General features: G+C 42.0%; 5 protein-coding genes across 8 annotated transcripts in view; 2 read left to right on the top strand and 3 right to left on the bottom strand.

Moving 5' to 3' along the window:
• Window positions 1-5,819, top strand: part of n4bp1 (nedd4 binding protein 1) — an 18,232-nt gene extending 12,413 nt beyond the window's left edge. Inside the window, exons 8-12 of the mRNA XM_069716894.1 lie at window positions 1,341-1,471; window positions 1,744-1,840; window positions 2,359-2,466; window positions 3,463-3,564; window positions 3,685-5,819. Of these exons, the coding sequence (XP_069572995.1) occupies window positions 1,341-1,471; window positions 1,744-1,840; window positions 2,359-2,466; window positions 3,463-3,564; window positions 3,685-4,033 (787 nt within the window). The 3' untranslated portion in view covers window positions 4,034-5,819. The remainder of the gene's footprint in view (window positions 1-1,340; window positions 1,472-1,743; window positions 1,841-2,358; window positions 2,467-3,462; window positions 3,565-3,684) is intronic.
• Window positions 5,820-12,915: 7,096 nt separating this feature from the next.
• Window positions 12,916-32,603, top strand: siah1 (siah E3 ubiquitin protein ligase 1). 4 transcript variants are annotated; one of them, XM_069716905.1, is made up of 6 exons: window positions 12,916-13,104; window positions 16,258-16,341; window positions 25,748-25,804; window positions 29,997-30,178; window positions 31,024-31,320; window positions 32,161-32,603. In XM_069716905.1, exons 3-6 carry the CDS (start codon window positions 25,795-25,797, stop codon window positions 32,530-32,532), a joined length of 861 nt encoding a protein of 286 aa, XP_069573006.1. In that variant the 5' UTR covers window positions 12,916-13,104; window positions 16,258-16,341; window positions 25,748-25,794; the 3' UTR covers window positions 32,533-32,603. The 4 variants fall into 4 exon arrangements, with proteins under 4 accessions (XP_069573006.1, XP_069573004.1, XP_069573005.1 ...); XM_069716904.1 differs by lacking the exon at window positions 12,916-13,104 and adding an exon at window positions 14,120-14,184; XM_069716903.1 differs by lacking the exon at window positions 16,258-16,341.
• A 5,551-nt stretch (window positions 32,604-38,154) lies between these two features.
• On the bottom strand, window positions 38,155-57,032 carry lonp2 (lon peptidase 2, peroxisomal). The gene is made up of 17 exons (XM_069716897.1): window positions 56,704-57,032; window positions 54,109-54,244; window positions 52,972-53,079; window positions 51,005-51,136; window positions 50,658-50,780; window positions 50,410-50,573; window positions 50,044-50,138; window positions 49,159-49,277; window positions 48,934-49,073; window positions 46,693-46,834; window positions 46,061-46,211; window positions 44,393-44,519; window positions 43,187-43,326; window positions 41,040-41,125; window positions 40,135-40,342; window positions 39,786-39,976; window positions 38,155-39,036 (listed from the first exon to the last, which is right to left on the bottom strand). The coding sequence occupies exons 1-17, from the start codon at window positions 56,934-56,936 to the stop codon at window positions 38,806-38,808; spliced, it is 2,526 nt and encodes an 841-aa protein (XP_069572998.1). The 5' UTR covers window positions 56,937-57,032; the 3' UTR covers window positions 38,155-38,805.
• A 4,225-nt stretch (window positions 57,033-61,257) lies between these two features.
• il34 (interleukin 34) lies at window positions 61,258-90,670 on the bottom strand. The gene is made up of 8 exons (XM_069716909.1): window positions 90,522-90,670; window positions 84,630-84,923; window positions 70,709-70,812; window positions 69,336-69,413; window positions 69,138-69,215; window positions 65,830-65,937; window positions 64,023-64,206; window positions 61,258-61,381 (listed from the first exon to the last, which is right to left on the bottom strand). Exons 2-8 carry the CDS (start codon window positions 84,664-84,666, stop codon window positions 61,323-61,325), a joined length of 648 nt encoding a protein of 215 aa, XP_069573010.1. The 5' UTR covers window positions 84,667-84,923; window positions 90,522-90,670; the 3' UTR covers window positions 61,258-61,322.
• Window positions 90,671-113,381: 22,711 nt separating this feature from the next.
• Window positions 113,382-134,283, bottom strand: sf3b3 (splicing factor 3b, subunit 3). The gene is made up of 27 exons (XM_069716865.1): window positions 134,176-134,283; window positions 133,629-133,764; window positions 132,291-132,446; window positions 131,869-132,039; window positions 131,597-131,769; window positions 131,229-131,370; window positions 130,733-130,845; window positions 129,853-129,990; window positions 129,606-129,709; window positions 129,357-129,522; window positions 129,140-129,235; window positions 128,804-128,876; window positions 127,446-127,597; window positions 126,959-127,114; window positions 126,190-126,345; window positions 125,253-125,396; window positions 124,782-124,904; window positions 124,422-124,576; window positions 123,568-123,742; window positions 122,717-122,922; window positions 121,395-121,551; window positions 119,653-119,778; window positions 117,622-117,834; window positions 117,353-117,451; window positions 115,121-115,264; window positions 114,928-115,032; window positions 113,382-114,285 (listed from the first exon to the last, which is right to left on the bottom strand). The coding sequence occupies exons 2-27, from the start codon at window positions 133,696-133,698 to the stop codon at window positions 114,145-114,147; spliced, it is 3,654 nt and encodes a 1,217-aa protein (XP_069572966.1). The 5' UTR covers window positions 133,699-133,764; window positions 134,176-134,283; the 3' UTR covers window positions 113,382-114,144.
• Between the last annotated feature and the right edge of the window lie 144 nt (window positions 134,284-134,427).

The raw sequence follows: 134,427 nt of genomic DNA, 5'->3' as shown, positions 1-134,427 counted from the left end.
ATTTTAATATCTAGCGAAGTCAGTTTGTGTACGAAGCACATTTAAACACAACAAAAGATAAACAAAGTGCTGTAATGAAGCCATTAAAAACCACGCAAGTTATTAAAAAGAAGTTAAAAACAATATTAAACCAAAAAGATTGTAAATGTGAGCAGCAATTAAACACTCAGGAAATAATAGAATTGAAATGAAGTGATCTGCCTGATCTGAAAATGACAGTTTGAATAAATTAAAGTTGTGAAGTCCATTTAAGCACTTGTACACAAACAACCTGAAGATGAACTCGGGTCAGACGCTCGAGTCTCGGCCGTCATGATGGACAAAGTTTTCTGAAAGAAAAACTCCAGTTCTTCCAGCTGCAGCTCCGGACGTCCCGTGAAAGCTTGTTTTGTTTTGTTGTGGTCAGACCGGATTTTAGGGGCGCAGCAGCAGCTGATTAATGGCAGGTTGTTGTTGTTGTTGTTGTTCTTTTATTTTGTGTATATTTTATAGAAAACTCAACAAAATGCAATTAAAGAAAAGCTAAAATATCAGTACTTGAAATAGAAGAAAGTTGCAACTTAGAAAAACAACAACAACAACAACGGACAAACAGCAAAAACAGAGGGCAGTTTTTTTTTCAGCAGCTTCCTGCTCGCCGCGGCGGCTCTCGGGGAGTTTTTCTCATCTCCGCCGCAGCTCATTGTTCGGGTTGCCGTGCGGTTTTGTGTCCCGGCTACACACTTGTTGTGTCTGACGTGTGCACACAGGTCGTGCACGTCACCGCCGACGATCTGGGTCAGCCGCCGGTGCGAGTTGCGTTTTGTTTGTGTGTGTTTGGAGGTTTGTTTTTCCAAGTTTGTAAATTACTTCTGTTGCTTCTGGAAGAAGTTTTTATCTGAAATATTCAGCCCCTCGCATCATTTTAACTTGAATAGATTTCCGTATTCGGAGCCGTAATTTATTTGCTCAGTTATGTATTTATTTATTTTTTCTGTAAATATTTCATGTTGTTTTTCTGACTCCATAATTCACCTGCTAAATCTGAATTAAATCACTCGCTGTCAACATAAAAGGAGAATTTTTCTTCCTTCGAATTGAGATGAAAATTCTCTCTTTGCAGTTTTTGAATTTAAACATTCAGTTTCAGTAAGTTTTTCTTTAGTTTTTTTGGTCTTGTTTTACATGATACAGAAAGAAACGCAAATTAGAAATCAAATCAAAAATGTTTTTTCTACCTGGACCACATTTATGTCTTTTTATATAATGTTTCATCACACAAACAGTCACGGTTTGCTGTAGTTCAGTCCACATCTCACTGTGTCTCCTCTTCCTCCTCCTCCTCCTCTTCCTCTCTCCAGTCACGGCCTCAACCGGTTCTTCTCCTGCCGCGGCATCGCTCTGGCCGTGGAGACGTTCTGGAGGCGGGGTCACCGGGAGATCACGGTGTTCGTCCCTCAGTGGCGTCAGAAGAGAGACCGACTCACGACGGGTACGTGAACGTAAAGTGACCGTCGCCGCGTTGTGTCCGACGGTCTGTCCGACGACCTTCCTGCTGCCGCGGGACGACGTCGAACGTGACGACGCTGATCTGATAGGTTGCTATAAGTGATTGACAGGTTGGCTCATCCAATCACCTGCCGAGTTATTTTCCAAACGGTCTCCGGGTGACTTTTCTCCGGCGGTTGTGTGAACCGACGTGTGTGTGAGGTCTCTTCCTCTGTTTGACCTCGTAACACCAACAGACCTGTTCTCTGACTACAGAGCAGCATTTCCTGAACCAGCTGGAGGACCTGCGGCTGCTTTCCTTCACGCCCTCCAGAGAAGTGTGCGGGCAGCGCATCTCGTCGCACGACGACAGGTAAAACAAGCGGAAACCTTTTGATGGAATCCGATTTTATTTCTGAGGAGTTTAATGCTTCATATGTTGTGAGAGTTTCAGTCGTCGACCGGCAGGTGATTAAACTGCTCTTTTTTAAAACAATTTGGGGACATTTTGGTGTGTGTGTGTAGCTCACTGACTGCAGGACAGATAAATAGATGGTATGTTATGACCTAAAAGTTGTTTTTATTTTGGGGCAAATTTTGCAGGAATTCGAAAAAATTGCAAGTCGCAAAAAAGAAAAAAAAAAATTCTAATTTGTTTTGGAGATGAGATGAGATGAGATGAGATGAGATGAGATGAGATGAGATGAGATGAGATGAGATGAGATGAGTAAACGAGGTCATCGTTTTGTACCAAGTCGTGCTGACTCAGCACCTCAGCTGTTCCTTGGACTTTATGGATTCCCCTTCAGCAGCCCGAGCTGGGAACGAGCTTTTGACCTTTGAACTCTGGGAAAATCCTGCTCCACACCCTCTCTCTCTTCTTCTTCTCAGGTTCCTGCTCCACCTCGCCGAGAAAACAGACGGCATCATCGTAACCAACGACAACCTGAGGGACTTCGTCAACACCTCCGACACCTGGCGGAAGATCATCCAGGAGAGGTGAGCGTGTTTTTTTGTGTTGTTTTTTTTTTAATGTGAAACGTTCACACGGCGTCAGGCGGGAAAGTCCGGAGCGGCAGCTGGAGGACAAACTGTCACTCAGCTTCTATTTACAGACGCTTTATTTACATTTAGTGTCGAAAGAAGAAACTGAACCCGAAGAGCAAAATTAATGTCAATAAGAAAAGTTTTTCCACCCAAAATGCTAATGTAAAGGTTGATTTTTGTTGAAACGTATTCAAAACTCCTAACACAATAAAAATGTTGAGACACTTCGCTTTTCTTTTTTTAAGTTTGTTCTTTTAGATTTTTGTTTTTTTTTTACATGGAAAATGACAGAACTCTTAGACGTTTCTTTACCTTATTGTTATGCTTATGTGCTCTCGTTCACATAATAACATATTTATGACACAAATAGATTAAAAAAATGTTAAAAATTACATAAATGTCCAAAATATTAGATTTCATGTCGATCAATGATAACGAAGAATGTTTGCAAGTTTTGATAACCGTAAGTCTTTTAAAATGTGGATTAATCAGCTCCATGTCTGATGTGTGAGCTGCTGGCGCCCTCTGCTGGTTGTTTTTAAAACTGGAAACTACTTAGTTTTGTATTTTCAAACACGCTCCACGCCGTTAAACCTCACCAGCACATTTTGTTTTCAAGAATTTAATCATATATCGTCATTTTCAGGGAAGCCGTGATTTAATATCGACGTCAGCTTATGAACTATTGTTAACCTCGCTCTTTTTTTTCTTCCTTAAGAAAACTCATATATTGCAACTGTTGCTTGAAAACTGCAGCAGCTAAAACCCTTTCTCTATTCCCTTTATCATTTTTACCAAACTGAAACAGCTTTTCTTGAAAAAACCTGATTTTAAAAAACTGGCTATAAACTAAATTTGTCGTCTTTAAACGTGTTAATTCTCTGCAGGGAATTAGAAGTGATGTTCTTTTAAACACGAGTCCCGTCTGTCTTTGTCTGCGACCGGCAGGTTGCTTCAGTTTACGTTCGTGGAGGACCACTTCATGATCCCCGACGACCCTCTGGGGAAACACGGACCTCACCTTGACATCTTCCTGCGTAAAAACAACAGGTGTGTTTTTCTCAGAACTCGTGAATGAATTTAGGCGCCAAAAAAAGAAAAGCTGACGATCTCCGTCCTTTTTGGGACTTCTTGTTTTCGTCCAATCACGTGTCTGTCTCCTCCCATCAGGCGAGCTCCGCCCACTCCCCCCCCTCTGAGACCCCCCGACTTCCGGCCGTCCTCCCAGCAGCAGCCCGTCTTCGTCCAGGCGCTGCACTCGGCTCTCCGCGCCCCCGCCTCCCTGCTGCCCCCCACCACGCACTGGCCGCACTCCGGCCCGCCCGAGTGGCACCCGCCCCGCCGCTCGCCGTCGCCCTCGCCCTCGCCGCCCCCTCAGCGGTCGCCGGGGGAGACGTCGGAGCTGAAGCGGAAGCTGTACGACATCTTCCCCGACCAGAAGCAGCGGATCGACCGCATCCTCAGCGACAACCCGTACATGAGGGACCTGAACGCCCTGTCGGGGCTCCTGCTGGGATGAACTCGCCCACGTCGGCATCACAATAATTTATTTGACCTCCCGGCTAAAGATCGAGCATCTCTTCTTCTTTTTTCTTTTTTTTTTTCGGGGATCTTTTGCTTTCACATCGATGAAGACGAGCTTCACAGAACCGGATCGTCTGAACTCAGCCGGTAATAAATCACTGCAACTCCCCGACCAGAGTCTCGAGTTTCCATGAACGTGGGTCCAGCGACTCGCGTCGCTAAAACACCGGCAGGTTCTGCATGTTGTCCTCTTTTCGGTTTTTCTTGCTTCTGCGCTTCTTCTGTTCGTCCGGGCGGAAAGAAAAACAACCGGTTCGCCGAACTCGGACGTCGGTCGACAGTTCGATCCGTTTGGAGTCTTCGAACAACCGGAGAGAGTTAAGAGCTTCGTTTTCATTCCAGTGTTTTTTGTCGGAGAGTCCGGAGGAGATCGTTAGCTTCAGCGTTGTTAAAGGTCCTCTATCTCACAGCTTTCCTGTCGTTTCATGTGCAGTTTTAAGAGGATATTGTTTTGTTAATTTAAGTACCGAAAAATCGGAGCTTCTCTCTCGTTAGCCTTCATCATGCGTGTTTTCTTCCACATAAACATTTGGACCGTGTGCTTGCTCCGAGTGTGGATATATATAAATATATATATATGTGTATATATACATACACACGACATGAGCGTGACTCTGTGACATCACAAACCTCCCGACTGAGCGTTTTTGACACTTTGACAGTATTTCTACCACCGAGACCTGATTTATAATCCAAGAAGAAGCGGACATCTGAATTTCTACGATACAGGACCTTTAACATTCAACAGAAATCTCCCATCAGATCTGTAGTTGTTTGGCAAACAAGCAGGAAATCACATATAATCCTGACCGCATTAAGGAAACACTTTGAGGGGTTTTTTGACGGGTCGTTTTATTTAAGATGCAGCGAACTGTGTGCACTTCAGTTATTAATCTATTTCTTAAATGAGTCCGCCCGTTTCCATCTCCTGGTTTAATTCAGCGCTGATTCTCCTCACAAAGGTTGTAAACTGTGTTTTTAGTCCATCAAAAGTTTTTGTTTGTTATTTTCTGATGGTTTCCCACTGCAGTGAATTTTGACCACACGCTGTCCTTCACTAATCTTGTTTTTCTGTCGCTGCTAGTTTTCTGGACGATCTCTGAGGTTTGAAACCTGCTGCTCTGATTCTGTCTCCGTCGACGACACTTCGATGTTTTGGGTCACTGACCGACTTTTGTGTCTCGAAAGTTCTGCATCGGCATTTTGTTTTTGTTTTGTTCCGAGATGCTTCGTGAGTTCCGACGGGAACAAACACTTTCGATTTGGTGGAGTTCAGTTTGAAATCGCGAAGATTTTCATTTGTAATTAATGTTTCATAGCTAAAAATTCAATGCACTGAACATAAGAAACAGTGCGGTGAGTAAAAACAAGGTTTCACTGATTTTGTTTATTATTATTTTTTTATCCCTGCAGCCTGCATATTTCATGTGCATCTGAGTTTTGTAAAATACAAACACTTTCATCTCCTTGTAAGAAAAGAATTTCTGCACAAACACTTGACAAAAGTGTCACGAGAAAAAAAAACAACCTCTGTTTCGTTCGTACTTGCTGTCGTTGTCGTACGGATTACTGAAGGATTTCTTTTCTTGTATTATAATTATTTTGTGTATATTGATTTATTTCTTCTTTTTTTTTGTAAATAGGAGCATTTTTTTTGGCTACGGTGCACATATGGTTTTATGTATGTGGAAAAACAAAATAAATGCAGCGTTCCCCAAGAAGGATTTTTTTTTTCTTAGCTTTTTTTTTTTTTTTTTTTGCAGTGTTAACCGTTTATATCCTCCTGTTCTAACTTATTTTTTTACTTTAAGTAATTTTTGATCACTGTGATCCAAAACATTTCCATCAAGCCTTAAAACAGTTCAACATTTTGGGGAAACACACTTCACTACTTTTTGCTGCGAGTTAATTAGGAAGCTCAAAAACAGTCTTGTCTGTTCGCTGAAGTTATTTTCTCTTGCCAAGAATTAATGTGGAACATAACACAAAGTAAAACTGCAATGTGATGCTACATTTTAATTAGCGAGCTTCAGAGGAGCTGGTTGATGGATTTAATCGCCTTTTTTATTGCCGTTTTGTGCTAAGCTAAGCTAAACTAGCTAGATGCTGACTGTAGCTTCATATTTAGCACCTTGAATTTCCCAAAACTGCAGAACTATTCCTTTAATTGTAAAGTTTGAGCAGGTAGGCGTGTATCCCGGAGGGTTGCTGGTGGCTGTGAATGTGGACTTTAATATGGAGTCGTGGTGTTTCTAGAATGGCCTATGTTTTGTTTTAGTTTTTTTCTGTGAGCTTTATCGCCATCTACTGGATTTGGTTTTCGGATCGGCTCCAAAATTGTGTAGCTCACTCTTTGGTCCAATCTGCACCTTTCCACCAAATTTTATAACAATCGTGCCGGTAGTTTTTCCGTGATTCCTGCTGATTTTAATTTTTCTTTTAAAGAGCAAACTGCACCAAACACACAACACTCCTCTGCAGTGGGCGGTTTTTTTCTCTCACTTGTATTTTGGCAATGGACATAAAACTTGGTGTCATGTGTTGAGCAAAGAATACAGAAACATTCACATTCATAGTTTTATCTCTATTAAAAGGAAAAATCTCATCAAATAGAGCCGACGCGAACATCGATTGGTTCCCGCTTACGGTTCCCAGATGGACGGTTCCTTTTTTCCAGTAAGTTGCCGCCCTGTCGTCGATGCGGGAAGTGTGTGTGTGTGTGTGTGTGTGTGTGTGTGTGTGTGTGTGTGTGTGTGTGTGTGTGTGTGAGTGTGATTAGTAATCTTGAATTCTTTTTTTTTTTTTTTTTTTTTTTACAAAAGCAGAAGCTAAAGAAACGTTCTCTTCTCTAGAAACATGGTTTCGTGTTTAACGACGGTCGCCGGGCTCCGAGTGGCCGATGGTTTCCATTTAAAGTGTCAAAGTATCGAGAAATCCTCGTTTGAGGTTTAAACTGCTTCCTGAAAAACATCAAAAGGTTTTTAACGCTGCATTAAAAATGATCTACTTGTCAGAAGGACGGGAGGAAATCAGGTGAAAACTGTTCGCAGGTTACCAAAGTTTTATTCAAATTTTTTCACCCGTTAATGTAGAAACAAGGTTTTTGTAGTGAAAACTGCCCGTTGTGTTTATTTATAGTCTTGTCAACCATCTCAATAATTAATGCGAATGCACAAATTTCTGCAATATTTTTTGCACTTTTGCAAAATTCATGCGATTTCTCTGTAATGAATGTACTAAATACCAAATATTCAAAATGCACCTTTGCGGCCTTTGATTTAAATTGTCAATTTAATAAAGTTTTTATGTAAAAACAACAACAACAACTGCAGCACAAATTCCAATTTGGTAATTTTCCATGAGGAGCTTTTATTCCTGCAGATTATCGTATGTTTTTATGACATGAAGCTCTCATCGGTGTCTGATAATATGGATGTTTCACACTGAACATCCTCATCCTCACTCTGCAGGTGTTTGCGCCCTTCGTCACTTCCTCTGCTTCTCCACTAGGGGTCAGTGTGCACTCGGTTGCGCTCACTACAGTCAGTTTGCTTTAAAAAAAAAAAAAACTAGCAGCCGGTATGTAAAAACTGTGACACACATATGACCAGGCAGAAATAGGGCGTGACAACGGCAAGAATTCAACAGAGACCGTGTCAATACGAGTTTTGTGATGTCATAACTCTCAGCTCTACCCTGAGCAGAGGTCTTGAGGAGGCAGAAAACAGGTGTATGGTCGGACGGGTAAACTGGGACTCCCAAAATAAAATCAATCTCTTCTGCTTTACTTCACATTTAAAATGAAAAGATTAAAATGAAATAGTGTTCTAGATGCTAAAATGCTCCGTTTAAATCATTTCAATTTGTAAACTTTTATTATGAAAAGAAAAAGTAAATGTCATTTAAAAAAACAACAACTCTACAGAGCAGGAGATTTTAACAGACTCGGTCAACTCACGAGGTCAATGCAGCTGTTTCAGGCAAAGCTCTCCTTTCTATCACTTTGCTTCTATACAGATGTGTTTTTTTACCCAGAGTAATTCCCTGTGAAAGACTTAGTCACCTGTAGCTCCAGATGTTAAAGTAAAGTCACACTTTCACGTGGTCGTGACCCTAAAACAAGTTCACAGAGAGGAAGCCAAGAATTCAACAAGTTCCACATGAGGGTAAAAAAAAAAAGCTCCCTCGGTCCCGCGATGAGGAACGACGGAGAGTTTGGAGGGAACCGGTCCAGGCTGCCGACTGAAAGTGGACACTGGCTCCTCTTAGCCACGAGACCCAGGTTATCTGTGCATCTCCTGTGTCCTCTGTTCAGTCTTTAGTCCGGCTCGGACCCTCCGAACACAACAAGCACGCAGCGCGACAGGTGCAGCGTTACGTAGGCAGCACGCTTCCAACCAACCCGGCTGTCCTTATGCAAATACGCACGGCGGCCGGTTTGTGTTTCAGGTGTGTCCAGACCGCAGAGGAGAGGACTGATGTGTCACACACACACACACACACACACACACACACACACACACACACACACACACACACACACACACACACACACACACACACACACACACACACACACACACACACAAAGAAATAGCTTCAGGAGAATTCCTGACGATACTACATCCCGCCCACCGATAGCTGTAACCTGACTGCACCACAGGCCTGTCAATCAAACAGACACGCCCCCAAAACCAGGTCTTCTTGAATCTTCTTTTCTAATGAATGAGGGATTATTTTCAGATGGACCTCCAGAAAACTAAGAAGAAGGAGTGACTTTAGCTAACAACACCGAGATAACTGATGGACACATTTTATTCACTTTGGATTTGATGAGAGAAGTTGAATGGGAGTCTATGGAGCCGGAGGCTTTTTGGAGACGACCTCTAGTGGCACTCGCTGGTATTGCAGCTGAAGACACTTCTGGATCAGAACCATTTTACAGACCTGAAGCTACGAACTCTTTTATATCCTGTCTGTGTTTTGGAGTGAGACGATTTCAAAAGAAGGAGATGGTTTAATAATAAAACAACAGGACACTGAAAAGCCTTTAAGCTAAAACTGCGCAGGAATTATTCTTTGTGACGTTACCACTCTTTTTTTTGTTCTTTTTTTTATTGTTGTTCATTTGATCACAGTTTTTGAACCGTGGCTTTACAGGAGTGACTTCCTGTAGTCAGCAGCGGTTGCTAGGTAACCTTACAACGACAACAAGACTGCAGGAAGTCGCTGTACGTGGCCACAAAACAGGACGTAAACCCCGTAAAGACCACGACGTGCTGCTTTTATACTTCAGCTGATGAATCAATCAAACAAACGAGATATTACTTGTCAAATAGTGAGATTTAAAGGTGGATTTTGTCGTGTTTGGACGGAAGCTTCGTATTTTAAAATACAGAAAAAGCTAAACTTATTTCCCAAAGATATGAAAGTATTCCTGTGTTTCTCGGCGGTGACAGTCGGTTGATGATGAGAGAATTAGCGGAGGCAGGTTGTTGTTGTTGTCGTCGTGAGCAGAGAAGCTTTAAGAAAACTCTGCCGTCCCGTTACGTAACGTCGAGCGCTATTTTCTGTCGCCGCCTCACCAGCTGCTGCGGCCGCCGAATACATTCACACTGGATTAATGTAATTATGTGATTATGAAATCCGGTTATTAAATTACGCTCTTTATGGGCGGTGATCAAAAGCAGCGCAAACAGCAGACGGCCTGCGTCTTCACAACCGCAACTAACAGGGCAAGGAGAAGGTCTGACTCGGGGAAACGGGCCTCGACGATCCTGGATCTGGAAACAAACCCACAAGTCTATAATGGGAAACAGTATTTCCCCATTTTGTGTCGTAACTGAGTGACAGTCGGAGGCTCGATCACGTCATGCGGCCCGCAGGCCCGGACCAGTCCTTGCATTTGTTCAGCAGAGCATCTGACCGTCTGCCAGTTGGGTGATAAAATCTACAAGTGACATGAGGAAAACAATTTTTTTAATGCAAATGGAAGGCAGCCAGACTGAATCAACCCGGAGCTGAAAGTTTCTCTGTGTTTTGTTGCTCTGTAACATAAAGGGGGGTTTGTTTAAAAGTCTGTTAAATCCAAAAGGGACTTTTGAGTTGAGGCCTTAGCTCTCTTATAACGAGGGTTAATATGGAATACAAGGGTTTTATTAACAACATCTAAAGAACTTCATCCACTAAAAGGCTCTATAATAGATTTTTTTGGAGGTCTGTGGCAACCCGGCGATTGTAGCACTCCTTTTTTTGTGTGCCAATTCATAGTCCTGGTTTCTTCATTTCAACATACGAAATCTGTAATGTGTCCAAATAAATGGGCTCGATAATTAACCTGAACATATGTGGTTCTTATAGTGGAGTTATGAGTCCACTAGGAAGTATTAACAAACCACAATGTAAAATAAAAAGTCATTTTACAAACAAATAAAATTTCTTTTTTCAAAATAAAACGACGGGACAACTGAGTCTGAGAGCTGTGAGAAAGAATTTCTCTTTTTTTTTTTTACTGTGTGACGAATGTTGTGTGATTTTTTTTTACTTTTATTATGTTGTTTTTGGACCGTTTTAACCTGTAAAGCATCTTTGAGTATCATGAAAAGCGCTATGAACATAAAATGTGTTACTATTATTATTAATCTGAAAAAAAATATAGTAAGCTAACTTCCTGACAGGATAATGGATCAACCAATCAGCTCCAGAGACACTCGGATCATCGTCGATTCGAAAAGAGTGGTATCGATCATAAAGGTTGTCAATCACCCAAAATGTCCTTTTAACTACACAATCAGCCACAATATGCGTGTTGCAATGACAAATAAATATGATTGTTGTAGCCATTCATCAATTAAACCCCTTCTTTTTTATTTTAATGCTTTTTTTGTTTGAATAATATAGACACATTTGTTGACTGTGTTATTAATATTATTACTTTAACTCATTTGAGTAATTGTTGATGCTTTTATTTTGAAGGCACCAGTCTGAGGTCAAATCAGCACCACAAAGATCACGCTGGATCATTTATGCAGAGGAGAAATGGGGCTTCTGCAGCTTCGATTACAGTTTATATTCTCAATCTGACTGCAGTCGATCAACATGCGCTGGAGTTTTAAAGGACACCGGTTCGAATCCCGTCCGGACAAAGTTTTTCCACAAGATTCTCCTCCGCTTTGATTGCAGGATAAGAATCTGCTGCCAAACGGCGTCTCGTCTGGAATCTGCTGATGATTCTGCCGGCTCGCTGTCACCGACTTCCTCTCCGTCTTTTTCTTCTAACATCCCCCTCCTTCCCTTTCTCGTCTGTACTCTTCTCCACATCCATTACAACTGTCTGCAAACTTCCTTCCTCCCTTTCTCTCTCGAAACTCTCCTTTTCTGCCTCCCCTTCTCCTTCTCCTCCTCACAGGCAGCTTTTCCACCTCGACCTCTCTCTTCCACATTTTGTCCTTTTTCAGAGTCAGTTTGCTCGTCTTTCAACTTGGATAAGAGAAAAAAATAAAAAGTAAAACACTGTTATGTCCGACCAAGAAATTCAAATTCCTGCAGCATACCAGCACAGCTTAACATTCTCTTGGGTTTGGACCTCCCCACTTCCTCTCCCTTCCCTTCCCCAACATTTCTCCCACCGGAGCTTCATTCCTTCTCTGCTCGCCGAACATCTTCTCATCCACAGAAGACTCTGATATTATTTCATGCAATCAGACTTTATAATAGTTCACCTTTTGGCCAAATCTGCTCTCCATCACGGACAATAGACTCATTCTGGTGGCATCACCATGTTCAATCACCTTATTTGCACTCCTGTGTCACTTTTATCACATCATCATCTTTGCTAAAACACTTTCTTTTCTTTTTTCTTTTTTTTTGGTGATATTTTGTCCAAAGAAAGAGGAAATGATTTACTTGGCAACACTCTTGGTGTTTTGCCTATAATTAAAAGGACATACAAGTTTACACCCGGCGATCAACTACATCGGTGCACCGGAGAGAAAAGCTGTTGCACATTAAAGTGCCTGCAGCCGCTGCTCACGCGAGGACAATAGGATTATATTCACACACACAAAAAATACTCTGTCCTTTCTCACTTTTTCTTGCCGTCTGGGTGACTCCAGCTGCAGCCGCCTACTGGGACAATACACTTACATAACCAATCCTGTCCTGTAATCCCAACCCGAGCATCCCCCCCCCCCACCACCACCACACACACAGCTACCCTCTCTCTGTCCCCCCCTCCCCCCCCCCCTCCATCCTGATTGTGGTGGTGGTAGGAGTAGTAGTGGTGGTGGAGGCTCCCTTATGTCCAGATTTACTATGGAAGAAACAACATGACCTCTTAATCTTAATCCCAGCCAGTTACATGTATCCAGGATGAAGATCACGTGGCCCTCCTTCTCCAATGTGTAGCTGCCCAGATTTTTTTTTTTTTTTTAAGGTAAATTGGCAAGAATGATTTTTTTTAAATAAGTTTTTTTTTTTATAGGTCAGATGATACGATGGGAACCTCTTCTCACGTTCACGGACATTTTTGCATATTTTCCTTTAATTTCATCAGAGAAAATCCAGCTTCGATGAAGATGAAGCATTAATTGGAAGTGAAGTGAGAAACCCGGAGGAGCGTCGAACAATTCACGAATTAAAATCATCGCATTTGATTCGATTATTTTATGACTTCACGTCTGTAAGATTACGTTTCACGTATGTAGTTACTTCTCATGTCAGGTTTAGTCTTTTATTTATTTATTTGTTTTTAATTCCTTAATTTGGACCAGTTTGTGACCATCGAGCGATTCGTGCAGAGCGCGCGCCCGCGACAGAACTTCGACAACTGCGCGCGCTCCGGAGCGGCTGGTACTTAACGGCTGGCGGCTCGTCTCCGGTTCAGCAGCGCCGACGAGTCCGCGGAGAGCGGCCGCATGAACCACGACGAAGCGGGATCCTGCGTCCACCGCCGCGCCGTACATCCACCCGTGGGTCCGTCGTGAACCGAAGGATATTCCTCCCGAGGTAAGCGGGCGTGTCGGGCTGCCCCCTCCCTCCTCCCCCCCCCCCCCCCCCACCGTGTGCAGTGTGTGTTGGTGAAAAACAACAGCCCCGCTTGTAGCAGACGTTAGCTTCCCTTCATTAGCCCCCTCCGTGCTAACGCCCCCCCCCTCCCTCCCTCCCCGGTTAGCGCCGTTGCTTTTAAGGCTTGTTTTGTTGTCTTTGACGCGGTGAAACGTTTCCCGCGGTGTGCGGTCGGTCGAGAAACGTTGTTGTCAACGTTCAGCGAAACGGTCGCGTGGGACACAAACAAAAAACACACAACAACGTTAGCTGCTCGGTGCCGGAGCTCCTCCACACTGCTAAGCTAACAAGTCGCCGATTTAGCTCGCTAGCTCGCGAGCTACGGTTGGTGGTGGAGGTGGAGGAGGAGGTGGTGGTGGAGGAGGAGGAGGAGGGGGGACGACACCGCTTTACGGCAAGACGAGGCCTTGTGTCGGTAACGGTTAAAGCTCGCGCTGCCTCCTGCCAGACAAGGCCAGCTCGGTGTTTAACAGCGGGTTGGTTCAGGTCGACGGGAAGCCGCAGCGACCTGGTGTGTGTTTGTGTTGTTGTTGTTGTTGTTGTTGTTTGTGTTGGAGGAAGTGATGGATCATGTTTACTCCCGACCAGCAGCCGGAGCGGCCGCAGTCTCAGACCCGCCGTGGCGGCGTTTGACCTGCCTCCAAGCAGGACGAGTGAATGTCAGCTCCGGGAGGAGGAGGGGGGAGGAGGAGGAGAGAGGAGGAGGAGAGAGGGAGAGGAGGGGGGGGGGGGCTCTGAACTCCCTTTTTATTTTAATATGATCGTATTTCATCGCCTCTCTCTCTCCAGTTGGTTGTAGGAACACCTGTAGATGAGTTGTGTTGTTTGAGCTGTCAACAAAACCAACAGCATCAGTGACCTTCTGATTAAAGCTACGAGGAAGGCCGCCCAGTTAAAGCCCTCGTTTGTTGTTGTTGTTGTTGTTTATAACGTCTCTGCTCAGGCTGAGGGTTTGCATGGGGTAAGATGGGGAATGACGTGAGCTCACCAAACTCATGATGAACTCACGCAGTGACAAAGGTGAGCAGTCAGACCTGTAACTTTTTACACATGTGGAAGTGATGCTGGTGTAATAACAAGTGAAAAGGTTGATATATTAATATATAGATATGTTGATATATTAATATATAGATATGTTCATATATTAATATATAGATATGTTGATATATTAATATATTGATATATTGATATGTTGATATATTGATATATATATATATATTGATATGTCGATATATAGATATGTTGATATATAGATATGTTGATATATTAATATATAGATATGTTGATATATTGATATATAGATATGTTGATATATTAATATATTGATAGATATATATATATATTGATATGTTGATATGTCGATATGTTGATATGTCGATATATAGATATGTTGATATATTAATATATAGATATGTTGATATGTCGATATATTGATATGTTGCTATGTTGATATATTAATATATAGATATGTTGATATATCGATATGTCGATATATAGATATGTCGATATCTTGATATGTCGGTATATCGATATGTTGATATATTAATATATTGATATATAGATATGTTGATATATTGATATGTTGATATATTAATATATTGCAATGTGAAAACCGGCAGCTCCTATAAATCAACACCGAAGACTTTTTCTGTTTTGCTGCCTTTTAACAACCAGATTTGAGGACATCTTAAACTTTTATCCATTGTTGGCTTAATTAATGATTTAATCACTGTTTTTAATGTTTTAATCACTTGTTTTTAAATGTCCTTTTCTTTTGCCTGATGTTTTGATGCTTTCAATGGTTTTATGTGAAGCACTTTGAATGACTTTATTTAAATGTGCTCTACACATAAACTTGTCTTGATACTAGATATAGGCTCCCGATTTAGGATATGGCGTAATCAATGTCTTTTTGTATTTAAAAGTTGCATTATAGTAAAAGTATAGTTATTATTTTCACATTACTGATGATTATTCATCAAAAATGTCATTGTGAATATTTTGTCAAAGCAGCCATCGTTGCCTCGACAATATCGTTGCGAAATCAAGGTATTAGTTCCAAAATAATGTTTTTTAGAAATATATTATGTACACACACACTTTTTGGTCTATATTGCCCAGCTTTATCAGTTTGGGTTTGAAAGTACTTGACTTGCATCGTTCGCTGATTGGAGGTCGTTTGTTTACAGTCTTGTTTATAGAATGAAAAATAGTTGGTTTTTTTGTCTTTAAGAAAAATGTTTTTTTTTTTTTAAATTATAGTCTTTGCACAAAAGTGAAGCATGAAGATCGTGGACACACATTATGGCTGAAAGATGCTCACGCTTTAATGTAACACTGATTGTTTGACATGATTATGCGTGTGGAGAAATTGACTCGTGTTTTTAAAGGCAACACGTGTGTTTTTCAGCAGCGAGTACAACTACTGTTTGGCCTCACATCATATTTGTAGCAGTAGCTTGAGGATGATGTGTGGGAGGCTTTTAAATGGGATTTCAGCTCTATGACTATTTCATCAATGGAAAATATACAATTATTGATAAGCCTGGCCTAAAGCATATTACACTGGCTTGTAAAAGTGTGCCGTGTATTTTGTCAGGTGATGCCCGGGAATATGAATATTAAAAGTTAAAGACTCTGCTACCTTATGTTCAATATGACATGTTTATTATTCATTATTTATTTGACTGTATTGTCAAACTGTCGATGAAGAACATTCATTCTCTCTAATAGTCAGAAATATTAAGGCATTTATTTGAGATGTTTTGAATGATTTTTTTTTTTTTTTGCCCTACGTTCAATATTTTACGGACGGCAGAAGTTATTTGTCGTGCACTTAATTTTTACCGCCTTATTCCGAAAAACAAAAAATATTCAGCCAATTTCCGCATTAATCTTGGAGGCAAACATTCTTGTTAGTTACAAGATAACAAGGTATTTGTTTTCTAGCAATCAACAAGTTAATTCGACAAGTTAAAATAAAAATAATGCAACAAAATATTAAAATGAGATTAGTTATGGCCACTAAATCGAAAAGTTAATGTGTCTGATAATAAACATATTTCTAATTGTTTTGCAACACTACTATAATAGGTTGGACCAAAGAAAATGATGACCAGAAGCCTTTGAAGATATGGTTGGAGTCTTGTGGAGCCTGAAGCTGTTTGACTTTTTACGGTGAGATTACTCAGCAGGTGTCCGTCTGAGTCTCCCGACCTTTGGATGATTTGCACCTTCAGATTCAAATGTTCACATTGTTGGAAATGTATTGTCTTCCCATTTAACTTGAAAAAATACAGCTTAAGTTTGCGTGCTTTTAAACACAAGGCAGGCATTAGAGCTGCATCATGTTGTTGATAAAGACGGGAATTGCAACACAGCTTGCAATAATTACAGCATGTATTTTCGCTCGTCTGGTGTTAACAGGTGGTTTATTCCAGTTTATTGCTTTAATCTCAGGTGTAAATCCAGTCCTGATTTGAGGACTAACATGAAAACACAGTGATGTTCGGATCCAGAAGAAGGCATTTAAAAAAAACACCAGTTTAGATTAGTTTACATTAATGTGAGAAACTGCAATAAGAGTACAAAATGTGATAGTGGGAATAAATCCAGCCAGAAAGACTGGATCCTTTTTAAGGACCCCGCACACACCCATACGAGTGTTTTTAGTTCTTCTGACTGGTTGATCCGGTTGAAGTTAGTTGAGGAAGCTTGTTCAATCCTAACAGAAAGGTCACGTACACGTCAGTCAGTCTGTTTCAACTCAACGTCGCCGTCTTGAGAGCTAAAACATACCACCCTGAGCAAAAAAAAAAAAAAAGTAAATAAAAAGCGGGTGTTTATTTTTATTTTTTTGCCGAGTGTGGTCGGCACGGTGTCGGTCGTCTGTAATGCAGCAGCAGAGATGAACTCGTCGTGACGCGAAGGTTTTCCGTAGCTTTTAGAGAGGTTTAGTCGTTGGGTAATGTCGCCACCAGACAGATGTCAAGATGATGGGGATTTATGTCATTGGTAGGAAAAACTGATCCTCGTGAAATCCCCGTGCTCATTAAAATGCAAGGAAGGTTTGCTTTTTCACATTTTTTATTTTCAAAGCTACAACAACAATAAAAAAGAAGGTAAAAAGTTGTATTTTTAGCAAAACATTCAGTCGACAAAATCTCAGGATTATTGGTCGGTCCGTTTTACTTTGTCTGATGAGATGATGTCCGAATAGTAAAATCTTCGGTGTTTTGGTCGATTCGTTGTGTTTGTAGTTTCACAGACGTCATGCTAACACCGCCCCTTTAATATTGTTTTATTTTCTACCTATCCCATGCAGAAGGGCCCGGTGGTATTTTCTCTTATATTAACCATGAGCCCTTTCTCACATTCCTCACTGAGAGTTTCTCCTGCAGGAGGAGGCTCCAGCTGCTTTTGTTGGTATGCGGCCTCTCTGTGAACTGTTGAAGGTTTCGGGAGCCGTTGTCCACTCTGTGTTTTCGTCTCCTCCTCGGCGGTTAATCCCACCAGCTGTCTCTAGGTACAGTCTCTAATGGCCGCTTTATTTATGTTGTGAATTCTGCAGCGAAGGATGATCGTAAGCGCATATGTTCGATGGTTGCAGCCCGGGCGCGCTGATGGTTTGAAGACATCTGTCGCGGCACCCCGAGGCGGTTATCACACAGGAGAAAAATGGCGGCAAGTTAACCTGCTGTAGGATATTTTACAGCTTGTTGATTAGCGACTCTCCTCCAAAAAGCCTCGAGGTTGAATTAGGCCACGTTGTTCAGTTTCGGTTTTAATCATATTAGTTTTAAAAAGGCACGTTTTATTTGTAGAGCACATTTCAACACCGAGGCAATTCAAAGGGCTTCACGTGAAACCACGGAAAGCATCCAAACATCAGGCAGAAAGAAAAAGGCGTTAAATTCAAATAAATCAAGCGAGCTACAAAATTGCTTGAGGACATCGGCCATGTTTCCTGTCTTTATTCTCTTTTTTTTTTTGTTTTTTGCAGCGGTTGAAATGTTTCTTCTGATGCCGTTTCTGTTTAATCAACTCTGCTTCATGTCGAGTGTCAACAAAGCTCAGTCGGCTCGTTTTGTGTTTGAACGTCACGCGGTCCATCTGAGCTGCCGGTCTTCCTCTGCTCCTCCTCCTCCTGCTCCTCCTCCTCCTGCTCCTCCTCCTCCTGCTCCTGCTGTCGTCACCTGACTACCTGTGTGCTTGTGCGGTGTCACATGGCACAAGACAGAACTTTGTCTTCAGCGGACATGTTTTATGTGACAGTTTTGAGCCTTCTCTTTTTTAAAGCAAGGTTTGTCCTGAGATCTAATATGGCTGAACGTGGTTAGTTCACTTATGTCTATGTTGAGTTTGGCAAAAAATAGGGGAAGGGGGGGGCAAATAGTACACTATCTGACCTATTGTATATAACTGTTGGTGCTTTCTGCTGGTATTACATGTTTGAGGAGGTGGATGTGTTTCTTAGTCTGAACACCGATGTGACTTTTGCTTTAAAAAAATAGTTTTTACTATCCTGGCACAACATCAGCAGCACATGTCCAGCTCAGCTCATCCTCACTAGAGTGACAGGTGTGTGTGTGTGTGTGTGTGTGTGTGTGTGTGTGTGTGTGTGTGTGTGTGTGTGTGTGTGTGTGTGTGTGTGTGTGTGTGAGTGTGAGTGTGAGGGAGAAACTGAGAGACAGAAGTGACTCATTGGCTCTGTAACAGTGAGGTAATTCTAGATCTGTTACTAATGCCAAAGGGAGTCCCTGCTTGCTTTATCACTGTGTGTGTGTGTGTGTGTGTTGCCCTCATATGCGTTTCCTGAGAGGCTTCTCCATGGCAACAAGCTGCCGAGCTGCGTTGTACCTCCAGTTGTTTTTCCTGCTGAAGTAAAAGAGGTGACCGTAGAAGTTAAAATAAAAACAAGAATATGACAACTTCACCCCCTTAACAAAATAAAATGACTTATTTTTTAAATTTCTGGTCTGGCTGGTACACAAAGTCCCAGAGATATGCTAGCAAATGGTCTTTATAGTGATGTTATACTTTCATCCTAAAAATGTTCTACCAGAGTGAAGTTAGTTTGGCGTCGGTGCACCAACCTACCATCTGTAACTTTTATCTTTTCAATGCATCCTGTTGTCATTTCATCTTTGAATCTATCTTCTACATTTCTATTATCTCCATTGTCTTGCGTGTGTTGGTCTCAAAGTGGTTTTGAAATGGTCTCATCTATTTGATTTTTCTGGTATACATTGGTATTTTCTGTCTTATTATTGGCCTGTCAATCATCATCAATGCATCATGGGTACAGTCAGATAGGAAGCTGCTCTTCATTAGGTTTTCCGCCACTCTAGTTTTTTTTTTTTATCAGCAAATGGGTTTGTTCTTCTGAAGACTCGGATTAAAGAGCTAAAGGCAATTCTGTAGTTCATCTTTTCTGAGCTCTTTGGGACTCTAAAATGTTATACCTGTCTTTTTAAAGAACCGGATTCTCTCAGCATGAGGACTCAATCGTGGTGATTTCCTCTGTTAGCGTACCGAGCTCTGATCCAGATGGGAGAACCTCCCGACTCTGGACTTGTTTTCTGTGGCAGAGGCTCATGCAGTGAAACGGACCGAAGCTGGCTAACTAAGGGGAAAAACTGAGTAGCCAGCATGGCATCTGGACCCCAGAGTCGGGCCGGGGGTCTGTGGGTCTGTGGTGGTCGGCTAACAACGTCTCACTCTGTCTACATATGAAACCACATGTAGAGACGCTTTTCACCTTATGGTGGCGCTCCCGTGGTTTCCACGCTCCGTAACGTGCTCGTAGTTCACACGGCGGGTCGTGTGGACGGTAATCTTGCGGATTTTAAGATTTTAAACGGACTTGACATCCACACACACACACACACTCCGCCCACCCCCCACCCACCCCGCTGATATGTAATCAAGGGGTCAGTCTTTATTCACAGTGGGCGAAGTCGGCCTTGTGACCGGAAACAAATGTCCCGTTTAATCTCGCCTCACAGTCGACTTCAGGATGTACTCAGCGGTGGAGAACAGGGATCTCCTCCCGTGTGATGATTCGATCTACCGACACACCGTTCAATGCAACAGATTCCATTGATCGCTTCTTTTCACTTCAAACCAACACTTGATGCAATCAGAGCGTTTTTTCTTTTTTTTTCTTTTGACCTCCTTTCAGACGTCGCAGAAGAACGAGTCGGACTGTAAACAGAAAACGGGGACGGCAGGCGTCGTGTCCTGGATACGTGGGTCCTGACGCCTCCTCGCCTCTCCTTGTTGGTCTCTCTCTTCATTTCCCTTCAGTGGCGCTTTATTGCCGTGACATGAATACAGACATCTGCATTGCCAAAGCATGTTTAAAATGTAAATAGCGTGTGTCCGTCCCCTCCCTCTCTCCGTCTTCCCCTTTGTGAACCCCTGGCTGTAGGTGATGAAGTGTTTGGGTCGCTGGTGATGAACTGCTGCCGGGTCCAGATGGCTCATTGTTGGATCTGCTGCCCTGCCCCTCTAATAACACACTTTGGGCATTGGCTAGTGTCACTAGTGCTGTTTTATAGATCTGTGTGTGTGTGTGTGTGTGTGTGTGTGTGTGTGTGTGTGTGTGTGTGTGTGTGTGTGTGTGTGTGTGTGTGTGTGTGTGTGTCAGCGGGCTCTCTTTGTGCTCATAATTCTAGTTTTTTTTGTTTTCTGCTGCTGAATTTCTGACTGCTTCATCTTCATATTGTGGTGATAATGTGAACAGATGTGGCGTAACGATGGTGAAAAGGATCCAGAAGAGGGAGTGCAGCCGTGCGCCTCCTGTCTCACTCGTAGTTAAACCAAAATCCGGTGGCTTTTTCCTCCTGAAGAGGTCATAAAAAGATAAAAGAATAGTGCTAATTAATACTTTTTTATTTTTTATTTATCATCGTGCAATACTGCTGTTTTCAGTTGGTGCAGAAGGAATGATGTGCTGCTTTTCTCTGTTTGGCTCTGAAACTGAGGAGATTTGTTTTTAAACTATTTTAGATGTTTTATAGATGATCAAAATAAAATATGAAACCAATGGACACCGTTGTCATCAGTTGAAATAACCGTTAGACCAACTTTCAAACCCCTTCATGGTACACGGGAGGTATTACTGACAGAGTCACACTTACTAAAATATAGTATGAAGTTTGATTTTTTTTTTTTATAAAATTGTAAGTTTATCGTGCTACTTTACGCTGGTATTTTTTTTAAAAAATATTTTCTGCATCCGTGAGCACACGAGTGTACCTGTGATGTAAATGTCAACAGGGTAGCTTCTTTGCAAAACAACCGTGCACCACTAATTCACACTAGTGCAGCCATTACACAACGAGGACAGTCGCTCTGCACGAAACAAAAATGGACGCTGAATTTGAGCCTCGGCTCCGTGACGAGGTCCGTCGGTACTGACGTCTTACAGTTAAACTACTACATGTCTGTGGTCTGTCTGCAGCTGTTCTTCTACAGGTCCGCCAGGGAGGATCTTCAGGCCCCTCAGATGTCCTCTGTGGGCGGAGCTCCCGGTCACAGTACATAGGTGGACGGCCTTCTCGGCTGACCTCCGCGGACCTCGTCGGTGTTTAGTGGGCAGTTACATCTGTCTTCAGATCGGTCCATCACCTCAGATAGATTTCAGTGTTTTTCTTCGTGCTCTGACTTTCTCCTCCGCTGACAGACGGATTCCAGCTTCATGATATTTGTGCTTCTTTTCCTGCTTTTTGTTTTTTTTGTGCCTCCGAGAGAGAGAATAAAAGAGTTTAAAAAAAGAGTTAAATCACCGATTTTAAGAAATACATCTGCTGTAATTAAGAAAAATGCCCGAAGTCAGAACAAACATAAAAGTCCCCCGACGTGCCACCGATATTTTCTATTATTTGGTATTAAGGTATTCAAAGTCCTGCATAGTTGTGGTAAATGGTTGGAGGAGGGGAGGTTGGGTTGTGGGGGGGGGGGTTCGATAGAAAGGACAGAGTGAAAAGAAAAAGGCAGTGAGAAAGTGAGGGCAGCTGGTGGTGCAGCCTGCAGCCAGACAAGGCTGAAATCTGAGACTCTCAGCCACACGGCCAGGAGGAGGGAGGGAGGAAGGGAGGGAGGAAGGGAGGAGGAGGCGGCACAGAGAGAAACACAAGTTGGAGACAGTGAGAGTGTCCATCCGGGAGAAAGAGGGCAAAAATATGCAGAGAAACCACGCAGCAAAGAGATACTGACAGGAAACCAGAGGTGTAGGAGGCGATAAACCAAATCTGGAGGAGTCCAGTGGAAGTCTGGAGGGAGGAGGCCCGTGGTCGAAGGAGAAAGGGTTATGTGTCGGGTTTTTTTTTTTTTTTTTTAAGTTAAGGGAGTCGTCGGCGAGTGAGCATGCTCCGTTCGGACTGACATCGGATGCCAGCTTCAGCTTTAGCTCCTCGTCTCTCCACAAACACACCCAGCGGCGGTGACACCTCCCGCTCTCCAGGGGACAGGAAGCACACCGGAGGAATAAAAGCTCAGGAGAGGAAGGAGAAAGAGGGGACAGATTTTTTATTAGGGACTTTCCTCGCCTCTCCTCTTGGAGGAAACTAAGAGAAGCTTTGTTTTTCCAATCAGTGAAGGATTTATTCTTCTGGTAACTCCTGTACACTCCTTCTTTTTCTGGCTGTGGGAATTCTTCCTCTCTTTTTAATTTTGTGTCACAAACCTGCAATTTTGGAAATTTGTTTTACCCGTTTTAAAAGGTGCCGAGCGGTTCCTGGACATTTTTTTTTTTTTTTTAGCACCGGTGAGAAACAAAAAGATGGAACTTGCGGTGTTGAAGATCTACAGTGAGTTGGCTGAAGTGCCTTCATGTTGCCGGCTGTTCCTGGTGACTGATTAGGCAAAGTGAGGGGAGTGGCAGGCTGACCACACACACACACACACACACACACACACACACACACACACACACACACACACACACACACACACACACACACACACACACACACACACACACACACACACACACACACAGACAGACTGGTGACTACATTTTCAGTGCAACAGAAAACATATCTGGGTTTCTTTGTGCTGCTCACTGACCTGGTTGGTGTTTTCTTGTGTAGTTTGGCCTCATATTGCCGTTTGATGGATCCCCGCTTCCCTTCCAGGATGTCAGCAGCTGTTTTTCTCTGCGTTTCCAGTGATTGAAGGATTTCATCCTGGTTTTTTTTTTGGTTTTTTTTGGGTGGGGGAGTCTCCGGTCTGCTCCTCTCGTCCTCTGTCCCCCGGTGGGCCGTTATATTTTCTGTCCATTTAAGCATCCGTTCGCCTTTGCCTCGGGACACAGCTCTCATTCTTTCATTGCAGCCCGCCCCGGACCCTCATGGGCTCATGCCTCCTAAACAGGGGGAGCGGGGGGCAGAAATATGATCCTCTGTTGCGCGGTGTGCCCGGGGCAGCAACAGTGTGTGGTTTCCATGGAAAAGGCCGGAGAAGCGAAGCGCGGGGCGGCCGCGTAAACGCTGTATGTCTGCGGTCCCGGTGAAACCCGAGCCGGCTAGCGTCGCACTGAAAGCTCCACCCTGGAACGCCCTGTTCAGACTCTTCTCCTGCGTCGCCGCGAGGGGCGTGCACGGGACTGAAGGTGAACCAGCTCGCATGGAAAAAAATACAAATAAATACACGCTCATTTTCTGGGAAACGATTTCTACGTCTCCCTCATCACCTCCGATGTATTTTTTCTGCAACTCGTCCTTTGTTGCAAAACTTAGTAGAAGTCGCTGCAGCTGTTGGTGTCGGCCTGATGAACTGTACCAAGAAACTCAGCTGGCAAACATTGTACGTTCTGTATGTTTGTTGAATAGCGTGTGTGTGTGAAAAGAGTGGGCCACGACTTGAGAACAAAGAATAGGAATATTTGTGTTGAAGCCCGGCTTGTTCTGCGCCTCCTTCACATCCTCGTCACCGTATCTTTATCTTTTATCTCCACTTGTTCCTTATTGGTTTTTTTTCCAGATTTTCCTGGTTTCAGTATCTTTTTTTTTTTTTTTTACCCACTTTCCTTTTTTTTTGTCCTGACGTTGTGTTTATGTTTAGTCTGAGGCAAGTCAGCACATGAACTTTAAGTTAATGTTTTCCTACATATCTCCCTTTTCTTTTTTTTTAAGCCTTTTGGATCAGCTCTTGTCACGAAAGACGGAAACGTTTGAAGAGAAGAATGAATGAGATTCCCTAATGAACCCTGTTAGTGTTTGATAAGCAGAAATGTAGATGCATCAAAATTGATCCTACTTTCCCTGCAGGATGAATATTTTAATGCGCGTTGTTATTAGTCCGATCGCGGCCTCGTTTACTTGCACTCAGTATTCAAAGCGAGGCGCTTCTTCAATTACGGTGTTGGTGGTTTGGAGACGAGGGTCCAGATCCGGACGATAACCAACATCGTTTTAAAGTTTTTGTATTTGAAGTCACGACCAGTCGGGAAAATGCTGATTTGTCGTACTTAATAAAATGTCACCTTTTTAATAGCAAAAATAGAAAAACCTCAAAAGCTGCATTATTGCTGCCGTCGCAAATAAATATCGCAGTTGTTGATCTTAATGACTTGGTGAGTCACGGTGCTTCTTAAACACACATGCTGTTGATTCAGTGATGGATTCACACGACTGATCAGCTGTTGAGTTTTCAAATTAAAAGCCCAGCGATAACGACTAATCATAACTGATGAAAATCCACTTTTCCTGCCGTGTTGTGCGTTAAAACAGATTCTGCGTGTGGAAACGGGAAAGCCGGCGTCTCCTTCTGCCGATTGTTTACACATATCGATGTGTTGTATTGAATTGATTGCCGTTCACGTGATCTCGTACTGCTGACTGCACACGCTGGTTGTTTAGAGGCTTTATGACTTCAGAAGGGATTTCTAGGTTTTTCTTTGAGGTTGTTGAAGCAGTGTTTGTTTGTTTGTTTGTTTGAGTGAGTGGAGATCATTTAGCAGCTTCTCGGCTTCAGGTATAAAAGATGCAGCAGCTGCAGAAGTGATGGCGGGCAGCGAGGGAGATTCACAGGATTGAAAGTGCTGAAACACGGAAAACTAACAACGTTTCAAGTTGGACGGCAGACGTAGAATTTATCAAAGATTCTCTCTTCTTTTCAGCAGAGTGTTAAAATCTAGGAATAAGTTTTCACCCTCTGGGGAGTGATATGTCGTTTCACAACATAATAATCCTGACACATCATGTCTCGGACGTTAACGCAAGGGATGCAGCGGGATCTGCTTTATGAAATATGAATGACAGGTGTGGAGCCAGTAGGAATCAATGACTGGAGGTCTCGTGCTAATAATGCACATTTGCATTAACGACACTCTTATAAGTGGCTGAAATGCCTTGAATGGGCCTCGTTCAGTCTGGGGTGGGGGTGGGTGGGGGGGGGTTATTGTTTACTGTAATATCGGGATCATTCCCAATGAATAAAACAATTCATTTTGCGATAATGGAAATGAAACGTGGTGTTTGTCACTATTCGGTCAATACTTCATATGTGACATATTTTCATAGTTTTTGTAGGACTGCTGCTCCTAACCACGTTGTTGTTTTTCTCTCTTTTTCAGAGGTCTCCACATTTCAAGAGAAGAAGAAAGCCTTATTTGGAAATCTTATGGACGAAGGTGCGAATTCCTGTTTCTGTCTATTTCTTCCTCCTCCACCGTCTTCGTCTGCAGCCGCAGGTTGTTGTCACCGTGTCTGTCAGAGCTGCAGGGTGAAGGTGGTTCCTTCTCTTCCTGTTGGGAACACCTTCACCTGGGGGGCAACACACACACACACACACACACACACACACACACACACACACACACACACACACACACACACACACACACACACACACACACACACACACACACACACACACACTCTCTCTCACCTTTTCTGAGGTGCACAAAATAATCTGGAGTTTTCTCATCCTCTCCTCCTTCTTGCTGCTCCTCTTGAACACTGTGTGCTCAGTCACCGCTTCTGTTTTCTGTCCGTCATCCCTCCCTCCCTCCTCTCTCTCCCTCCCTCCCTCCCTCCCCCTCGGGGGGAAGCAGGGCTTCATTGCCCTCTCTATCGGGTTAGCTGACTCACTCTTTCTGTCTCCTGTGTTCACTTCCTCCTCACACCTTTTGTTGTTCCCTGGTTGTTGGATGTATGATGTCGTTATAAAGCCTCTCTGGAGAACAATCGTCCCTAATGAGGTGCCAGTCGCCTTCGGTATCCCCGTCGTTAACGACTAAAAGAGCCCACGCGCTTTACTGTAAATTCAGATCGTAAAGCTAGCTGACAACAACAACAACAAAAGGGGGGATGTCGGGCTCTGCTTGTCTCTTTTACTTTGCGGTTATCTTTGGCAGTGTCACGATGCTGCTATGTTTATCCCCCTTTAGCTGGGCATGTTGCAGCTTGTTACGGCCTCTCGTGCTGCCAGCTGCCTATTGTACCTCCTGTTAGCTGAGATCTCTATCAGAAGCTTTGTGCACCCTGAAGAAAAGACATTTATTGTTGGAGACAAAGATTGATTTCAGTGTTCTGCCATTTTACTTTCTTTATTTATTTGTTTTTGTGGTAAAAATCCTCCGTAGCTCAAACATCCAGAGGCGACTCTAAAGATCGAACCCTTGTAGTTGAAATCAAAACGACACATTTGATATCCCGACTCTGGGTTCGGGTGCATCGCCTCTGTTTGTGAAGCTGCTCCCTGTCTCGGCCTCTTGGTCCACGGCCAGCGCCGAGCTATTTCAGTGAAGTATGTTTGGCCATACGTTCACTCAGGCTCACGGTATTCTTTAATAAGACGATACTGCAGCCTATCAGCCACGCCCAAAACACACTTCCTCTCCAACCGTCTCTCAAATCACAAGTTAATGAGTTTTAAGGTTTATTGACGTGAAAGGAAGATTTTATATATGAAGCAACGACCAAAAAATGATTGGTAATCAAGTTTAAGAGCCTGGTTTGGGTCAGTTGTATTCATGCAGCTTTAAAATGATAAAACCCATCAGATACGGACGTTATGAAGTCACTTTGTGCTTTTAACAAAGTACGTCATTAAACTTGCTAATTTTAAAGTCTTCTGTAAGTTCCCAGCGTGCACAAAACTGAAAGATATTCAATTTGTCTTCAAACTGTACGAGCCAAGTTAGGAAAAGCTGTGTTGAAGACTTCGGTCCTGCCTGCCAGCTGACGGTGACCGTGTCCCCGGCTCGCCGTCCCGAGATAATTGTGTCCCGCCGCTCTGAGTGCTGCTGCTAGCATGCTAGCCCGCTAAGAAGCTCTATTAATAGCCGCTGAGGCCGAATCTGTCTCCATCGCAGCAGATGTGTTTACAGGACCTGCTAAGCTAATACTCCCTCGGACTAGATCCAGCTTTTTCACCTCTGCAGTTGGCATGGGCGTGTGTGCATGCTAAAAGAGGCTTTTACCCTAGCAGCCCCCCCCCCCCTTCATCCTCCACCCTCCCTCCCCCGCTAGCAGCGCTGCCAGCTTACTAAACTAGAAATAAGGAGGGATGCTTATGCAAATAATGATGTAGATAAAAGCATCACGTTCAGTATTCATGGTTTACTGGGTTGCACTAAATCATCTGACAGCTGTCTCTCATGTCAGCAGGAAATCACAAACTCATTATTACTGTTAAAAAAAGAAAAGAAGCAGTTTATGGGTTTAATTTCCTTTATTTGGGAGATTTTATGAATGGCTGCTTTTAATCTTCATTAACAAGGATAAAAAAGAGAAAACATGATTTTAGGATCCAAGATAGATAATAGATGGATGGATGGATAATAGATGGGTGGATAGATAGGTAGGTAGGTGGGTAATGGATAGATGGATGGATAATTAATTAATTAATTAGAGACTCCTGATGGCTTCACTTTGTTCATTTAACACCCTTTTATATAAAGAGAAAGTGAAGTGAGCTGCTGTTTGATCAGATCCGACCGCGGTGCCTGAAGGCAACGTTTCCTGGTGGCTGAGAGTTTCCCAGCTGTTGTTGTCTGTCTCCATCTCTCCTCTCCTCTCCTCTCCTCTCCTCTCCTCTCCTCTCCTCTCCTCTCCTCTCCTCTCCTCTCCTCTCCTCATCTTTTACCTCCCACACATAACCATCCTCTCCCCTCTCTGGCCCGGGTCCTCCCTGCGCCGCCTCCGTCTGTGGGCGGAGCTATAAAAAGAATGAACTATGCCAGGTAGTGCAGCGGGAGGAGGGGGGGAGGGAGAGGGGGTGTCCAGCGTTTTCATGTACTGGTCCTGTTGAGTTTGATGCTTTTGGAGGTCACACAGATTTGTGCTGAATGATTTTAAACTTCCTCTTCCTCCACCCTTCATCTTCCCACCGCTCCTCTTCCTCACCACATCACTCTTCTCCTTTTCCCCCCCGTCGCATTTACTCGCCTCCTCTCCGCTCCACAGGGCCATCCCATACTCGACCACAAACCTGTTGCCAAGGCAACTACACAGCATGATAGGAAACAGCAGCTCCGCACACGCACACATCTGAGTTCACTTTAGTGTGTGTGTGTGTGTGTGTGTGTGTGTGTGTGTGTGTGTGTGTGTGTGTGTGTGTGTGTGTGTGTGTGTGTGTGTGTGTGTGTGTGTGTATGAGACTTGCTGCAGGGACGATAACACACACGTTAACCACAGTAGACTCAAACCACTCAGAGAGACAGTGACACACACTTACATGTTCTCTACTCGGTGTGTGTGTGTGTGTGTGTGTGTGTGTGTGTGTGTGTGTGTGTGTGTTTTAACATCAAAGCTTCTGTTAGCTCATAGCCACCAGCCGCAGAGCCCCCCCCCCCCCCCCCCCCCCAGACGCCGTTTTAAGCACAAACGCTCTCCAGTTTACAGACGTGACGTCGGTCACATCGTACAAATGTGGAAGTGCGTTAGTCTCCCGAGGTCGATTTTAAAAGTGTGTAACCACGGCGACGGTTTCAGCCGGTGAGTGCGTGCCCTGTAGATCGGTGTCGTGGTGATTAAACATGAAGCTCAGCGGGTTGTCGCTCCGCTTGGCGTTACACAGATGAGGGCTTAAAACGACAAGCGTCGCAGATGAGATAATAATAATAATAATAATAATAATGATAATAATAAACTCGCGCATGAAGCCACACGGCGTCGTGTAACACTGAAATGGTTGTCATATCGCTGCGTTCAAATGTGGTCGTATTTTACCGCGTACGTGAGAAGAGGCCGTATGAACACGAGGTCGAAGGTCACGGTCTCACGAGCGCTGCTTCTCGACGCTCGAAAGGATTCATACGAAACATTTTCTGATGTTTTCATTTTCTGAAACCTGATAGTTTTTATTGACTTAAAAACTGCTTTTGGCTGTTAAACGTGAGAAAATATTGTCTTGACAGAAATCATGACTGCAGCTTGAATGTGATGTCACTAGATGCATGTTTAATTCAATTACATTTGACTTATAAAGCGCCAAATCACAACACAGGTTATTGGCATTAAAGTCTTTTACAGCATCATACAGAGAAATTCAACAATTCAACATCAACTAGGAGGGAAGAAAAAACATCCAACAGAAGGAAGGAAAAACTCCCTCTTGACAGGAAGACAGAACCAGGCTCAGAGGTGGGCGGAGCTTCTGTTAACAGAACCAGGCTCAGAGGTGGGCGGAGCTTCTGTTAACAGAACCAGGCTCAGAGGTGGGCGGAGCTTCTGTTAACAGAACCAGGCTCAGAGGTGGGCGGTCTCAGCTCCTCTTGAGTCGGTGGTCCAGATGTCTTTTTATATCTTGTGATGCCGTCCAGTGGGATCTGCTGAGAAACTCGATCCCGACCCTCCGCTTCTCTCCTCCTTCCCCAGAAATGAGTCGCCAGACTGCCACCGCGCTGCCCACAGGAACCTCCAAGTGCCCCCCCTCTCAGCGCGTGCCCACCCTGTCGGGCACCACGGCCTCCAACAGTGACCTGGCCAGCCTGTTCGAGTGTCCGGTCTGCTTCGACTATGTCCTCCCACCCATCCTGCAATGCCAGTCCGGGCACCTGGTACGTACCAAGACTGTGTTGTGTTTTTTTTTAACCCAAAACCCCCGGTGTCTTGGTGCTCGAAGTGTCAGTGACTCTAGCAATAAATCCTATTTTAAGAAGTTCAAAAAGAAAAGAAAAAAGGCCAAGATACTTTTTCTGGCTCAAATTCAGATGTTATTTCCTGTAGAAATTGAAAAAAGTATTTTATTTAAACGTGTATTATCGTCTTGTTTTAGGATTTCTACATGAAATAATGAATAAAGACCAGAAGAGTTCCCTGGATTTATTTTTATTTTTTTGTAACTTCTCTTTCAAAAAGCACTTTCATCATGAGTTTGAACTTCTGACCTTTTTCCTGTTTGAAACTATTTTAATAAAGTTTTATTTTAATTATAAGGTTTTGAGCTTCATTCGAGCATCAAGACATCATAACATTGAGAATCAGTTTTTAACTCAAATATCACATTTCATTGGGGTCGGACGGTAAAAGGATAAATTTAAATCTTCAGAGATGAGTTCAACTTTAAAACATGAAGAAAATAAATATGAATGAAGGGATTTTACTGAATATTTAGCAAAATGACTTTTTATGTGGCGTCTTCTGCTTCCTGAATAAATTGTTGGAACTTTTTTTCTGCTTAAAGCTGCAGATCTCCTCAACGCTACAGAAATGCGCTCACGACACATTAACAGGCTGATGTTTGACTCAGAGGAAAAGGTTAAAGGTCAAACTGTCAGCTGTCCTTGTGTAAATGGTGCTCACTGTTATTCTAAAGGAATGCGTGTGTTTCCCGGACACGTCTTCTTCTAAATATTAACCAATGAGATGACAACCGGCGTGGCGTTGTCCGTCCCCTCTCCAGGTGTGCTCCAACTGCCGGCCCAAGCTCACCTGCTGCCCGACCTGCCGAGGCCCGCTGGGCTCCATCCGGAACCTGGCCATGGAGAAGGTGGCCAACTCGGTCCTGTTCCCCTGCAAGTACGCCTCGTCGGGCTGCGAGGTCACCCTGCCGCACACCGACAAGACGGAGCACGAAGAGCTGTGCGAGTTCCGGCCGTACTCGTGCCCGTGTCCCGGAGCCTCCTGCAAGTGGCAGGGCTCGCTGGACGCCGTGATGCCGCACCTGATGCACCAGCACAAGTCCATCACCACGCTGCAGGTGAGCCTCCGACTGCAGGTCCTCGGGTCCTCCAAACTTCATGTGGATGAATCTAGAGATGTAAAAAGGAATTTATACAAGTATTAGTTACTAATCATTAAAAAAAAAAAAAAAAAAAGGCAATTATATAAACACCTTTCTTTCTTTCTTTCTTTCTTTCATAAATGAATTTGAGTGGAGGGCTGAATTTTAGGAGAGCGCCCTCTGCTGGACCACACGGGGGGAAAAACACTTCAGACGATCTGCTGCAGTCAGACTTAAAAATTTGTTTCAAATAATTAATTTTAATCTGCAAAAAGAAGCTTTTATCTCTTTTGAATTTAGAGCACCGTGGCCATGAATGAGAACATGAGGGAGAACATTATCTTTATTTTATATGTCGTAGTCAGTTTGTTATGAGGAAGAGAAAGTCTTTTGTTTATTGCTTAAATGTATGACTATAAACTACAAATAGGGAGTTTTAAACTGGGGATTTACCAGTTTTGGGAGACTTGTAAAAAAACAGCCATCAAGTTGCATCGTGGGATCCAGTGTGTGTTTGCAGCCTCACCCAGTGAGTCCTGAACATCTCGTCCTCTGCTGCTTTGATTTAGACCTTCTACTTTTTTTTAAATAGATCTCGTGAGTCTCTGAATAAACGCTGGAACTCACCTCATAATAAAATAAGACCAACAGACTTCTGCACAAGATGTTCTGGAACTGCAGCTCCTGACAACACTGTTCCTTCTTCATTGGTTTTAATGTTAAAGTGGCTGCAGATGCTCTTCAACTATCTTCAAGTTTAAAGTCATTATTTAGACGTCCAGGAGCCGTGATGAGTGAACCTGTGTGTGTGTCCAGGGGGAGGACATCGTGTTCCTGGCCACGGACATCAACCTGCCCGGCGCCGTGGACTGGGTGATGATGCAGTCGTGCTTCGGCTTCCACTTCATGCTGGTTCTGGAGAAGCAGGAGAAGTACGACGGCCACCAGCAGTTCTTCGCCATCGTGCAGCTCATAGGAACCCGCAAGCAGGCGGAGAACTTCGCCTACCGGCTGGAGCTGAACGGCCACCGGCGCCGGCTCACCTGGGAGGCCACGCCGCGCTCCATCCACGAGGGCATCGCCACGGCGATCATGAACAGCGACTGCCTGGTGTTCGACACGTCCATCGCACAGCTGTTCGCCGAGAACGGCAACCTGGGCATCAACGTCACCATCTCCATGTGCTAAGGACTTCAACAGAGAAGGGTCAAAGAAGTTACAGATTGTTTCAAGGAGGGGGGGGGGGCATTTTTTTTTCAGAGGGGGGGGTGGGTGGGTCAAATCAGTTGTGACCTCACAGCGCCCACCCCCCTGGCCCCGCCCCCTCTCTGCCTCACCCCTTGATGTGGAACTGGACTGTCCGACGGGCAGCCGCAGAGGCCCAGGGGGTGAGATGGATGGATGGATGGATGGATGAGTGAGTGGTGGATGAGTGAGTGAGTGATGGATGGATGGATGAGTGATGGATGGATGGATGAGTGAGTGATGGATGATGGAGGAATGCATAAACACCAGGACGTAACTGTAGTGATGGTTATAGACTTCTAAAAAAACACATAAACACGTGAGACGCCGTCTCGACCTCTACTGGTCACAAACTGAAAGCTGTTTAAAGTCGCTTTGTCAAACTCTCGTCTCCTGGACACAAGTCCCCCCCCCCCCCCCCCCCCACCGCTCTTCATGTTAGTGTTTCTCCTCCGTCTGCTCTCCTCAGTTGTGCTCAGACCTCGTCAGCAGCTCCTGAGGAAGACTTACGATTGGACACGGGACTCCCGGTCAGTTGCTAGGAAGCTGTCTAGCTGTTCCTCCTCCTTGTTCGTTAACACCCCCCCCCCCCACCTCCTCCCCCCGGATCCAACGGTTCCCGCGCTGCCGACACGCGGATGCTCCGACCACGGCTGCTATTTACGAGTCCATTAAAAAAAAACATTCAAAAAAACAAGGTTTATCTTCACCGGAGATCGAACGCCGTCGCCCACTGACACGGACGGCTGTAGCACCTCCTCCCACCCCACCTCCCACCCACCCGCCCCCCCGGCTCTGTCCCGTCACCGCCGACCTCCACACGCTCCGTCGCTGGGTCGGATCTCCGAGAGGCTTCGCCCCTCAGCCAACACACACACACACACACACATAACACAACACAACACACACACACACACACACACACACACGGCCTGCTTGCATTGCAGGCCGTGTGTGTGTGTGTGTGTGTGTGTGTGTGTGTGTGTGTGTGTGTGTGTGTGTGTGCAGGTGTAAACGGCGGACGAATCGACGGAGCAGAACGAGTCCTGTTTTTGAAGAAGAAGAAAAACAAACGCTGCATTTCAGATGAGACGTTTTGTTTTCGGAGTTTATTTCTTTTCATCTGTTGTTTCTTTTTCATTATTTTAGTTTGTTTGTTTTTTGTATGACAAGAGAGAAGAACTCCCTGATGTTTGTTTGTTTGTTTGTGTGTGTGTGAGATGGACGCCCCCCCTCCCCCCTGCTCTCCATTGGTTTGTGCTCTGCCGGGCTTCAACCACTGATTGATGACTGATCGCCCAAACCGGGAACGAGGGACAGTTTCTTACAGTTACAATGTTGCTATTGTTATTATTAAATGGAGATTATCATAATTATCATTTTTTGTATTGAATTTTAAAAACAAAAATTAAAAGGCAGTTGTAAAACTTGTGGCTAAACTTCAGTGTTTGTAGTTAAAAAGCAAGTTGTTGTCGTTCTTCTGAAGGTTTTATTTTTTTAGTTATTTTCCTCTCCTCCAGTCGGGTTGTTTTCGTCTCTTTGTCTCTGTCCTCTTCTTTGTGTGGTAAGTCTCCCCCCTCCTCCCCCCTTCCCCCACACCTCCCCGTTATTTTATTTTTTGTGTCTGCGAGGAGGGAGGGAGGTCAAGCCAATCATCTCTCCCTTTCTCTTCATGTGGAGTCTCAGTAATGTTGCTGCTCTCCCTCGAGTCTTTTTTTTTTTTTTTTTTTTTTTTTTCTGTTTTAATTTGTCATTAAATAAATCTATCTTTTTCATACCTGCTGCCTTCTCCTCATTTCTCTTCCTTTTGAAGGTCTCCGATCCTTTTTTTTTTTTTTTGTGCCTGCGGAGTGACGTTGAATCTCTGGGTGGAAATTACATGTTCACGCAAGTGTGACATGATTTTAGTTTCACACCATCGTGATGGATGGTTGGATGGTTGGTTGGATGGATGGATGGATAGTTGGTTGGTTGGATGGATGGATGGATGGATGGATGGATAGTTGGTTGGTTGGATGGATGGATGGATGGTTGGTTGGTTGGATAGTTGGTTGGTTGGATGGATGGATAGTTGATTGGTTGGATGGATGGTTGGATGGATGGATGGATAGTTGGTTGGTTGGTTGGATAGTTTGTTGGTTGGATGGATGGATAGGTTGGTTGGTTGGATGGTTGGATGGATGGTTGGTTGGTTGGATAATTATAATAACGTTGTAACGTTATACAGAAAAGCTCAAACAATTTAAGTCAAACAAACAAAAAACCTTTAAAAGGTCGATTAAAATCTGATTAAATATTTCAAAATGTTTGAGGTGTGATAGAAAATACAGAATCTGTTCAGATGTGTTACAGAATTATTTCAAAATAAGGTGCATTAAAATATTACTCTCTATTACTATATTGAGGTTACTGAAAGATCTCATGCTGCCACAGAAGAAAAAGAAACCTCCCAGGTTTGAGCAGTGAAATGGGTCCGAGTGACGACGTCCTCGTTGCATCTGTCGGCCTCCAGAGCTGCTGATGGTTAAGTAGGTCTGAGGATGTCGGGCAGGTAGGACACCACGCAGGAGCTGAAGATGTTTCAACAAAATAAACGACGTCAAATCAAGGTAACACCGAGGACGACGTGTCCGTCTGCTATAGTATGACTTTATTATCATATTTTATACGACATGCTATAGAATGACTTTTTTATACGCTTTTTTTATATGCTACTACTATAGCATGTCGTCTGATAGTACAGTAAAAAAGTCATACTATAGCATGTCGTCTGATAGTACAGTAAAAAAGTCATACTATAGCATGTCGTCCAAAATATGATTTTGTTTTCATATTTCGGACGACATGCTATAATATGACTTTCGTTCACATTAAGGAAGGCAACACAATAGTCCAGTTGTCATCTCTCAGTCTGGAGGTCCCTGGTTCGACTCCCGCCTTGGTTGTTCTATGTGAATTTTGCATGTTTCTGCAAATCTAATAACCTAAAAGTAAAATATGTTGTCCATAATATGGATGACTAACCTATGCAGTCCATAGTCTAAAACATTACATTAGATTAATGACTTTTAAACACGTTATGGACGAGCGATCAACGAAGCAGTGGTTGGTGTTGTTGCCTTCCAGCCAGAAGGCTCCAGGTTCGAGACTCGCTCTGGAAAGGATGATGTTAACATCTTTGATGAAAAGTCACGTCCGGGGAAAGAATTGAACCTGGAACCTTCTGACTGGGAGTCAACAACACTAAACACTACACCGCTGTGCCTTCTTCTATAACATGTTTAAAAGTCATATAAATGATATAAGTCAGACAAACATGCAATAGAGGCAGCACAACTTTACAGTTGCTGGCGTTGTCATCTCACAGTCAGGAAGTACTCGGTTCGATCAGGGGATTGGAACTCTGTCTGGAGGATTGCATGCTCTTGTCTGGACTACATGCGTGACAACATGCATAAGTTAGTCGTCCATATTCAGGTGATAAAGAAGCATGATGGGATGTGATGAATTAAAGACGTATGAAGGTCATCCTCAACAAGACAGATTCAATGTCAGGGGAGCTTCTTTGGTAAAAGAGTAAATTGCACCCCGTAGAGGCAGAACTAAGTATTACAATTCTGATTCCAGCTCCTTAAATATGAATATTTTGTGGTTCCATTAGTTTTCTATGATAATAAACTCAATCTGTTTTGGTTGGTCGTGACAAAACAAAACACTTTTGACTGCACCTTCAATTTTGGGAAAATCTGGTCGACATTTTCTTTGTTCTGTTGCGTTAAATTATTAAATTTTCTTGTTCATATGAAGATATTCTCACACTGGAACGAGACTTTTTTTTCCAGGTGTTGTTGGTCTGTTTCTAGTTTCTCCGTTGAACTGACCAGCAGCTTCTGACGTCATCATTGCAGCTCACAGGTTTCTTCACTGCTTCATCAAACAGCTGCAAATCATCACGAACAAAGGAAGCTGCTCACAAAAGTGAACGACTTTAAATCTGTCAAATTAAATCATGTTCCTGCAAATTCCTGAAGATGTTGTTACATCTAAAGTTAAAAACTTTTTTATGAACACATGTAAACTTCTAGTTGTGATCTACAATGTGAGCCTCGTTTTTTTTTTTGTTTTTTTTTAGCCTTTGTTTGTTTACATTTTGGAAAATGAAGTAAGCCGAAGTCGCTATCAGCAGTTTGTGTTTGCTGTGCAGCATTGAATGAACTATTATCGATCATTTAATCACCACAAAACCAAAGAAAACCTAAAAACGCGATCATTTTTAGTCAGGTTCTGAACGCCTTTTTTCTGTGACTTCTCAACGGATTTATGGACGTTATTTTGGAGAGAAAATGATCCCCTGAAAGTCACGTTAAATCTAAAACATGTGCCCCGTGTCAGTAGATTCACGTTATGGCTGTGGTTTCCACACAAACTGCAACACTCAGGTGTAAAGAAACTTTGAACAGCCTACCTTTAAATTCCGCCATGCGCGCGCCACCGCTGTTGCAACTGTGAAACCAACTTCCGGTTGTTGTATTCATCACCTGCACGCACCTTTCGCCATGTGACAACGAGATCAAATCAAAGTAGTAATAGTAAGAGAAAGTAGTAATCAAGACATTTGGAGCCTCACCGCTGCCCCCCAGCGGCTGCATGAGCTACTGCAGGTCCCGGTAATTCCCGGAGACGCATCTTAAAACGGACACGTATCTTCAAAACAAATCCATTTAAATTATTATTTGAGAGAAGAGACAGAATAATTTTAAGTGTTGCTGCATATTTTGTTTTGAGAAAGTCAATCTGCATTCGGTATAAATCCAGCGTAATTCTTTCAGCGTGTTCGACTTTATAATGTTCAGGACCTGTGTGAGATTTTCTGCCGGAGTCCATTCATCCTGACATGGCTGTCGAAATATGGAAAAAGAATCACAGCACACCGGTGTTTCACATTTTGGCGACAGGGAAGAGACAGGAAAAAAAAAATCACATCTGTGGCACAGAGTTGAAAATACACACACACACACACACACACACACACACACACACACACACACACACGCACACACACACACACTGATCCAATTTGACCCCTTTGTGCATTTAATACTCAGTGAACATCTGAAGTGATTAAAAAAAAAAAAAAAAAAAAAACAGATTTTTGAGATTTCAAGCATCTTTACTTCAACTTTTATTTTTAAAAATCTTTCTAAAGTCTCTTTAAAGTTAAAATCCTGATGAATGAAATCACTGCTTTAACAAACTTAATTACTTTTAAATATCCTCAGAGCTTCAGGATAGAAATTTGCAATTCGAATGTGGTACAAAAAACGACTGCATAGGCTGTAAATAATGATTCTTTTTGATCATTATCGATTAATCTGTCCTTTATTTGTTTGATTAATTTATCGGTTCATCGTCCGGTCGCCGCTCGTCATCGCAAACTGGAGTTTAAAAATCTTCATCTTCGAGGGCTCGTTCGTCGTCTTTGTTTTCATTCACATCGACAGAAATAAACAAAAGATTAAAGACCAAAATTTTAAAAAATAAAAAAAAACGTAACGAGACAATAACTGAGTAAAATAAGCTTTTTTTAATTTCATCAACTGATTGCCTGTTAAATTGTAAAATATTTATATGTTATTCTATTGTTTTAATTCAGTGACGATTATTAAAGAAATCCTTTTTTTTTTCCTGCATCGCGACGTCGTTCACAACTCGTCGACTCGTTCTGCAGATTTTCAACTGACCAAAGAAAAGTGAACTAAACCTCAGACATGAAGGCTGTCGATGTTTGATGTGTTCACATAAAGCTACGAGATTTATATCATCAAATTAACGACAGTCTTTCAGTAACACAAAAAGTGGAAGATAATGAATCCTGAAATTAATTTAGCAAATTAATAAAACTTCCACTAGATAGCTGAAATCTGACTCCACTGAATCATCATCATCATCATCATCATCATCATCATCATCCTTCATCACAAACCACTTTGAACTCACTTTACTAATATTCAATATCATGTTACATATATCACGTATGTTAAAGTGACTCTGAATGACGGCTCGAATCATCTTTTCAATATGAAAATAATCCACTAAAATACCTTTGAACATCTTAAAGATCAATAAGGTGACTTTGATATTTCTGTGTGTGTGTGTGTGTGTGTGTGTGTGTGTGTGTGTGTGTGTGTGTGTGTGTGTGTGTGTGTGTTTTTCGCGCTACAGTTTGCTGGTGAGCTGAGGGTGTGTGTGTGCGCTGGTCGCCCCCGGAAACCCTCCGTCGAAGGAGGCGTTGAGCACCTCGTCGAGGCTCCCGGCCGTGATGAAGTCCAGGTCGGCCCGCACGTTGGCCGGCAGCTCCTCCAGGTCCTTCTCGTTGCGCTTCGGCAAGATGACGCGCTTCACTCCCGCCCTGTGAGCCGCCAGCACCTTGTCCTTGATCCCGCCCACCTGCGGAGGGACGGACCAATCACAAGTTAGACCTGCGAGCTCTGGATTTTCCGTCTGGTGTTGAATTAAGTCAAATTCAATTATTTTATTAACAAAAATAACTCTTCATTTACAATCAGAAAGGTTTTGATCCTGTTTTCTCATATGCAAATAAAACTCAGGAAACAGGAAGTGATGGTGTTTGTGGGAAATGTGTCCTTCACAATAAAATGATCTGATTAAATGTTTATTATCAAAGGAAGTGATTCCATATTACTGGATGAAAAGACGTCTCTTTGTTTGTTTCATCCAGCAGGTCTATGTGTTGAATGAACATGAATTAAACAGCATCTAAAGCTCTTATTTTGAAAGGCTGATGTAGTCCTTGTTTCTATATTCCAGTCACAGACGGTCTGTTCTGGAAATATACGCAGCTTTTAGGACCTTTTAAGACCTTTTAGGAGCTTTTATGTAACTTTTATCTCTGTGTTTCTTTAAAGTTCAATAAATAATTTTAAAAAAGAAGATTAGAACTGAAATATTGATGTGATGTGCAGCAGGATTATTATCACTAAGTTATTACATATTTATATTTAAGTCTCGGTTTAAAAAAAAAAAAAAAAAAAAGTTCTTTCCCACAATTTTACACAAGAAAATCCAGAAATAAATCACAATTTTTGAAAAAAATCAGCAGCTGAATACAAAATTTTTGGTCGCAGCAATCACAAAAAAGCTGTGCGACATCCAGGAGGGTCTGACGAGCGACTCACCGGCAGCACCAGCCCTCTCAGCGTGATCTCTCCCGTCATCGCGATGTCCGACCTGACCAACCGGCCGCTGAACAGCGAAGCCAGGCAGGTTACTATGGTAACGCCAGCAGAGGGGCCGTCCTTGGTGACGGCTCCGGCGGGGAAGTGGAGGTGGATGTCGGTCCCTTCTAAAGGATCCGGACCGCCCGCCACTGTTCACACACACACACACACACACACACACACACACACACACACACACACACACACACACACACACACACACACACACACACACACGGGTTTAAATGTTCACAAGCCTTTTAAAAGTGCCTCCAGGTCACGTGATCGCCTGCGTGTGTGAACTTACTGTTGGTCAGCTGGTAGGTTTTAGCGTTCGCTCGCAGCCAGCTGATGGCCAGGTGGGCCGACTCCTTCATGACGTCCCCCAGCTGCCCCGTCAGAGTCAGCTGACCTTCACCCTCCATCCGGCTCGCCTCCACAAACATGATCTCCCCGCCGAACGGCGTCCAGGCCAGACCGAGAGCCACGCCGGGCAGCGTGAGGCGCTCGGAGACCTTCTCACACACACACACACACACACACACACACACACACACACACACACACACACACACACACACACACACACACACACACACACACACACACACACACACACACACACAGAATAAAACAATCATCACAAACTCAGCAATCAATGTGAGGAAGAAGGAAGATTTTGTCCGTCTCCATCTTTGCTAGTTCGGAGCTGTTTGGAGCAGGAAGTGACCATATTTGGACGAGCTGGGGGAGGAGCCAGAGGTGGATCTGACCGATCTGATCGGAAACCTGACGATAATACGTCCCGCCCACCGATCGCTGTAACCTGACTGCACCACAGGCCTGTCAATCAAACAGACACGCCCCCAAAAACAGGTCTTCTTGAATCTTCTTTTCTAATGAATGAGGGATTATTTTCAGATGGACCTCCAGAAAACTAAGAAGAAGGAGTGACTTTAGCTAACAACACCGAGATAACTGATGGACACATTTTATTCACTTTGGATTTGATGAGAGAAGTTGAATGGGAGTCTATGGAGCCGGAGGCTTTTTGGAGCCGACCTCTAGTGGCACTCGGTGGTATTGCAGCTGAAGACACTTCTGGATCAGAACCATTTTTCAGTCTCTGAAGATATGAACTCTTCTTTTTACAGTCTGAGGTCTCTTGTGCTTGTTTGAGGTCTTTATTGTTGCTCACTCTTCCCCTCTTACCTCCATCTCAAACAGCGGAGGTCCCAGGATGTCCTTCAGGGCGACGTGGTCGATCACTATGGGCATCTCCGGTGGCGTCGCCTTGTCTGCAAACACACGGCAGGTGAAAAAAACCCAACTGATTCACGTCATTGCTGAGGAACCACGTTAGAGGAGTCAGAGGGCTGAACGAGAGATTAAAGGAAGGACCTTTCTCATTTATACATCAGGTGACTGCAGAGTGAGAAATAATCTCATGACTTCAGGGAGAAACTGGAGAGTAAACACACACACACACACACACACACACACACACACACACACACACACACACACACACACACACACACACACACACACACACACACACACACACACACACACACACACACACACACACAGGTGACACCTGTTACCCGGCAACACAGAAGGCTTTTTACAGAACAAAACCCATTTTTTCCTGCTTCTGTCTCCATCATTGGAGTTTTAAACCACCTGAATTACATTTATTCTCACTCTAATCTTAAATTTGAATCCTCCGACAATCCTGCAGAGAAGTTAAAAACTAATATTCTAAATATGAGCTTCTATGCGAGTTTCTCTCCACCGAACACGTCGACTGGAGTCAGCATATTTAGTATTTAGTTGGTTTAAAATCGAAGATGCTCATGATCTAGTTACAGATTCCTGAAGGTCTCAGATTCTCACCGTGTGATCCACTTCCCTATCCGATGAATTTATCGCTTCACTAATGACTGGAAATCTGCCGGCTCCTACATTAAAATCAGGTGACCTGACTGAAGTTGCAAATTACCGGCCCATACGTCTCCTTCTTGTCATTTCTGAGCTTGCAGAGAGACGGGCGGCTGATCAACTCACTGATTATTTAAATCAGATTAACTTCTTGCTGAAATTGGGACAGTGAACGGCTATTTTTGTGGAATGTCTTCGGTCTAAGTTGGACAAAGGTAGCGTAAGATAGGTACAAATTTAATCTGTCAACATTTTAGGACATTTTCATTGCCTGAGCTTTAAATCTTAAATTTTCCAAAATGAAAAAGAAAATGATGAATGGATATAATTCATTCCAATAAAATATGAATAATAACATGAACATTGAGATTAATCAAGGAAACCTTGTAAATTTCTGATGAATCATACCAATGACATGCTTCAACTGAATTTAATAAAACATTGATGACTTAAAAACTACAGACTTCAGATCATTAATCATCACTGATGACCCTGACAGAGAAGACAACGTTGTATTTAAACAGCAAGTCAATCATTACAATGTCTGTATTTTTGTGCGCGGCGCTGCGAGCTGCATGCTATTCTCAGCAGGCGGGCAGGACTCGTGATACCTGCTTTACATTTTACGTTTCATGAATCACTGAAAAAAAAGAATACGTTTCAGTCTCTTATTTGACCTTTGAACCAGTACTTTTCTGAGCGTTGTCGTTTCGTTGCTCTCACTCGGGTCTACTCTGCTGACGGCATTACACTTCTTTTCTTTTAAGAGAAAGTTGGAGCGCTTGTTTCGATGCAGCTGATATCCCGAATCATTTAAAAATGAGATCGCATAAAGCGCTGAATCAAGACCGCGATTTTAATACATTTAATTGTGCAGCTCTAACTGCTATATTTTCATAAATGACGTTTTGTTATAGATGTCAAGACAGAGTTGTTTAAAACTAACTTTTTCTCTTCTTATTTTAATTGTATTTTGTTTCGTATGCGGTGAAGCTGTTGAGCACATTTTCAGGGATGCTTTTAAAATGTCAGTGTTTAATAATGTGCACTGTCTCCCATAAAAGATTTTTGTGAGATAATTCTTTCATAATAAATGATGAATTGAGCGAACAGCTCTGTGACTTCTGCCTCGGAGTCCATTTCACGGAGGAGTGTTTCCTATTTGCGGTAATTATCTAATAAAAGCTGAAAGCACTGAACCAGAAGCTCAGTTTGACTCATAAAAGCCGGTTTTACTGTCACGCTATTTTCTGTTGTCCCCTGTTTTTTATCACAGACTTTTATGGTTTGCCGTTTTATGTGCAAGCTGTGTGCGAGCCGGCAGGTCTGTGATGACATGAAGTTAACCATCAAACTCCCCCTTTCAATCCCGCCGGCCACCAAGAGAGACGGAGAGCAAACAGACGGGCTCTCACCTCCCGGCCGGGTCGAGCTCTCAGGGGTCAAAGTCTCCGTCTTGGTGAGCAGGTGACCTTCGGCGACCTTCACGGCCACGGCTCGGCAGATCGCCCCGATCTTCCTCTCGAGGGAGCGCACGCCCGCCTCTCGGGTGTATCTGGAAAAAAAACAACAACGAACAAACAGAAAAATCAAAACGTCGTAAGTATCCCTCAGAAGATGAGTGTGAAGCTGTGAGCTTTTGGCTGTCGCTACAGCAACCAGACCGGAGTGTAGGTCGCGTCGGAGAGACCGTCTGCGATGCATCCCGACCGGCGGGATGAAGGCTGAACTCGGCCGTCTGTCTGCAGGATGTTCGCTCCGATCGAAAGGTCGCGGTGCCAGGTCAACATTCGATTCGAAATTCCACGTCAGCCTCAGATGTGAGCTGCCAGCTGGCCGCGCTCACCGCACATCACACACACATGAATTCCTCCTTCACAGGCTGGACGCAGCCAACGAAGGTTATTATCATTAAACTAACACAATTTAAAAAAAACTAGAGGAGAAAAAAACATTTTTGTGAACTGAAATGAAAAAAATTGAAAAACACGAGGGATTTACAAAATAACAAAACAAAGTGACAAACAAATTAAAATGACAAACTAATTCTTGCTTTCATCTTTGTCAATCTATTTCATAAATAAGAATTTTATTTTGGGTGGATATGAAGTTGGGATTATCTTTTAATGAAGCTGTGTCACAGATAAGAGCAGTGGTCTGGTAGTAGAACAGTTTGGGGAATATTTTTTAGGCATTTTTTTTTTTGCCTTTATTCGTCAAAGACAGTAAAGTGCACAAAGGAAATGGGGGAAGACAATTGGGGAATGACCGATGACTCTATATAAAAAGTGTTCGTAGCTTCCGGGTCTGAAAAATGGTTCTGATCCAGAAGTGTCTTCAGCTGCAATACCAGCGAGTGCCACTAGAGGTCGTCTCCAAAAAGCCTCCAGCTCCATAGACTCCCATTCAACTTCTCTCATCAAATCCAAAGTGAATAAAATGTGTCCATCAGTTATCTCGGTGTTGTTAGCTAAAGTCACTCCTTCTTCTTAGTTTTCTGGAGGTCCATCTGAAAATAATCCCTCATTCATTAGAAAAGAAGATTCAAGAAGACCTGTTTTTGGGGGGGCGTGTCTGTTTGATTGACAGGCCTGTGGTGCAGTCAGTGTGTGTGTGTGTACCTGCTGATTACATCCTGCGTGGTCTCCTGAGGTATGTGCAGCTGTTGAGGTGTCAGTCCATGCTGGTCCAGCTGGTTTGGGATCAGGTGACGGTGAGCGATCTCTACCTTCTCCTCCTGCGTGTAGCCTGAAACGATGGACAGTTAAAAGAACAAAATAAATGCAATCCAGCAGATACTGAAACCAGTGGAAGAACCTTTTCTTATTCCACAAAATAATTATTAAATTAATAATAATTATATTTGAAGTGTAAAAAGTCTCCCTTTTGAAAATAAATAAAATGCATTTATGTGAAAGCAGGATCTTTGTTGTAGCTGGTTGAGGTGGAGTTCTTTTATAACGGGTTTGCATGTATTTACAACAAATAATTATTCCAATTGTGGATTAATCAGCTGATTATTTCCTCCTTTAATTAACTTAAATTCTGAAAATGGTGAAAAATGACATCACAAGTGCTAGAATCAGAATTTGGTTGCACAATTGTTTTTTTCAACACAGGTTAGATTGTAAACAGTATGATAACCAGGATTTTTTTTTTACACCATAACATGCCGCTGCAACCCTATTTCATATATTGGTAGCGAGTGTTTTAACTGCTGGACCGTTGTGGTGTAATCAGATGCTTCTTGGTCAAATCCGACAAAGCTACAGAATATCTTATCAGCTACGCAGACGATACGCAGATTTACTCGCCCTTCTCCCCAAACAACCGACAGTCCCCTCAAATCACTTTGTAACTGCCTCAACACATCATTAACAACAAATAAAGATAAAACAGAGACTGTTTCATTTGTGAATAGCCATGAGAGGCACAGACGAGCTGACTATCTGCGTTGGAAAGCCCCTAAAATCTCAAGAATTAGCACTTAATCTTGGTGCTGATGAGCAGTCGTGTCAAAAACCAGCATTTTATCACAAACAAGATAAGAGATTTCCTGTCTGAGTCAGATCTGGAGAAGCTCATCCACATCTGTATATCTATCTGGAGGGATTAATGCGAATGTCTTCTGACTGGACTCTCCAAAAAAGTAAAACAGACAATCAAACAGCTTCAGATGATTTAAAATGCAGTTGCCAGAGTTTTCAACATGAGTAAAAGAGGAGAACACATCACTGTCGTTCTTAAATCACACACTGGCTCCCAGCATGTTACAAAATAGACTTTAAGGTTACGAGTCTATAAATCTCTAAAAAGCTATCTGATGCGATGCAGTGACATGAAGACAGCAGAACCTCTTGGTTCGCCTTAGAAAAGCCCTGACTGCACTTTGAATGCAAAAAAATTATTTTCAATTGTTATTCTTAAAGTTCTTCTCCTGTTTAAATTGAATTATTCTTGTTTTCTCTGATTTAAAGCTGTCTAAGTGTATCAAAAGATGCTTTATAAATAAACTTGCCTTGCTGGCAGCAATGACTTTGATGGTTGTGTGTGTGTGTGTGTGTGTGTGTGTGTGTGTGTGTGTGTGTGTGTGTGTGTGTGTGTGTGTGTGTGTGTGTTGCGCAACAGTGATTGGACACGCAGTTGGACCGAGTCGTCGTTTCATCTGTTTTCTCGACTGCACACTCTGCTTGAGATTAGTCAGCAGAACCAGAAGATGTTTGTCCGCCGAGATCAAAGGAAAGAGGCAGCGGAGCCCCGATTCCTCTCCTCCCGACAGCTGCACCCACCTGGTACCTGCAGCACCTCCATCCGGTCCAGCAGGGCCGGGGGAATGGTCGCCGTGGTGTTCGCCGTGGCGATGAAGAGCACTTGGGAGAGGTCGAAGGCCACGTTGAGGTAGTGGTCTGTGAAGCTGTGGTTCTGCTCCGGGTCCAGGACCTAAGGGGACACATGGAGACTCTTTCAGCGTGTTTTTTTTTTGTTTTTACTCAAAGGGAATTATTTTTAGCGGGGAAGCTAAAACAGACACAAATTGTTTTTAAGACAAAAGAAGGAAAGCGTACAAAAACAATTTTTTTTAATTTTTTTAAAAAGGGCTCGTTGAGGCAGCGGAATGAATCCTGACAGTTTCAGGAATGGTTGCAAAGGTTTGCAAAAAATATCATCACAGCGAAGTAAACTGATTCCACGGGAAATATCGAGAGTTTCGGTGGTCGGCTCCGATCGGTTAAAGCTGCTCCGGGAGTTTCCAATTCAACCTGATGCAACGACATGCAAACGAGTAACTGCAAAACCACTTGGGACCCAGATGTCCATGCAGCGGGTTCCAGTCCGATAACACCGGGCCGGCAAAGGTTCAGGTTCTGTTCAGGGAATCAGTCGAAGACATTTGATAAAGACGTCCGAGAGACACACTGACCTCCAGCAGAGCGGCCGCGGGGTCTCCCTGCAGGCTCTTCCCCAGTTTGTCCACCTCGTCCAGGAGGAAGACGGGATTGTTGACGCCCACCGTCTTCAAACCGTTGATGATGCGGCCGGGCATGCTCCCGACGTACGTGCGCCTGCGGACGGGACGGGAAGCGTTTCAAACTGAGACCGAAGGCCGACGAAGGTCAACAACAGATCTGGTCTACGGGTTGTTTTTTTTGTCGTGTCGTTTTCCGGAGCGCATGAACGATCGTTGAGCGTTTACAAGCTGCAAGCGTGAAACTGTGCCGATAAAACGGTATAAGAACCTTCGGGAACATTTTGAAGTGTAACAAATTGTGTAACGAACCGTTGGAGAACTTTCATCTCGGGATTCCTGCTGTTGGTATGTCGGACACGTTTCTCATCTGGCTGTGATAAAGAGTCTCAACTGTGTTTAGTGTCCTATAAAACAACAGGGTCATCCCTCCCCACCCCCGAGACTCCACTCACATAAACTCCTTTGGAAAGCAGTGAAATAACTGAGTGTGAACCTTTCAATGAACTGGAGTTCAACATGAATTTGTTGTTTGTGTTACTTCATGTGAGAGAAATGAAGAGAGGATTTTTGTCTCTCATCTCATCTCCATATTTGGCACACCCATTCATTAACCATTCATCCATCTGAGGGTGCTGTTGCACAATATTTGGAAAAGTCCTGGATCACCGTATTCCCGAAGTTAGGTCAAATAAAGCAGGCAAACCAAATCAAAGCCGACATCATCACACTAATGAAACGCACACGGTGCACACTGACAGCGCTGCTTCTCCCGGCTGCTCAACAATTTCCGAGCGACACCGACTTCACCCGCTCGTCCTCCGCGTTCAGATTTTTACTCGACCCTCCAAACGGAGGCTTCCTGTTCAGACAGTTTACTTTGGGCAAAAACAAAACTGAAGGGAAGATGATTTAACATTATCTGCAGTATAAACCAAATTTATAGCCGAATCCCTCTCAGTAAAGGGAGCCAAAATGTTGTCAGGTTTAAATTAACTTTAAGCTATAAAAAAAATCTGTACACACACATATATATATATCTCCTCAGTGTCCGTTATGTATCAGCCTAGTTTCCAGATCGTTTTCCAGATTTATTAACGCTGCAGATGTTACTCTGTTAACTTTACCATCTTTTGTGAGTTGTTCCTGTCTTCTGGTTTGAATTTGGGTCGTCTTTCCTGTTTGCATGACAACCTGCAGTACTGTTCAATTTATGTATGTGATGTTCCACTTTTATAACCTCCATATTTATGACTGTCAGGTTAGTTTGATCAGTTCCACTCAGATCAACTCTGTTGTATAATTTAGCAGAAATACACACAACTGTGGACCTCCTGTCAGAGAACAACTAAAAAAAACGGCATGTCTAACAATGAATGTTGAATGTTTTTAGGAGCCTGGACTGCGTTGGAAGGATGTCAGCAGGACTTTTTCCACGCAGGTCTGATCGTTAACAAATATGATTCTGTAGTGGAAATCACTGCATGTGCTCAGGAACACCTCTTAAAAACCCTCACTGCACCCACAAATGCAGGTTAAAGCTCTACCAAGCAAAGAAGAACCTAAACATGAACATGATTACGAAAAAAATCCCTCCACTGACGACCTCCACCTGTTCTGCAGCAAAACGAATGTTTGCGTCAAAGTGTCGACATATCTGTTCTTGGCAAAACACTCAAGTAAGTCTACATCCATGTCGGAGAAAAACTCCACACAGCATGTCCACATGCACCATTGTGTCTTCTCATCATTGTTCATTTAAATCAAACACAGTCGGACTGTCAGGGACGCTGGGAGCATGTCAGCAGGACCTTTTCCAAGCCGTCCGGTCACATCTTGCAGCAGCCTGTTGGACAAATATGCTAAATAAAATATGGTTCCATTGCTTTTCTCAGACAGGAGTCTATTCAGGAACAACTGAAGATTATTTTTTTTAATTAGCTCATACTGCTGCAGCACATGGAATTTGTTTCAATCATCTGTGCCTTGAAATAAGATTACAGTCTCACATATTCCTTGAGACCGAATTTGCCACGATGAATTATCATAAATCCTCGTATTTCAGGATATCTAAATATAACTGCGGTGACCGGTGTGGTCCGCTGGACCCCTCTCCCCGTCTCCCCCCACTCTGCACCAGACGACTACCGCAGTCCTAAAACCTCTGCTGCCGGAGACCTTGCGTTACGGGCATACCTGTGTCCTCGGATGTCCGATTGGTCACAGATGCCTCCCAGGGCGATGCGGTGGAACTCCCGGCCCAGCGTCCTGGCGATGGAGCGTCCCACGCTGGTCTTCCCGACGCCCGGAGGGCCCGTGAAGCACAGGATGGGGCCCTGAAGACAGAACTGCCGTTAAATTAAGATTCAAAGGAATCACTTCATGCAACACGGAGACATCGCGGCATCAATAAGGAAGCACCTTGAGCGAAGTCTTCAGCTGTCTGACAGCCAGGTACTCCAGCACGCGTCTCTTCAGCTTGTCCATGGCATAGTGATCGTTGTCCAATAGAGTGCGAGCAGCTCGGATGTCCAGGCAGTCTGACGAGTGTGTGAGTGAGTGAGTGAGTGTGTGTGTGTGTGTGTGTGTGTGTGTGTGTGTGTGTGTGTGTGTGTGTGTGTGTGTGTGTGTGTGTGTGTGTGTGTGTGTGTGTGTGTGTGTGTGTGTGTGTGTGTGTGTGGTGAATGTTGATGAAACGGATGTTTGAAAGAAAGAGAAAACAGCAAAGTTAGTGAAAGATTAACAGACGCAGAGGGACGAGTCAGCAGAATTGGAGAAGAAAGAAACAACACGAAGCCCAGACAGCAACAACAACAAAAAAACGAAGATCAGAAAGATCAGTCTGGTTTGGCGAAATGTGCCCAAACATCAAAGACAAACATCCTCCAAAATTGGCTTATTAAAAAAACGGTCCTTCAGATTTATTTTGCAGCACATACTTTGGTTATGACCTGTGATCCTGTTCACGACTGTCTTCAGTTGTGTAATGCTTAAAAAGAAACCCACCTAATTAGACACAACTAATTAGGTTAATTGGCAACAGATCAGTAACACGGTTGGGTATAAAAATTTATCTATGCGACATAATATCATTAAAACATTCAGAGAATCTGGAGACCAATATTTGATGGCTGTGATCTTCAGGCCCTCGGAAATCACTGCATGGACTCAGGAACACTTCTGAAATCCATTATTTGCAAACATAGTTGATTGTTGCATCCATAAAATGCAGGTTATATCCAGGATGGCCAGTGTTTAAGTTCTCTGAAGCCGGACTCATCTGAAGGGTTCAGTCATTTTCTTTACCTTTGGTGCTTTTGTTCCACGGCAAATCTACCATCAGGTCCAAGTAGTTCCTGGTCAGGGCGTATTCAGGCATGGACTGAGGCATCTTCTTCAGTCTGAAATCAGATTAACAAGATCAAATGTTACATCAATCTGACACAAATAGAAACAGAGCAGAAGAAGAGCTACTCATTGGAAAAAGATGGATTTTCACCAAAACTTTCTGGTTGCGCAACAAGTTTGTGTTTGTGTGTTTGATCTAAATATGGATTAAATGTCATCCAGGAGCATTGTGTCACAATTTCACCAAAAAAAGATACCTTTATAGTAAGTCCTTCTTTAGATAAATGACAGGATGATTGCGTAATCTGAGGGGGGAAAATTCACCTCTTGAGTTCTTTCAAGCAGACTTTGAATGCAGCTTCGGGCATGTTGGCCCCGTTCACCTTCCTCTCCAAGGACGCAACGTCGTCCCCGTCGTCGTCTTCATCCTCCTCGTCCAGGTTGAACCGTCGGCCTGGCAACGCTGCGCCTTTACGCACCGATAACACCTGAACAGATGAGAAACAGGGACGTGTTTGTGCGTGTGCGTATTTGTGCAGTTAAAACAAGAAGAAAACAAAAGGTGAGTTTACCCTCTTCTCATTATCAGGACTAATTTTCCTGGTTTTCTGCAGCAGCTTTAGTCCCTCGATCTGTCTGGTCAACATGGGCAGGGCCTTCTTAAAGCGCTCCTCCAAACTCAACGCGTCCAGGACCTGGAAAAAAACACATTTATTTTGAAAAAAAGTCTCTCTTTTTTTTTTTTACAGCATCTGGTGCTAATTTTCAAATGAGAAGCAAAATCTTTGATACCAGAATAATTAGAAATGTGCCACGATCAAGCTTTTCACTTTCTTCTCCAAAATCTTTTGTCTCGGTCCATTTAAGGTTTGCAGTTTTGATGTAGAGAATGTTTTTGATGTAGAGCCGACCGTCTCACCTGCAGTTTCTCCTTGTTTGAGGTGCGAATCATCGAGGCGACGACGTCAGGGAGAGTTTCTCGGGGCAGACTGTCCAGCAGACGCCTGAACTTCGCCACAACTGGAACAGACATGTCCAACATACCCAACAACTACACACACACACACACACACACACACACACACACACACACACACACACACACACACACACACACACACACACACACACACACACACACACACACACACACACACACACACACACACACACACTTTACTGACATTACAATGCATGTTTTCAGTGTGTTTCGTTGAATCCATCACAGCATTCTGCTGGAATAATCCATCGCGGTTTATCTCCGTAGCCAATGAGATGAATATCGTCTGTTTCGTGTTATTCTGATAAATGTTTGACGTTCCCAGAAGTTCGTTCAAAGTCTCAGGATTTCAGCCGGCGAGAGTGAAACCAGCTTGCACATGAATAGTTGAAAGGTTGAAAGATTTGAAGTCGTGGTTTCACGAAGGTGTGGAGAAGATGTCGGGTCTAAACGTAGAGGGGAAAACCGCTGATGTATATTCAGTTATTGGAGAGGTACGGCGTTCGTACGGAGACGATTTCAAGCAGAAACTGACATTTCAGCTTTCTGTTACTTGCTTTCACGCTTTATTATTATTAGTATTATCAATATATCACTGTCTTGTTAAGAAGATAAATATTATAAATATACTGCACAAAAATATTGAAGAATTCCTGTAACTGTTTTTTTTCCCAGCTTTTCCAAATTAAATTCTGATTACATCATACACACCCCAACTCATCTACTACCCACACACCTCGAGGTGGATCGTTACACCGGGTCTAAATGAAACAAAGGTCACAGGTTTAACAGAAATGTATGGCTGTGGTGTTTTTGAGGAATATGCTTCCTGCTGACAATGCGTTTATGGTCATTTATCTACAAGGACTTCTTTCACGTTTGAGCCACTTTAGCATCCCTAATGGAGTTTCTTTAGTCTGTGAGAAAGAAAATCAAAGCCAAATCTCCTCGGGGGGGGAAACAAAATGTATTAGTCACGTCTGAGCAACTGCTGTGAGCGCCGAACGGGTTCGTGTCTGTGTTTTAAAACTGATAGCGGAAGTCCCGTAATGCAAACGTTTCCCAGGCGGTTACCACACAGACTGAATGAATGAGAAGGAAATGTGGGGAGCATTAGGTAAGAGGCAGACGGAGGTCAAAGGTCAGGAACAGATCAGGTTATCACGTGTTTGGGAAGAATATTTATGTTTTCTCAAATCCCTCTTTCTGTTGTGTTTTCGGTCGCACGGAGAAAATCTTAACTGGACGAGCGTGTCGTAAATCACTCAGTTCCACTTGATGAATTTCACTTGGTAAAGAGGAGGCGGGTGACATTTCTATCATTTGCATAATAACAATAATAATAATAATAATAATAATATCTATACAGTACTTTTCACAACAAAATTAGAAAGTGTTTTACATGGTTAAATCATGAGTAAAATATTGCTGGAATCTGAGGTAAATTAAATCCTTCAAAATAAGAGCACCGGTATTTTCAGTGACCTCGTGGTGATTTTTTTTTTACCTTCTACGTCGTTGCCATGGAAACTACTCATCGGTGAGTGTTAGAAAAGTCGAAGTACGAGAGATTTGGTGAATTAAGACAAATTCTCTGTTGTGACTCTTATATGTCAGTTGAAGTGCCCAAAAGTTTTGCAGACATTTGTCAATGACAACGAACTCCTCGTCTTCTGATCGAATTCTTTTCACGTTAGTATCGTTGTTATAAAGAACTACTTTTTAAATAAACCTGCTTATTCGTGTTATTATTCGCTCATGTGACAATTTTTTTTTTAATTGTTTTGCAGGATGACGAGCTGTAAAAATCAATACTTTTTTTTTTTTTGACAAAACCTTCATCTTAAGTAGAAGAGAAGTATATTTTATTTGATGAAGTCTCCTACCTGTATGGCGGTTTGGTAAAACTTCAGCGACAGCTCCCCCAGCTCTCCATCCAGCTCGCCCTCCGCCGCCGGACTCGTGTACTGCTCCAGTTTATCCAGCTGCTCCACCTACGATAACCGAGTCACACACACACACACACACACACACACACACACACACACACACACACACACACACACACACACACACACACACACACACAGAGCGACATGTGTTTTTTTGGTTCTATGTTGCTTTAATTTTTTTTAAAAAAGGACCATTAATAACGCAGGATGCACTTTTGACAACGTTTCACTGGAAATAATAAATATTCAGAGGTTGAAGTTACCCGGCGGAGTTTCTGACCTCTAGCAGCAAATGTTTACATGTGCAGAGCTTTCGTTTGTTTAGTCCAGAAGGGCGACGTCACGTACGGTCCTGCTACCGGTTTCCTATTTTTTATTTTCTGATTTTAGTGATCAGCTGTTTCTTTTTTCATTTGTTTTATACGATCATTGTGTTGTTAAAGGCTTGTTACAATTCACTTGTTGTTTTGTTTTAAATGGCTTATTTTATGTGAAGCACTTTGTAATTTGAGTTTAGAAAAAGTGCGATATGAATAAAGTTTATTATAATTATTATTATATTGTTGTGATGACGGCAGCAGACACGAGGTAAATTCAAAGGGTTTTACAGAGGTGCAAAATAAGACATTAAAACTGCATTTAAACGACAATAAAAGAACATGCAAGAAAAATAAATATAGATTAAAAAGAGGATTTAAATGATCGGAAAGCCTCAGTAAAGAACGCTTTAAGCCTGTTTTAACACGCTCAATAAACACATCGATTCTTCTGTCCAGCAGTGAAAAAGAAACACTTGCTGCAGCTTCCTCAGTTTCTTTAATTGAAAATTATTTGGCCCCGCCCCCTTCCTCTACGTAGCAAAGATGAAGACCGTTTAAGGGTGGAAAGTGTCCAGCGTTTCACACTTATTCTCTTTTCTTTTGACCGTTTTGAGTGCATCATCCTGGTACTTGTAGTGCACTGCATGAGAGTATTTCTTACTGTAAATATTCACAATACTTTATGCATTCATCGGCCCAAAAAAAAAAAAAAAAAAAAAAGTTGGACATTATGACGAGAGTTCAGTTTTACCTCCGCCATGACGAAGGGCCGCTCCTTCAGCAGACTCGACACTCTGAAGCGACACAGCCCGGTGATGAGGAGGCTGTAGTGAGGCTTCGGCCAGTTGCTGCCCACCACCTGCACCGCGATGCCGGCGGTACCGACTCTACAGAGAGGAGAGAGGCAGCGGGAGAGCGTGAGGAGGACGCTGAGAGACGACATCCTCCGATCAAACGTGATCAGATGATGTGGATCAAACAGGTCTGTCATAAGAGGTGTGTGTAAAAACATTCGCTGGTGCAGATCTGAGTGTTTTTTCTGGACGAGCTGGTGAGCAGCGATGGGTGGTTCTGACAGAGAACCCTAGGGACACTAAGCCCCGCCCACCTATACAGGAAACTGCACCGCATGGCCTGTCAATCAAACCATGTAGGCCACCAAACATAGCTCCCTTTAAGGCCTGGGATATAAAAGTGGATGGAGACTCTGCTCTGAAAAGTGAAACCAATGCAATACCACTGAGGGCCACTAGGGGCTGGCTCCATAAAACCTCTGTCTCCAATACAAAGTCAGTAAATGTTTTCCAGAAGTCATCGTGGTGTCGTTGGTTAAATTCCCTCCTTCAGATCAGAGTTCTGGTCCTTCTGGAAATAATCACATCATGAATGCGATATTAGGCCTCAAAGAGAGGTATGTTTGGGGGGAGGGGGGGCGTGTCTGGTTTGATTGGCAGGCCTGGGGTGCAGTCACGTTTCCGGTACAGGTGGGCGGGGCATAGCTCCTAACCAGCTCACCCAAAAATGGTCACTTTGGTAAAGAAATCCCAGAATCGAAGCTTCAAAACAGCAGTTGAGTATCTGATTATGTTATCTGATCAATGACATGAAATTCAACTACAAAACTTCACAGATATGTTTTGAAAACATTCAATAATTTGTCCACCAGACGGAAGTGACAAGTTTATTTTGATCCCTTTATATTGTAAAAAAAAAAAAAAGCTGACATCGGTTATGTCTGAGGCTGTTGTGGCTCGAAAACACATCAACACACGTATTTAGAGATTAATCCGTCTTTTCTTCTCACATCTGTCACATTACTGAGGTCTGACACCGCTTCACTTTCTTTCTTTCTGTAGTCCAACGTAAAACACCTCGAACATACACGTGTTTCCTATTTTAATATGAGATTACATGTATCGGTGATTTTAGCTGGACAGAAAGAATTACATGTTTGTCTCTGTCACTGATTAACTGCTTCTCAGGAGAACCGTGTTTTTTTTAGTGTCCAGAGACAAGAAAACTGCTGTTTAGTAACCGGAGGCCCGGCGGGCCGCCGATGAAAGGTCGAAGTCAGCTTGGGATTGTTTTTGACTGATAAACTGTTTCTAGAACGAGTCACACTGCAGCAGCTGAAGAACGGACAGAAATGTCAATTAGTGTTATTAAAATGGGATTTTGTAAATCTGGCATCATAATGTTTGATCAATATTAAAGACTATGACAGCGGCACCAGTGAAACATTTTACTAAAATAGGAATTTTTTTTGCACTTGTAGAGTATTTTTACTTTACTGTACTAGTTCTTTTACTTAAATAGGATTTTTTTTTTGCAGGACTTTTACTTGTTGTAGAGTATTTTTACTTTACTGTACTAGTTCTTTTACTTAAATAAGATTTTTTGCAAGATTTTTACTTGTAGTATTTTTACTTTACTGTACTAGTTCTTTTACTTAAATAGGATTTTTTTTTGCAGGATTTTTACTTGTAGTATTTTTACTTTACTGTACTAGTTCTTTTACTTAAATAGGATTTTTTTTTTTTTGCAGGACTTTTACTTGTTGTAGAGTATTTTTACTTTACTGTACTAGTTCTTTTACTTAAATAGGATTTTTTTGCAGGACTTTTACTTGTTGTAGAGTATTTTTACTTTACTGTACTAGTTCTTTTACTTAAATAGGATTTTTTTTTGCAGGACTTTTACTTGTTGTAGAGTATTTTTACTTTACTGTACTAGTTCTTTTACTTAAATAGGATTTTTTTGCAGGATTTTTACTTGTAGTATTTTTACTTTACTGTACTAGTTCTTTTACTTAAATAGGATTTTTTTTTTGCAGGACTTTTACTTGTTGTAGAGTATTTTTACTTTACTGTACTAGTTCTTTTACTTAAATAGGATTTTTTTTTGCAGGATTTTTACTTGTAGAGTATTTTTACTTTACTGTACTAGTTCTTTTACTTAAATAGGATTTTTTGCAGGATTTTTACTTGTAGTATTTTTACTTTACTGTACTAGTTCTTTTACTTAAATAGGATTTTTTTGCAGGATTTTTACTTGTAGTATTTTTACTTTACTGTACTAGTTCTTTTACTTCAGTAAATTATCTAAATACTTTTTCCATCAGTCTCCAAAAACAGTAAACAGACCCAAAAAAAAAAAAAGGGTTGTATTTCAGAGAAAAATGGATCAAAGCCCGACAGATGTAATGTCTTCAGCTGTGCATGATCTCGTCCTGTAAACAGGACCAGGACCAGGACCAGCTGCTGGGTCACACCTCCAGAACACAAACTCCAGAAGTCCCTCCAAGTATTCACTGGTTATCCGGACAAACAGCTTCGAGGTCGGTTACTTGTGCAGAGCGGGGAGGTCTCCGGCGTCGTGCTGCGGGTCTCTGGTGTTGGGAATCACTCCGATGATGGTGCTTTTCAGCGACGTCCCCTTCAACAGCCGCTGGCTCACCAGCTGCATGTTCCGCGGGGAGTCCACGCTGAAGCGGACGGTGGAGCCCGGCAGCAGCACTCCTTCGTGGGTCAGCAGCAGCGGGAGACGGCTCGGTATCTGAATTCCGCCACCGGAGGCCATAGTCTGAAGTTTATTTTAAAAACAACAACAACAACAACAACAACCCGGGCGACTGTTTTTTTCAAACACAACCTCAGCAAACCGAAAAACACCAACCGTGACTACAGCCGAGTGTAAACACGAGACTTCCGGGTTATACTTTCAAAATAAATGTCTCGACGAAAAACCCCAGAACGCACGTAATTGACTTCCAGACCGAAAATAAACGGAAGTAAGTGTCCAAACATTAATACTGATAAATCAGAATTATATTAGGATTGCCTTCATGCTCATTTTGGCACCATTCTTAGCCCTGAAATCACTTGTAGATGCTTTTCTACTCCCTTTTCCTGAAACTTTTAACTTCCTGTTTGACTACGGCCAATGCCGAGGGACAAACTATACGTAATCGCATAACAATAAAAATGCACAAAAACAGTTGCAGCAGTGATGGAAGAAGTATTAAAATCCTTTACTTATGTAAAACTACCAAGGCGGCAGTGTAGAAATGCTCAATTTAAAAATAAATAAAATAAACTTAAATCTTTTAAAGTTGTGGTTTGGTCCCTCTGACTGATATATTATTATACATAGTTGCATTAAATGGAAATAATCAAGTAGTACATAAAATCGTACTTAAGTACATTACTTGAGTAAATGTACTAAGGTACTTGGATGGCAGGCTGTTTGTTTCTCTTTCTTTTTCTTATCTTTCTTAAAGCCTAAATCTGATTTGCTAATCTGATCTATTGCAATAATTGAAAGTAAGCAACATTTACTCTTTTTACTGTCATTGGTACTTTGCAAATTAAGACGATGAATCATCAATTTTTGTGTGTTTATATTGTTTACTGTTACTCAAAGAGTTAATTTAGCACCGAAGCAATACTTTGGATTTAAACCATTTGTATTATTTGATGTCATATAACAACTGTTATTGAGAGTTCTTGTATCAAAAACTCACAGACCATAAGCACTGTAAAATGATAAGGTCAATATGTATTTAATGACTCTTCAGAAATGTCTGGACTCAGGGTACGTTGATAAAAATAGTGATTTATTTTGTATTTCTTTCATAAAAGTATTGTCACATAGCATTGTCCATTTCCAAAAAATAAATATTGAATATCTTGCATATAAAAAAAAATCTGTTTTCTAAAATCTATCTTCAGACCACAGACAACAACCATCCATGTGTTTGCAGTCATCTCTCTGTTGTTGCCGAGAGGCTGTGGGACATATTTTCACAAGAAGGGATCTTTGAATACACCTTAAAATGTTCTTATGGTTACAGAAAGACAACCACACAGTTACATATGATGGATAAAGTAAAAAATAAAAAATACACAATGAATTTATAGAAAATACACCAAATAATTACCATTCATCTTTTACGTCATTGCGGAGTGTCTTTTTTTGCATGTGAGGACCAACTTTTGCTCCTTTAAAGATCCTTTGTTGCGTAAAATGAAAAATGAACATCGTCGCTCTGACTCCTAACGAGCGACACAATTCGGCACGGAGCGGTGACCGTTCATACGTACGGGAAAAACGTTCACAAATACACCAAATAAACCAGTCCTGGGAGTCACTCCAGTTTTCTTTGAGAAAAATAACTGAAGTTTTAAAAAAGCAAAGACAACGAGCGCTTCTGATTGTTATGTCGAAACATTGCACTGGGATTTTTTTGACGTGTGTTTTCTGAAGCCAACTGTGGAATAAAGGTTAGAATAATAAACACAGTTCAGAAGGTGATGAGGGGACGCTGCACCGTGAACTGACTGAACCAGCATGTCAGGATTTGAAGACAATGAACCGAGTGCATTGAGCTTTTGAAAGTCAACATCGCTGCGAACTTGCATGCAAAAAGGAAACAGAAAAGACAGGAAATGCACCAAGTAGTGACAAAGCTTTAAAAAATATCCAGGATGGCAGATTTAGTCGCCCAAACAAGACATACAGTACGTGTTGCACTCTTTTTTTCTGGACTGTGTGCAGTATGTGCATCTGACAAATATAATATAATTCCCATATAAATCTTTTTTTCTTTAAGAGTCGGCTTTCTATCCTTCAGTGGAGAACTTCCTCCGTTAAAATGGTGATCTAGCCATCCTTATAAGAGGCTGAATCTGATTGAATAAAATAAATTAAATTAAGTCGATTTTTATTTATTGAGGGCCTCGTGAGTTGGGCGTTAAAATTCCCTCCACAAGGCCCAGTTTATGAAGCGCGATCAAAACGTTCAGAGACTGTTCCTGTTACGTGTGAACAGTGCGCAGCACTGCGACGTGTCCGGAGCAGTAACCTTTGTAAATAAATATTTACTTGAGTTTAGCTGGTTTTAAGTGAAATTAACTATTTGTTAGCGTTTCTTAAAATTTGAGTTAAACTGTTTTTTTTTAGCGAAATTAGCTGTTCATGAGGTGTTTTTTTTGGGGTGTTTAGCGTGTTTGTTAACTTGAGTTTAGCTGGCTTTTAGCGAAATTAGCCACGTGAACAACGAGGTTCTCCAACGTGGCCCTTTCACAGCGAAGTCCCCTCCCACCTCCGCTAACTGCTAACTGTTTCGACTCTGTGGAGGAGACGCACTGTGAAACAGCAGATGGTGCTTTAGGCGCATACAGAACCAGAAAGAGCGTCACTGCACGCGGAGACGGCTTTTAAAAAGGGATGGTGGCCAGATTCAAATCAGATACGATGTCTGGCTTTTATAGGCATCGTCTCAGAACGTTTTGATCTCACCTCATGTGTTCCTACTAAAGTCTGCCACGATGTTCTCCATGTCATGTCAAAAAAAGATGGGAACGACTTATTAAAACCAACTCCCAATTTAACTTAATCACCATCATCAAAAATCAAGACAAGCATTAAAAACATTTTCTTTTTAAACCTGATGTACAAACTGAGCGCTGACACGTGAGACTAAGACGTTACAAAAAGGCAGTTTGAGTCAAGCGGCAAGAAAAAGATCGAGGATGAATGGACGGCAGGCTCGAAGCGGAAACAACCCGGCGGCTGTAGTTTCTATATGAGCCTGCTAATAAACTTCTTTATTTCAGTCAGTATTCGTGTGTTTGTAAATGGAGATTCCTTTTTTTGTGTTTTTGTGACCTCATATCTTCTGTTTTTGACTTTCAGCTGCATCTCTGAGGGTTTCTCCCGTTTAAGTGGATTATTTTGTGGAGAACTGTTGTTGACGTGAACCTAAAAGTCCCATTGAAATTGCATGAGATGTTATGTTATTACAAAAAAAAAGGTTGACTTCATTTTTTTTGGTGTTTTCAGACTGAAAAAAAAAAAAAAGAGGCTCAGACAGAAAAAAACACAACAAGTAATACTGATCTGCTCTGAAGTAAAATCCCACTCAGGATATATTGCAAGTGTGAAAGATTTGAATCTTGACAACAATCATTTCATGTTTGTTGTTTGAGTTTCAGATTTCATCTTTGCAACTTTTTACATTTCTAGCATGTTCGCAGCTGATATTCAAATTCAAAATTTTTTTTTTTTTTTTAATTTTATTATTATTGTTAAAAAACAAAACAAAGATTTTCTCATCATTTCCTGTGAAAAAAATGTTTTAATCATTTTTTTTTTAAAGATTTGTGTTCTGACTTTAAAGTTAATATTGATTCATATAAAAAAAAATGCATTGAAAAAGGTAATTAAGTAATTAAAAATCATCAATGGTTGCTTTGTGAAAAAAAATTCCATAATAGATGTACAGAAGGAAGATAAGGGAGATGATTGTATTTCATTTATACATTTTTTTTGCATTATAAACATATAAAAGACACACGTGGTTGAAAAATTACCATCGTTTTTTTGTTTTTACAGCTTTTGATTGAGCAATTTGGAGCCGACAGCAGACTTTAAATGTCGGCTACAGGTTTAGAAAAGTTCAGTCTAACAACTAAAACGAGAGAACGTTGTCGTTATCAGTTCGGAGTTCATTTACATCGCTCTCGCTGCGGCTCGGAGGAGAGAAATCGAGTCTATCAGCTGGAGTTTCTGGATACGATCCAACATGTGGTCTCTGTTGTCGGCCTCTGAGGTGCCGCGTCCTCGGGTTTCCCGACCGACACAAAGTTTTCTCAAACATGACATTTTATTTTCGTCCATAAGCTCGTAAAAGTCAAGAACAGATTCGGTTACTGTGCCGATGACTTCTGGCCGTTTTGACTGATGGGAGACTTACTTGTGTACTTTCGGGAAAGACTTATTGGTGTCCACAAATCAGGACTGAGCGGTCTTGTTTCCGTGTGGATTGTCCTTTTTACCCCTCCTCCCCCCTACCTCCTCTCCCTCTTCCTCCCCACCCCCCACACAGCACAAAGGGGGGAGATAATAACACTAAACCCAAAGTCGGTATGGCCAGGGACGACTTCGCTCCACGCCGGCTTCCCCTCAGCTTTTGGGCTGCAGGTCTTTCTTCCCGCCTTTCCTCCAGCGGGAAACGCTGCAGTCTGAAAAGACAGATGAGAAGAGAAAACGGTAAATGTTTCCACCTTATTCGGAGATGAACGCTGTATTTATGGCTCATTCTGTATCCATGTAGACACTCAATATAAACACACCTTCACACTCAGTTTCACCTTTTCACAAAAAAGCTATTAAAAGTCACTATTTCCCTCACGGCAGCGAATGAAAAGATCCAAAGCCGACAACAAAGTCAAGAAAGAAAAGATGAAGTTGTCACAGTCGCATTTCAGTACATCCTCCTCGGACTCCCTCGGGTTATCCCGTATTCCCGAAGACGCTGAAAATTTGGGCCGGATCATAACTTAAACACCCGCGTGGGGTGAAAATGTGGTCCTGTTGGCGCTCCAGATGTGAGGGGCCTCAGACAGCAGACACTGTACGCTGTCACATCCTTACAGTGACGGATCACCTCGCGCTGCGCTTTAATTACAGCACATGTCTACATCAGTGAAAGCAAACGTGTTACATTTCCATTCTGTGCCACAGTCATCTTTACTAAAAGGATGTTTCTATCCATCTCCATACCGGGGGTTATTTATTCTCCATATGTTTCTGGTGCTGGAGTTTTCCCATCATGCACGGAGATCTTCTTCGAGCTCTTGTACATGTGATTAATTATTCGCTTCCCGATGGTGGTGACTGATACGGAAAGAGTTTTAAAGAAGAAATTCATACAACTTTTCCCGCCATGATATCCACATTCAGTGTGGACTGTTAGTTTTTTATTTATTTATTTATTTTTTATAATATTTTGGCTAATTTTTTTTATTTTGTTCATTTTTAAAATGATTTGTTTATTTAAAAAATGTTTTTAATGATTTTGTTAATGTATTTTAATTCATTTATATGATTTTGTTGATTCTTTAATGATTTTTATGCATCTGTATGATTTTTGAAAATGATTTTGGTACGTTTTTTGTACGCGTTATTTTTTTATTTTCATTAAAAAAAGAAAAATTATAATTAAAAAAAAAAAAAAAGATTTCTTGAATATGAATATGCTTTACAAATGTATGGATACAAGAGGAGCATGGAGGGAGACGGGAACCAAACCATTGGAGAGTTCTGAGATCAGTCATAAGCTGACAACGACACAAACATGTTCCCGCACACGTGGTCAATGCATATGTTCCCAAGCACATGCTAATTACTTTGGAGTGTGTTCATTGGCTGTTCGTGGAGAATCAACACGGTGAGCTCAGGACAGATGTCACATTTGCATAAAATATATTAGACATGAAAATGTGCTTCCTGTCTGATGTAATTTCGAGAGAGAAAATGTGTTGTGTGAAGCCAGGTCTAAAACAAACAAGATGAAATCCCGATAATTAGTGAGCTTCAGAGGTGCTGGTAGGCAGAATGTGTTTCCTCAGAGCTTCACTCCCTATTTCACCTCCTTTTCAGTCGTATTTCTAAGCCAACTGGCTGCTTAAACAGTGGCATCAATCTACTCAGCTCAAAGTCTTTCCCTCAGCTAGTCCTTGACGACTTCACAATCAAACACGTGTGTTAGTGCTCAGCTCCTCTCAACAGCTGGTTCAAATGATGATGGGAATTGAATTCATATCATGGACGTGGTGTTTATGAAGAAGACCACGGATCACACTGGTTGTCCAAAAAGAGAGTGAAGCTGCTCAGTGTTTTCTCCCACATTTAATGTTGGATAGCGGGCCGTGCCGACGGTGGCAATAGGACATGAGCTTGAGTTTGTGACATCACAAACTTACATGAGTACAAACGGCATCGTTGCTTAGTATGGGCTGCGTGTTAATATAGCACTCAGAGCCTGCTTTATAATAATAAAATAAAGAAAAATAGGAATTTATACAATCTTGGACTTTAAAGTTTTGGGTAAAGGACTACGAATTGCATTATGTCAATGTGGGACCTCACAAAAATAGAAGTTTGTGTGTTTAAGGTTACGGGTAAGATAAAGGGTGAATTGAGGTTAGGTCAATGTAAGACTGTCGCAATGAATGGAAGTCAATGCGACAATGCGTAGTTGTGCAAGGTTGCGCAAGTGTGATTTGAGATTTTTTTTGACAAGAAGGAATTCAAACATTACTGATGTGTTTTTCTTCTGTGTTAAAGACGAATATGCCTTCGTGGTAGTCTAAATACACAAATTTGTCCAAATGGTTTGGCAAAGGCGCCGGCACAACCCGGAGCATCAAAGGCTTGGCGAAGCTTTTGACCAAGAGAGAGAAGAGAGGACACATACACAACACAGTCAGAGCAGTTGATGGTTGCGCGTTGTCCTGACTGCCAACGACATTCTATTCGCACCTAATTTGGCACTTGAGTCGGTTCACCAACCGAGAAATCTGTGTGAGGTGTGAAAAAAATGCACATCCACCTCAACATGTTTGAGTTCAACAAAATATTTAACCCCACTAAAGACAGATCTTAAGAATCTTGGCCACTGTGAAATGTAGATGAAAAACAAATGCCGATGGCCTCTTAGCTTCAGGGCTCAGGCAGAGTGGACGGTGCTGCCTGTAGAGAGTCGACCAGACGTCATCCGAGAGCAATAAATCCTTTAAAAATGTTTTTTTGTTTGTTTGTTTTTTGGCTTAACTTTAGTTAAGTTTAATTGTTTGTGTGTCGTCCCTCCGGTGTACTCACAGTCCCGCTGAGCGTCCGTGCCGGCGAAGCACTCGCTGAAGAGACAGTACATGGTGCGGCAGAAGTTGTCCAGCAGGGATTTGGGAGAAGCAAATCTCCAGCTGGACTCCGGCACTCTGTCGGGCTCCTCCGTTAAACGATCCCAAATGTCCTGGATCGTCTCTGGAAGCTCCTGCTGGAACAACTGCAAAACACACACAGACACAGGTGAGTGAGAGTCAGGTAGGCTTTCGGTGAACATTTCAAAATCTAAAAAAGACATAATTCACCTGTAGTGTCGCTGAGCGTAAACGCACAGTGATTTTTATTGTTGCTATAAGAGGTCAATACCCAGCTAGAAACGATACGAACGTTTTCAGGGGAAAGTCTTTGTTTTGTTCCGAGGATATTCTCCTCAAAGGTAGAAAACAACTAAACCTGTTACCTTTCGTCAAACGTGTTTCCTAATATTGTCTGAACTTTATCGTCTAACTCTCAAAATGTTTTCAGCGGGACGTCTTTGTTTTGTAGAATAATGTTCTCTAAAGACATTCGAAAACATTTAGTGTTATCCGTCTTAAAAGCTTTTTCACAATATTATGTCCCAGCTCTTAAAATGTTTTCAGTCGCAGGTTCTTCTTTAATGTTCCCTGAAGGTTATTTATTTTAGAGTAAGGTAACGTACAAATATTTGGTCTTAACGTTCTTAAAATGTTTTGAGAGATTGTTTTCCTACCTTTAAGAATTGCAAACCCTACGTGACCTCATAGGAAAAAAAAGAAGTTTAACTTAAGCAGCCAAACAAGCACACATGGTCACCCTTTCCCATATTTTTCATCCATCTCCATTTGAAGAAAAAAACAGCAGGAGCTATGAGCTCATATCAAAGGCAAGTGCTGAGGCTGAGCATGTGACTTCTGTAGCTTCAGTTTACAGCACTTGTGTGACCTCACATACACTCGAAAAACAAAATGTTTAACATTTGCGTCTCATCAGAGTCGCACAATCAACTTGACTGTGAACGTGGTGAACTATATGTGAGGTTACATATTGTATAACAGTGAATAAAGCCATTCATAAAGAGAGATGACATTCATAGCAGTAAATCGTATCTTTCTTGTCTTAAGATGATCCCAGTTCTGTAATTGGTAAGAATCGATCTCAGAAATCTCAAATAATTTGTATATGAAAGGTAATGCGTTGATAGTAACGTTTAGTGCCATTATTGTTATCACTAAACAATCAGAAAATGTAGCCCCGGGCAGTCTGAGGTGAGTGACTCCCTCGTGGTTGATCAGCTGAGGTAACCAGCAGCGACCTGGTGACTGAAAACACTCGTAAGCCGAGATACACCACGACGTTAAACCCACCAGCCGACAGGATGCCGCTCTATTTTGCATTTGCGCTTGAAACCACTTCACATACCAAGAGAGGACGAAGAAGATGTCAGTCTGCTTCAACACGAGGCCACAGGGCACCATGCTGTGATGATGTCTGATAGAATAACTATATGAAACCTCATGCAGGTTGTTCAGTCGTCTGTTCGTGGCAGTTAGAAACTGGTTTCGACTGAATAAACTGGATTGGAATATTTGATTGTTGAATAAATACCAGCAGACAGTTCAAGCACTCACTGAATGAGCAGTGGTTGAACTAAGTTCACCTTCTAAATTCACCTTCAATGAACTCAAGCAAACTTTACTTAATGTTCTAACGACGAGAGTATTAATTTGCAATTATTAACAAAATGTGACGTTAGTTATTGAGCTGCTTCGTTTGAGGAGGACCTGAATACGGCCGCGGCGCAGACACGTGAACTCGGTCTTACTTCGGCGGGATGCGACTGCACGAAGACTCCCTCAGCATCCCTGAAGCGACTCTCCAGCTGGGCAGTGTAGAGCCGTGAAGGATGTCTCTCTGGCATGACCCGGATGATCTGGAATCACAAGGACAGCGTTGAAGGGGCGCTGGTTCATTGGACGACAGCAACCAAACACATGTTGACTATAAATGCATAAAATAGACAAAACCAAACATGCAGCTGAAAAACGTTGATTAATCAACTGGAGGACTGAAAGTCACAGTTTTCAATGGAGGGAAATATAATTAATAACATTTGGCAGTATTTCCTGAAAGATGCTTAACATCAACACAAAAAGCGTGATATGAAATAAGTGAAAAGGATTTACAGTTGTGGGAAACTTTATTTATACTTCATTTATTAAATGTTATTTTGAACTGGACTGGTTGATGTTACTGTTAACCAAAATTCACAAGTGCCAACAATTTTAAAACGAGGTAAAGAAACACGTGTTTTTTTTTAATATCTACACTTGGATGGATGCACCTACTCAAGTTTCACGTGCGTGTTAAAACTGTATGCTTGTGGAGGAATTTCAGAATTGTTTTTTTTATTCTGATAGGTAAGCGTAGGGAGGAAGAAATGCGATCCTCAGAGCAGACCTCAAACATGGTGGTGTGTTGTGTTGTGGTGGGGTGTGGTCAACAACTGATCCAACATTTCTCAGAAGGTTTATATTAGTTTTTGTTGGACTGTAGAACAAGTGGAACCTCTGCCATCCACCTTTGACCTATAAAACTAGAATTACTGCCTCAGTTGGATGTCTCCAACAAACAGTCCAGTATCAGTACAGACTCATAATATAAGCAGTGAAGACTTTGACGCAACACATCTGATTGTGATAGAACAAAGCTCTAGCAGGAGACAACGCTTCAAAAGAAGCTACAAATACCAAAGCTTCACACACATCTGCAACCTGACAGAAGATCTGTGCAATCAGGACATTTTCAAGATGGACGCCCAAGATTAGCGTCACCAACTTGGGATCTGACTACATGTGGAAAACATGTTTTTTTCTCAACGAGTACAACAGGAAAAGCATTTTTGTAGAAAGTTATTTTGTCATTGTAAAGTTGACCTTTGACCTTTTCAATTTAAAATGTCATCACTTCAACTGTCCTTCGCGTCGTAAGGAGTCAGCTGAGGTGTTTCGGGCGTCTGATCAGGATGCCTCCTGAGCGCCTCCCACTGGAGGTTTTCCGGGCATGAGACCCCACCGCAGGCCCAGAACACGCTGGAGGGATTAAATCTCCCCGCTGGCCTGGGAACGCCTCGGGATCCCCCAGGATGAGCTGGAAAATGTTGCGGGGGAGAGGGAAGTCTGGGCCGGCTTGCTTGGCCTGCTGCCACCGCGACCCGATCCCGGATAAGTGGAAGATGATGGATCACTTCATTGTTTTGTCCTGTTAGACATTTGTGTAAAATCTTGTCATAATTAATGTTATTTTATTGAGAGTTATGGACATAAACGTGTTTTGTAAGGTCACAATGACCTTTGGCCCTGAAAATCTAGTCAGTTGATCCTTGAGTCCCAGTGAATGATTGTGACAAATTTTAAGATGGTCCTTGAAGACATTAATGAGATATTGCATTCACAAGAATAGAAAATGCATAAGATCACAGCGAGCTTTGACTACAAAAACATTTGGACCAAATTTGAGGACACACCCCACCAGCGTTACAGAAATATTGCAGTCACCAGCAAGGGTCAATGTGAGGTGACAGTGACCTTGACCTTTGACCTCAGCCCACCAAAATCAAATCAGTTCACCCTTGGGACCAAGTGAAAGTTTGTGCCAAATTTGAAGAAAGTCCCTTGAGGTATTCTTGAGATATCGGGTTTACAAGAAAGGGACATACCTATCACCAGCGCGGACGCTTAAAAAAAACCTGAACAACTGGCTGGAACAAAAAGAAGCATTTTATCCACCGTCACCCCCAGCAGCCTTGCAGAAGTTGGCATGGAAACAGCATGACGGAACGGCAGCATCCAAACGTGAAGAGCTGCAGCATGCAGGTTCACGCTCTCAGTGAAAAAGCCCAGTAAACAAAAGGTAAGCATTGTTTTCAAATTTCCCACGGTAGGCTTAGTTACATAACATGTGTTCCTGTGTGCAGCAGAAGAATGAGCAGGATGGATAAGGTGTTGCGGTTGAGAGGTGTGACTCCCTGAACCAGCTCACAGGCTTAACTGCACCACTGGTTCTTTGCTCCCAGCACCTTGTTAGTGCCTCTTGATCTCAGGGGCTTTAGAGAGGACTTAGAGGTTTTCAGAGAGGAGACAGAGTCCACTAATTCAACCTGTCGGCCTTTGGCAGGACCTCAGGAGAGCGGCGCAAACTACTTTCCCTTTTACCTGAAGGCAAAATGGGAGTTTATTGGTCACTGGTCAACAGTGTGTGTCTGTCACAATCCGTCACATGACATTTTAACGTTATTATCTTTATTGATTGACTAACAGAGCTTCAGTCTTGTGTTTTGCCTCTAAACTAAAGAGTTTGTCCAGACGGAGAAAATGAGAAGGAAAATATAAATATAAAAATATATTTAACAGTTTTACATATGTATTTCATATATATAAATGTATATGTTATATTAATTTTACAGGCTACTGTTATTTGGGTCATTTTTACACAAATTTGCAATAAAGTTTTTGGGAAAATAAATAGAAATTTTACTTTATGTTTATTTTTCCCAGCAGGCAGCTCGATTGGCCAAAAAGTTAAATTCATATAACTAAAATATTTCTAAGTCCTCTCTCATCATTGCTCTTAAATGTAGGTCAATATTAATAGAAACAAGTATTTTATATATGCTCAAATAGTAAAACAAAAAGGGTTTTAACGTGAGGCATCATTTTACTGTTTTATCTGAAATAAAAATGAATTAAAAAGTCATTATTCCTGCATCTAGAGACATTTTCCCACAGCCAAGTGTAAGCTCTCTGGAATTGGTGTCATGCATCTATTTAACTAACTAAATCCTCCATTCCTCCTGAATGTGGTACTGTGGAAGGTTCAACTCACACAGAAACTTACAACTCTTTAAGTGGCAAGGAAACACCAATATATTAGCTTTAATACGTTTATTTTAAATGTATTTTCTTGCAATGCATCCAGCTTCATCGGATTCTTCTGGAAACGGATCGTGCTGCCCAGTGAACTGTTGTTCTTTGGCCGTTTGCTTTTTATGACTCTCAGAAAACTAAATTCACCGTTTTTATTGCGGATGTTAAAAGAAACAGAAGCATCTGGCGGTAACAGAGAGACTCCTACCTTTTTTAACACGCCTTGGTTGACTTGAAACCACAGCCTCTGCAGAACCAGCTTGTCCAAGTCCTCCACCTTTAACCTCTGATGAAGAGAAGACCGGGAACAGGAAGGTTAGTTATATATTTTACAGGACAGAAGTTGGACTGTTGCAAGAAAAGGAGCCAATAGATCAGGCTTTGTAGAGAGCCTTGTGACTTTTACCATTTTGCTGATATTTGACAGTTTAAATATTTCGTTATGATGAACCCTGATGGTGTAGTTGATGGGGAAGTTGTGCTTCTGTAATGACAAGAAAAAAAGAGAGACACAAATTAGCATCCAACTTCCATAAATCAAACTTGTCTTTTTGTGAGAAATTAATTGGTTGTGACTTTTACGACCAAACATGGCACATGGGAGCTGTTTTAAAATTACAAATCCAAACAGACTCATAGCACACAAGGCGGCCGTAAATATGTTATGTTGTACTAATGAGTGTGTCCTCATGTGGTGGTCGATCAGTGGTGAAATAAATAAATGACATCGTGTGGTAACTGCACGGTTTGTGAGTCAGCTGTGGGAGGGAGTGGGTCAGGGAACGGTGCCAGGGGAAGGAGCTAATTGGTGTTGACTTATTACCTTCCTATAAATCTGCAGTAGTGTGCCGGGACTGATGGCTCAAGATACTGGATCCAGAGAAGACCAGGATACGCTACAGGTCTGGTAACAGCTGCACCCGGCAGCACAGTGTGCTCTTTATGTTTGGGGTTACTTGAGTCGGGATTACTTAATTTAATTAAAAACCTGCTGTGTGTGTGTGTGTGTGTGTGTGTGTGTGTGTGTGTGTGTGTGTGTGTGTGTGTGTGTGTGTGTGTGTGTGTGTGTGTGTGTGTGTGTGTGTGTGTGTGTGTGTGTGTGTGTGTGTGTATTTGTCAGGGTACATTTTGATTGGCCATTGCATAACCATCTAATTTACTTTATTGAGCTTTTATGCATGATGAATGAAGTGAGAACACTGAATAAACAGCTCCACACCCGAATGACCACTTGTTGCTTTTTTTTTTTTTAACCACATAAAAGGTTGAACAGTGAGTCATGCTGAAAGTGGACATATAATACGAACGCGAGTTTGTGACATCACAAACTTACAGAAGTCCAAATGGCACAGCTGCTAAATACGAGCTGGGTGTATTTCTGTATGGACTGGGCGTTTTGCTGCATTATGGGAACGTTAAAAACAAGTCCTATTGGAGGTTTTTCCCGAAATTAGGAACTACAAGCCAGAAGATTTCAACGTTTCCCGACTTTAAGGAAGTGCAAAATTAAATTGATGGAGTGCCCCCTTGAATTCAGTTCATAGTGTCCCTTTTTTCTGTGGCAAATCCCTTGCTGTTACCGTAGCGATACTGTTTCCTGTCATTGTCTCATAGGTTAGGGTCAAATGTTGAGGGGAAAATCCTCCTTTAAATCTTTAAGTTTTGTCTCTGATCGTCGTTTTTCGTTCACTTCCAGCACTCGGACCTCCCCGGCTGGTCCGGAGGTCGGGACCGCTGACCTTCCACCGCGTGCTCGCCAACATGCCATCATTCTCTCACCATGTACCGTCGCCTGTGGCTGAGGGTCTCGTTGAGCGTCTTCAGCGCCGTGCACATGCGGGCTGGTGTCGGGGCCATCAGAACAGGAGCTATCAGAAACAGGCCTGCAGAAACAGGAGCAGCAGAGCATGAGATCAGCTGCACAGTCGTATTATTTACACAGCACCATCTGTTGTGCATTTTTGGAGTCGGATTAATTCACAGTCAGGCTACAATAGACGGAAAGAGGAACGTGTGTGTTTATAGATGTGCATGTTTCTGTTGAATCAGAGCCAAAATCTGACAACGCTAAACCTTCGTCAAGACAAATAGTTTTGAGTTTGCAAAGCTCTGATGTTATCAGGAAGCATGTTTTGCAGAAAGATGCGTTTATCACATTAAAGGTTTAAAAAAACAAACCAAAAAAAACCCACTGCAGGTTATTGGTAACATGATTTTTACGCACCTCAACTACCATGCAAACCATAATATTGGTCTTTGCATAGCTTTTAGTTCAGATGACCTGATTAAACTTTATTTACCATCAAACAGGTCACGTTTGATTCCTTTCATCACATCCAATTATTAAAAAACAACAAAAAATTCACGTTTTCCATGAAGGATATTTAAATGCACAGAGCATTAACATGGATACGCACTCTTTCCTTTCCATTAATGTACTGATTACTTAAAATTGGTACATTGAAAGTCCTGGACAGGAAATCATAACAGTATCATCACTGTAATATACTTGTTAAAATGTTAAGCTTTAATAACTTAATTCTGTATTCAAATGTGTGTTTAGAGTTTAAGATAATTAATGATGTTGCTCGTAAACCGCTGAGGAGGTTTGTTTGTTTCCGCTCCGAGCAAATGAGTCCAGCCTCGGGGAAACTGTAGCTCTGCTTTTGCATCAGCTTTTTATTCTTCAGCTTTTAATAAATAGAAGAAGCTCCACGTCAGTCTAAAAACCTGCAGAGATTTCTACATCTTTTCCTGTGAAGACATCAATTTGAAATAACCAGACTTGTCAGCGTGAGTTTGACAACTTAATATTAATATTTTGGTTTCCATTTGTCCTTGTGGAGTGTGTGTCTGCGGTGTGTCTGCATGAGTGTCGTGCACTGTTTGTACATATCGTAGGCTTTATCCTGTGTACTACAGATGGAAATCAGCTACAGTAGTGGCTAAATCTGGTACAAAGCCTCTTTTATAATCTATTTTTAACATCTTCATTGTTCTAGATAAATGTAATAAACTAAACTAAACTAAACTCATTTAAGACAGCAGACGCCCGCATGATGTTGTCTTAATGTGACCTCTGACCAGGTCCACAGGGTTTCCTTAACATTCATCACGCACATAGTTTGGACTTCCAGTGGTTGGTCCCCACCACTTTCTTATCCATGACATCATGCAGGTTGTAAAAGAATGCGAGCTCTGATTGGTTGCGGACTAACGTGTAGTTTGTTTTGTATTTACAACAATTTATGACTCACCTCATCTGACACAGAGCGCATCTTAACAGACAAAAGCCGACTTAGGAGTCAGCAAACATACTGGAGACCAAAAATACTTCTCGAAATACTGTTTTTCTTTATCATTCATCTTATTTTTCTAATCTCAACAAGTACAACGACTGGATGAGACGTTTGGAGAAAACCTTCCTTCACACTCGCCTACAAACCCCAGAGGCTGCGTTCAACAAACACCAGAAAGTGCTGTCAACTTGACCTTAAAAACTAAAGCGCCAGGAATACCACTTAAGAAATGATTTAGGATAGGTCTGAGAGCTGCTGACAGCAAGCGACAGGCAAGATGAAGAGTCTAAATGACCCCTCTGCTAACGGTAACTCTTTTATAGTCTGTCAACACACCTCTTTTTGTGGGGGGTCAGTCCTTAAAATACTCAAAACCAGCCGACCTACAAACAAGTCTACTACTAACAAGAGACCATGCTAGCAGCTTTATGAATATTCAAAGAATGGAAGAAAGTCCCAAAAGGCCCCCCAGAAAAGCTCTGCGAAGGCTCTACTACACTTTACTTGAGACGGTTAACCAAAAGATATATTTCCCGAACCAAACGTTGAGTTGTCAAAGTCTTTACTGTTTTTATTGTAAAACTATAAAACTATTCTTTTAAAGCAATTCACATAAAAGCATAAATATTATCTTTGAGGCAAAAAGCCTAAAATTGTGAGATTTATGTGCCTCCAGATTTTACACAATGCACAACATTCCCAATCCAGACTGACGGATCACTACAGTTGTTTTGATGGTTAGTCAATCCATCTGATAGATGTTGAAGACAATTTACTGGGTACGTGGCAACTAATACTTCCTGGTGCCAATAAAGGAAAAGCTAAAGCCATGAAAATCTTTAGAATTCACCCGCTGGGCACCTTGAATATTTATACCAAATTTAACGAAGGTCCATCCTGTGGTTGTTGATTGACCGACCGACCGACCGTAAAATTCCTGTAGACGTGAAGGAACGCGTTCCTCTGTACTTCTCCAACAATCCCACAATTTTAATTCAATTAAATTTGATTTATTGTGTAAAATTACAGTGGAACTTGGTCTTGATACACTTTGCAAACAAAACAAAAAAACAACCCCATTAAAATATCAACGGATCGAAAAAGAAAACGAACAGCAAAGGAGCTAAAAATTACTATAAACACCAAAAATTGTCAAAATTAAAATAAATTTGAAGGCGGTGAAGTCGTTCAGGTATAGCTTGGCCTAGTTTTAGCAAAACGAAAGGTTTAAAGTTTAGTCGTGAAGGTTGAGAGCGAGTCGACCTCTCGAACCGCAGCAGATGGAGGAGCCTATTAACTGGAGGTCAAGCCTCCCAATTGTAGTCCTGGAAACTCCCGGAACCACAAACACTTTGCCAGTAGAGAGAGATCTGTTGGGATAATATGGTACCAGCAGATCTCTGATGTTCTATAAGAAGCCATATAGTAAAGATAAATTGGGGGGAAAATATGCTTTCCCTTGCCAGCTCCTGTCAGCACTCCTGCAGCATCACTGCAGTGATAAATGCACGGATTCATTTCTCCACAAGATGGTTATGATCATTGGAGATTTGAGGATAAATTCTGGCGGTAGAGTTTCCTCAGTGGTACCGAAGTACGACAACTTTTTTGATTTCTGTGAGTTTAGAAGTAAACAATTACTTGTCTAGATCCATTAAAAGGATTAAAAAGAGACACACTTAGAATAAGCATCAAAAGTTGTGAGTTAAAAATTTAAACGTGTTTAATTGATACCAAAGGCTAAACGCTGCCTTGTCTCGGTTGGGTTTGGTAGATGTCTGTCTATAAGAAGCTATTATAGTTTATTTAGCATGTAATATATGTTTGGATCATTACATAAAGTGAGAAAAGGATCGTAAAAAGAAGGCTTCTGTGGTTTTATGGATTTCAACCGCGACCACCTCTCTGAGGCTCCAACAGCGTCACACTGCTTTCTGCTGCTGTAAGTGAACTTTTATTTGAACAAAAAAAGAGCTGCTGTCCTTTTTTCTGGATACGACTTGTGTAACAGCGTGAGGTTGCTCGTCAGGAAAACATCAAAAGCTGTTTTATTGCACCCTGAATGAACGGCCACAGCTCATGTGTTTCTACCAGAGATGGTTGAATTTCTACAGACATATTTATCGACTGCCTTTGTTCTTCTGTAAAAAAAACAAATTCCCAGTAAAACACATGCAGGTGCTTTGAGGACTTCAATCAGGATGACGGTCAGCTCAACATCTCTTTGGCTGTTTCTCTGACTTATTTGAACTTATCCCCTGCTCTGCTAACCAATCATCATGCTGTCAGTAATATAGACCCTTTTCCAAAAGAATTTTTTTTTTTTTCTGTTATTCGTCCTCAAAAATATTACAATGCATTCTGGGAGGCTCCTCCATCACATTGATTCATGCCTTTGACCTGCAGATGGTCAGCAGTGTTTTTGGACTAATTGCATGTCCATCTCAAACAGCGACTGGGTCAGACACTTGGAAAAAGTCACTCGATGCTGCCCTCAGAGGTCCTATCCATAAACCTTGAGACACTTTGAGGACGGGCAGACAGCTCGACAGTTGAAACGTCCACAGCTGGAGTTATTTTGATCATCAATACCTAATCGAAAACTTCAGACATCAGAAATGTGTACGCAATAATACGATTTATTACAATTCTGTTATTTTGTCATGAGTTCATATAGTTTAGAAACTTCATTATCATTATTGCTGCCTTTAAATGGAACTCGTGAGCTGGTGGTCACAACATGGGAAGTCGTGTGTTCAGGTAGTTAAGCCATGAACTCACTGCTGCTCGTAGACGTAGAACACCTCGTTATCTAGAAGCCACAAAAGGCTAACAATTTAGCAAGGTAGCAGGCAGGTAATGTCCGTATACGCAAAGGCTCAATGACGATCGGGTCAAAGAAGGAGGTCATGTAATGGAAGTCTGAGTATTGAGGAGGTCAGAGGTTGTTGCATGATTCAATGCCAGGATGTCTACCTCGGAGAGTCCGGGAGGAAGAGAAGGTCACTTATATACTGTCAAACATTCAAACTTTAACTACTTATTTTAACCCCAAACTGTGATATTTTCCTATTTTTAATCAACTATTTTCTTCCAATACACATCCACGTGTTTTGTTTTTAGATCACCAAACCAAAGGCACCTTACTTTGCAGACCCAGATAACACATTGGCTACTTTCACTTCTTCAATTAACTATTTAAGGAGTTTGGATGGTGGAGCGATAGTGTATTTACACCATGAGAAGTTAAAATACAGTTATGATAATATTAAAATACCATCCATACATAGCTCAGGCCAACAAAAGTCTTTCTGTTCGTACCATCTTGAGAGCCTTTCCCCATCTTGTACCCATTATCTTCTCTCCTTGAACCCACTATGTGTCTGTGGGACTACAGGAATGTTCAAATTTATTCGGACGGTGTAAGTTTCACTTTACTTTTGTGTCTTTTTGGTTCTGAACCCTGAGTCGAGGAAGCATGAGTCCTACATAGTGATCACTGACACTGATAAAATTTAAAAAAAAATAAAATCAAATAATAGCATCATGTACTGTAGTTTTCCAGCTGATATTGTCCGGTTGCCTCTCAATTCTCCCTCACATAAATGTCATCCAGTCAGAGAGGCATTTTAACAAGTAAAAGATCTATGATTTACAGTGAAAATGTGCCAATAACATGCAGGTTCTTCTCAGAGGGTCAAAGACAGTCACCCTCTCAAAGAAGGGATGAAGTTGTTGTTCAAAAGGACATGAGAAGCAACCTGGGTTTAACAAATGCTTCGTTTGTTAGCATTTAAGTTCATGAAGTCTGACAGATAAATTAAATCAAACTTAATCAAATTCATTTTCTTAAATCCTTTTTACCTGTTAAAGGCTGACTGATAAAAGACTTCTTACACCTGCAGCTTTTTATACTGAGAAAATTCCACAGTAGAAATTACATTCTACTCCAAATATTAGGAACAGAGAGACTGTCTAAAATATTGATCCAGGACCAGATGAATTACTTAGGAAGCTTTAGCAGAAAGAGCTCCTCAGAGCTATGCAGTTGCTTTTCCTACAACTCTGTCCAACAGATCCCATGAAGATTGCATTAAATCTGCCACACGAAAAGATTTATATGGTCTATTTTTCCATTCAGCCCAAAAACATTGAAGCATGGTAACGTTCACACCAGTAACCAACAACAGATCAGTGAAGCCGATTTAAATGAACAACTTTACAACTGCTACAGACTTCACATTGGTAAATCGGTGGTTAATGAAAAGACAAAGATGTAGTGTGAAGTTTGGTACCAAGTTAATGACAAAATTCTGAAAACTAAAAATTCAGCCAAATGAACACAAAAAAAAAACTACCATTTGTAGAAAAAAAACATCGAGAACGATGTCAATCCTTTTACATTTGAGCTGGATGATCAAGGAAAGGTTAGATAACCAAAAAAGGCAGGATGTACAACGGCTGGCGTCTGTTGTCGCAATGCCTCACACACATTGTTCACAAAGGCGAACGGTATCTTTCGGCTAACGTAGCGTTATACATTACATTGTATAAAAGGAACCACATGGCTTCTTGAATCTGTGTCTGTCTGTGTGTGTGTGTGTGTGTGTGTGTGTGTGTGTGTGTGTGTGTGTGTGTGTGTGTGTGTGTGTGTGTGTGTGTGTGTGTGTGTGTGTGTGTGTGTGTGTGTGTGTGTGTGTGTGTGTGTGTGTGTGTGTGTGTGTGTGTGTGTGAGAAAACAGATACGGGGAGGTGAGTGAAAAGTGCTGCTGCACCATCTGGAACTTTGGGAAAAAAAGACCTTCAGCCAACTCGTTACTGTAAGATGAAGCATGCAGAAGTCACAAGTGGAACGATGGCTGTGACTTTGATTTGAATAGTTGACAGCTGCATCCCTGAAACTGTATTTAATTTAGTATATCTGATAACTGACATCCCATCCAGGTATTTTGATTTGCACACATTTCTTGCACAGTAAGATTCTTCATATTAAACTTCCTGTCTGTCAAAGTGCCCCTTCACTGCAGAGGTAAAAGATTCACATGCTCCATAAAGTGTGCTTCAAGTGTGTTTCTGTATTTGAGCTGGCGTGTCAACACATGTCTCTCCGTATGGGACTGGATGTGTGACATTATTTTTAGTTTACGTTAGAGTTGTTGTCAGTTCATTTTCAGAGTCTGTGTCACTCCGTTGGATCAGATTACACCGTGAACACACAGCCGTTGGCCAAAAACAGGTTTTTCTTAGCGCAGCAGAAACCCAACATGGATTACACAACACGATGCAACCAGTGCGCTGCAGCCTGCAGTTAATAGCCTCTGTTAACTACTCATAATTAGACCATTAAGGTGACTAATACCATAATGTACCTTGTTACCACAATCATTTCTGCACATCTGCCAACAATCACAGAGTTGCACCAGATGGTGTTTAAAGCAAATTCTAACAATCATTTAACATGTTCAACATTGTAATTTTGTATGCTAGCATGCTAACACTGGATAAATAGCATAAAACACAAAGTATAGCAGAGGGTGATGAGTTTTGAAGACATTTGTTCATAAACTGATGAAAAGTTATTGGTGTGTACCAAGTTTCATGGCAATCAACTGAATAGTTTTTAAAACATTTCATTGAAAACCCAAAAAGTCAACCGGGCACGGTGGCAGTAGAGGAAAGGTAAGGGAATCACGAAAATCAGTGCAACTCATGCTCTTAGGACCATAAATGGCTGTACCAAATCTAGTGGCTATCCGCCCAATAGTTGGTGAAATATTTCCGTTTGGAGCAAAGTGGTTGATTGACCAGTAAAATAAAACACTAATTCTGTAGAGTCACACTGCATTAGTTTAAAAGTTACTGCAAACTGTCCTCAATAATTCTAAATTAGTTTTTATTTACTGTACATCACCTCCAACACTTATAACCATGTCCTACAAACGTTTTGGTAGCTTTTGGCCACCGAGGCACCCCGTCGGAAAACTTCCATCTATAATATGTCCGGTTAGACGGGCGGTGTGTTTGGTGTTTACCAAACTGCGTGGTACTATATTGCACACGAGAAGACTGGAGAGGCTGCTAGCCTAAAAGAAAACTGCTCTACAGCATTCAAATGCAGAGGAAGCCACAGAAACCACAACAATTGCCATGTGTGGTTCTACAGTGTTGGACATCTGAGTGCAGCCATTCGTCTGTTAGCACTTCTTTGTACTAATGTCTTCCATGCGTTCAGCTGCAGAGAAAGTGTATTGACAGATGGAGGGTAATGTCCTCGTTGGAACCAGATCAAATAGCTGAAACATGGAGACTTTTACCCAGAATATCCAGAAACATATCTCTTTGCCTTTTGTTTTCTTTATCAACCTACAGTAACTCCTGCAGCACCAATGGATGTGCTGCATTGTTTTTGCCATGACAGGAAGGTAAAGTTTATATACTGCAAATACTGTACATCCAGTGATAATGACATAGAGCAGTCTTCTAAAGAAAGATCAAAATGCAAAATCTATGGTTTTATGCTTTTTCCTGCGTTACAATTATACAGAATGTTGTCCAATGTGCAATATATGAACATATTGATACACACAATTTTTTATTTGATTTGCCTAATATGCCAATTTTGAAAGTGTTGTTGTATTTTTACACCTGCATTTATTTTGATTTTCCTGCTACACGTGTGCTACAGGTTTACGACGTCACTTTTCTGGGCTTATCTGCACACAAACATACAAAAACAAAAACAACAAAAAAACAAAATCCATTGCTCTATAACAACCAGAAGAAGACATGTTTTTTTTAGTTGAAGTAAATCTGCTGAGACAGCTGAAGATGTTCAAAGAAAACCCTTTAAACAGCACCCTCAACATATTAAGCAACAGTAGTTTGGTATCAAACAATCTGGAAACAGGTGGCAACGTTTGATGTTGGATGATGCAACTTACACTAACATCTACCAGCACCCGGAGTTAAATCATGCTTCCACAAGTCTCACACACAGAGAAACCCCGAGATGAAGCCAAACACATGAACTCAAGAAGAATCTGAATCAATCGCAGACGCAAACAACTTCACTTCATGATCCCTGTTGTTAACACTTCTGATGAAAATGTTTACAAAGCAAACAATTGTATTCCCGCTCATCGAGTTCGGAACTGTTGCACAGCTGGATCCCATCGCTGCACGTGTCAAGGAGGACGGAGGAAATGGTGCCAGACAGGCGTCCTGGACATCACGGCAACGACGGATAACGACAGACAAACACTTTCACGTAACAAGCAGAAAAGAGTTTCCTTGTTTGCATGTGTTTGGACAGTGGCAGGAAGACTTTCAGAACAAAGAGGGAGAGCGTTTTAAATCTGAGAAAGGCACGAGGAAGAGGCAGAGCTGGACCGAGGACTTTCTGCTTCGAGACGTAGAGAACAGGAACGTGACACGTGAGCAGAATCGAGCGACACGAGGCGTCGTAGTATTTTAGTACACAGGTGCTACGGTAGAGAGCGAGTAGTAGTAGTCAACCCGGTATCACGGCAAAGCGTGAAATAGACACGCCAGTTCACTACAGCATAACGTGAGATGGCCACACGTTGGCCCCTCTAGGCGTGACAGTTTCACGCTTTTGCGAGGGTGAAACTGGAGATGCACGTAAAAGTAATCATCTGGACATTTTTTGGGTGATATTAGGAGGCAGGATGTGTTGCGTGGTGGCACGAATCAGAGACAGCTGTGCGAGAGGAAGAGGTTCAAATCCAGGAGGTGACAATATTGTTCTTGAATTGTTTTTTGTTTCCAAACCACAACCATGTTGTTTCTGCTCTAACCCTAACCATGTGCATATTTAGTAACTCCAACCATGTGTTTTTCCTAAAAGTTTCATTGTCATGTAAATCACATGGTTGTTTGCGTGCCCAAGGTTTAATTTTTGTCCACTACTGGAAAGCGTGAAACTGCCACGCCTAGAGAGGCCAAATCTCCAGTTTCGCTGTTTCACGTTTCACCGTGATGTTGTCGTAGTAAGAGGTAAATGTTACGGTGGTGTTCTTATCCAATCCAACTTATAAATAGGTGGAATGGTAACCGCTTGCTTTATTATAAACTAACAATTTATTGATGAAATTAAGAAGACAAAATCATCAGCCTGTTCTGTGAAACAAACATCTTCTGAATGTACTTTGAATCACTTCAGGATGGTTTAAATAAATGTCAGAGACTTACTCATGTCACCACAAAATAAAACATGCAGTGCCGTGTTTGCTTTCATATTTACACTTATTTATGCATTCAGCGCGGACGACTAGAATTTCAAAACGCACGGTACCCACGAGTGGACATTTGCGAGCCACAGATTCCTGACACTTCTGACACGTCTGCGTTACATATTACCATAACAAAGCATAACTGTCAGGCTGCACTGATCTCAAAACTTCAAGCACACAAACACACACGGCCAGATTAACGGAGACAGAGGCGCCTTGGCGTGAGGAACGGCTCCAACCCTCCCTGAAGTTAAGTATGGAGCATTACATTACAAACAATGTATGTGAAGATGTATATCAGCATTTCTGCTGCTGCAGGTTCAGATGAAGCTCAGTTCAACTACTTGTTGTGATGTTTAACACTACAGCCATTCGAATCAATTGTATTTACAGTGACCCCTCGCTATAACGCGGTTCACCTTTCACGGTCTCGCTGCTTCACGGATTTGCATCGTGCATTGAAATCACATTACGACTATATGTAACGTAGATATATTTAATGTCCAGTTCTATCTATTTCAATTGTAAAATAAAGGTTACTACTTCACGGATTTCGCCTATCACGGTTTCTATTTGGAACGTAACCCCCGCGAAAAACCAGGGTTCACTGTACATCATATTTTACGTATCGAGCACACGATATGTTTTTTAAATCTGCTAATCTTACCTGCCCTGACTGCTTTAAAACATCTTAATAACCAGAATTTTTCCTCTTCTTGCGCTCGGCGGCCCTTCTGCCTTTTCTCCTCCATGTCGATTGTTCCCTGTCACACTGATGGCTGACTTCTGTCCCTTCAACCTTCCTTCTAGAAAAAACCCTAACCCTAACCCTTACATTTTATCCTTTAATTCACACATGTGGCTGACCACAAAGACAGCCATGAGTGTTCTCTTATCATGACAAGTCATAAAATGAGTTTGCAAAGCTTAAACCTGTAATTGACATTGCCTGCGTCATTTATTCTATATATTTTGTTTTTGGCGACATTAGCCTGCATATGTTCAACAGAAGAATTCTCTATGCACAGCACTGTATATTCTAACACGTCTCCAGACATCTGACGCAAATACCCAACAGATGCCCAAAAGCCTTTTCTAATAAACTTACAGTTGTCTTGAATCTTCCAATCAATCATCTGCAAAGTGAATGAATTACAACGTGCCTGCATATTTTCCACTTTGATCCTGAGACCCCGAAGAATTTGGCAAAATATTACAGAAACGTGCAGGTAATCAAATTTACCAGGCGAAATTATCCACATGGTGTCGTGGATTCAGACTTTGCATTTAGCACAAGTGTAAAAAAAAAAATCCTTCCACATTTCTGTCAAGATAAAACCATTTAAATGTTTTATATAGCTGGAGTTTTCAGTGTTGCAGTAAAGTTGAAGTTATTGCAGTTGGACAGCTTCGGTTTAAAGGGAGTATCCTCATATTAGGGAGCGAAGGGGACACAGCCCTCCCCTTCCATGAAATGTGGAAATCCTGAGTTCAATCCCTACTTAATCCCCACAGCGAACACTCTTCTCCTCCGGTGTGTCAGGCTGCTTTTACAGCCAGCGATTATGAGGACAGTTAATTAATCACACGGCTGTCGGGGCAGATGAAAGCTCAACACGTCGGCCTTTGGGTCGAAGAAACGTCTGCAGGTGGTGCACATAAAACCGCAGGTAACAACGGGGTGCAGAGGGACCATCCAGGTCAATGTGCTCAAAGGACGTGATGGGCATTTAGCGAAAGAAGGTTTCTGCATCTGCAACTGTATAAATTTAGACATTATTCAGTCTCAGTTGGTTTTTCACGTGAGGATAAACACACGCGACTCACTGGGAGAAATTATTCAAGTCATCATTTTTAACCTTTAAAGCACACAAGGGAGTTTTCCTGAAGGTAAGAATGGATGGGACAGTTGCTCTTAAGGGGTTGACAAGAACACTTCAGGGTGAAAATGCAAATTGGTGTCGACATCCCGGCATCCTCAGGCAGTCTGTCATTTAAATGGTCCAGCAGTGGAGCTGAAGACAGGTGAGGTTAGCCTGCGGTCATCTGTCATCTCAATGAATCCCTCCAGCTGCTTTTGACTTTAAGGTCTTGGTAACCTGCTGGGATGAAGAAAACGTCCTCACTGTCAGAACTAGTCTGCTGTAGTGGACGGGAACGCCCACGGCTTTCATAGACGATGAATAGACAACAAGTAGTACCGACCCAGAGATCTGATTGGTCAACTGTACATTTCAGAAAATGCTCATCACTAGAAATATCACTTCACCTTCTCAATGGAAATATATAATTGGAATTGAATTTCTTATAATATGTAATATAATGTAGTTTCTACTTGTTATAGGTCTATTAAATGACCCATTTGGCAAAATTGAGTCTCTTTTGGTCCTTTTTTTGTCCTTCTGAGCACCCGTACCATAACACCATGGGTAGTCGCGCACTTAAAATCCCAGCGGCGGCTAGCTGGACCGGTTTGGTTTTAAAATCTTGGGTTAAAATCTTAAAACCACAAGTCCTTCGATATCTTTTTTTCATCAGATATCTTAGTTACACCCAGACTGAGCTAGCTGAGCAGTTTAGTGTTTCTATGTGCTGTATTTATTCAGTTTGAGTGAACATTAAAACAGACTACATCTCTCTGTTGCTAGGAGTCATCGCTAAGGGTCGCCTACTTCCTGGAGTAGTAATCATTACATAAGAGTCTACTGAGGTGACTTGATTGTTTCGCAGTTGTTAGCACACGTGTGTCTCACCAATGTATCATTTATCAATAATAAATATAACGGATTTCAGCATTCATCAGATCTTTGAGAAACTAATCAGCACATTGATTGATAATTAAAAACAATCGTGACTTTCAGCCCAAATCAGATTTGTTTACAATATTCTCTTCTATTAGTATTTATATTTTTAATGAAGTCCCTTTTTGTACATTTTATTTTTCTCTTTACACTTAATATTTTGATGTGATTGTTCTTGTGTTATTTTGCACTTTTTCATTTCAATATTTCCTAAATGTATTATTGTAATTTGCGTATAAGGTGATGTTTACACTATAAATAAAACTGAATTGAATTAAAATTGAATTGCTAGCCCACAAGCCTTTTGAGCCAACAACCTGTACAGACTGAAAATAACAGATCAAAATCAGGTCATTTTAGTGGCAATCAAAACACTGAGTGCATTTCACAGGGACTGACTCAGAACTTACAGCCAATCAAAACGTTTGAAACTTGAATCCAGTGCAGCAGAAACCAAATAAAGTGTTCATTGTAATGCGCCAAACTTCAAGTGTGTTTACAGAACAACAAAACTGCAGCTGCCAAGTCGGATTCCAGAAACAGCTGGTTGGAGACAAGACGGTCACGTAACACAAACCCTGTCACATCCTGTCAAACTGAACCCAAACTGTAGTTGTAGAATTGTAAATGCTGCTCTGACCAGTTTAAAACTGTTATTTTGCATCGCCCCAAAAAGCTCGCTGCCGGTCGTGCAAAACGTAACGAAGTTAACGCTCATCAGAGGCAGCGTGCACGCAGGACTTGAGCTGCAGGAGTGTAGAGACAGTCTTCAAATAAAAAGGCTGCAAACTGAACACTCACACACACACACACACACACACACACACACACACACACACACACACACACACACACACACACACACACACACACACACACACACACACACACACACACACACACACATCTCTGGCTGCAGAGTTTCACTCAAACTTCCTACTAAGATGTTTTTAATCAACCGTACTCCTCCTGACTGGTATTAATAGATTTAAAGGATAGAAACCATATTTTTTCTGAAAGATTAGTGTCAATAAAAAAAACATCACAGCATAAGAAAAACATGCAATAGTTGATTCAAATTCACCTCGCTGCGTATATTTATGACCAATGTCAACATCCTGGGTGGCGTATTGGCTCACCACTGAATGAGAAATGAACCTTCAACCTTCGGCTGGTTTATGACGTGACATGAAGGCAAGGCCCAGTGAGTACGAGAGAAAGTAAAAGAAACACACACACACACACACACACACACACACACACACACACACACACACACACACACACACACACACACACACACACACACACACACACACACACACACAAACATGCAGGTGTGGCTTACCTCCCAGCAGGCAGACTGAGGCGGATGTTTGCACCATACTCCTTGGATTCAGTCCTCAGCTCCACGGTGCTTTAAACGCAGCACAGCGTGTATATGCAAATACACAGACGAGGCACGCGCACACACACACACACACACACACACACACACACTGGTGTCTGAAATTCTTCCGTGTGTGTGCGTTCGGTGGGACACACATGGGTCGCCCGGCTTTTAGGTCTTCATTGCGTCGCCGAGCATCTCTCGGGGAGACGGAGATGGAGACGGGTCCTGGAGTTTATGGCTGCTGATGGTCTGAAAACAAGAGACAACAGTCAAAGAGGCATCTGTAGAAAATATCACGGCAATGCACCAGTAGCTGTTAAAATATTTCAAATTAGGACTAAGTTGTGGATATGCATTAAGATGTACGGCCTTTAAAGGGCCAAATTCTGTAATCGATTGGAGCCAGAGGGCTTTTTGTAGCCCTCAGAGTCTGCACTGCATTTAAGTAGACCACATGCTAGATATCTCACAACGTTTATGACAGTGAAATATGATTTGTGGATCCACCCTGTGATTTGGATCGACTCCAAAAATTGAATGAATTCTTCTTCGGCCCACATTATACACTCTTCCACCAAGTTTCATAACAAAACGGCCGGTACATTTTTTTTATAATCCAAAATCCTCCACGGCAGATGTAATAAAGGCAATAAGGTAGATAGATAGATAGATAGATAGATAGATAGACAGACAGACAGACAGACAGACAGACAGACAGACAGACAGACAGACAGACAGACAGACAGACAGACAGATAGATAGATAGATAGATAGATAGATAGATAGATAGATAGATAGATAGATAGATAGATAGATAGATAGATAGATAGATACTTTATTAATCCCACAAGGGGACATTTTTTCCACTACAGCAGCATTATAGATACAGGAAAGCAATAAAACAACAGTAAAATATTAAATATAAAAATGCACAGTATATACAATAAATAGAATAAAATAAAATAGAATAATTAAATTAAATTAAAACTAACTAAACAACATTGCAAAGATTTAAACAAAATGACCGATGAAGAGCGAAGAAAAGAACGAGACGTGAAACTTCAGGCCGAACCCAAAACAGACATCTGAGGCAAACCGACTTCGTGATCCAGGAAGAGCTAACAGCCAATCCTCTCTCTCTAACAAACTGAAGGTCCTGTGTTCAGTAATAATATCAAATAATATCGCTTCCAACTCGCGCTGCAGCATCCGACTCCGACAAAGTCTGCAATCAAGTTTTAATCGGAAGAAGAAAAAAATTATTATTTTTTTTTTTTTAACTTTTACTGGGAAATCAATCACCTTCAAGTGTTGTATTCTTTTCGATAAATTGCTTTCGGGTTCAAAGGTCAGGTTTGTTTGATCAAGTTCACAGGTTGTTTGGTGAAACAGTTCTGTCTTCGTTCGTTTCAGGCAATATCTCCCGTTATGATGAAGTATGGGGAATAATGTGCAGCTCACCGCTAGTGATAAACATCTGCACAGAGGTTGTTGGAGTTGGATCAACAAGATGCCTCAGCCACTCAGGAATGAATAAAATATTAAAAATAAAGAAATGTCATGAGTTGATCACTTCCATGAGCTCTTAACAAAGGACAAAGGAATTACCTCAAATTTAGAGGGCATGCTGGAAAATTTAATTAAACCATCCTAAACTAATAAATATGGAGCTACGATATGTCTAATATTTTATAATAACTCTAAAATAAATAATTGCAGCAGTAAATTGTGGAAAATATGTCTATCACAATTTATTTTTATTTTTTTTATTAATTAGTAATGATACAAAATATGTATTTCTTCACTTTTTGGCTTCTTTAAAAGTCTACTTTTATTTGAAACACTTTGTATAACAAAGTCAGTTATTATTTAAGGACACCTTTTTAAAATTGTAACCTTTTATTTCATAATGTATATATTTTTATTAAAAAATGTCACTTTTTAATTTATAATTTGACTTCTAACGTCACATGGCCCTGCTGACAACCGCTACAAGGTTAGCCAGCTTGCACCTGACAGCTAGTCTAATGATAATGTCAATCTAATTCTGAATCAATAATAATAATAATAACAAATAGACTGTTGTGAGGCTGGATTATTATTCAGCATTAGAAAAAGAAACATGTTAATGGCAGCAGCTAAATAATTAATTCAGTTACTTTTGCAGAATTTATATTCTGTCTGTAAACTTGCAGATTTACAGATTTAGGTGAATAATTTTGCCCAGAAAATGTCAGATAATTGGAGAAAATGTCCTGTAAAACTTTGAGTAGCTTATTTAAAATGTTAGTTTTGTCTAACATGTCTAGCGGCATAAAATAGAGAAAAAGCAGCAAATCCTCACATTGGAAAAACCGGACGGATTAGCATTTATTGAATTTCAAAGTAAAAGGTTAATAGGTACATTTTATGTACTATATTACATAATGGATTTAACGAGCTGGTAATTATGTTGTTGGTAGCAAGTACTTTATATGTGTGTGTGTGTGTGTGTGTGTGTGTGTGTGTGTGTGTGTGTGTGTGTGTGTGTGTGTGTGTGTGTGTGTGTGTGTGTGTGTGTGAGGGGGTTAAATTAGGACACTAACAGTGAATTACGGCACTCTTTAGAACTATTTATGTGTTTTATGGTTTTACAGCTTTGAATCACAGCGTTGTTAAACTACATGACACAAAAAAAACCCCACTCCGTAAATATATTTACATAAATTACAAAGGACATAATAATTCAAAGGAATAAGTATTCACCAACGAACACTTCGGGAAAGGATCTGTTTCGACCACAAACGTTACACCGGCCGTCTCAGTCGGCAAACAGCTTCCAGGTGCATTACCGCCACCTTGTGACGGGAGTGACGCATTACAACCAGGCGACCAGTCAAAACAGAACAGAGGGGAAAATAAGGAAGTGGCGTAGTCGACCTGTTGTGTTGCTTGTAATGACAACCTGAACGTTAAAGACACACACACACACACACACACACACACACACACACACACACACACACACACACACACACACACACACACACACACACACACACACACACACACACACACACCAGTAGAGGTAGAGGAGGCCATGCACGGTGCCATCAGGACCACCAGCTCCGCCATCCGAGCCAAAGACTTAAAGACGTGACGGTGAACACGAGCAGCTGTTAAGTTCATACGTACATTTACGTCCTCGCGTTATCGGAAAACGCCGGCGCACATCTGGATAGCAAGAGAACATCCACGCAGATGTTCATGACGAACGCACGGAGTTGACGAACGACGAGCAGCCGAAGACAAAGACGATCGACGTGACGAAGCCCGTTTCGTTTCACGCTGCTGACGAGGATGTCGTTCGGCCAGCGGTCCGTCGGGGAGCTTCGGTCGCGGCGGCGTCGTGTTCCAGAGCTTCTCCTCCCCGTCCGACCCCGCAGGGCAGAATCTGAGAAACATCCAGGGACAGGAAGGTCCTCAGGAACGTCCTCAGGAACGTCCTCAGGAACGTCCTCAGGAATGTCCTCAGGAATGTCCTCAGGAACGTCCTCAGGAACGTCCTCAGGAACGTCTCTGATGTGTGCTGTCGCTGGTGAAAGACATCGATCGGTCTCAAACTCCAAAAAAAACGAGGGCATATTATTATTTTTGTAATTCTTTCGTGCGCCGGTTTTTGAGTCACAGCGGCAGCGATGAAATTCAAAAGGTAAGAAACGTAAAGAAGTTTTCATCCCGACAAATAAAACCATTTCAACTACTTTTTTTCCGCGTCGTCCTTGTCGGGTTCGGGGAGTTTCATCGTACCAACAAATAACAGCTGCGTTTTTGGACACATTTTGATTGACAGTTTCTTCCATCCTTTTTTTTTGTTGGTCTTTATAAATGTTAACTGCAGTCTGAGGTTAAAAGGGTTCAAGAGGAGGGAACACATACGCGCATATAAAAGTTTAATAGGTAACAAAAGTCCAATTTTTGTCGGACAACGGGGGGTTCGTTGGTTGTTTTTTAACTCGACCTGTTGACGGGCCTTCGAGGACTCACTCGACCCCGAGGCGGGTCGCCACCTCCACTCGGGTTTAACGTGCTCGCTAACGGAGGCTTTAGGATGATTGATGACCCGGAGAGACGCGTGCAGCCGCCCGCTCGCCGTAAACACCAACGAACCCGTCAAAACTCGGATTCCAGCGGACAAATTTGAAGATGCCGGATCCAGATTTTTCCCAGATGTGAAGATGTGAATATATGAATATGTGAAGATGTGAAGATGTGAAGATGTGAAGATGTGAATATGTGAATATGTGAAGATGTGAAGATGTGAATATATGAAGATGTGAATATGTGAAGATGTGAATATATGAAGATGTGAAGATGTGAAGATATGAATATGTGAAGATGTGAAGATGTGAATATGTGAAGATGTGAAGATGTGAAGATGTGAATATATGAAGATATGAAGATGTGAAAATGTGAAGACGTGAAGACGTGAAGATGTGAAGATATGAAGATATGAAGATGTGAAGATGTGAAGATATGAAGATGTGAAGATATGAAGATGTGAAGATGTGAAGATGTGAATATGTGAATATGTGAAGATGTGAAGATGTGAAGATGTGAAGATGTGAAGACGTGAAGACGTGAAGATGTGAATATGTGAAGATGTGAAGATGTGAAGATATGAAGATATGAAGATATGAAGATATGAAGATATGCGTCTCACGTCGTGACCGAAGCTCGAAAAAACTCCTGAAAAAATACACGAAAAAAAAATCCTGCTCATCTTTAAGATGCCTTCAGGGCACGCTCAGAAAATGGACCGAGATGTTTGGATGTTGTCTCTCCAACAGCAGAAACACAAACACATACACCACAACCACAACCACAACAACAACAACAACAACAACAATGATGAGATATGAATCTATAGATGCAAACAGCTGGTCACGTGACAGCACAGACAGGAACCTGCATCAGCTTCATGACGCAAAATACAGTCCAAGTATGAGCCGAAATATGGAGGCTTTTTGTTTTATTTGCAGAGGCCCAAAACAAATGAGCGTGCAACTGAAATTCGGGTCAAATGCCCGAACTTGATTATTTTCTATTTTAAGAAGATCATTTCATGAAATCTTCTTCTTTGTTGTTGTTGTTGTTTCTTTTAGTAGATTTTTGAATCCAGCCAGCCCCTCGGTGTCCATCTAACTCGTCCCTCTCAGCGGTTCTGACACTTTTCTGACTTCTTCCTGAACTCGTGTCCGTCCTCCAACTCTCACGTTTCAGTGTTGAAACTGTCCGATACGTATGTCTATACAATACGCCCCCCTCCCCCCCCCCCCCCTCCTCCCCCACCCCGCTGGGAGAAATAACTCTCACCTATCGTTCACGATCTCTGACAGCTGCTTGCATAGCTGCGTTCAGGTTGAGCCGCGGAGTTTATTTAGTCTCCGGACCTCACTGTCACTTTTCCTCAGACAGAAACTAAATCAGGAAGGCTGTGTTGCAGGTTTAATATCCAACGCACCTGGCGAAAGTGAAAGTATCGCACGCGCGTTCACGTCAGGAGCACACCTGCGCGTCGAAAAAGGAAAGCGTGAGAGAATTTCAAGTTAAGAGCACACATGTCGTAGCTACTTCTATCTTTATGAGGCGAAGCAGAAGCAGAAGAAGAAGATGCGACTCTGTCTTTCATCATCACAACGAAAGGTCGAACCCCTAAAAACCGAGTCTGGACCCTCCGACAGCCCCATTTAAGGTTTACCAGAAAGTTCAGGACCCTCCAAATCTTCCTCACACATAACATGTAATACTCAAATTGATCCTCACAAATACACACAGACACACACATATATTCAGGTACACACGCACCTCCAACGTCCCTTCGCCCCGACACTCCCGGGATGGATAAAGTCCGTGTCCGCTGGGCTGGAGATGAGCCTCGTTAAAGTGAGAAAGACGCGGCGGGAATCCAACCGGAGACTGAAGCCTGCAGCTCAGCGTCATTAAGGGAAGTCCATCCCTGGTTCCGTCCATCCAAAGGGAGCTGTGGCGCGCCGTCTGCGTGTGCGTGCCGCCAAGTGCGCAACAGACTGGCAAGCAGCTGCCTCCAGTCAATTTTAAGTCGCGGGCGTAAATACGGCCTCCATGCCGCTTTTCAAAATAAAAGGGGACGATGCTCGCCGTACCCACGCCCCCCTCTGACAATTTCTTTTAATCTGAAATATACCGATACAACGAAAAGAGCGAGTTTTAATCGTTTCGATGGTTTAGAAATGTCCTATTTAGCGACTAGAGTTACAAAAACACTAAATTAGCATGTTTGAGTCTCTATTTATTGAACAATGATCCTAACCTTCACCTGCAAACCCAACCTCCCCCCTCCCCCTTCACACCCCCAGCATTGACTTTGACTGCGATGAATTTGCCATTTAACACTTGTTTCCATATAATCTTCACATGCCACTGACATCACAGCCTCTCAATCACATCTTATTACCCCCCTCCTCTTCCCCCCCGCATGTTGAAGGTGCCCCCCCCCCCCCCCCCCCCACCAAAAAAAGGCGCTGCTAAATGTGAATTTTACTTTGAAACGTAACCGGAACTGCTCTCAGTGCATCCAGTCTATTTTGAAGGTGCAGGTTAAATCGCGGAGGTGCTGCTTGCATGGCTCTCCTCCTCTTAACAGGTAACAGATGTCACCTGGACTCCCGCTTGGTCGTCCTCTGGTCCGCGGCGCATCTGTTTCCATTCACCTCCTGCTCCTCCTCCTCCTCCGCGCGCGCGCCCTACCAGCACCAACAAGCTCGTGCTCCGCACGGATGGTTTTGACCCGAAACTCCCACCGGAGGACAAATACTGAGCTGGGAACGCAGCAGATGCGGACCGAGGTGGAGGAGATAGTTGCTGACGGGACTTGATGCATTGATGCTTGTTCCATCTCTGATAAGAACCCACCTGACACTGAATGTTAGAGAGATCCGTATTTTATCAATCCAACTCCTTCACACAAAAATAAATACAAAAATCAAACACCTGCGTAAAAGCAGAGAGGAAGGCACGAGGCACCTTTTTTTTTAAATTTTTTAGGACAGATTAAATTAGAAATCATCCCAGAGAGAAACAAAATAAAGATTTCAAAACCAAATTCAACCAAACGACATCGTGATTGCTGAGTGAGAGTAACTTTAATCTGAAACACCTGTCGGTTCAACCTCAGAAGATATGAAGGAGTCTCAGGAATGTTCTTGTTTGTTTGTTTGTTTGTTTGTTTTAGTGCGTCACAACTTTACGCACACAGGAAATGTATCATCATCATCATCATCACCACCATCATCATCATCATCAGCTGTCACAGTTATTAGTGTGGTCTGTCTGTCTGTGAGTTTGACTGTCTGTCCATCTGTCTGTCCGTCCGTCCTCCTATTTGTCTATTAGCCTCTCAGTCTGTCTGTCTGTCTGTTTATTTGTTTGTCTGTCTGTCCATCTGTCTGTCCGTCCGTCCTTCTATTTGTCTGTTAGCCTCTCAGTCTGTCTGTCTGTTTATTTGTCTGTCTGTCTGTCTGTCTCCATCTATCCGTCTCTCTGTCCGTCCGTCCCTGTGGACAGTAAAGTTTCTGCCTCAGCTCTGACTCTGGGATCCAGATCACACTGAAACACTGAGGGCCAAAACCTCCACCACAACCGCATGTGTCCGTCCAGACAGGCTGCTGAGCTCAGATGGGAAAGTCCACAAGCAGCGGCACTTTTTCTTTTTTAAGTAATATATCCATTCAGCCACATTGGATAGTTTATAGCCCGACTGAACTAAAATTAGTCAATTAAAACGCTTTTTACGAAAGGGAACAAACAGCTTGGAATGCAGACGTATTAAAAATAAAACGTAGGATTCAACAAAGTCTTCTGAAAAGGCTCCAAAGTAAGTCGGAGCAGTAGAGTTAAAACAGCGACATTATTTAATGAATTATGCTTTGTAAAGATGTTATTTATGAGTTTATTGGCTGTAATTAATAGGTTTATGAATAACAACAAGTTAAAAGGAAACTCAAAGCTTCATGGCGGCTCACTTCAAGTCAACATTTGACAGTTTGAAAATCGAAGAAGAAAAATACCAAGAACGGGACGTCGGCACGCTCAGTGTTGAAGTTTCACATCTGATCAAAGTCCAGAGGATGAACCACGTGAATATTTACCTTTACGTCATCGTTCTCCGGCACTGATCGTGTGCGTGAACACAGAAATCACTCCGATTGTTTTTGCAGAGTTTAGCTCAATATAAATAAAAGTGGTGCCACGGTGGGCGTGATTCTAAATGAAACCGGCACTGCTTTTATTTTTAAACTTTTCGCATTTTTCCATTGGGTTCTGCATAAAACCTTCTTTTTTCACCCCAAAAAAAAAAAATGTGGAAATACAATTTACAAAAGTGCTGGTAAAACCAACAACAAGTGATTCAGCTCTGGTTGAAATGTTCGGCGGCCGCCAGTAAAGGACTCTGTGGTTGAACTTGGGTTTGTTGCTCTGCCTTTTCCATTGTTCATGGTATAAATCGGGGCCAAAGGAAACTCAGAGGGCATTTTAAATAAATTCTAATAGATGACGTCTTCACACACAATGCTGCAGTACTTTTGTCTTTTATTTTGTTGTTGTGAAACTTCCTGTCCCGAGGTTGCAAAACCACAAAAAAACAACACAGAAAAGCAACTGTGGTGTGAACGGAGACTTTACACCTTTAGGTGTCTGTGAAACTTACCGTGGAAGCTTCTGTTGTCTCTCCATGCTCATCACTTTCTTTACGTAGAGACGCTTCGACTCCTCCGCCGATCAATGCTGCAGGAGGATGATGAAAAAAACCCATCAGCAACTTCTGACCTGAAAAAACACAAAAGAAAACACAAAGTCAGTTCATGATTTGCTCTTTTAAGTTGCTGATATTGTTCTTTTCATCATTCTCCGATTTTGTGGTGTTTTTTGATTGTTCTGATAACTTTTTTTTAATTATTTTGCAGCGGATTTTCTCAAAGTTTGCAGTTTTAAGTGTTTGGTTTTTTTGCAGTAAAATTCTGAGAAATTAGAAAAAAAAAGACATTTTTTAGTGATACAGTACCTGATAAACAGTGATATGTCATCACTTCCAAATAAAGTGACACAGCTTTACAGAACAGACAGACTGTGACTGTAATACAGAATAAATGAGGAGTTAGTTTGGTTAATAAAGCAACTTTTTATTATACGTTAATACTTTCAACGTTCAAATGTTTTGGGGAAAAATCGCGGGAATAAAAAAAAACAAAAATTGCGAGGCTTCCACAAATATTGCGGCGATTCCTTGGATCTGCGTTAATTATTGCGATCGCAATACATCGTGATTTCCTGTAGGGGCCGCTCTGTGACGCCGGTAACAGACCAGTCGAGTAGTTTAGTGCTTTATTGCCTTCGACCCGGCCGGGAAGTCAAACTCGTAACGTTGTGGTGATAACACCATCTGTTCAGTGTTTGTTTTCCTCTGAGATCGACTGGAAGCAGCAAGAAGAAGTTTAACCAGCAGTCGTTTTGTCCATTGACTTCGAGGAGGAAGATCGGGGCGTGTGTGCGTCCCCGTCTACGTTGCCGTTGCCTAGCAACAGTGTTTTTACAGCTTCAACCCCTTTAACGACTTCCCATGTTGTAACCACGAGCTCATCGATCGGCACGTTTCATGCGTTCATGGGAGCAGAGCTACTTTGACAAAATAAAAGTGTCCGAGAGCTCCACATGTTCAGTGACATTTATTCGCGTAGCTGAGCTCCACCCAAACCAGCTGAATCAGCTTCTTTTATGTGAACAATAACAAATTGCTACTCAACACACAAAGTTTGTATCACAATGGCTTAAATTCAACAGCATGTGCATGTTTTTTTTTTTAATGCTTTTAATTTGAGAAGTCGCTGCATTCAGGTTTGACGCTCCGCCCTGCTGTTGCACTCCAGCCCAAAATATTGTCATTGTGTCATTTTTGAGCAGCCGTTTGTTTTCCGGCTCAGCGTGAGAATCTCCGCTGTGTTTCTGTCCTCTGACCTCTGTGTGTCTAATGAAGGGCGGAACTCAAGCAGACACAGGTGGAGGAGAGGGAGGGGCGACTGTCCAATCCTTAATCGACCGCGTTGATCGAGTCGTTCTCTCGCACAGGTTAAAAACCACAATTAAAGAAAAGAAATGCTGAAATGAAATATACCTGGGCGACCCGCCAAAATAAGAGTACATGTGGGAAACACTGCATTTTGTTCCAATCAAGTTTGTGTTAAATGATGTCCCTTTAAATTAAAACAAAGCAGCACATACACAGCATCAAATTCAGCAAAACAGAAGTCGTGCGTTCTCCAGCAAGAAGTTACACCGGCTGAGAAAATGATTCCAAAAGAAAGCTTCAACCATTTAAAGTAACAAACTCGGCAACGCTGAACACTGACGTATTTCACTGTGATAAATAGGTCTGAGCGGTGTCACTCTGCCGGACTGTTATTTATGATCAAAGGAGCGATTGACCGGCGCTGAGCTTTCCAGCCTGGTCTTTGTTTGACGGTGCTTCACTGTTTGGTCATCATCCGGGTCACCGAGGACGCAACGAGCCAAGTCGAGGTTTAAGGCCACGATGCAGAGATTTAGAGATCAATATGGATTTTGTAATAACTAACTATGACACCGAATACTTTATCCATTATTTATAGTCCTAATATATCACTGAATACATGAATTTAGAGTTAATTTAAGTTTAGTTGAGCTGTCTTGTGTCTAAATTCAAGATGCTTCCTTTCAGAAATTAGAGCTTTTGCATATTTCAAGGCTGAGACGTGATTTATAGATTTATAATCATAATTTGCACCAATTTATTACTGAATACGTGACTTTAAGACTTAATTTGAAATATTTTTTCACAAGAAAAAGCCTCACCTCCTCACGTTTGTGCAGCTCCGAGTGCTATGAAGCCGTTTTGTGTCTAAACTCTTATTTTATTTTATTTTTTATTTTTTTTGCTGAAAGAGAGTGCTTTTGCATATTTCAAGCCGAAGTGATTTACATGTTGAAGTGAAGTGTCGCGTGCTAGCTGAAATGAGAACACGCCTGACGAAAGAAATGACACCCGAAAACATGTTTTGGATTTTCCGGCAGGTCATTTAATGACTATGTTAAAATAAATTTAGTGTGAAAATGTGGAGATCAAATATTGGTTTTGACACCTCGACCGAGTCGGACGTTAGAGCCGGTCTGGCAGCAGATTTGTTGCCCGCCGAGGACGCTGGTTGTTCATAAATATCGGGTTCAACAAGCACACTGTGTTAAAAGCTCCTGTTTTTTCATAACTAAGAAAACTAGAAGAGTTAACTTTAACTCTCGGACAGTGACAGGTGCTCGGCTGTGGCAGGACGCACTAAAAGTATATTTCTGATATTCAACAAAAAAACAGCACGTGTTTTTTGTCGATTTTGATAGATTAGTTTCTTTATTGCAATAAATATTTCTTTATTGGGTTTTTAAATTTCATTATATATTTCATGCAATTGTATGTAATTCTCTAAATTTATTTTCTCCTTTTTATTGTTTTTAAGTGAAGCTCTGATTCATTTCGATATTTACCTTAATGCACAATTCATTTATATCTCTCAACCATAACTTGAATGCAATTCTGTTTTTCCTTCCATTTACTGTTCAAGTTCAGTTTAACTTGAATCTTTTATTTTATTGTATTTAAATGTGTTTTTTGTCTATTTCCTTCTTTCTTAAATTCAGTTAGGAGTTCTTCCTTGTTGGTGCTCAACAATCCCAATCAACAATGGGTCATTTGAAGGTACATTCAATCTGTCAAATAGTGGTGTGCTCCAATGAGCAATGAATTTAGATGGCAGATTTAATCAGGAAATAATCAGGTGCTCTTATTTTGAAGTTTATTTAGTTTTTTCCTGAATGAGTAAATAATTTGCACATTGTGTCTTGTATTTGTGTTTTACTCTTGAAGTGGGTTTTAGTTGTGCATTCATTCATCACTACTTAAATGATAAACAAGAATTAACGCTGCTTTATCTGACCTGTCTTCACATGAAACACCTGCTTCAAACTTCACTGCACCTGTAAAAGTCACGTTTTCAAATGGAAAACATGAAGCCTGGAATTAAACATGAGAGATTGTAAAAAGAGAATAACCTTTTATGGAGGTGATAAAACTCAAATGGTCAAAGTCACGTGGGAACGTCAGGGTCCAGAACATCTTCATCTTGAATGCGTCCTGGAGAACCAGACGTCCACGTTCAGAACGCGTTCTGCGACGGGAGACGCTCACGGCTGCAGCCCGAGAAGACCAAGTGAAACATTTTTTTTTTTTCACTTAATAAAACAGAGTGAGACCTCACAACTTCAGATGAGCCTCTCTTACGGGCGTCCATTACTTTTTATTATAGGGGGCACACTTAACTTTAACGGGGCGCAGCCATCTTAATAGCACGTGATGATCAGTTTGGAAACAGTCCCGCTCGGTGGACCGTCGGTCTTCCGCGCTCTCTTCGAGGCTAAATGCGTTTTTGCGCTCAGTCAGGTTGAATTAGGCGGCGCGGCCTCATAAAACCAGCTGGAAAAGTGACAAGAGCCCTTCAATTCAAACTGGGTGCGAAATGAAGTTCACGGCGGCTGAGGAGGTAACGCCGACTTCAGAGCTGAGATGGAACATGTTTGAGACGCCAGGGTGACTTTGTTGAGAACAGAGAGAGAAGGAGGACACAGCCGAGAGTTTCTATTAGTTGTGTTAATTATTTCTTGGTTCTTCACCAGATAAAATTGTTTTCACAGATTTATTTGTTTTCAGTAACCGGTTAACGAACTCAAATTAAAAGTGCATCTGATCAGCTTGCGCACAGTTTAGAAAGTGATATTTATATTGACTGATATTACTGTTGTGCTTGAGCTGCTTCACCTGCTGATGCTGGCTCAACCCAGCATCACGGCGAAGCGTGAAATAGACACGCCCGTCCACTACAGCAAAAACATGACATAGCCACGCTTTGGCCTCTTTAGAGTGACAGTTTCACCTTTTTTAAGTGTGAAAGTTACACACACATACGTGTAGCGCCACGAAGGATCATGTGACCAAGTACAAAGGAGGTTTGCTTGTTTTGTTTATTTGTGTGTTTTTTAAGTAATAATCCATTAAAGTTGGAGGTCCTCGGAGTAAAAAGAAACCCATTTTTAAGTTCCTTCCCATCGCAAAGGTTCAGTCAGACATAAAAGCTCCACTTCCCTGAAAGTCGTGTTTTAATATTTTCTCTTGCAGTTCCAGCTTACACAGTCCTCCTGCTTCTTCAGAGTCACCTTCGTATAGTTTTACATTGGGTCGATCCAAAACACATAGTCCTGGTGAGGAATCCGGCCGTCTGTTATTCTTAACTCTGCTCTTATTGTTGTTTCGTGTTCGTTGGCAAAGTCGAGCAAAAACAAAGCGATGAAGTGAGAAGTTTGTCGGCGAAGCTCGGCTCCTCGGCCCTGAAAGGAGAAACCCCGCCCGCAGGAGGCTGCACGCCGAGCTGGGACTCTCCACAAAAGCCTGGAGGACGATATCCGAGCTCACCTCTGTTCACCGCGCAGCCCGACCGACTCCGAGGCGATAAACTGTTGGAAGGACCAGCGGAGATCTGGGTCAGGCTGCCTTTCACTCTCCTTCCATGGTTGGTGGGCTCAGTTTGTTCTGGGCCAGATAAAATGAACACGTTGCTCAATCGTCACAAGAAGGAATCAAGACTTTAGATTTATTTTGGGTTCATGCCTCTGAAAGTTATCTTCAGTCTTTCACGGCTCATTGTAAACAAATACTCCAAAACTAATATCAGATAAAAATCTATGTTTTTTTCATTATATAAAGACTAAAAGATTGGATATATTTTCTGTTTTTCTTGCTTTTTATGGTTTCTCCAGAGACATACTGATTGTTTTAAACAGCAATCCAATACTTTCTCAATTCCCTAATACAGTATATTCAGCATTTTTTCTTTTTCTTTCTTTTTTGTAATTTAGCAGTTCAGGAGGCTGATTCAGACCAGTCAGTCAGAAAAAAGACACTTCACTCCTTATAACTGCCACAAAACCAAACATTGCAGTCATTTAGAGAACTCAAAGATGTTATAATCAGCTGTGGACGGAGGAATTGTGTTTTTCAGGTTGTCCATCCATTCGACTCTCGTGAACTCTATATCTCAGGAATGCTTGATGGAAATTACTACAAATTTGGTGCAACCATTCACTTAGACTTAAAAATGAACTGATTAGAATTTGGTGGTCAAAGGTTACAAGGTCACTGGAAAATCACATAACTTTAGAACTCATACGCAAATTATGACAAAATAATAAAAGAAAAAAGTCTAATAAGACAACATAGTAAAGTGAAATAAGCAGAAATAAGCAGTGAAAAAACAGACAGACATACAGACAGACAGACGGTCTGAGAGAAGAGGAGTTTAGTTTGGGAAGATTTTGGGGGTTCACCCCTGATGATACATCAGACGAAGCTGTTTGCTCTATCTGCAAAATCCCTCTGCATGTGAGGTTCGACTGCAACCACGAATAAACATTCTCAACAGCAGAACAAAAACAAATTCTGAAAAAATGAATTGACGTCTGAATTAATCGCATGAAAAAAACGCTCGCGTTTTAAGGTCTTAAGGGTGGAGGATTTCAAAATAAAACAGGAAGCGATTTCACAGAGTCTAAGTGAGGTGTGACACACCGTTTAGCTTCACTCATAATGTGGTGATGTTCTGGGATTAGCTGTAAGTTTTTATCTTTACTGTTTCGAGAGAAAAAGAAAATATGCGTGACCATATTAAACGTAATTACTGTCTTTAATGGGAAGTGAATCACTCCTGTTATCTTCTGGAACATTCCAGTCATGTTCACCGGAAACCACACGGTGGACGCAGTGACGCGATTCATTCATTTCATTTCCTGTGACTAAGCAGCTGTAATGATTAACACCGTCGCCCAGCAGGACGTCCCGAACCTCGACTGTTTGAACATCGGCAGAGGGGGGAGGGGGAGGAGGAGCTGCATCTGCAGATAATTAGAGGTAGTCATCGTACACATGATGCAGAACGACTCCAAACAAGTGGTCAGTCACAGAAACCCATGCAGACATGACCAAACTCTCTGAACCTCAATTTGTCATAATCGGTTAATGGAGACAGAAACCGGTGAGCTGAGACCTCATTGTTATAAAAAAGCAGCTTGACAACCAGAAGCAGAAGAAGTATTCAGAGCGCTTTACTTCAGGAGAAACACGAATACAACACTGTAAAAAATAATCCACTCCAAGTTAAAGTCCCGCATTAAAAACGAAAGTTTCCTTTTTTTGGAGTATTTGCAGTTAAACGTACTTAAAGTATCAAAAGGAATCGGTGTGCAGTAAAACTTCTCCCTGACGGCGTTTCACTTTTTATAAATGATATTTTCATTACTGGTGCATTCATTTTGAAATGTCATGGCTGTATTTATCCCAGCGGGCTCCAATGTTTTATTTCCTCTGAGAGCTACTTTGACAAAATTAAAGTGTCCCAGTTTAGTAACAATTCTTCACGTAGCTGAGCTCCACCCACACCAGCTGAATCAGCTTCTTTTATGTGAACAATTAAAAAAACGGACCACATTTGGAAATGTAATTCCAATCGGACGTCTACAGATGTGCCTCAGTCTGCGTCACTCGATGATGATGTCATTTTCAGAGAGCAATCAGATTGGACATTTTGGCGCTATATGGAGGGTGAGGACGACAACAACAACAACAACCACAACCACAACAATGACAACAACAACAACAACACTCCACGGACGAAAGCTAAAATAAACTGTCTGCTGGCACTTCGCTTCCACGTTGGAAAGCCGCGTCGCTGCTCGCTACAAATACGCCGTTACCACAGCAACCAATGCAGAGATCAGAGCCGTTCACTTGCAAAAAAAAACAACACTCTCTCCTAGAGTTCAGATTTGAGAAATAAAAACAATTTAAGTGCAGTCTGAAAAAAAAGTCTGAGTCAGTCACAGTCAGTCATTTCCATGCAGGAGCCACAATTACTGCCACATCTGGCTCGCTTGTTTTTCAGGATCTACAGGAGGCGCTGCACTTGAGAAAAATGTGTCAGCACAATTGTCTTTGCAATGTTAGAGTGGATTCTTTCTGATATGGATGGGTCTGACCCTAACAGCACGCATGCACACACCCCTCATCTGGGGAATTTGGGGAACTTGTTTTTTAGTTTTTTAAAGGCTTCAGTTGTCAAATAATTAAAAAGATATATGATTCTGGTCTTGTGAACCACATGTTCCTTGGAGGAGGAAATCTTGGCCACAGAAAAAGTGCCCTCCAAAAGTCTGGCGCAAATGTAGTTTCTGCAGATGCGTCACATTTTCTAGAAGATGTGCTCTTCAACGGTTCAAACACATTTACAGTAAACGAGTTGTTATTTCTTCTCACAAGTTGGTGATGTCCCGTTGGAGCCTAATTAATAAAAGAGAAAAAAATCTTTACAGCATGCCGAAAACTCCCGAGACACTCGGACAGAAAGCTGCAGGAACCCCCGGTCTGACCACCGAGTGAATTAAAGTGCGGTCGTGTCGTGAAACGGACATTTCCTCTGCGGTGTTTCGGATCGCTCTGACAGCTGCTGAAAATCTGGCCTCTTTTCACAACGATGACTCAAAGAAAACGAGAAGAATGAGGACCACATAAAACGACCGGGCTCCTTCTGAGTCAAGCTGAGCCAACAGAGACTCCCAGCCTTCATTGTCACCATGTTTTCAGGCAGGATCAAGACATACTACATTTTTTTATTTCATATCTTTTCCATCTGAGCTTGAATAATTTAAAATATAATTTATGATGGGAGTTCATCCTGTTTTAACGTTTGTTCCTAGCTGGGACACTAAAATACTAACAGAATGCAATGATTTGCAAATCATGTGAATCCATATTTAATAGCAGATAGAGCAAAAAAACAACAACAATACAAATGTTGAAACTGAGAAATGTTATTGTTTTATGAAATATTTATGCTTATTTTGAATTTGATGGCAGCAACACATCTAAAAAAAGTTGGGACAGGGTCATGTTTACCACGGTTTTGCATCGCTTCTTTTAACAACAATCTGTAAACGTTTGGGAACCGGAGAGACCAGTTTTGAAACTGAGGGAGTTTTGAAAGTGAAATGTGGCCTGATTTGGGATTTCACTTACAGCTAAGTAGATACAGATACGATCCTTTGTCGTATTTTTTCATTTCATGACATGCCAAATTTTGCGCATGCGGAAGCTGGAATTTAAACTGAGCGCTGATAACAAAGCCGGATGGTCCCTCTCCTCTTTAGCCAGAAGGACGCAGCGTCCATGATTTTCAAAAATAATTTCAAATTTTGATCCATCAGACCTCAGGACAGTTGTCCACTTCACCTCAGTCCATCTTCAATGATCTCGGTCCAGAGAAGGCGGCGGTGTTTCTGGATCACGTTTCTATCTGGTTTCTTCTTCGGAGAGTTTTAACAGCATTTGTGGACGCAGCGATGAACATCGTTTTTTGGACGTGTTTCTCAGCCCTTTCTGGGAAACTCATTTTTATACCCAATCAAACTGCTGATCTGTTGCCAGTCAACCTAATTATTAGTGAGATGTTCCACGAGGTGTTTTTCCTCTTGCATGTCTTAGAACAGGACGAACCTCATTTCCTTATTTAAGGAAGAAAAACCACGCACCAAACAAGACAAGACTGTGGTTTTGCACCAGTGAGTCGCTGCATGTCAGTAAATACTGGTGGTTAAGCTTTCATTCCTGCAGCCGAAAGGAGGGAACTGAATAGTGCCACGGTGCTGTCAAAGGGGCGTCTGTCTCCGACCACTAATTACCTGATAAGTACTTACTGCTGAAGCACATTGATTTTTTTTTTCTTTTTTTTTTTAAAACACTGATTCTTTTTTTTGGGTAACTCGGCCTCTCCAGAATGAAGTTAAAAATCAATTTTATTAGCTGATCCCGATGCAGTCGGAGCATATTTCAGGGAATCCGAGCGCCCACACACAGTGCGTCACTTAATTAGTTTGCTGCTGCTGGTACATGTGCTTGTGACCCGGAGCACTCGCGGCCATGAGAAAAGCATTAGTCAGGTCAGAAAACCGCGGGATGAAAGATTCTGCCATGTGAAAATATGATTTGTCAAACAATTAGGGCTGTGATGGCACCTGATCGGCCCAGAGACGTCTGATCTTCAGCAACAGACGCTCCAGTGTGATGAGTGAAATCTTTCTGGAAGCCTCAGTGAGAAAAATGGATTGCATCTTTTTTCATCACGGTTTGTCTTTTCTTTCCACAAGTCCTGCAAAGGTTACGCAAACATCACTTTAACATGAAATTTTGTTACATAAAATGTTGTAGTACTTGTTTTCAGTGACTTTTTGTCATTAAAAACATTAAATTAAAGAAGCAAATGTGATGTTTTTAAGTCCTATGCCAAACGCTGATGAAGACTACAATTTGTTCTTTTGAGAAATACAATCCAAACATCAGATTTTGGGTTCAAACTCTGGAAATCATCAACAGAGACTCTTGAAACGCTTCAGAAAGTCGACGGCGATGAAGCGACGAGCCGGGCGACGTGTTTCTGAGTGACGTTCACGTTTCAAGAGGGGGCGGAGCTTCACCGTCAAAGAAGAAGGTGCGTCGGGTCAGGAGACACCAGGAGGGTTTTCTTTGACGTTGGCGGAGGTCGTGTCACCGTGAATTCGTCCCCCAGAGTCAGACTGTCAACACCGAGTTCCACCGGGACCTTCTGAGGCGTCCAACGGTTGTTAGCGATGTGAGCTGGTTGTGAACTGGAGTTTACCTGGTATTTAGCGTAAGTAGCTGTTAGCTTTGTTAGCTGGTTGTCAGATTGTCAACACCAAGTTGTTCTGAGACGTCTGAAGGGAAAATATTCACTGCAAACCACCTGAACTGTGGCACCTTGGACCTTGTTTCTTTTTTTTTTTTTTTATTCACGCAAAAAATTATATTGCTTTCAAAAGGGCAAAAGTTATTTTGAATTTGTCGCTAAACTATCCTTCATTTAACTCCTCAGTACAGTTACATTTACACCCGGTGCAGAATTTTTAAATTTTGCATTTTTTTGAGCAAAGTTTTTTTTTTTTTTTTTTTTTTTTTTGGGGGGGGGTATGTTGCTCTTTTACAATTTGTCTTGATGTCTTTAATGTTTTATGTGAAGCACTTTGCTTTGCTGTTTAAAATGTGCTGCAAAAATAAAGGTGTTCTCTTTGTCCTCCTGGACTGTTTATTTACTGTGATTGTCTCCTTTCCTGCAGGCTAACATGGTGTTAATAGACTGTTAATTACCTGTGGGATGTTAACCCACGGGACACACACACACACACACACACACACACACACACACACACACACACACACACACACACACACACACACACACACACACACACTCCATGGAGACCTTATCTTATTGCTGTTCTTCTTCTTCTGACTGATCGTGTTGGTCTGAAAATAAACAATTACAAATCAATGCCGTGAAAACATTTTCAACAAGCGACATATTCTTGTCGAGGATCATGTTTTACACGTTGACACAAAACTCTCTGAGTTCACGTAGACGGCAGGAGGTTTTGAATGTCATCGCTAACATTATGGGACCGTATGGTAATGCAGCCAACGTCACTGTTTGTGTTCTTTGGGTTGTTTTTCCCTGTTGTGGTTGAATAAAGATGTCCATGTCTCTCCATCTGTCTTCGGGAAAAGCAGCAGAAAGATAAAACACAGACACACACACCAAAGAGAAAACCCCTTCGTTGTTGTCCGTGCTGGGAACTTCGGGGTTTTGCTCATTTTTCCGATGACATGCTGTTAAAAATAAGCCGCGAGTGGACTTTTTTGCTGGTTGCTAGGCGTGTTTTTTTAAATTTATTTGTACTTTTATCCCATCTGTGTTACATTTTATTTTACATTTGGCGACACAAACGTTTTTCCCCGGGAAAAATATGCAGCGACAAATGACATCAAACAAATATATCTGCCAGAATCAGAGGTTACAAGTCTTGTTCCGCGGGAGGAAATTGTGTTTTGTAATAATAAATAACAAAGTGGTATTTCACGGTTTATCCTGCTGTGGTTAACAGCTCATCACTTTTCCCTCCAACATGCCTCACTCCCTTCCAAATTACAGGGTGGTTGTTAACTGGAGTTTAGCTGTTTTTATGTGGCAAAATTAGCTGTTTGTTAGCTTTAATAGCAGCTTGTTAATGTTTTTAGGGTGTTGCTAACTTCAGTTTAGCTGTTTTTTTGTTGTTTTTTTAGCAAAATTAGCTGTTAGAAATCGCAGAAACACCGTGGTCACAAAGAAAAACGTGTAACTCAACAGCCGATGTTGATCAAGCGATGAAACTTGAAATTCATAAAGCTGCACCTGTGAACGTTTTCACCAACCCTCGTATGTATTACGCTTTTTTCCCCTCTTCCTCATCTCAGATCACCTGAGTCGGGTTCCGGTCAGGTGACTGTGGAGGCGACGTCGTCTCACGCAGCTCTTCGTCTCGCTGCTTCTTGATCAAACAGCCTTCACAGATCATGAGTTTCCGCTTTTGATCACTTCCCTGCTAAAAACAAACAAACAAACAAACACCAAAAACAAATAACGGTCCGACCAACTGCAGCCGGCAGCTTATTCACAGCTGAATTACCTCCAATCACCTGTTGTTAGTGGAAGGAGTGGTGCGATGTGGGAAAATATGTGACAAACATGAGGCGGACATGTCTGCTCAAAAATGCTGGAATACAACAAACCACACAACAATCAATTATAGTGCAACAGCAGCATGACAGAAAGACAACAGGTGTTTATATTCTGATGTTCACATCAAAAACGATCAATTGTAAAGTTAATTTTTGTTTGATAATTTTAGCCGTTTCTTAAAAGAGTTTTTTTCCCTACGGTTTGGGTTTAATGTCCCGACGTCACCATCTAATGTGTCCCGAGATGACTGATGCTATAATTTGGCAGTATGCAAATTTAACTATAAAAATTTAATCTCAAAAGCTCGAACATTATGGGAAAGTTGCAGCCATGTGCTCCACCTCAAATAACTGCAAATTCTTGCCAGTTTTATAAGCGGTGGGATGAATAATAATGTTTAAAAAAAGAAGAAAAAAAAAGAAGTGTTCTTTACCTCAACCGGAGGAAATGTGTCTGCAGGAAAAAAAAAAAATTGTTTTGTTTTTTAGGGTTAATAACAGCCATTTGGACATCCCATGAGCATTGTTTACATAATTGTTACATAATTCAAATCGTCTTTGAAGCTGCAGATTTTTGCGATTTACTTGAAAACAACAAGAACAAAAAAACAAAAACAAAAAAAGACCTTTTCCAATCATTTCTGGAACCAAAATATCAACAGATGTAGAACTGTTCTCTGGAAAAAGTTACACCTCCGGGTTCAGAAGCTCGCATCGCTCTCTTTAGCAGAAAAACCACCTCGGAGGTATTTTACATGATTGTCCGACTTCCTCTGACATCGGCTCGCCAAAAATGTTTGCAAAACTCCTTAATTTGCAAAATGTTTGAGGGTTTTCTTTGCATGGATTTGCTTGTTTTCAGATCTTCCCACGACATTTTGAAGTGATTTAAATCTTTTTTTCTCTCTACTTGCTCCATAACCTTTCATTTCTTCTCGTGGAGCCGTCCCCCTGGTGGATTCATTATCTTGTTGAAAGGTCCACTTCCAGTTCAATTCCAGAGTAAAAACCCCAGACCATAATATCTCCACCGAAATGCTTCCCAGTTGGCACGAGGCTCTTCTCCTGGGACGCTGCGTGTTTTGCTTCTGTCACTGTGGTCGAACAACTTGGTCTAGCCAGGGCACTTCCCCCCCCCCCAAAAAAAAAGGCCGGGAAGGTTTTGCTCTTAACGTTTTCGGAGGGGAACATTTCTTGTTTTTTTTCTGGCTCCCATTCAGGTCCAATTTGTACACGATCTCTTTCTGATTGCAGACACGTGCACTTTGATGGGAACTGCTGCAGGGTTACGTCCAGATCTTTTGATAATAATTGTTCTGCTCTTGGGATGAATTTAATCCTGGACGAACTGACAGCCGTTTGAAAGTCAATTATTTTTTTTTATCACAGTGGAATAATTTACATAGATCTCGGTAAAACCTTTGCCAGACTCAAAAGCCATCACGAAACACCAGAGGCTGGATGTCAAAGGGTTAAATGAGATGACCGCCTTTCACTACTTAAGTTAGTGATAATCATTGGTACCTAATCAGAGTACATCAACTTTAACAGGCGCTGTTTCAAAGAAGATAAAGCGTCGGCTTTTCAAAATATGTAAAAATAAGTACGAATTTCTATTGGTCTTTACTTCTTTCTGAGTGATTTAGATCCAAATCATAGCTCCAAATCAGAGGCTTTGGGACACGAATCAAAATGGAACAATTACTTTATATATTGAGGCAAAAATTTTCTTTTGACTCTAACTGGCTTTGTCATTAGTTTTTTTTTATTTTTATTTTCAAGCTGCAATCATGTTTATACATTAATGTCACAAAGAGAAGAGAAGCTCTCGTACCCGAACAAAACATCCTATCTGTCCTGCTCATGGACCGACAGCCCGCTGACGCCCACGCTAAAAACTCTACACAGTGAAGATGGACAGCAAAATATTACACACAAAGCTACAAGAACAAGTTGTCAACTGTCACATTATTGTCATAAATCATCACGCTTTTCTACTTTCAATAACGCAACGTCCGGGTTTCATTGCTTCGCTCTGTCGGACGTCGCATCATTCACCCGCGAGCCGCCTCGTGTGGCGTGTTCACACATTTTCTCCCCGTGATGTGGATTTAACGCCGGATGCTGATTTAACCGCAGCGTGAAACAAACCGGCGGATGGAAACCTGCCTCGTATCGAGACAAACCACCCAAACAGCTTTCACGCTCCGCAACTTGATTGTCACAGCTGCCCATAAAACATCGGACATCTGCAGCATTATGAGATGGTTTGGGCTGGCGGTGATATAATTCATGTGAATGTCAGCTTCTTCTAAATGAGCTGAAGAACGAGAGAAAAACAGGCACTTCAGATTTTGATCAAATCTGATGCAGAACATCGGAAAGATTGAAGTTTAAGGGAGAACGTGGAAGCAGTTAAGAGTTGACTTATTGAACCTGTGGGCCGAGTAATCTGTCGCTGCCATCTCACATCTGCTAGTGTGACAGAGAGGAGCTTGTTGATCTCCACATTTCTTAAATGCCCCCGCAGTAAATCTGTTTTATTTCATGGGGAAAATCCAAACAAGCGAGCGACAAATAAAACACAAACCACCTGAGAAACGTACATTTCAAGTGTTTTACTGTGCACTCAATAAAAAGTTGATCGGTTGAATAGTGAATCAACCAATGAGCACTTAATCTGTTTCTGCGTGCTGGATAAAAAAAACCATTAAAATAAGTGCCCTTTCTTGCATCATGTCATTTTGATATTAGCGAAGAATCATTAATTGTAATGAAGAGGAACAATTCAAGAACAAGAAATGCTAAAATCCTCTTCACTGTTACAACGGTAGTCGACTTAGCAGCTCTCTGAAGTAAGAAAACCAATGTTGTTTGAATTGGTGAAGTTTTGCGCCGCTTCTGTTGATCGGAGAGGCGGCTGCACCGGCGTCGCACATAAAACACGGAGCTGCTGGAGGTGTCGGCCTCGCGGCCAGCTGCGGATCATAAATCTGTCGGGACGGGAGGACCCTGAACACGAGCTTCAGACGGTTCAACACACAAAACACACTTCAAGTGGCTCAGGAGAGTCGCGTAACGGTGGATTTCATAACCAAGAACCTGCTAAAACAAAATGAACCTCCAACACCACACAGGCTGCACATTAACACGGAGTAAAAACACGATTCCACAAAAGAGTCTACGTTTAGTTCAGCGAGGAGGAACTCAACCCATCAGCGTTTATTAAAAAGAGTCGGTCGCGTTATGTTTGATGTTCGAAGTCTGAAAGCATCCTTGGTTCTTTATGACGTGTTTTACTACATCCGGTCCGTTGGGTACGAAAAGCTCAAAAAAACGCACGATATGCTTGATGAAGAAACAAAGAAAAAGCAGGAAGACTTCCAGCAGAAAGACTGAACCAGCGCAGAGTTTCACTTCTCCGGGAGGGAACGCACCTCAAAGCTTTTATTTTCTTTGCGCGGTGTCGGAGTCGTTCCCAGCGTTCGCAGGACAGAAGGGCAAGAGAGAACGTCTCGGACGGTTTACTCGTCCATCGCGGGACGTTCCCCCCAAAAAATGGATCGCTTTGATTCGAGCCGACGAGAATCTCCGATTCGCCCCGACGGGAATTTCTTCGGGGGCCTCGGGAGGAAAAACCCGACAGGAAGAAACATGAGGCTCCACAGAAAAGACAAAGAGTCAGGAAATCAAACACTTCGAACATCTTCCAGACATAGATTATAATTGTTTACGCAAGCTTCAGAATTAATCATATAAACTGTCCTAAAAACCCCAGAAATATTGGGAGTTGAGGAAATTATAATTCTAAAAATAACCACCGATCACCAAAATTGAATAAGTTAATATTTGAGTCCGAGCGAACGAATCTCACACATTTGCAAAAATCCCCCTGCGGACGTTCTTGAGATATTGCGATCAAAAGAATGGGCGAAACATGAGGTCACGGTGACCTTCGACCCCCAAAATCGAATCAGTTCACTCGAGTCCAAGTGAACATCTGTGCCAATTTTGCCAAAATATCGTCAAGTTGTTCATCAAGTGTTGAATTCACAGTGACCACGACCTCCGACCTTTACCCACCAAAATCCAACAACTCACACGGTGAAATTCTCACAAGGCGCTTCTCAAAAATTGCATTTACGAGAAATTTCAACCGCACGAACCTCGAAAAACACAAAAGATAAAACAACAAAACAGAAATTCTAAATAAAACGATTATTTGTAACAACGCCAACAACCAAAAAGACGCTTCGAAACGGAGCCTTTCAGAAAGATATGTTGAAAAGCTTCGGCATTATTTGAAAAATAACTTAGCATCACAATTCACTCACGTTGTCATGTCAACCACGCAACATCTCAGATGAAGTCGCCAGCGCCGACCTTGAGAAGGTCATACGAGCGTTACTTTCAATGTCATCAAATCTTGAACTCTTGCAATTCAGTGTTTCAAAAGTTTCACCCCCCCCCCTCCCCCACAAAAAAAACAGAAATTCACAAATGCAAGCGGAGTTCAAAACTCAGCCGAGAGAGATTTATCGTTTTAGATTTGACTGATTACGTGAAAAGCAATTCAGTCCTGAAGTGTTACGCAACCACGTGTGATCAAAGTTCACTTCATGCTATTGACTTTTCTGTCAGAACACGAGCATGAGCATGAATATGAAAACTCTGCAGCGAGCACATTATTCCACGTTGGGTTCTGTCTTCAGATTTGTCTGACAGATGTAGAAAGACGTGATTTCATGTGCGGAACATCTGGAAGAGTTTGTGATGGAACGTCAACGATGAGGAGCGCCTCGAAACGCTCCTCATCGTGAAACAAGATATTTCCAGGAAGCCGTAAACCTCGCTGCTCCTTCCCGAAGCTCAGGTTTTACGGTTTGATTTTTTCCTTTTCTATTTTGTGTTAGTTACAGTTCGTGTTACAGTTCAATCATTACAGTATATTCCAGGTGAGCTCCACCAATCAGATGATGTCGTGTGAATGTTCGTCGTGTACTTGAGCTGCCGGCTGCATCTTCCCTCTCGGTCCCTTTCAACGTCGCCGGCATTGATCCTGCATTCATTTAGAAAAACACAAGGGAATAAATGAACACATGGTAAATAATACAATAATACATGAAGAGTTCAAGGTGTTTTCAAGATGTTAAAACTTTAGGAATCCAAACGTACATTAAAGAAAAATAATTTAAAGCTTCAAAAAACAAAGCAGAACAAATCTTAGCATAAATATATTCATCGGTTAAACTTTATGTTTTATACAGACAGGATATGAAAACTTGACTTGATATCTGTGCAAATTTCTTGTAATAGATTACTCTTCATTTCACTCTTTATTTCACAACTTGTGAAACTTGGTTGGCGACGCTGTCGTTTTGTTTCTCGGCACCGTTCACCGTTTCTCCGTTCTCAGGCAAAGAAAAAAAAAAAAAAAGACTAAAAATGGACAAACAATAAACCTTAAGCAACTTCTCGCAAAACACAAACAAGCGGAGGGTCGGCGATCGTAATGAATGCTTCCTTCACTGCAATTTTAGGACGTGAGACCAAAACCTAGATTTCACCACTGAGGCGGGAAAAAAAAAAAAAAAAAAGTACACAATGAATATTGCAGCCGGCCACAGAAGAAGCTTTAACGCCGCGAGCATCTGCAGAAGGACTCACGAGGAGGTGGCCCGAGGATCGTTATCCCAACAACAACCGTCACTTTTAACCTGACGGTGGACGGGAACTTCTTTTCTTAAGGTGCTTTTTAACCTTTTATGAACTCCTCAGATCAGATCAGATCAGATCAAGATCAAGAGAAAGAGAAAGAGAAAGAAAGAAACCAGCGGCAGCCTCACACTCGAGAAAAAAAACACTGTTCGACACCAACATCCTCCTCCTGAGGAGTTTCTCGTGTTTAGTGTCGTAATGTGCAAAGAAGCATGAAATGAAGGCGTTACACTTTCAGAAATCGCCTTCAGGGAGAACTGCATCGACTCCTCTATTAAAAAAGGAAAAAAAAGAAAAGCTTGCTGCGTTACCACGGTTACCACAGTCTTTACCGATATGTTTGCAGCTGGTGAGCATGTACGCTTCTACTGGATCTTCCACTCGAAGCTTCATAACGGCCGTTCACAAACCGACAGGTGACGTCACCGCTTGGATTTCCACATCCACTCCCTTTCAAAATAAAGTCTTCTATTTTATTTTTTAAACTAACATAAAAGATCTCACGTGAAACAGAAGTTTCTTTTCAGTCCTCTGCGACCTTTTTTTTTTCCCTCCTCAATGTAGGCCCACATGTTTTTTTTCTGGTTAAATTCATCCCGCAGGGCACCGCTCTGCATATTTAACTAAACCTGCCCATGTGGTCGCACTTCTGAAAAAACTAAATAAAACCCAACACTGTGCAGCTCCATTGTTCTGAGTGGTGGAAAGTTTAGTCTGGCTCGAGTTCTCGTTAAGTCCAGAAGCTCCGGACCAGATGGAGCTGAGTGCTTGTTGTTGTTCTGTGACAAATCATTATGTTCTCGTTGATACGCAAGTCGAAGGAGCTGCTGTCAGCCGACATGGAAACCTTCAAACGTCTTTGATGCGGGTTTTTGCTCTGACAGAAACTTTTATTTAGATATATGATTGAAAATAAAACATCTTAAAATTAAAAAAAAAAAAAAAAAGGCTGCTGAGTTTATGAGTTCTTACCGGGGAAGATGATGAACAACCTCAGAGGAAGATTATCATCACTTCATCACGGAGCAGCTGCAAGAAACCAGATAGAAATGTTATTAATCATGTGTGAAACATGGCGGTTAACGGCACTGATGAGGAAATATTCAGGTTTACAGAAAAGAAACGAGCTCATCGTGTTGGAATATTTAAGTTAAATTCGACTCGAATAAAAAAAATTAAAAAAAATTGAAGTATTTATTGCAAAGAATGTAAATGGATAAAATCCTGTCTGTTCTTAGATATTTCTTGGTGTTGACACACTTGTTCTCCTCAACTCTGATTTATAATCTTGTTAAAGGAACAGTTCAACATTTCTCTAGAAACTTTCATTTACTGACTTCGTTGTCGTGATTTCGATGAAAAGATCGACATGGCTTTTATATAAAATGGTGCATAAAACAACACCAGCCTGCACGTTCACTGATTGACACTTTCTATTCTGCTGGTTTAATATACAGGAAATACAAAAATAAATAAAGTGTAGTCAGACCAGCCGTTTCCTCAAAATCAGACGTAATGAACAGTCTGAAAAAAAACGCTTTTGTGGAATCTAAATTTTTCTTTTGTTGGTATCATAAACTGAACGATACACCAGGTTTTAACGACTATTTGTTTCAAATGTTTTGTTTTTGTGCATTTATTATATACTGCGTTTAATTTAATTTGTATATATTTTACATTTTTATATTTGAATACCTTTTTATTCTGCTGCTGTCGTGACGCGTTGTGACACGATGTCCCCTTGCCAGATCAATAAAGTATATCTAGTATTAATTGTGCAATCTTTTGTATATTATGTCCATATTCTGTATTCATGTAGATTTCAGTAATCTTATATGATGTATAGTTACACACATCGATATATATTCAGGGGATATATCCCAGTACAACAGTAAGGTTGCAAGTTAGTTATTTCCTGCAGCATATTCCTGCTACTATATTATTATTTTTAATATCCACCTATATATATATATAATTCCACCATAATTATCTCATGAAGATGGTTTAAAAAGAGTTTTGGCAGCTTTGATTCGACGGGGATGTAACATAACAACAAAACTTAATATTGTTCCTCTAATGTGTTAACAACTGAGACAAATGTACTTACAAATCATCCCGGCTGAGTGACGGCTGGCCACACACACATACAAAAAACACACACACACACACAAAACACACATGGCATTATAAAGTACAAAAACAACTTTATTTACAAAAAAACAGACCACTGCCCCGTCCCGCAAAACCCCCCCGACCCCCAGTGACGACCGAGGAATGCTGCGTCTGTGGCTGAGGTTGGGAATTTACTGGACTGACAGAAAACACCAGCCAGCGCTGCCCGGCCGTGTTTTTCCTCCCACGTATGGAGTCTGAGTTTACCCGTCGTCTAACGCCGTGGTGAAGCGGCGCTTCCTGACCCCCCCCCCCCCGACTCGGTTTTAAGAGGTTTGGGCTTCTGTTCGGCTCCTGGCGCCGAGTCGGCAAGCGCGCTTAAAACGGGAGGTTTGACGATGCCGCCTGGGACGATGGTGCGCATGTAGTCATAAACATAAACCTAATTAATTCACCTTTAAAATAATCACACGGTACAAAAACTGGTTTTCGGTGCGTTGAGATCGAAAGTCGGGACGAAATGAAACCAATCTTCTTTCTAAATAACCAGACAGACAAAGAATAGACTTAAAGAGTTTCCGTGGTTACGGTGTTTTTGGAGGTGTTAAAAACAACACTAACTTCCTGGTAATGGCGTCAGCGAACGTTTACTGAGTGCGAGGTGTGAACGTTCCCACCGCTGTGTGGGTGAAACGCTGATGCACGCTTTAGTTTCACCTGCAGGCGACAACGAGTCCGCCTCAAAGTTGCGTCTGCTGACGGCCGGCTGTGTGATGTCATCAACCTGAATCCTTTAAAGGGGGGCACGTTACAGCTGCAGAATGTGTGTGTGGTGTTACGGTATAAAAATGTGCGTATTTGTAAAAATATGCGTTAGAAGGCGTAGCGGGTGCGAATGTCCTCCAGCTTCTTGGAGACTTCGGGCGGCGTCCTGTCCAGCTCCTCGGCGACGCTCTTCTGCTTGTGAGGATCCATGCTGTTGAACTGCTCGCACAGATCTCCGTCGATCACGTTCTGCAGCAGAAAAACACACAACACCAACGGGACTCTTTATTTTCTTTACGTTGTGCTCAAATGTGCGAGAGCGGATCGAAAAGGTTCGGAGACACGGGCTCGTGTTGCGCAATCGGTCGGACGTTACAACGTTCATCAGGAACGTCAGCAGCTGAGTTTCACAAGTATTTGTCACACTGATATTTGCACATCTGGAATTTCACCTCGGACCCGAAACTTCAGCAGAGAAACGGCAGATTTTGGGTCAAATTTATTGGGGAACTAAAATAACTCTTCCGCAGCTGAGCGTTCCTGAGCCCATGCAGTGATTTCCACGGCCGCATCAAGGCTGTTTTTCGAGCAAAGCCACTTGATGGGTCAAAGATCACAGCCAACCAATGATGGTTTTCGGTGTCGGATGTTTTTCTGCTCACGAATGTTCTCGTACCAACGGTCACGAAAAAACCCGTGTGAAACTCAGGTGCTGATGTTGATGAAGACACGTAGCGTTTAATACTTTCTTCACGTTGCAGCGTCCCTCGTGAGCGGTCTCTGAACTTTCTCATCCATTTTCGGATATTTTAAGAGGCGATAAAGAGATGAGATCTTTACAATAAACACACTGACATAAAAAAAAAGAAAGAAAAGAAAACCAGCACAAACCTTGACGGGGAAATAGTAGGATCTAAAGCTGAGATGGTCTCTGCCACACAGTGGAGGGAACTCGGAGCGCATGTGCATCTCTAAATGCTGGAAGAAGTCGTGATCCTGAAGAGAGGAAACAGATGTTAAAAAACCAAAGATAAAAAAAACCACGGTGTGGACGTAGGAGCATTTAATGTGAGCGGTGTTTCACCTCGTGGGACGTGAAGGGCACCAAGATACCGATGCCTCCGGACAGCGTGTTGTACACCAGCGACTCTGAACCTCCGGGGATCAGCGTGGTCTTCTGGAGGGACAACACCGTCTCTCCAACGTGGTAGTTCACGATCACCTCGGCCTGGACAGAAACAGACAGAGAGAGACAGAGACAGGAAGTCACACCTGGTGAATTCGATCTGTCCACGAAACACTTAAAACGGAAGGAACTCGGTGAAGAAATCAGATCAAATACAAACATGTTGGATATGTCACGAAGACATTTTGTTTTTAGGTTGGAGCTCCAAAAGGTCGTCTGTTCCCGGCACACACACACACACACACACACACACACACACACACACACACACACACACACACACACACACACACACACACACACACACACACACACAAATCCCATTAAGCCCATGAAGACTGTGTCTTCTGTGCCGAGGTCAGAAAGAAGACACGCTGTCATCCTCCACTGGGGAGGAAATTGGTCCGGATTGGTTTAATCCAATAACCATCAAAAAAAAAAAAGAAAAGAAAAAAAAGAAACTGCAGCGCCCATAACTGGTGGAAATAATCAGGACGTACCTGGGATACAAAGGCAGCATTGGGGAGCAATAAAAGCTGGTTACTGGCCTGATGAAGCCACGTATGTGACATACGTGACGCTGACGCCATGAGACCAAGAAAGTGGAGTTAAAATAAGCCGCATGCAGACCTTCTTCCCTCTGAGGGGGAACAACAGCAGCTTGTTCGGCAGCAGCCGATATAAAAGTGTCTTAAGCTGCAATACCACCGAGTGCCACCAGAGGTTGGCTCCAAAAACTCCCATTCCCGTGTATAATCTGAAGGTTTTAACGAAGGGGGTTCTTTATATAGCATTCATAACCTGAACATTTTTAAATCTAAAACCATGTCAAATTTGTTTTTATAGCTGTTATTGGTGATAAAAACAAACAACAACAAAAAAACCATTTGAGCCTAATATGTCAATAAAATAAAACAAGAAATTTCAGATTTCGATTTTGGGGATTTATGCAAATTAGTTCGTATTTCATGAGATTATTCCCCTTTTGTGTATTGAAACAAAGAATTTCCGAAAACTTTCAATACAAAAAATAACTTTCTTAATATGAATAATCAAATAGAAAAGTTTCATGTGGATATCTATTAATAAAAATCTTTTCCCCATTGCCCTGTAGCGTCTAAATCCAAATACATGTTCCGTTATCTAAACTTTTTGACCTCATGATTTCTATATTCTGATCAATAAGCTTTGACAGTACAAGTGTGTGTGCAGCTCGTCATGCTGCCGACATGACTCCCCGACACAGTCAAGCCTTTCATTTAGCCTGACCTTGATCTTCGGGGACGCATTGATCCAATAAAAGGGGAATGCGCCCTCTTCTATAAATAGACGCAGTACATTTCCAAACGGGCATAAATGGAGGACAAACACTGTGTCACCGAGGCGACGGGGACCAGCTGGTACCGTCGGGGCTGGAGGGACTTTCCCAGTCTGAGCGCTACCTAAACACTTCTGACCAGGATTTCAAATATGGGATGAGTGATGCTGCGTGTGTGTGTGTGTTGCAGTTGTGAGTAGGTTAAACTTGTGGTTGACGCTGGTGTGTGTGTGTGTGTGTGTGTGTGTGTGTGTGTGTGTGTGTGTGTGTGTGTGTGTGTGTGTGTGTGTGTGTGCGCGCGCGCGCGCACTGGGCCGATACTCGAGCTGCAGAACTAAAGCAATATTTTTTAACATTTTGTCTTTTCTTTGTATTCATGTCACTTTCTCAAAGCTGAGAAAAATAAAACAACTGTTTAGACTCATCAAGCAGCTTTATGTTTCCATTTCTAAACGAACTCAGAAAGCATTAACAGATTTTTATATTAAATTGACCTAATTTATTCATTTAAAACACCAATTCTTAGCAAAAGCCTTGACTTGTTCTTTTCTGTGTGTGTTGTTTTTTTCTGCTATGAACTGTACTCTCAACATCACTGAAAATGAAAGCATGCTCTTAATGATTCCTCGAGGTCTAAACGATGAATGAATAAATGATTTCAGGGTCTGGAGCCGAATCGACGGTGCACAAACTCCCCAAAAATACAAGACAAACAAAAACACTTTGACGACCGAATTAAATCTGACAGGAAGAACGGTTGCAAACACGCAAGAAATCTTCAGGAGAAGGACGACCTGGTGAACTGAGTTTACCTTCTGCGACGCTCCGTTGAGGAGTCCTCTGTCCCACAATGCTTTGTTCCCCGTGGGGTCCTCGTCCACGTCGTCACTGGTGTTGGGGGGAAGACGCACCTGGAAAAATGAATCCAGATGTTTCAGAAGCCTCGTGGGAATTAAAACACACCCAAGATTTCTGTATTTCCAGTAAGTCAAAGCCTCTTTCAATACATCAGTGTCTTTAGCCTCGTGGTACCGACACCGGTTAGCTGGAGACGCCGGACGCTCCTCGTCTCCCTACTTACGATGCTGATGTTCCCGAACTTGTCGGCGGAGGCCATGGTGTCGTAGTCCAGCAGGCAGGCGGTCGTCACCCAGCGCGGGTACGTGTCGTCGGCGAAGATGATGAGCTGGTTCTCGTTGCGTCGGTAGCGGACCCAGAACAGACTCTCCTGGACGTCGGACACGATCACGCGCTGGCCGATGGTGTGGATGCTGGTCACCAGCGTGGGGACATGCTAGAGGAGGAGGAGGAGGATGAGGAGGAAGGAGCGGTGAGGTATCAAACATATCTGGAGGATCGTCCGTTTGGCAGCAGCTCGTGTGCACACTTCCCTCAGCGACACTCCTGCACACTAACAGGGCAGAAATGTACAGATCCTCTGTGCAGATTTAATTTGAAAAGCCTCTTGACCCTCGTCCAGCCTCACAAAGCACGAGTTCATTCCCCCACCTCGTAAAACATTTTATGAGATGTTCGACACTGGAGCAGACTTCTCAGCAACGCTTTTTATAAGACAGAACGAGAACTACCTCAACCACAGAAAAGGGGGATTCGTCCGTCACTTGTTTCCTGGAGATGCAGCAAATAATCTCTGAAGGTTGTTTATTATTTGAGAAAAGAAGGAACTTCCTGTTTTCACAAAACCGTCAGAGAGAGTTTGGTTACGACAGGTAGACGTGGAGCTGAGAACGCCTATTGTTTGACCATAATGAGCCTTTAAATCTGGGTAATTACATAAAAATGTCCCTGGAGCTAAAGTACCCGCCACGGGAGGAAGTTTAGGAGTAGTCCGACTGTCAGAGGCCGTGTGGAGGTTTTCAGGAGATGAATGGGTGGAGAATTTGTCAAATGAGGTCTTAGACATGACAGAAAAGGGCATTTTGGTCCATTTTGATCAAACTACTCGTCTAAGATTAAAAAGCTTTTAAACTTCTAATGATAACAGCAGAAATAAGGTGGACGAACTTGTTGGGAACTTTAACGACTAAAAATGCTTCATTTCACCTGGAAAGTGATGAAATTAAAATCACTTCTCTCATGAATACCTGCAACCTTTTATTATGTCAATGAAAAAAATTTTTTTTTAAAGTGGTAAAAAAGATCAATTATTGCTTCTTTTACAAACATATTTTTGTAGTTGTTGACCATATAAAAGATTATAATTACATTTTAAGAAAACAGATTTTTGTTTTCTATTATTAAACAATCATTTCTGTCAGTTTGTAGAGCCGTGTTTCTTTCCGTGACAAAGTGCCGACACGTTCATCCACGTCTGCATTGAACCATCGAACTGAGTAATTCAGATTGTATTACATGAATTTCTAACACCACGACTGCCTCTGTGGCGGCTGTGGTGTCGACTTTAAAGCTTGTTCAGTGGAGCGATCCGAGTGTTTTCTCTGACCGATGGATCGGTCGTGGGTCAAGTGAGAGAAAACAAAAGTTCATACAAACAGCTCACGGCAACACACAAGACCTGAAGCAGGTGATTTCAGGGTTTCAACTCAAAATCAAATGTCAAATTCCCTGATTTTCCCTAAAAAGTTCAAATCTTCCAACTTCCAAACTGGCTGCCGTGATGTCCAACAATATAAGAAACGGCCACGTCATGTTTTTCCCATCAATTTATAAGCTAACAGGCGTTTTCAGTACAAAACTTTTCACTGCTTAAACCTATTGCACAATAATGACCACCGGAGAAACACTGACGACATGCACAAAAAAAAAAAGCCAGCATGTACTGTTGCTGTGGCAGCAAAGGGCTCTCTCCCCCATATTTCATATAGTTTTACAAACTTTACATTTCTTCTGTCAGCTATTTTTTTATCCCTCGGTCTTTAAATTCACCATTTTCTAGCCAAATCTCTTGAAATGAACATTTCCCCGACATGTTTTCCTTCCTAAGCAGCTACACCAAGTGGAAAGGGGATAAAAACCATTGAGGAAACGCGAAATATTCATATTTTGATAAATGGCGAGTAAAATTTACATTCCCCGTCTGGAAAAGAGGTTTAAAAACCTGCCGGCGCACGGCTGATGTCTCGGTTCCTACCTTGTTCTCACACTTGCGCAGCAGCTTCTTCTTGCCCAGGTCGTAAATTCTCAGCAGCTTCCCGACTCCGACCAGAACTCGTCCCTGGAAGGGCGCGATGGCCAACGGCACGTCCTCGACCGGGGTCTGGCACGGGAAGGAAAACAATTTCACAAAGAAGTCGGGTTTTAGACGCAGCCGGTTTGAGAGCGTGGAAATATCACACCGAGCACAGCTCTGGATATTAGTTGTTGATCCCTTCAGGTCGCAGCAGGAGCGAAGGTCAAGGCGGCCCGAGCTCGCTGTCGTTTTTCGATACTCGTGTTTGTTGTTCCTTTCTATCCTCACAGTGTCAACTTGGGCAATACATGGTAAACATACCATATTTGGGCATTTTGCATATAATATTCTATCCGGGTATCCATACGCATGTTCATGAGTACGTAAAGTTTAAATAAAGACAGACTCATCTAAAACATCAGATCTGGTTAAGTGGTTGTGAAATTCCTTCTTCTAGCTCTGTGAAAAGAAGCGGTTGACTCCGCTGAGTGCAACACGACACCGACGACTCGTTTACCCCGTTAATCCACGCCAGGTAACAAAAAGCATGCGGGCGATGCGCCCTGACCGTCTCCGCCCGGCTCGGGTTTCTGGGGATTCGCCCCGGAGAGCAGCGTCGGTGGTCATTAAAACGTTATCCGAGGCGGCGCCTGCCAGGTGCACTCCTCCCCCCTCCAGCCCATTCCTTCACAAACATTTGGAGAACGGAGCCCAGAGGCAGCAGATCAAAGCGGTACGATCTCACGTCTCCCAAAGAAAGACGGTACATAGCTATGTGTGTACGGGATGCCCTTCACTTCCACTGCATTTCATTTCCACTCCCTCGAGCGGTGCGTTTTCACACACCTGCAACATCGGTAAAGTTCTGGATCTGCAGTCCGAGCTGCTGAGATCAGTGAGGGCAGCAGTTTACAGCTGCATACAATGAAGGCTGACGCTGCCACCTACAGGCAAAGAAAGAACTGCAGATAAAGCTCTGATTTCTGTTGTTTCCCACATAACAATGAGTCTTTGTGTATTAATTCATATTGTCATCAAGAGAAATGAACCGATAGACAATCCCATCTCCCTCCCTCCTTCGGCGGCTCTTTCTTTTATTACAGATAGAAAAAACTGTGGGGAAACGTGTGGCTCACAGACCCGGTGGACAAACACGCACCAGCCAGGGAAGTCAGTTGACAGCTGCCTCATATGAAGATCTTTACATTATGCAAACAAAACAAAAAAACTGTTTTGAAAGCAAATTTCTCACACTGCAATAAAAACAATTTTTTTTTTTTTTTTTTTTTAAATCAAGTTTGTAAGTAAAAATATATAAACTGAGAATATAATTATATGCATTGCAAACTAATTTTGCTCTATAAGTTTTGGTCACAGAATTAAAACTTTTCCTTTTCAGTGCTAGAAATTTGCTTTCAAAACATTTTTTTTCTTTTTCTGCTGGCATAATAAAGACACAAAAATACCTTCATATATCAGAGCCTGAACACAACGCAGCGAGATACTCCGAACACTCGGTGCACAGAGCAAAGCTTCAGGGAGAAAACACAGATAAAGGAGTCTCATAACGGGTCGCTTTAAATTAAAGAGCTGAGCAACCGTTGCTTCATGTTTTACCGTCATTACTCCCTACGATCATAAAGGGAAAAATATTTCATCCTGAAAGCAAGCTAAATATCATTTTTAGTGTCACTCAAACCCACCTTGTGCACAAACTCCAGCTTCTCCCCTCCAGCGATCAGCCGATAAGTGTAGATGAAGCCGCCGCCCACCGACCTGGGGTTCAGGATCATGTCTCTGGCGACGCCCACCAGAACGTACCAGTCGTCTCCCGTGTTGGGGAAACGACACACTGCAACGCTGAAAAAAACAAAAACAAAAAAAACGAGGAGGATTGAGATACAGGCTTTTCAAAATAAAAGCAGAGTTAATTGAGATGGAGAAACGCATTCTTCCAAATGACAGAAATGTGATTTCATGACCGAGAAAACGGTGCACATTTTTAACACATTGAAAGAATTGCATAAACACTTGAATAAATAAAATTAAAAAAGAGAGCACAATGCCTTCTGTTTATCTTTAGCAACTACGGACCACAAAGACGTTGCAATACCTCTCAACAAAGGAAATATCTGTAAAAAACTGACCACTGTGTTTGTGACGTTTTGAGTTAGTTGACAAATATTCAGACTAAAAATACGTATAAACTTGTGTAAGAGAAAATCTTATTCTGTGATTTGAGAACAAGGTCAAACACAGATCATTTATCTGTTACAAATAACAACAGCCCTGATTTTAACATTTCCTTTTTTTTTTTTTTTATCACGTCCTGCAGAATAAAACTGAACTCTTCAGACAGGTTTTGACCAAAGTGCATTAAAACAGAATAATAAAGAAAAACACAGTGAACATGATTAAGAGGTTAAACAATTTGATATCTAAAAATTTATATTAATATATTTAATTACCAAGTAAAATAAAAAAAAACCTGGAGAGGGGAGGGATGGTTTCCTGCAGTATTTTCTCGATAATAAAACCAACAAACACTTTCTCCTTCTTAGAAATACGGACTGAAGCACATCTGTCTTCTGACTGATTCAATCAGCCCACCAGATATCAGAAATTCTGACATTTTTAAAGATTCCTTTCCACAGACGGCACAAAGACTTCACAAACAGCAGCTGCCTATTGAATTCAGATGGGAAATACCACTGGCTTGAATTTAATGAGAAGCTGGGAGACTCGAGGTCCGACTGTCAATCAAAGTGAAAGGCGTATTAAATGTGAAACAGTCCACGGTTAGACTGTGTTTCCCCTAATTATCCAAATCCCACCCAGGTAGTAACTTCAGAGTTCAGAGCAAAGACACAAAGTCTTACGGAGACATTTCAAACATTCCCGTCAAGTCTCTTCTTCTTTCCTGTTTCTGAATCATTTTTAAATACTTAATGTCATCATCCATCCGTCTTCATTCATCCCTCCAAAATGTAAAAGTATTGATGTACACAGAGTGAATGGTGCTCACCTGAACGCAGCCTCGTTCTGCTCCAGCTGCACCTGGTCCAGAGTCGTACCCTGGATGGGGTTGAGCAGGCGCACCAGCGACGCCCACTGGCCAGCGCCGGCTTTCGGCGCGCCGAAAATGGCTTCGGGGAGATTCTCGTTGAGAAACGCGGCGGCCATCTCGGCGGCCAGCTCTCTTTCGTCCTCGCCGGCAGCCTCCACCATCTCCTGTAGGGGGAACGAGAGGACATCGTCCCAACGGGAATATTTACTTCGTTCACTCGTGTGTGAAGATCAACGTTCTGACGAACTGTGATGGGGATTTTTATTTTTTTTTTTTTATTGATGTTTCACAGAACGGACATGAAATTAAATCAAGAGATGGAAAATGATTGTTTGCAGTCCAGATGTAAACATGACTGGATATAAAAGGATACCGACTCCAACAAGGTAATGCAATGTTGTTGTTTTTTTTAATATATATTTATCGTTATTTAAAAATATGGAAATAAAGAAAAGACTGTGAATTTGAAAAACCAAACCGGTTGGATATCACTGAAATAATATGACTACTCATATGGACTCTAGTTATTAGTATCTATAAGGTATTTTTAGATACTGCTGCTCCTTTCCTTGTATTGACTTCTGTACGTTGATATGATCTGTTGCCTCTGACACACGGCTGAACTACTTGCTTGTATTTTTTAAAAGTATGGACTACATCTTTTCTCTTTTTTAAATGGGAAAAATAAATTTCTATTCTCCTTTGGCCATAACTTTACTAACCATCTTTACCCTCCTCAGTGACCACAGACAGATTTGAACTTTCCCAGCTGAGTCAGAAGAATTCATCTCACGGACAAACGTTCATACCTCGGCCATCTGCTGCTTCCTCTGAGCTTTGGTGGCCTCGGTGTAGGCGTTGTGGTCCGTCTCGATCAGAATGAGGTTGTTGGTCTCCGGGTGGATCACAAACTTCCTGGGAGTGTACTGAAGGGGAAACGCCACCTGGTTGAAGACGGCTCCGAGTTTCTCCAGAGCCAAAATCCTGCCGGACGGAAAACGACACAACAAGTTATGAGTAAGTTTGAACTGGAGGTGTGCGGTGGATTCTTCCACCAGAGGGACGTGTGCGTCCAACATTACCAGGCCGGGTGGTGCTTCTCATTACAGTCTATACTTTAAGTGATCATGCTGACACAGTGTATTTATTGATCCAGTGCAAACAGCTGGATCATTTGCACTTGAACTGGGCTTGTTACAAAAAACAAAAAAAACCACAAACTCTGAAATAAATCTGTCTTACTAAAAAAAAAAAAAAAAAAAGACAACTGCTGTGAAACCACTGCAAGTTAAGATGATGTCATCAAACTGCTACTCTTGTTCAACCAATCTTTCAAAAAAAATAAAAATAAAAGTGATTTCCTTTCTTGTAAGACAAAGGATATCAGAACCTTGAATGAACAACAGGCTAAAACAGGAAATGTGGCATTTTTTTTTTTTGCTTTGCTTAAAAACAATTAAATCATTAAGTTTGATGCCATTATTCAAATTATTGCAGCTTTAGATTATAGTGGGACTTTTAACAATTAAATCTCTGTCATTGGCTGAACAGAAATGCTTTTTTGATTTTATATATATATATATATATATATATTTTTTTTAAAGTATATGTATATATACTTTTTTTTTAATATAAAAATATAAATCGTAGCGCGAGTCTGTACCTCAGAGTGTTGGTGGAGATGGCCACGATGCCTTCAGGGCACTGCTCTGAGGCGAAGCCGGACGCGTACTCCAGGGTCTCGTAGGAGAGGGGGGTCAGGTGGAAGCGGGACTGGTACGAGTAGCTGAGCCAGGAGCGGCTGGACATCGCCAGCACCTGTCAGTCAGAGGGAAAGACTGTATGTTACTGCGGCAACTAACAGGTTTCTTCACAATTCATTTGGTGATTTATTATATTTCATTTTTAAACAGTTTATTTTAGTAAGGAAATTGTGCAATCGCAATAATTATTGCAAATTCAACTCAATCCTGGAGGAACGGTTTTTGTAATTAAAGTGGAGGTAAATGTTTGCGTCACGTACGGCTTCCTGTCCCTGCATCCGGACTCTGAACAGTTTGACAGGTCGGGACCCCAGGTAGCGTGTTCTGGTGTCCGACAGGTCTCCGGTTACCGGGTCCAGAACGGTCCTCAGCAGCACACCGTTCTGAGGGAGGGGATTAAAAACACACACACACACAGATTATTAGAAAATCTATATCATGACAAATTCTCACTAAGAAATTATATGAATATATAAAATAACAAATTAAGAGTAATTTAAAAAAAAAAATTTTTTACAGTTGTTATGTTCTTCCTAGATGACATACAACACATACGTGCTGTTTCTATGCGCTTTTATATTATTTCATCGTATCCAAAACGCGCCATTCAAATGTCAAATACTGATCAATCTGAATCGATGCGGCTGTGAACTGTAGAAATGAGTGTGTGATTTTAAATCAACATTTCTGGAATCAGCTCAATGAGTGATAAAAAATAAATAAATAAATACCTGAAGCCCGATGTTGAGGTAGAGGAAGCCGATGGTTCCCTTGTCTCCAAGCTCGTCTTGTTTCTCGACCCCTCCCATCTCTACGATGCACAGACTCTCCGGCTGGGCGGGCAGGGCCTGCATGCTCAGAGGCTGCAGGCAGTCCTGGATGGGATGAAGATTCGCAGGGTTAAAAAAAGCAACTTCCACTCACAGAAGGGTCCAAACAAACAAAATGAACAACATGTACAAAACCATGGGAGACCAAAGAGCTATTTACTGAATCTGTGCTGCCACAATCGTCCCAAAAGAAATCAAGGAATAAAACAAAAATCCTTCAAAGCCCCGCTGGATCATTTCGGAATTTTTACGTCATCGTGATAATAATCGGGTATAAAAAGCTTCGCTTGGTGCTTCCAGGACTAAGTACATGTGGAGTCTGACACCACTTAATTAATACTCATGCAGGATGTGGACTGAAGTTTCAGGTCAGAGTGAAGCTGAATAGTAATTAAAAAAACAAACAGGTGTTTTAAGGCTAAAAGCTGCTTGCTGGTCTTCCAGCAGTACATGTGAGGAGTACAATGTCATGCAACATCCAAGCTTTCCCTTTGGGAAGGGTGTCAACTGTTACAAGCACAGACAGACGTTACTTACGATTGGCCTCAAATAACTAAAAGCAGTTTGTTTTGGCTGAAGGGGATTCACGTCAGTCATCGAAACAAAGGACGCAGTTAGAAAATGTGGTTTCAAACTCGTTACGGATAAAAAAAAAAAAAAAAAAAAGTTACAGAATTTTAAATGGTATTTGGCTGCAGGATAAAGAAAAAAAGAAAAAGATTTGCCACAAATTCATAGTAAACGGTACAATAATAGAGAGGTTACTGTACCGGGTTGTGTTGGCTTCCTGGTTCATTTACAAAGTGGTTTTTTTACTTGTTTTTATAAATGTTCATACCGAGGGGTCCAGGGAGATGATTCGGACGGTGTTGTCGACCAGTCCGACAGCCAGGAACCTGGAGCGCTGCTCACCGGGTGGGACGTTGGCCAGACTCATGCAGACCACATCTGCAGACATCTCCTTCCTCTCCGTGTACTCGTTCAACTGGCCCGACTACAGAAAACAACAACAACAAAGGAGACACAGAGAGAACAAAAAACAGCATTATTACACAGATGTCTCATTTGATTCCTTTTGTTATGGTGCCCGAGATTGATATTGTTTTATTTGAGTCATCTGATTGTTGCAAAGATTTTACAGAACCTGCAATTTAACAGCGTAGTCATTCCTGAGATCACACGTTTGACAATATAAAGTGTAATTTAAGCGTCTTTCAGACAAATAATGACATTTTAAAAAAACAAAAAGAGGACATTTTTATTGAAATTTGAAAAATAATAAACAAGATTTAAAAAATGAAATGGGGAACATGTGTCAGATACACAGCACCACTCTGGCCTCACAAACAGTCTATGTCATAATTTACATTGTACTTCGAATGCAAACAATTTTTTACCCAATATTTATGTTTTATGAACTCCCAAAATAACAAATGTTTTACTTTAAATGTAATAAAAATATAGTTTACGCTCCAGATGTAAAGTTGCATCACTACAGATCCAGAATAAATCTGTTAATATTTAATTTAAACATAAACAGACACCTACTGACCATGTGAATATTTTAATTGTACAGTATGTACATGTGTATATATGTGCTGTCTTACCGGGTCCATCTCAAAGTAGACCAGCTCCCCTCCGGTGAGGGCAATGACGACCTGCCGCTGGTTCACGGCGCAGCGGACGATGGTTTTCTTGCCAGGAGTCTTCCACTCGTTCACACGCTTGTCGGCTCGGATGTGGCGGATGCCGTCTGGGTAAACCTGCGTGGACACGAACGGAGAGAGAGAGAGAGCAGGAGAAATTAAGATGGAGAGGAAAATCATAGTGAAGTGAAAAATATCAACTAAAATGTCTTGTTTATCAGAGAACTTTTGCTTCTTTTTTTTAATGTCTCAAAACAACAACAACAAAAAAACTAACTAACCTGAATTTATTCTTTTTTTACAATTACTTAAACAAGGAGTCACAGCCAAAGATAGAAATATTAAACAGGGTAATGTGTGACACTCATTGTAACAGGACTTCTATATTACTTTTACTTTTATATTTAAGTGGATGTCCAGACTGCATTGAAGGAACATTTGAACCCACCTGCACGAGGGCGTCCTCCCCCAGCAGGGAGCAGGACAGGGTGGGCGTCGTTCCCAGGAAACCAGAGTCTGTCACCTCCTCTACGGTCTCCCCGATGGACAGAACCAGAGTGGCGTTGACGAAAGACACGATGATGTAAGCGTCGAACTCATCTGATGAAAGAAAAAGAAAAAGAAAAAGAAAAAAGAATAAGGATGAGAAAAATAATGCTAATGGAGGTGTGCTGAGGATACAAAATATACACACACACACACATACATACATACATGTGTGTGTGTATATATATATATATATATATATATATATACTATATATTATAGAAGAGCAGAAAATGCAGCAGGCATCTATTTCAGGTGACTTAAAAAATAAATTTAAACAATGAAGCCTTTTAGTTCTGATTAATGAGTTTGTTTTAGGTGTTTATATATTTTGTTTCTCCTATTTAATAAATAAATGAAAATGTGCAGGTCCTACTTAGGGTTCACCTCTGGCATAAAAAAAACCATGGCTGAAACAACACACTCACTTTCCACTTTGCGTGTGTGTGTGTGTGTGTGTGTGTGTGTGTGTGTGTGTGTGTGTGTGTGTCAAGTTGCCCAACAGAAAACAAACAATGTGGATGTTTTTGCACTCGAGGACTATTAAGCAGCACTCTTTAAAAATAACAAGTAAAAATGAATTTAAACTTTTTGTAAAGTCATGACTATGATATGTAAAGATTTCCTGTAGCACAATCAATACTTTGGCAAATCTGGCTGCACACACACAAAAAAAGAAAACTGTTTTCTGTCGTGTTCACCAAGGTGAATTTAAGACTTGTTAAGACCTTTAGTCTAAGAATCATAATCTTTGCATCAAGTTAAAGTTCTGGAAAAGGATTAAGCCCGTGTTACCTGGAACCAAATAATGAGCTTACGCGCACACAGTTCAGTCAAGAAACGAGCTGCTGTTACACTTACAAGCCACTAGAGGTCACTGTATACGAGATATTGAAGGTCCATGAAGACCATAGACAGCTAAACAATGCTTTGCAGTGAACAAGATGAAGAGAGCCTTTTTACAAGGATATTTTCTTAAAGCAAATTAAATTCAGCAAAGTATCTGTTCTGGTTTTGACGAGTCAGTCGGGTCCGTTTTTAGCATCCAGCGAGTTTTGTTTCAGATGGACACGTGCTAAACCGCTAATGCACTACATCAGATGCTAACAGTCCCAGTTTTCTTTGTAACTGAAACATGACTTTTTTTTCTTTTTTTTTTATCCTGACAGCCATGAGGTGAACTGTCGGGCGTCTCGATGAGGAGCTGCTCTCAATGAGGTTTTTATAAGAAAAAAAAAAAGGTGTGAAAGATGTTATTACCTTCTACGTGTCTGCGCACTGTCCACACAGCGTTGGGGTTACCGGGCAGCTCGGACACGGCCATCTCAGACACCTGAACGAGACGAACAGAGAGAGAAAACATCTTTATTAAAACACTGCTTGTAGTAAAAGGGTGTTATTAACTAACAGTTGTTGTTTTTTTCATCTCAGCAACCAGTGAATGTTTGTTGGAGCTCAGCGTGAGATCAGAGCGATCGACAGACTCCTCAGTTTTTATTCAGAGAAGAGACATGAAAAAACTCATCATTTCCCCAGCCAGTAAAGTACGTGTGTGTATTGTGTGTGTGTGTGTGTGTGTGTTGTGTGTGTGTGTACCTCCAGTCCGTGCCGAAGGACCCTCAGAGTCGACCTGGGTCCTCGTCCACAGGACACGTACAGCTGAGGTGTGTCTTCATTGGCCAAATCAGCAATCTGTCAAGAACAGGAGGAGAGTAATTAATGAGTCATTCGCTAATCAAAACGACGATGGATCTCTTTTTAAATGTCTTTTTTTTTTTTTTTTAAGTGAATGGAAGTTCCCGGCCTCACTCACCTGGCAGGACATGATGGGCGACAGGTTCTCCTGCTCGTCCACCAGCACCAGGTTTTTCAGCGGGCGAGGCTGGAAGAAGAAGGTGTCTCCTTCCTCCAGCGGCATAGCAGAGGAGAACTCGGGCTCGTCGTCGTCGTCACCCAGGTGAGCGATTTGGTAGAGATAACTGGAGGAGACACGGGTGGAACAATGTGGGTTAGAAGGAAAGAGACAAAGAGCGACAGACTTGAAGTGCAGCCTGAAACTTACTGGTTTCCAAACTCTGAAGACACAAACAGGAAGCCAGTCTTCAGGACACACATGGCCGTTGCCACGGGGATGGTGTCGAAGTACTTCAGCCGGATTTCTGTGACCTAAGACGCGACACGGACGTCATTCAACACATTTTCTTTTATTATATAAAACAAGTTTAAAACAGAAGAGAAAGAGGTTCATTTTTTGTAATAAATAAGTTAAAAACATAAATAAATCTAAAAATGAAACACAGCGTGCTCACCATTTCTTCGTCTGTTTCCAGGGTAACCTTGAAGATGTCGCCCTGCTCGGTCTGGGCCAGGAAGAAGAACATGGACTTGGTCTTGTGGGTGGCTGAGCACACAAATATCATGCCACGCTCCGGGTCGTCCAGGTCGTTCTGTGGGACAGCGGAGGAAAAGAGTTAGAAAACAAGAGCAGGGTTGATTTGATTTGATTTGATTTGGATTCATTTTCCACAAATTAAAAACACACTGGACTACAAAACAATTCAGTGCCGTGCAGAGAGAGGCAAAAAACAACAACAGTGGGCTTATGTGAAGCATCCACTTAAGATAATGTTAATGTATAGTTATAGAAAATACAAAGTTTACATAATAATATCACTACATAAAAATAATGAAACAAATAACAGAATATAGGTTACAACAATCACAGTAAAAACAATAAAGTCAATATAAAAGCAAAAAGACGCGAGTATGGCGATGGATGAGTGTTTATCTGTTGCAGTTATGAAACAGAAATTACTTCTTTTTTTTTTTTAAGCACCTTTTCAAGCATTTAATAGAGGGACAGCTTTTTGTCTGATGGGAGAGGCCATCCCATAATTTGGTACCCGAATGTATCGAATTGAAAATTGACCTGAGCAGGTGAGAAATTTAGGCGGATGAAGATCTGAGACTTGACGGGTGGAGTAAAGAGTGAACCTGTGAATTTGCTTTAAAGTAAAGTCTTAAACTTTTCTGGAATATTTCCTTCATTTGAAATATATTTTGTAAATAGAAATACAATATTTGAAAAACATTTATATCGTAAATGGTAAGAAGCTGTAGTTTCTGAAATGGAGGGAGAGATGGACGATGTGAATCCGATCGGGTTCAAAGAAATGTAAACGGACTCACCCTGCGTCGTGGGATCGGACAGCGGATGTCAGGCTGGTCTCCAAAGTTCTTGTAAGTGATGTAGTTTTCGGAGCAGATCAGGACGCCGCTCGGCCCGTCGGAACCACCGGGAACTGGACAGAGAGGAGCATTTAAGTAGGAGGACAGTTTGTTTTTAAAAAGTCAAATCTAAAAGGTTTTCTGTTCCTTCTCCAGCTTCCCTTCGAATGTGTGCTACGGTGCTGAGATCAGAGGTTTAAAATCTTTCTCCACAGTTTAATCAGAGAAGAGACATGACAAAACTCATCATATCTGCAACACTTAGACATCTAAGAATCCTTTGTAATCCATCCATATATCAAATAAATCTGCCATTTCCACGGTCCCCCTCCGAATGTATTCGGGGCAGCAATGAGTGACAGGTGAAGTGCAGACGAATCACGTCTCACGAAGCGGCTGAAACATGATGTCACTGTATTTTCAGCCCCGATGACCTCCCGTGTCCCAAAATGCTCACCGGTGATGAGGAAGTTTCCGTGTTCTTCCAGCGCCTCGCTGTACTTGCGCACCACGTGATTCAAGCCGAGGTCCAGCTCGTAAAAGGTGAGCGTCTGCTGCGTGTTGGCGGCCGCTTCTCCCGTCGGGTCGTTGTCAGCTTCCTGGAGAGATCAAACGCACGTCGGCGGACAGGATCAGAGGCCGGCTCGGTTACTGTTAGCCTCCATAAACTGAGTTTTTACAGTACTTGACACGTAATTGAAACAAATCTAAAAGATCAGAGGTGTGAAATCTTTCTCCAGTTGACAAGTCAGAGAAGAGACATGACAAGCTCATCACATCTAAAGCAGTCTGATGTGTGAAATAACCTTTAAGCTCTCTTTATACCTCGTAGTCCATTTCTAAGCAGGCGAACATCGGATTTTCAAAGCCGACATCGACGCCGACGACGTGGTAGACCAGCGTGTTGGCTTTGTGGGCCTCCAGTGGAGACGAGATGGTCAGTCGAGCGGCGGCATCTCTGTTCAGGATGTAAACCAGCTTCTGTTTCTCTATCGCTCCTGGGAAAAAAAAAAAGGTGAAGGACATAAACACATCGAGTCATATCTTAAAACTCAGGCACGAGCCGACGACAAACAAAGCGCCTTTAAAAGTCTTACCGATCATCACCGCTCTGCCTTTCGGGTCGACGGCCAGGAACTGTCCGGGGACGATGCGCCGGCAGCCGCTCTTCCCGAACGTCTCCTGGTGGATCTTCTCGAACATGTTCTTCGATGGGTGATACTCCAGGATGACGATGCGACCGCTGTCGCTGCCCACAACGATGTAGTCTAACAGATACAAAAATTAAAAAAGCTGTTCACTCACTTTGACAATTTATCAATCATTTTCTGATTTATTTATTTATTTTTTAATCAAGATCAAATATGGCCCATTAGATCTCAGGGAGGAAAAGAGAAACCTCCTACTTTAATAATAATTTTTTTTAAAAAGGCTGACTATGCAAATACATCCATCTATAAAAGTGTGTCTTTAAAATGCTCACAACCACAAACACATGAAAGTAACTTTGGTTCCAGACCTTTGGTTCCTCCAGTGAGTCTGAAGGCCATCAGGGACCTGATGATGCCGAACACTTCCATCGTGAGGAGAGTGTGCACTTTTCCTGTGTTGGCATCTGGCCGCAGTAATTCCAGGATCTTCCCTCTGGAAACGGCGATCTCCTGCATCTTGGTTCCTACCAGAACAAAAAAATATTTCAGCACTTGTAGCTCTCACTAAATGCTGCTTTCCAATCCACGGAGAACGGCCTGATCTCACTTCCCCCACTCTGTTTGCGTACGTCACATTATTCAACAAGCAAATTAGCACATGAACAAATATAGAAATGGAAGGAGGTGAGTTGAAGCAACAGGGAGAAAACAAGTGAAACATCCTTGCTCACTGGAGCCGCGTTTTAAAGCACCATCTGTTAGAAATGAATGATGTATTTCTCGTTTGTAAACTGTCTGAATGCTCGAGTTTGTAATTCACAACCTGAACCGTCAGGTGCAACCCGATCAGTTGGTTCAGATTATTACTTGCCAAAACATGAACAAGTATAAATATTTCCAGAGCAGGTGATAATTTTAAGCCATGAGGACATTAAAAGTGTACTTGTGCTTTCTCTCCATTAATGTGCAGTCAGAGAAGAGTCATGAAAACACGTAAAACACTAAAGAAAATAACAAAAACCAACAAATTATCCCAACGGACGTAACAGGTGAATCCAAGACTCATCAGTGGTTTAACCGGGCTAAGTTCTTGAAGAGGAATCATGACCCAAACCAACCAGGAGGAGACAGCCAGGGAGGTGTAAGAGGAGGCTGCAGACTCACAAACCAACCAGGAGGAGACAGGCAGGGAGGTGTAAGAGGAGGCTGCAGACTCACAAACCAACCAGGAGGAGACAGCCAGGGAGGTCTAAGAGGAGGCTGCAGACTCACAAACCAACCAGGAGGAGACAGCCAGGGAGGTGTAAGAGGAGGCTGCAGACTCACAAACCAACCAGGAGGAGACAGGCAGGGAGGTGTAAGAGGAGGCTGCAGACTCTCAAACTAACCAGGAGGAAACAGCCAGGGAGGTGTAAGAGGAGGCTGCAGACTCACAAACCAACCAGGAGGAGACAGGCAGGGAGGTGTAAGAGGAGGCTGCAGACCAGGGAGGTGTAGGAGGAGGCTGCAGACTCACAAACCAACCAGGAGGAGACAGCCAGGGAGGTGTAAGAGGAGGCTGCAGACCAGGGAGGTGTAAGAGGAGGCTGCAGACTCACAAACCAACCAGGAGGAGACAGCCAGGGAGGTGTAAGAGGAGGCTGCAGACTCACAAACCAACCAGGAGGAGGCAGCCAGGGAGGTGTAAGAGGAGGCTGCAGACTCACCTGAGAAGTTGCCGTGGATGGCGTGCGTGATGCCGGTGGCGCGCTGCAGGGTCAGGTTGTAGAGAAACATGGCTGCTTCTTGTTCACTGGCTTTCCACACAAGGTCAGCTTGGTGCAGCTTCGGCCCGGCTTAAAGCTGGAAACGAGAAAGAAAGAGTCAGAAATAAAAGAGACGCGGAAGCTAAAAAAATAAAATAATTTAAAAACCTAAAATGGGAGCTTTTAGCTGCTCCACAGATGACGCAACGAGGAGCCTGTTTTTACGAGGGATATTCAAAACTGAGCCGAGAGGAAGAGGAAGTACAACCGTGAAATACTTTCCCCAAAACAAAGATCTAAAAGTCAGCGGAGGTTTAAAAGCAGTTAAAAGAAGCAGCTGCGCTCTGAACTGAACCTTACTGTTTACATGCCGCCGCTAACGTTCACGGCGCCTCCGTTTCTTCACCATCACGAGTTAAAACCGCGCGCTTTTTGTCCCCCCCCTCCCACGCATACAATCCCCATTTGATTGCGGAAAACCTGTAGATTTACAGGATGACATATTTACCGGTGTGTTAAATAAGATGATTCTGATTTCGGATGGATAAAGTTTCATTTGCACAAACAATTTCCAAACGACGAACCGCCGTTGGTGAGGTCCTTTGTCAAGCCAAAAAAAGCGCCGTCGCGCGACAGGGTAAGGCTCGCGTAGTGCCTGATTGGAAATGTGAGCCCGTTAGTAGAGCGTCGTGTCCAGCAGATGTCAACAAAGACCTCGAGATCAACGGATCTAATTATCGAGGAAAACACAAGAGACTGG

The sequence above is a fragment of the Brachyistius frenatus genome, unplaced genomic scaffold (genome assembly GCF_029030835.1).
Source record: "Brachyistius frenatus isolate BFR_SWC_R1_liver_20210118 unplaced genomic scaffold, ASM2903083v1 Contig_164, whole genome shotgun sequence".
In the NCBI taxonomy this organism is placed as follows: Eukaryota; Metazoa; Chordata; class Actinopteri; family Embiotocidae; genus Brachyistius; species Brachyistius frenatus.
This window is presented reverse-complemented; position numbering and strand designations above follow the sequence as displayed.

What these genes read in the sequence shown, in the direction of transcription:
- siah1 (XM_069716902.1), top strand. Translation starts at nt 23,665, where the DNA reads ATGTCTGCGGTCCCGGTGAAACCCGAGCCGGCTAGCGTCGCACTGAAA. An exon ending in GGGCGTGCACGGGACTGAAG is followed by an intron (nt 23,783 to 25,747) that starts GTGAACCAGCTC and finishes TCTCTTTTTCAG; the next exon opens with AGGTCTCCACATTTCAAGAG. An exon ending in TGGAAATCTTATGGACGAAG is followed by an intron (nt 25,805 to 29,996) that starts GTGCGAATTCCT and finishes CTCCTTCCCCAG; the next exon opens with AAATGAGTCGCCAGACTGCC.
- lonp2 (XM_069716897.1), bottom strand. Translation starts at nt 56,936, where the DNA reads ATGGCCTCCGGTGGCGGAATTCAGATACCGAGCCGTCTCCCGCTGCTG. An exon ending in GTGGAACAAAAGCACCAAAG is followed by an intron (nt 49,278 to 50,043) that starts GTAAAGAAAATG and finishes CACACTCGTCAG; the next exon opens with ACTGCCTGGACATCCGAGCT. An exon ending in TCGGACATCCGAGGACACAG is followed by an intron (nt 46,835 to 48,933) that starts GTATGCCCGTAA and finishes TCCCGTCCGCAG; the next exon opens with GCGCACGTACGTCGGGAGCA.
- il34 (XM_069716909.1), bottom strand. Translation starts at nt 84,666, where the DNA reads ATGGTGCAAACATCCGCCTCAGTCTGCCTGCTGGGAG. An exon ending in TGTCAAATATCAGCAAAATG is followed by an intron (nt 69,216 to 69,335) that starts GTAAAAGTCACA and finishes TCTCTTCATCAG; the next exon opens with AGGTTAAAGGTGGAGGACTT. An exon ending in ACCAAGGCGTGTTAAAAAAG is followed by an intron (nt 65,938 to 69,137) that starts GTAGGAGTCTCT and finishes TTGTGATTCCAG; the next exon opens with ATCATCCGGGTCATGCCAGA.
- sf3b3 (XM_069716865.1), bottom strand. Translation starts at nt 133,698, where the DNA reads ATGTTTCTCTACAACCTGACCCTGCAGCGCGCCACCGGCATCACGCAC. An exon ending in CATCCACGGCAACTTCTCAG is followed by an intron (nt 132,447 to 133,628) that starts GTGAGTCTGCAG and finishes TTGTTCTGGTAG; the next exon opens with GAACCAAGATGCAGGAGATC. An exon ending in ACTCACTGGAGGAACCAAAG is followed by an intron (nt 132,040 to 132,290) that starts GTCTGGAACCAA and finishes TGTATCTGTTAG; the next exon opens with ACTACATCGTTGTGGGCAGC.